The sequence below is a fragment of the Bos taurus genome, chromosome 19 (genome assembly GCF_002263795.3).
Source record: "Bos taurus isolate L1 Dominette 01449 registration number 42190680 breed Hereford chromosome 19, ARS-UCD2.0, whole genome shotgun sequence".
In the NCBI taxonomy this organism is placed as follows: domain Eukaryota; kingdom Metazoa; phylum Chordata; class Mammalia; order Artiodactyla; family Bovidae; genus Bos; species Bos taurus.
In genome coordinates, this window is record NC_037346.1 from 17908572 (window position 1) to 18051693 (window position 143122).

At 42.6% G+C, this 143122-nt stretch overlaps 3 protein-coding genes and 1 non-coding gene across 13 annotated transcripts; all 4 read right to left on the reverse strand.

The window, feature by feature from the left end:
• Positions 1–341: 341 nt before the first annotated feature.
• On the reverse strand, positions 342–68936 carry RHOT1 (ras homolog family member T1). 9 transcript variants are annotated; one of them, XM_024979927.2, is made up of 22 exons: positions 68695–68936; positions 49469–49527; positions 46756–46837; positions 44726–44769; positions 44387–44440; positions 44180–44232; positions 40459–40567; positions 40036–40137; positions 28932–29030; positions 28299–28407; positions 27385–27505; positions 25122–25206; positions 24390–24535; positions 23026–23126; positions 21262–21392; positions 20533–20616; positions 19103–19222; positions 17679–17881; positions 16529–16624; positions 14716–14838; positions 2856–2999; positions 342–1433 (listed from the first exon to the last, which is right to left on the reverse strand). In XM_024979927.2, the coding sequence occupies exons 1-22, from the start codon at positions 68768–68770 to the stop codon at positions 1316–1318; spliced, it is 2259 nt and encodes a 752-aa protein (XP_024835695.1). In that variant the 5' UTR covers positions 68771–68936; the 3' UTR covers positions 342–1315.
• MIR2285CV-1 (microRNA mir-2285cv-1) lies at positions 60574–60630 on the reverse strand. The gene has a single exon (NR_162368.1). It is a non-coding gene; the product is annotated as a microRNA mir-2285cv-1 (primary transcript).
• A 13044-nt stretch (positions 68937–81980) lies between the features above and the next one.
• Positions 81981–94817, reverse strand: RNF135 (ring finger protein 135). Of its 2 annotated transcripts, none has more exons than XM_059877905.1 (5): positions 94424–94817; positions 90157–90282; positions 87582–87741; positions 84503–84592; positions 81981–83565 (listed from the first exon to the last, which is right to left on the reverse strand). In XM_059877905.1, the coding sequence occupies exons 1-5, from the start codon at positions 94772–94774 to the stop codon at positions 83036–83038; spliced, it is 1257 nt and encodes a 418-aa protein (XP_059733888.1). In that variant the 5' UTR covers positions 94775–94817; the 3' UTR covers positions 81981–83035.
• A 10593-nt stretch (positions 94818–105410) lies between these two features.
• Positions 105411–131350, reverse strand: ADAP2 (ArfGAP with dual PH domains 2). Its single transcript, NM_001354175.1, has 11 exons — positions 131177–131350; positions 130228–130358; positions 128310–128401; positions 124545–124624; positions 123196–123308; positions 117351–117497; positions 112836–112919; positions 109700–109762; positions 108302–108379; positions 107085–107313; positions 105411–105862 (listed from the first exon to the last, which is right to left on the reverse strand). Exons 1-11 carry the CDS (start codon positions 131268–131270, stop codon positions 105828–105830), a joined length of 1146 nt encoding a protein of 381 aa, NP_001341104.1. The 5' UTR covers positions 131271–131350; the 3' UTR covers positions 105411–105827.
• Positions 131351–143122: the final 11772 nt, after the last annotated feature.

A 143122-nucleotide genomic window follows, 5' to 3' on the forward strand; every position in this document is an offset into this window, starting at 1 on the left:
AGGGAAAAACAACTGCCCTTTCCTAAGAATAGATTTCCCCACAACTTTAAAATAGATTTCCTCCTAATAAGTCTTCTTTCCCAATAAGTATTATCTTTCTGTATAAAAAATAATTTGCAAGATAAGAAAGACAGAAACCAGAGGAATTTCATTTCATCTGTACAGAAATAATTACTTTTTCCCCCCTCTTTTTTGGCCACATTGTGTGGCTTGCGGGATCTTACTTCCCTGACCAGGAATTGAACCCCAGGCCACAGCAGTGAAAGGGCTGAGTCCAAACCACTGGACCACCGGGGAAATTCCCAGAAATACTTACTTTCATGAGACAAAAAACTCAAGAGCACAGTACACAGCAGTTATTTATTTAAATACTTGAAAAGGTCAATGATGGAAAAAATAGGTTTATCATGAGAGTTTATATTCATCAGATTTATTTTACCATTTAAAAAAGTGCTGCTTCTAGGTTATCCTAGCCAGATATAGAACAATTCATGACACATGCAGCTACTGTAATATACTATAATAGACACAGCCATTATAGAACAATTTACACTTTGGGAGGAAATTCAGTAGTAGTAATGGTGACTGTTTATTTAAACTAAAAACATTGATAATATACAAATCTGTTTTCTCTTTTGATTGAAAGGGCTATAAAATTCAACGTACTGACAAAGGAAGCAACATAATCACACGAGTGACACCTCTGCTAAGGGCCTTTAGCGTCCTCCTTCCTTGGAGGAGAGCCTCACGTTCAACTACACAATTTTTAGACTGCACGATGACCTCAAGGCTGGCCTACCATAAAGGACGGGACCGAAAGAAAGTCATGTTTTTTAAAAACGGAGAGAAAATGGCAAATTGTGCCTTGTGTACTCAAAGTACCCAAAGATCATTCTGAATAAATGTGAAATAAATAAGTGATCGATGAGTAAAATACAATCTCAGAGCTGACTTAAATCTAGGAGAGTGAGCCAGCTGAGCACTAACAATACCATGTCGAAACGTCCAGAAACACCGTTTCTAGAACTCAGTCTGGGAGACCGTATCTTGCCTGAATATGTACATTATTTACAAAATATTCCCTTTTGGCCTCTGAAAGTTAGCCATTTTAGTTTGGCTGTTAAGCTGTTTCTTTCATATGCTAGCCAATACTGCAGTTATAACTATCATTAAAATACTCTTATGCATGAATTACAAATATTAATAAAGTAACTCTGCAATGTATAAATATCTCAATATTTCTAGCGGAATTTAAAGCATTCAGAATGTACATAAAAGTATTTGTTTTTGGTAGGGCCAGTATTTTTTTTTTTAATCATCGCTGTTTCAGTAATGCTTTGTACATGGCAAAGCCCAAAACTGCAAAAACAGTAGCACCAAAACTTGCTCGAAGCCAAAACGTGGAGCTCTTGAGGTCAGCTTGTGTCACGTGCCTGTAGTCAAAAAATATAATTAATGTTTAAAACATGATTAGTATGAAAAAAACAGTTATGTGGACAGTCTATTTTTAGGGAAGTATTAGCACACTTGTCAGACTAATTGCATACAGTAATGGTCACCAAAAGCATTTGTCAATAAGGCCGTATGTACACTGCTTAGATAGTCACTGTCTTAAGACATACTGTAGACATTTGGGAGTAAACAACATCTAAAATGTTACAAATTTTCTTCACAAGAGAAATGGAGAACTTAGACAAATCAACCTGCCACTTTTTAATACCAGCATGGTCCTTCAAAATGAGAGGTTAAGACTGAAACCACACAATTTTGAGAGTCAATTTCATGGAATCTCCTGTCCCCAGGAACCAAAAGCTATCTTGTAAGCAGTTAAGTGACAAGTGACCATACTTTTCTAACAGCAATGCTTAAAATCAACTTTAGAAACACTGAGTCCCATAAAAATTTACCAAAAAAAAAAATCCCAGAAGGGAAGGGGGAAGATTTACCAGTTTGCATTAATTTGGTTACTGCTGATTAAAGAAAGAAGAACAAACAAACAAACCAAACTCTGATATTAGTCATACAGGCAGTGACAATGGAACCAACCAAAGGACATAATGAACATGATGGACTGAAAGGTAAATGACACAAAAGAAGCCGTATTATGCATGACAAGAACAGGGACAGCCTGTACCACAAACTGAGTTTGTGAGCATGCTCAGTTAATAACACTGCTAAGCACCCTCAAGGGTCTCAAGTATGACAGCTTACCACAAAGAAGATTAAGCTTTAAAGAAAAAGTTGGAACATTTTATTCAAGTGTCACTGAAGGTTTAGTTAAGTGAACATAATTGAGGTGATATAGAAAACTTACAGGATTAAGAGTTTAGAGAAACTGCCTAGGTTATTTTACAACTGAACTAATAAACAGATTTGAAGCAAGAGTCAGACATCATTAAAAGACCAAGACACTGACACAAGCAAAAGAGTTAAGAGCCAAGAATATATAAACTGTACAAAACTACTTTGCCTCAGTAAGAGTCAAGAGTGAACAACCAGATTAGTTATCACACAATGCAATCTGTACATCCCTAACAAGCAAGGCTGTAATACAAGCAGAGTGCTCCATGCCTTATCTCCACAGAGAAACAACACACAGCATTCCACTCCTTATCCTCCCCAGTTTCTATTTTTAAAAAGTCACTCCTTACATAATTATCATTTTACAAAGCAAAGTGATAACACAGATTCATGCCACCTTGCAAGTTAGTTCTTCCAACAGGCAGTATTTCATTAAAAAGAAAAAAAAAAAAAGAGTTAGGGAAGAAAATACTTAGGTTTTTTAGTTTTTTTCTAGTTTTTCCAATAGGAAAAACTCCAACATAGCCAACCCCACTGGTTGTGGGAAATGTTACCTGGCTTCAAGAAAAAGTGGACCGTGAGATGACTCCATGAAGATGGAATCTTCTACAGAGCTGACGGCGTGCACCTGGTGAGTAATACTGCCTTCGTCGTCTGCTAACAGCATGGCACCCCACTCAGCTACCCGGGCTCTTAACCTTTTATACACATGCATACAGTTTGCAGTTCACAGCACAGCTCACAAAAGAAGGGGACTGAAAGTAATATCTCTTAATTAAACATCCCACACATAAACTGAGTTGCCATCCTATTATATGATGCATCTCATGATTTCTATATTTAAAATGAATTTATCCTCTAGAATACTGCCAAACTTAAAAAAAAAAAAATCTATATATATATACTCTTTTAAAACACTCACATACCATGCAGGGAAACCTTAGGCTGTTATATACATTCTCTATGTATCCCCCAGAGGCTGGTCTTGGTATATCTGAAAGACTAAGAGAAGCCCTGGAAACTAATACTACAAACAGTACTTGACAATATTCGGTGACTAGAAGTACTGACTCAAAATAAGGCTAACAACTATTAGTCATGAAGTTGAGAGATGCTTCTAATTTCCGATTACTAAAAACTACAAACATATATCTGTAAAAAAAAAAAAAGAGTAAAACATCCCAAACTCTGACTGTCATAGTCCTATGACGAGAGTTTCAAAGTTTATAGCTCCAAGTCAGCAGAGACGTAGAAGACTGAAAGTGAGAACACATGCTCAGAGTGCCTCAGAGTTCTGCTTTGGCTTTGGTCTCTCTGTGATTTTTACGGGTCTTCACTAACAAAATATTTTTACACTTTTTTTTTTTTTTACACTTAATTATAAAGTTAGTGTAAAACAGGGTTAGGATTAATGCTAGCTATAGTGACATTAAAATCAGTGAAAATAATTTCTTATAAATATTCTTCAAGTATGGAATCTGTTAACACAGCTTAGCTCTTCTTGCTGTTGCTGTAGTTGTGTGGCTTTTTTTTTTTCCTACACTGCATGGCATGTGGGATCTTAGTTCCCCAACCAGGGATCGAACCCACAACCCCTGCAGAGGAAGCAAGGGAGTCTTAACCACCGAACCAGCCACTGGGGAAGCCTCTCCTTTTGTTGTATTTTGAGAAGTAGTACCATTCATGAAATAATATATTCTGCCTGACTTTATTGCTTTTGCATTTCCAAAGAGTAATTATTACTTTTCCCTAAGCTATAGTACAGCCTTCAATAGGCAAAACAGCGCTTCATATTTATAGATGGCAAACAATATAGATACATGTTCAATATACAGCTAGTTTAAATCTCAAGGCAACCATTAACTCATAAAGTATATTTCAATGACTCCATTGATGTTACAGTAGTTGTTTAAGATACTTTTAGACATGGAAAACTACTTTTTAGACAGAAAGCTACTTAGAGAATTATTTTACGCTTTTACGATATGCATTTAAAAGCTACATTAACCAGGCTCTATTTATAAGGAAAACACATTTATAATGGATGGCACATTTGCATTGCCTGCCTAACAACACCTGAATAGACAAGAGTGTGATCTTAACTGTACCCCATAAGTGTGAAGAACAGAGCCATGCTTGTCATTTCAGGTCTCAAGCAGAAACAGCAATAGTTTCAAAAAGCTGATTCCTAATTCATGTCTAAACTCAAGCAAAAAGCAATTCTTCCACAATTCTTTCCAAATGACTCATATAAAATATCTTAGAATAAATTATAATGTCTTATTGTATGTTTTTTCTTAAGTTTTTTTGGCTATTAAAAAAGTAATATAAAAAAAAGAGTAATATAAGCACATTATATGAGAAAATGAAAGTAGGAAGGAAAAAATCAGTCAGAGTCATCTAAGGCAACTAATTAAAATTTGTGGTATTTCCTTTTAGACTTTTTTCAAATGTATTTCTTACATAGCTGCAAACACAATGCATATAATTTATATATTTTATATCCTTTAAATGTATTACATAAGGTCTTTTCCATGAATTATAGAAACATCCTTTTAAATAGCAGCATTACATTTTTATTGGTGGCTATTTCCATTTACAGATACCTGTAACTAAAGTGATAAACACTATTTTACATAACATTTTCCACTACATTTAAAACAGTTTCCTTAACACAGACTTTCCCAAAATGAAAATTACAGGGTCAAAAATGTGTGTATGTGCGTGTATGTGTGTGTGTAAAAAGGTTCTTTTTTTCCATCTATTGATATACCAGAATCACACATTTCCCTATTGTATGTGGAATAAAATATTTTAGGTTCAGCAGTATCTCTTTTTACAACATAAGAAATAATGACTAAGTGGTAAAATATAACCTTAATTAATCATATAAAGCTTGCTAGAGCTTTTGGGTTCTTAGGCAGAGAATCCCTGTGTCCTGAATGCTGGCTTTCTAGCTTAAAAGTGCTCTGGGCCCATACGTCAATCAGGTAACAAGCGCTCTTTGACCCAAGTGCGGGAGCAAACCAACAAGTTTGGACCTGGGTATTATTAAGGCTGCTACTTAATAAGGCAGAAAGAAGGAAATGTTTCCAAAATTCAGGCAATAAAGACGTAAATTAAAAACTGTGTGAAGGTCACAGAAGGTGCGTAACAACGGATCAAAATTCCTATGTACCTTTACACTGAATGCCTCAAAGAAGGCATACAACACGCTCTAATTAACTCTGCAATTTACAGTAAATATAAGAACATTAACTAAAATCTTTATGGGGTTCTGTGTATCTAACCAATAATAAAGGGAATGTTACCAATTCCAATGTTCAGAATCATAAAATAATCAAATCCTTTATAAAGGGCTCAACGGAACTAAACCTATTCCAGCTAGTCCCAAATAGGTATTTTTAATTTTGTTCTCTATAATGTGTTACAAGACTTTATATATGAGGTATAAAAACTATACAGGCATACCTCAGAGGTATTATGAGTTCAGTTCCAGAACACTGTAATCAAGTGAATATTGCAATAAAGTCAGTCAGATGAACTGTTTGGTTTCCCAGTGCATAGGAAAATTATGTCTATGCTATACTGTGGTCTATTAAGTGTGCAATAGCATTATTACTAAAAAAACAACCATACACATACTTAATTTAAAAATACTATAAATATCGCTAAAAATGCTAACGATCACCTGAAAATGCAGTTACCACAAACCTTCAATTTGTAAAAACCACAATATCTTCGAAGCACAATAAAGCAAAGCACAATAAAATAAGGTATGCCTGTACTGCAGAGACCTAAATGTCTGCAAAAATTAGAATTTGAGGCAGGAGGAGAATTCAGAAAGGTCCAGCTATCAACTAATCTAGCCTTAGATTGCAGGCTATTAAGCAGAGGAAAGAAAAGCTCAATAGTACATACTCTCTTCAAAAGCAGTGAAGTTAAGAGACTGTGGGAAGAGTAGCTTCTGCCCAGTGACTTTTATCAGTCCTCCCATACAACTTCTCAGAAATAAATTTGAATTTCCTATTTTTTATTCTTCTATCTCACCACTTCACCCTTCCCAAACACAACTCCAAGGTGTGCAAAGGCACTAAAAATGAATAGTCTCCTAGTTTTATAATTCTTTCCATACATGTATCTCAGGTATGCATTTTTAAGTTAATACTCTGAAACAGTCTATGCAACTGTACTGCACGTAACCTAAAGTTAACTAGGGTTCACAGATGTCATTCATAGCTTTTTCCTATTTGTAATTACATATCTCAAATTGAGAATTATACTGAGGTCATCGAAACTATAATTAAATCTATTGTTTTTAAACTTTAAAAAAAAAGTCTCTGGATCTCCCTGCTTTTCTTCCTCTCCCTGCTTTATGTTTCTTCCTGGTGAAGTAGTTTTTTATATTTATCTCTAATAATAATGCAATTACTGTTGATTATAGTTTTAATAATGACAATTCTCCTAATTGAACAATTCATACCTAGTAGGTATGAAATATTTTAATATTTCTCAAAATAGGTTAAGAAATCAAAATATAGTGTTCAACGAAGATGAACTGCAAATCATAAGAAAGCTGTTAACTGAGCATGCTTAAACAGCAACAAACTTAGGAAAAGGACACAGGTGTGCAATGTCAAATGCTTCACCAAGCATTAGAGGAAGAAAAATTCACAGATGACTGTAAATTCATGGGAAATAAATAATGTTTATATGTTAACTACTGATAAAGGTCAGAATAAGCAAACTCCAGTCTGTTGTGTCCTTTAAAATACTAATCAAATGGCAAAAAAATTTAAAATTATATGCAGCAGCAGCTTACTTGGCAAGAATCTATAACACAACTCTGGTGCAATTTTAAATGCATGATCATGTATATGCATTCAAATTCAAAGAAAAGCCTTGTAAGGACCTTTCATATAAATATAAAAGCTTCATACGAAATTAAAATACAGGATGCAGTTCCTTAAAATGCAGTATTTTACTGTAACATAGTATCTTATGGACTCTTATGTTTCCAATGGAATCTCTGTAACATTAAGATTTCTAGGAAACCATCCTCTTTATAAGGCAATCCTGTGAAAGGCAGCTCGTTTTGGTGTGACAACTGTAAAACACCTTTCTTCAAAAATAGAGTTCCTATATTAAGTAACATGACTTTAAGCGATGTGGAGGAACTTAGGTGATTAGTAAAGTAATAAGGGCAAATGAAGTAAGTCATTAATGAATGGATTAAAATAAATGTCTCATGTATCCAATTTTTAAAAATAGATTAAAAAGCAGAGTAAAAAAATACATGGGTATGACCATCCATCATATTCAGTGTGGAGCTACACACTTTGTTACTAAAGTAAAATACTGTTACCAAACTTAGGAAGTAATAGGAACAAATAATCTGTACAAAGAAATAAGAGAACCAAAATATGTATCAAAGAAAACTAGACCAAAATGATAAATTGTAAAACAATATGATTCAACTACAGGTTAGGAAAAATGGGAGGACTAGACACTGAAACGCAGATGGGAAAAGGATCAAGAGGAGTTAAAAAATGACTAGGTGGCACAGACAGACAAATCAAAGTGAACATCTAAAGGAAGGGACAAACTACAGTGCTGGCTAGAGTACACTGCACACTAGAGTACACTGGTGCACTACAGTACACTGGTATACTAGAGTACACTGCACACTAGAGTAGGGCACTAGAATACACGGCACACTAGAGTACACTAGAGTACACTGGTGCACTAGAGTAGTACACTAGAGGGCACTGCACACTAGAGTACACTGGTGCATTAAAGTACACTGCACACTAGAGTAGTGCACTAGAGTACACGGCACACTAGAGTACACTGGTGCACTAGAGTACACTGCACACTAGAGTACACTGGTACACTAGAGTGCTATACTAGAGTACACTGCACACTAGAGTAGTACACTAGAGTACACTGCACACTAGAGTAGTGCACTAGAGTACACTGCACACCAGAGTACACTGGAGCACTAGAGTACACGGCACACTAGAGCAAACTGGTACACTAGAGTACACTGCACAGCAGAGTACACTAGTGCACTAGAGTAGTACACTAGAGTACACTGCATACTAGAGTAGTGCACTTGAGTACACTGCACACTAGAGTACACTGGTGCACTAGAGCAGTACACTAGAGTACACTGCACACTAGAGTATACTGGTGCACTCGAGTACACTGGTACACTAGAGTAGTGCACTAGCGTACACTGCACAGTAGAGTACACGGCACACTAGAGTACACTGGTACACTAGAGTACACGGCACACTCGAGTACACTGGTGCACTAGAGTACACAGCACACTAGAGTACACTGGTACACTCGAGTACACTGGTACACTAGAGTAGTGCACTAGCGTACACTGCACAGTAGAGTACACAGCACACTAGAGTACACTGGTACACTAGAGTACACGGCACACTAGAGTACACTGGTGCACTAGAGTACATGGCACACTAGAGTACACTGGTACACTAGAGTACACTGCACACCAGAGTACACTGGTGCGCTAGAGTACACTGGTACACAGCACACTAGAGTACACTGCACACTAGAGTACACTGGTACACTAGAGTACACGGCACACTAGAGTACACTGGTGCACTAGAGTACACGGCACACTAGAGTACACTGGTACACTAGAGTACACTGCACACTAGAGTACACTGGTGCTAGAGTACACTGGTACACTAGAGTGGTACACTAGAGTACACTGCACACTAGAGTACACTGGTACACGGCACACTAGAGTACACTGCACACTAGAGTACACTGGTACACTAGAGTACACGGCACACTAGAGTACACTGGTGCACTAGAGTACACGGCACACTAGAGTACACTGGTGCACTAGAGTACACTGCACACTAGAGTACACTGGTGCACTAGAGTGGTACACTAGAGTACACGGCACACTAGAGTACACTGGTGCACTAGAGTACACAGTACACTAGAGTACACTGCACACTAGAGTACACGGCACACTAGAGTACACTGGTGCACTAGAGTGGTACACTAGAGTACACTGCACACTAGAGTACACAGCACACTAGAGTACACGGCACACTAGAGTACACTGGTGCACTAGAGTGGTACACTAGAGTACACTGCACACTAGAGTACACAGCACACTAGAGTACACGGCACACTAGAGTACACTGGTGCACTAGAGTGGTACACTAGAGTACACGGCACACTAGAGTACACTGGTGCACTAGAGTACACGGCACACTAGAGTACACTGGTGCACTAGAGTACACTGCACACTAGAGTACACTGGTACACTAGAGTGGTACACTAGAGTACACTGCACACTAGAGTACACGGCACACTAGAGTACACTGGTGCACTAGAGTACACGGCACACTAGAGTACACTGGTGCACTAGAGTACACTGGTGCACTAGAGTGGTACACTAGAGTACATTGCACACTAGAGTACACGGCACACTAGAGTACACTGGTGCACTAGAATAGAGCAACATCCTCATGCAAAGCAAAAGTGTGCTGAAATTAGAACAATAAATGCTTAATAGACTAAAACTCTGGGGAGTTCAAACCAATAAGCCAGTCCACTTCTACATAGTTCATTTTAACACCTTTAGATTTAAGAGGTATTTACAACTAAAATATAATCACAAGGTATTTTTCTCCAATAATGTGATTAGCATGGTTTGAAATGAAAGTATTGCCAAAGACTGAAATCATTTGGCCACATACGAATCACCCTCCAAATGTATTTAAATTCAAATAATTCCAGCTATTCATAAATTGTTCTCAAGAAAAACATAAACCTATCCAGATCTAAAGGCTGAGACCATAATTACCTAAGAACAAAGTCACACGTCAGATATGTAGTTAAACACTTCTCATACATGTTGAATCCAATATTCATTCAATTAAAGTTGAAAGAAAAAAAATTTGTATTACTACTTTCTACTTGAAATATGTCGTGATAGTCAACTAGCTAAAAACAAAAACAAAAACAGACAATTTTTTCTGGTCAAAGACGGGAAACACGGACAATTTCAGAAATGTTGGAACAGTTGAAACTGCTTAAGTGTAAATTAATTAATTTGACATAGATCCTCTCAGATCAGGTTTTGTTAGCATAAGGCACTAAGGTCACTGAAAATATAATCAAAGTTTAAAAAATTTTAACATAATATTTAAAAAGGTATTTAAATACATGCCTAGATCTTCATATTTGTATGATATTTTGCCCCACTCACAGCAGGATCCTAGCTAATGCAGGTACTTAAGTACTTAAATGAATAAATCAAAGTGGTGGGAGAATGACATAAGGGGAGAATGTGGGCCCAAACATGTATTATCTGGAAGTAATTTCTATTTTGGTGACCAACATTTTTATGAGCACATTAAAACAATGTACTAACTTGAGAACAGCATGCATATACCAATATTTGTCTATTAATTTCTTTGCAGACATTTAACAAAATTTTTGGCTTAAAGGAAAAAATTTTAATTGTTTATTTACACGTCTAAATCAAATGCTAGGCACAAAAGATTTCTAAAACCAAAGACCCTAAGACTTATTGAGTAAGAAATCCTCCCTATTGAATGAAGAGTAAAAAATTCTTGTATGACTTTTACTCAATTACTAAATCTCTTTTTCCATTTATGTAATATTAAGATATATCTGGCACAGCAAACCAATGGTGAAAAAAGTGGTTCCACAGAAAGTGGTTCCATTCTCACTCCACCAATGAGATTACTTTTTCAAGTTTTTAAAGAGAAAGGAGTAAAACTGTATGTGGGGGGTGTTTGTAAAAGACATTTTCATTCCTTAGGTGTACTTATTTATTTTTTTTTTTTTGGCCTGCATTTTCCCAACTCTAGGCTATGTCTTAAGACTGAAGTTACAAACTGGTGGCCTGCAAATATGTCTTCTTTGTTCTGATTAATACTTTAAATTTTTAAAATTTTGTTGCTTTCATTTAAACAGCAGGAATTTTCATATAAAAATCCTGACATCTGATGTCAGAGAATCAGAAGTCCTGGCAACACCACACTTGGACAACGACCAATAGCTGGAGCTGAGACACGGCTGCCTCTTTCAGACAGGACCTGTCATTGTCCCCACCTCTCTTACTTCTCCTTGGCCACCTTCTTTCATTAACATTATCCATCCAGGCCCTGTAGGCATTTCTATTTTTGGCTTCCACCCTCGCTTACCTCATCTAACAATCCTTTTGTGAATTAGAAGAAACTTCAATACGTAACTCATAAATTTCCACTGGACTTCTAGAAAATTAGTGAAATACCTACCAGGGAAGAGGAAGGAGTTCTTTGAAAAGTGCATGGGTTCCCTTACTCATCTTTTTCAATCTTTCCCTTCTTGATTACCAGATGTCAGTGATGTATGCTGACATTACCTTTAAATTATTTCTAGTTTATAAGTAGGCATGACAAAATGTACTGATTCTTCTTCAAGGATCACTATACAGAGCAATTTATGATGAGCAACCTCATCCATTAATGCACACCCAACCTCTTTCACTGGGAAGCTGACTAAACCAACCTAAAACTAAAACTGTCACTGAAGATGCAGACAACAAATTAATCTGCAATTATGTACAATCGAGAGCCTCTAGAAGGAAACAGATGGTTTATGACCAGCAATTATTAGGAGCCAGGGTAAGTTCATCAAGAATAAGACACCAAATAGATGTCACTTTCTATTTAGATAAAATTAACACATTGGTAGATCAGAGGAATGTGGTAGAAATTGTAATGATTTCAAAAGAGCTCTCCATGAAATTTACTGTAAGATAACAAGATAAAATATGGGCTGGATAATAAAATATTTTTAATTGGCAGAATAATCTTTCCCCCAAAACTCTGAATCTGTGTCACTGGGAAAAGAGTTCTCTAGTACAGCACGAAAGGGTTTGCTTGCTTGAGAGCCCTCACTCTCTAATCGCTGGGGATTCAACATTACTTTTTATCACTAACTTGAAAGATAAAAAACATAGCTACCAAATTTGCAAATAACACAATGCTGAGAAAGATATATAATGGGACAAATGACAGAAACAATGTCTGAAATGACTGAGCTAGAACAAATGGACTGAAAAGAATATGACATTTAATAGAGATATATATGTATCTGCATTTAGATTCAGAGGGCCAACTAAAAATGTCAAAGACACAATTAGAGAGGAGGGGAAACTGTTTTAATAGCACTTCACATGAAAAAAAATCTGATTTCAATTAACCCCAAGATTAAGACACATTCACAGTGGGTTGGGGCTTCTACACAGTGAGTTCATGCAGTAGACAGGTGCTGTCCTAACTGTGGGATATGACTGCCCACCATTACGGAAAGTCAGATTACACTTGAAGCACCATTCTCCATTCTCAGGGGCACTTGTTAAGAGGTACTCTGAACACCTAAGGGGATTTCAGATGAGGGAAACGAGAAATGATGAGGTCACTAAACCGACTAAGTTAAGAAACAGCTGAAAGAAATGGGGATGTTCTACCTGGAGAAGAGAAAATTAGGGGAGACATGATGGCCGTCTTCAAATGTCTGAAGGATTGCTATGTTGAAGAGGGAGTAGAATAGTCGTATGTTGTTCTAAAGGGCAGAACTAAAACTAAAGGAGAGAAAGTTAAAGGGCAATCATTTTAGTCAAAAAAAAAAAAAAAGCAAAAACAAAAACCTTCTCCAATGAGGAAAGCCATCAGCAGATAAACAATACTCTCAAGAAGGCTCTCAGAAAGTCAGTCTACAGGGAGGTTAGGCCAGATGAATCCCAGAATCTCCTCCAACTCTACCATTTTTGACTCCACAGCTCCTGAATGTTGTTTGGTTTGAACTAGCCTTGCATTTTCTCAGATAGCCATCATGAGAGAATCTGTGTTACTCTTTATACGGTGCCATTCAAAAGACAAGAAGCAGAACTTCACCACCAAATGCGAGTGGTGATCCCTTCAAAGCAATCACCTGAGACAGCTGCATTCTTATTCCAGAGCTGATAGTTCTCAAAAACTCTTGTAGGATGCCTGCAGAGTCCATTTCTGATTCATATAAAATACAGCCTCATTGTTTAGTAGCCATGTCTACACTGCTGGTGAACACAAACCAGCCTACACATTTGGTACAGTTCCGGCCCTCAGTGGGAGTCCAACAGTAACCCAAATAAGATTCATTTCTTATGAATCTTATGAACCAAAATCTACTTAGCTTGATCATCTGTCTTAATTAAGCCCTGTTCCCAATGACATTAAGATGATTTCAAAAACCTAATTCATTCATGGACACACAAAAATTTGACATTAGATACAAATTAATAGTACATTAATTAGGCTCTTGCTGCTGCTAAGTCACTTCAGTCGTGTCCGACTCTGTGCGACCCCAGAGACGGCAGCCCACCAGGCTCCCCTGTCCCTGGGATTCTCCAGGCAAGAACACTGGAGTGGGTTGCCATTTCCTTCTCCAATGCATGAAAGTGAAAAGTGAAAGTGAAGTCGCTCAGTTGTGTCCAAGTCTTAGCGATCCCATGGACTGCAGCCTACCAGGCTCCTCCATCCATGGGATTTTCCAGGCAAGAGTACTGGAGTGGGGTGCCATTGCCTTCTCTAAATTAGGCTCTTAAATGCTCACAAAATGTAAAATCAATTTGAACAAAGGCAGCATCACCGGAATAAGAACATAACTTCCAAGTTTATTGCTTTGAGGGAATGTATACAACCTATTTTGTTGTTGTTGCTCTTTTTTAAAAGCATATTATATTCTAAGCAAACTTCATGTTTTGGGTTCCGTTATAAAGACCTCAAAAACTAGCACTATAGATCTTTTTCCTTTTCAATATTCCTTTGAATGCTTAAAGTTGGCTATTGTCTTCTTTTCAAATGAATATCCAAGGTACTTAAAAAGAAAAAAAAAAAAAAACTATAAATAATTTAAACAACAGAAAAGTTTTTCAAACCCAAGACACTGTTCACATTAGTATGGTTTTATAAGTCGCACTATTTGGATGCAAGCTGAACACATTATAACATTTGGGATCAATGTCTCTTTTCCTTACTAAAGTCCTAATCTATTTCTGCAACTCTCAGCCACAAGATTTTCAATCTCCCTACACATTTTTATCCTCTAATTTAAAAAATACTTTAACTTTCTGAATTAAAAAGGCAAAAATCCTACTTTAGAGTCCCCTAAATGTATCTATTAATCTTTAAACATTGAGGATGATTCCAGAACTAAACATGGTCAGCACAGTGAGAATTTTAGTGGAAGTTAGTTGGGCGTCCGTTGGCTCGTTGTCTTGGTAGTGAGTACCTATGTAAGATAGTCATCCACGTTTTTCCTCTTGTATTCTAACAGAACGCCTGGTACCCAGTAAATAAAGGTAGGAACCTGTTAAGCACTGCAGTGAAGACTTTGCTCTTTACAGATTGCAGCAAGTCTGAGTTGAGGAAGCTCTGACAGACGCAAAAGGTGCACCTGTTGCAGGTGCACATACAGCGTAACCGGGCATGGCTGCGGAAACACACAGAAGGACAGGCGTTGAGTTCTTTCTTACAAACACGGCGCAAGTCAGAGCGTGCCAACTTTAAAAAAAAGACTTAGGCATAAGCAACACTAAGGAAAAGGACAGCGTGGGGCATGCTAAAGTTGTGCAGAATTCCACATTTACAAAAAATATCATCAACAGCAATAGCTCCCTCCTCCCTCCCTATAGAAATCTGAGGAAAATCCGCTAACACGTTTGCTTTTTTTTGGAAGGGGGATAGAATTATTAGTACAAGGGTTTTAGTGGAATAAATATGCACAGCAATAGATGGCACCCTCATCTAAATCAATAAAAGAAAAACTGAGTAAGCCACAGCATCCACCGAAAGGTCAGAGTTGGCTAGCATTGAAATAACCACCCCCTCCTCCTCCCTCAGGATACACACATGCCTGAAAACCAGGAAGGAGAATAGGGACAAATACACAGGAGTCAAAAGACGAGTATGTATATTCAACCTGAGGAGATACGAACATCGTCTTTAATCCATCAAGCACCATGGTTCCCCAAGGAAATCAAAGTGCTTCATATATTTCTACTTGAACCCAAAATATGGGGTTAATTTTCATCTGCTACCAGCAGCTAAGTATCTGCTAACATAGCAGCTAAGTATGATAACATGAAACTCTGGGTAAGGGTGTAAAAATCAACAATGGATCCAATTGATCTTAGATACAAAATTTAGGGAGGCTTTCTGACTCCTTTCTGGTTGAGTGAGTTGCACTAGTTGGTACAGGCACGTGGAGCCATTTCACCTCCACTTTAAAGACCAAAGTAGGGGGTCTCCAATGACTGCTCAGTGGTCAGAGCCACTCAGACATACAAGGCCATCACACCACCCCTCAAGAGGTACTGGCGCAGAACCCACTCAGAAGAGCGCCACCTGATGAATCAATTACATCCTTTCCTGTAACACCTGAACATTTTTTAGAGGCTTCTCTAAAGGAGAAGTCCTTCTCAAAGAACTGGCCCAAACTGACTTGGCTTAGCTTGTGAAATCTGATGAGATCACAGCACACGGTGGCATGGTTGTGGAGATTAGCAGCATCCCAATAATGCCTAATTCTCAACATGAAGAAAAACAAGAATTAATTTTTCAAAAGACTCTTATAGGCTCGAGATACTCCATTTTAAAATTTGACTTGTGATGATGAACATAGCACTGGTACTAAGTCACTGCCAGCTGTCATACTGGAATCCATCTGTTATTTTATAATTGAATCTGACTCTTCAACATACACAGGCTCCGCCCATCAAAAAGGAGGGATGCAAAGTATGCTTAGCAACAGGGAGATGCTTCATGAGAAGTAGTTTCGGATTAACCATATAAACAAGTGTCCATGTATGTACATTTATCATATACACACGTGCACACACACACACACACACAAATATTGCAGTAAAATTTTAAATATGCAGATCTAAAAACACAGTTGCAATTATTTACAAGATTAAGATAGTGCATTTACACAGTGAAAAAAAAAAGACACCATAGTATACAGTTAGGCAGTAAAGAGTGACCAAGCAGTGCGTTTCTGGATAATTACTAATTATGGTGAAAGAGATCTGGTCATCTACAAGAAAATGTCAACAAAATCCCACAGAAGCCAAAAGGAAAAAGTAACTTACAAAGGAAGCCATAAAGAAAAAGTAACTTACAAAGCAGTTTTTAGAAAGACCCAGATTTTTCTCAAATTCTCTATTCTATCAGTGTTGCCCATGTCTCGGTAGACTCTGTCTTTGTAATGATCCTCTCTGTAGATAACATACACGAGAGTTTTAAAGCAAAGGTAAAACAGAAGTAAGGTTTTGCTTATCTAATAGTAATAGGAATGACTTCTCTTCCAATACAAATAGAATTTCAAGGGTTTGCTGCATTTTTTTTAAGTATTAGTTAATGGAATAGCAATAAAGTTAACTCTGCTTTGAAAAATCTGTACACATTAACACCCTTTTTGAAAAACCTCAGCTTCTAGCAGTTTCTGAGTATTACTCTGATATACTGCAGTTTTCATAAGAAAAAAATAACTTGGAGAATAACATAATAATAAATAAAATAAACTATGAAGTTCTGAGAAACGCACTGCCTGAAAAACTACCTTGTCACAGAACAGAATTTATACGAACACAGTGCTTGAGGAGAATGCCATTAAGAGCCATGCAATTTTAGGCAGTTAGTAAACTACAAAGATGACCACACTTACGTGCTTGTGCATATGCATGTACAGATACATAATAAATGTACATAAAATTTGTGGCTCATAACACTCCATGTAAAACATTTATATAGAGGGAATTCCAATTACAACTGCTTTTAACAGCACTAAAAAAAGATGTTCTATCCTGAATTCAAACATACCCATAATTTAAACAAAGATTCATAAATGATTTTAGAATCCTTCACATACTCGAAGTCAATTGATCAGCAGAAAAAAAATATAAAAATGAAATTTTGTTCATATGAAAATGCTTTATTAGCATGATGTCAATCCCACTTTATGGCAGCAAGACTAATTTTTTTAATGCTGGGTGAGGGGCTGAGTTTTACTGTACTATCCTATTAAGATAGTTACAGCCTGCTCAAAAATATTCAAATATTGTCAGATTATATATACTTTATATATTTATACAATTTTATTCCGGTATTCAAACTAAACTTGCATGTACTCAAACTTGTCCCTTCTCATTACAAAGTCTCTGTTGCTGAACAACTTCTACGTGACAGAGATTCCACCCTCATGGCTAACAACGACATGCAATGCTACCACGAACCATGCAACGTGAAAATGACGGCAGAGCGAGTACTTACGGGTACATGGCCATCGTTGTCAGTTTAACAAAGATATCTTTACTGGGTGCATCAGCAGTATTGCAAGTGAAGGCTTGTGGTGGAGGCATTTTGTGTTTCCTGCAGAAATCAGTAGGTGAAATACTATACTCTTGTTTAACTTCATGCAGGTCTGACTTTGCAGCTACGATTAAGCAAGGTATTCTGCTGTCCATAAAGTGTTGCTATAGAATAAAAAGTGAAATCAAAATCTGATGACAAGCTCAAAAATTACTAAATTTCATTCAACGGGCACTGAAATTTTTCTCTAGATAGGCAAATCATCAACAGTTTCAGGGAGAAAGTAAATGAAGAGGCAAGGACTGGCAGTTGTCTAGGTCAGTGATATAATAAGACCAGGGCCACTTTTCTAATGCAGATAATGATACAAACTTGTAACAATTCTTCAAATTCACTATAATTAAAAAAAAATTTTTTTAAAGATCTAATACTCTGAAATAGAAATCCACCTAAATTCTTCTATCCTAAAACACACTACTTTCATTTTTTTATATTACCTCTAGTCCTTAGGGCTTCCCTGGTAGCCCAGGACAGTAAAGAATCTGCCTGCAATGCAGGAAACCTGGGTTCGATTCTTAGACCGGGAAGATTCCCTGGAGAAGGGCACCCACTCCAGTATTCTTGCCTGGAGAATTCCATGGACAGAGGAGCCTGGCGGGCTACAGTCCATGGGGTCGCAAAGAGGCACGACTAAGTGATTAACACTTTCAGTTTCTAGTCCTTAAGCACATGCATGTATATATACACACACACACACACATTCACACACACACACAGATATTTACATAGTGGCAGTCATGCTGGATATTACTATTGAAAAATGCTGAATTTTCCATGTTTTCAGAATTCAAAACCATTATTTTTAATGACTATATAAATTTCACAGGATCATTTTATCTCAATTTGGTAAACTACCTTCGTACTGTTAGATATGTGGATTATTTCCAGGTTTTTGCTATTAAAAACAATCCTAGAGGAAATTCCTTTGTACGTATAGTTTTTTTACTCTTATTGAATCTTGTTGACAATCTCAAAGTAACTTACAACTTTTGAAGCCTCATGTTTATCTCCTTGCTCTATTAATCTTCTTGGTATAATTGGCAATATGCAAACCATGTGCATTTCTAAGAACTTTCACTAATGCAGAGGTTCTTAACCAGGGACGCACATCAGAATCACTCGTGGAAAAAAGTAGTTTTAAAAATACAGATGTCTGGGACTGTACCACCTCAGAATGAAGCCAGAACCTTTACAGATAGGATGTATCTATCTTTAAAAAGTTCCACAGATAATTTTCTTGCATTTCCTTGGTTAGAAAACACATTACAATTCCATTAAACTCCTTTCAAAGTTAAACTTAGTTATAGGCCAAAATTGAAACAAACCTTAAAAATCCTGGCACAGTATTCAAAGGATTTAGGGTTACTGACATCATATACCAGGCACACAACATCACAAAGGATCTCAGCCTCAGTCAAAAATTCCGATTCTGAGATATCATGCAACTTGGAAAAAGAAAAAGACAATGAGAAACGTAAGTATCATAACACTGATGCAAAATTAAAGTCATGAAGTTTTATTACTTGCTTAACTTGACTTCTTAATTTAAAAATACTAGTTAAGCATAATTTTTCAGACTCATTAGAAGTAAGACACAGAGATAAACAAGTAGCTTTCTGATTTTTGTAGATGAAAAATGGTGATTAAGGTCCTACAGAAACTAACATTTAGTGAGTGACTAAAGTATGCTGGGCAGGCCCTTTACACGCATTCTCTACCTACTAAAGATAACAAACGGGTTACAGAGATTAGGTCAACTGCCAAAGATAATTCAAACCAAAATCTGAATTCAGATGATTCCCAATGGGAAGCACAGGTGGCACAGTGGTAAAGAATCAGCCTGCCAAGCAGGAGACCTGGGTTCACCCCTGGGTCGGGAAGATGCCCTGGAGAAGGAAATGATAACCCACTCCAGTATTCTTGCCTGGAAATTCCATGGACAGAGAAGCCTGATGGGCTACAGTCCATGGGGTGGCAGAGTTGGACATGACTGGGCACATACACACGATTCCCAAGTGTTTTTTCTTTCTACCACACCACTCTTCCTCCCCACCAATCAAAAACACAAAGCAAAGGATGGTACATTAAGGTTATCAGTGACCACAGATAAACTACTACACACCTGCACTAAAGCCTTCAAACTCATTTCTAGTCAATAGTAAAGGATGTAATTTTTTAAAATATAAATGAAAGAAAGAGCAAAGTGGATTGAATTTTTTTTTTTTTTCACTTTTTTATGGTGGTATTTGGAGAAGGCAATGGCACCCCACTCCAGTACTCTTGCCTGGAAAATCCCATGGATGGAGGAGCCTGGTAGGCTGCAGTCCATGGGGTCGCTAAGAGTCGGACAAGACTGAGCGACTTCACTTTCACTTTTCACTTTCATGCATTGGAGAAGGAAATGGCAACCCACTCCAGTGTTCTTGCCTGGAGAGTCCCAGGGACGAGAGCCTGGTGGGCTGCCGTCTATGGGGTCGCACAGAGTCGGACACGACTGAAGCGACTTAGCAGCAGCAGCAGCAGCATGGTGGTATTACATACAATTAAGCACACAAATAGATAAATTTTTACCTGTATCTACAACCATGTAATCACCACACACATTTAAGAGAACTAAAATTAAATCTAATGACTAAGTCAGGTAGAAAAATAAAATCACACAAAAGCCATTAAATTAAATCCAATTATGTTCTCAGAGTCATTTTAAAAATGTACCCAATAATTAATAATCTTTATATGCCAGAAAATTTCTTACCAACAAATATTTCTCTTGTCCATAGACATAGACAGTGTTAATCGCATAGTACGATTTATGATCATCACGAATTTTCTTCTGCCTCTGAAAACAACCAAAAATCTCAGTATTTACAGTAAGAAATCACAGTAACTAGTTTTCATCAGCACATGTACTTTGTGTATATGTGTGGGTGTGTTACCAAAAAAAGGACATTCTTCCCTATGCTATATATTATTTATCACTACAAAGAGCATATTGATTTTGTTTCTTAGTTCTTAGGCTCTAAAATAAGAGATGCATTTGTTCTGCAGAAAGGGAAAGCAGTAGCTGACAAGAAAGTAAACTGCATTCACTGAGCCACCTGCTGGCAGTTCTCATTACACTATGATTTGGCCTGCCATTTCACCCGAAAATATGTCAGCCTCTTTACTCAAGGCAGTAGTCACAATCAGGTATCAGCAATGTAGAGTGCTACATTTACTTCATGCCAAGCCCTGTGTCTGATACTTTCATATGTGTATTTATTTAATCTCCATCTAAACGTTAAAAAAAAACCAAACACCAAATGATGGCTAACACCAATGAAGCAAAGATAAAGCTAGTTCAAAGAGATTACTGTTACATTTTAGTTCTACTTTACTATTATACCTATACATCATCTAAAAAGGTTAATGGTTATGAAAAAATTATGTAAACACATGACTATAAAAACCTACTGAGTAAGGTTCTAACTTTCTGAGCTCTCACCGTTAAGTTTCTTCCCAGAAGAGCCTGAAGAACTCCACTTTTCCCACAGTTTTTCATCCCAATTACATTACATCGGAATACATTTCTTTGAGTTTGTTTTTTCTGAAGGTCTATCTTTTTATCTCTTGTTACTAAAAAGGAAAATAAAAAGCTAATTATGTACCACATACACTCACTGAGGCTTCACTTCACCTTCTGCAAAATATGATACTGCTATTTATTATTTTTATGAAGCATTTGATCAATAAATAAACTGTATGATAGCCAACCTGTATGTAAAATGAAGTACAGAAGATAATACAGAAGGGCCTCTTTAGTGAAAAAGGTGCGTTTCTGAAAGTCAGTTGTAAATTTCTAGTAACCACATATTTATTTTATCTTAAAATAAGTAGTACCTTTATGTAAGAAAACAATATTCCAAAAATGAACAAAAATTACAATGAATGTAGCATACACTACATCCCATCTTTTTTTCTATTACTGTCGTAACAAATTATAAACTGAAAGATGCCACCTCAAAACATTACTCTCGGATCTATAAACAGAAAGGCGGTAGGCACTCTAGATTTCCAAGGTAAATCTGTGAAAGAGGCAGTGCTGAAAACAACCCTGCATCAGCAGAGCCACGGGCATCTTTCTCGAGGGAAAGAGACCTCCTTAAGCTGCACCCAAAGATCTGATTACAAGAAAGCTCACCAGAGACACTATTTATAGTAGCAAAAAACTGAAAATGATAAAAAACACAAAATTATGGAATAGTTCAGTAAGTATATTATAGACTATCCATATGATTAGACTTTATATAATATTAAAGGTATATAAAATACACATCGATAATAGAAATATGTCCACAATATTTTGTTGAGTGAAAGAACCTCATGCTGGCTAATTCCTTATTCTTTGGTGCTGAAGTAAATACTGTCTAACTGGTTAAGTATTTTAAAGGGTACTTGCTCTGTCAATTTCTCATAGGCTGTCTTCTTGTAACAGGGCTTCCTGTAAGATACGTGCCTATTTTTTCCCACCAATTAGGATATAAAAACTTCTTGAAATGATCAGTTCCCTAATTTATTATTTCATATTATATCTATACATATTTTTTAAGTGGAGCACATTGTTTGGCAAGAATGCCTGTTTAACATTACAAGATCTGTAAAAAATTTATTAATGTGGTAAAAGATTATAAAACTGAGATGTACAATCAGTTCAATATCAGGATCATGTGTTAATACACATTGTTTTTAATGTTAAAAGAAAATTAAAACACAAGATGGACTGTAAATACTTTTAATGTCTATCAGATCAGATCAGTCGCTCAGTCGTGTCCGACTCTTTGCGACCCCATGAATCGCAGCACGCCAGGCCTCCCTGTCCATCACCAGAGTTCACCCAGACTCACGTCCATCGAGTCAGTGATGCCATCCAGCCATCTCATCCTCTGTCGTCCCCTTCTCCTCATGCCCACAATCCCTCCCAGCATCAGAGTCTTTTCCAATGAGTCAACTCTTCACATTAATGTCTATAGCCTTCCCTAATTTTCATCCATGAAGTACCCTCAGGGGTAGACTAGAAGTAAAACCTTTACTCTTTCTTTCTTGATAAATAAGAAATCGAGCATTTCAATTCAAAAGAGATTATCAAATTATGGGCAAACAAGAGTATAAACAGGAAGACTAATGAAGATGCATTTATTTTCACTCTTTTTACATATGAAACTGGAATCTTGAAAAAAAAAATCTAATTAAAGAGTATTTACACACTTACCTGTGATGGCTGAAGCCTGAGATTCTTGTTCAGTCAATATTGAATAGCCTAGATAACCCAAATACTCCAGGCACCGCTGTACATCTAAATAGGTCGTGAGCCTAGGAAAAAGTTGAAAACACGAGAAGTTTCTAAAAGAATATCTATTTAAAAAAATCACAACAGCTCAAATAATTTAACACCAGACCCAGGTAATTTTTGTCAGACTGCTTTAATTTCCCACATGCCCAAACATGGCTCTTCCTACAGTGACATTCTTAGGGCAGAGAAGAAAGAGGAGAATGCAATGTAAGGGGGCTCCTGTACCTACTCCATCGGCCTGGAGAGAGCAAAGCCACACAGATGAGCTTTAACCTTGGTGCCCTAGGTAAGATCTACAGCACAGATATTTTATGTTACCTGCTTCCCCAGTTACATACTGTACTGCAAATACTGGCTAGCTAAGGATTTAATTCTGAAAGGGCTTGCAAAAGGTGCAAAACTAAAAGGTTGAAAGGCACTTGAAATTAGTTGGCCTTTCTTATGAGATGAAAAAAAAGAACAGATCCTGGTGTTGAGAAAGTTATTCTCACCAAGGTTAAAGTATTAAATCATTATGTATAAGCAGAAGATTTTCCTATCGCCCTAGACAAGAGGTCAACTTTGCTGTATCTAGACCGTAGACACCCTCACTAAGCCTAAGAGTACATTCAAAGCAATCAACAATCCCTCAAAGCGTCTTCCACGTCAAGTAAAATATGCTCTCCCCACATTCCAAAAAATATGGGTTTCCCAGGTGGTGCTAATGGTTAAGAACCCATATGCCAATGCAGGAGATATAAGAGACGCGGGTTTGATCCCCGAGTCAGGAAGATTCCCTAGAGGAAGGCATGGCAACCCACTCCAGTATTCTTGCCTGGAGAATCCCATGAACAGAGGAGCCTGGCAGGCTATAGTCCACAGGGTCACAAAGAGTTGGACATGACTAAAGTGACTTAGCACACACATATTCCAAAAATAAAAGAATTGTGCAATAAAAGTGATGATTCCTATTCCCTTAATCAAAAAAGTATTAAAACACAACATTGCAAATCAACTATACTCCAATAAAATTGTTTTTAAAGTATTAATGTTTAGTTCCATTTTGATATTAATGTTTCCCTGTACATAATCCAAAAGCAAGCACATCCCTTCCTGATAAATTTATAAACATCTATAGTTCATCTTAGCGATAGCAGCGGCACTATATTAATAAATTCTGCTCACAGGCAGCTAAGATAGAAGTATTTCATAACATCTGACAAATTCACAAAATAACGCATGTAATGTACCACAATTTCAAAGCAGCTGTAACTCTAGAGGAAAGAAGTGAGCTCTATACTCACGTCCACTGGGAAAGGAATCCCTGGTAGGTTATCCATCCTTTTTCATTTGTACAAACTGTGTTATTCACATCTGGCCCCCAAGGTATGTAAGGGAAAACTTTAAACAAATCTTTAAGCTCATCAGGTGACAAAGCACAGTCTCTATCCTGAAGATACACAAGGAAGTATACATAATGTTTAGATATCTAAGAGGATAATTCCCAAACACAAGAGCCTCCTAATCTTGTAAAGCTATGCTTCCAAAAACTAACCCATGAAAATAAATTTTACATTTTATCAAGAAAACTCCTTGCATGTATGTATGGAAACCTATGCAAAAATCTATCAGAAACTAGACTTTTTCATCTTGAGAAAATAATAAAGTAAATAAGAAAAAGTACTTTTGCTTGTTTTAAGAGCTTTTGAATAATTTTTGGCTGTGTGACATGAGCGGGGCTAGTGGTAAAGAATACGTCTGCCGATGCAGGAGGCATAAGAGACATGAGTTTGATCCCTGGGTCAGGAAGATCCCCTGGAGAAGGAAATGGCAACCCATTCCAGTATTCTTGCCTAGAGAACCCCTTGGACAGAGAAGCCTAGTGGGCTAGAGTCCACGGGGTTACAAAAAGCTGCACATGACTGAAGCGACTTAGCACACATGACATGAGCACCCAATAGCTCAGCAAATAGAGCTACATTATTCACAGAAAAACATTTATCATATATCACAGAAAGCTGCAGCCGAAAGCTTACCAAATCATGCTTATCAAAAGTGCTTTGGAGAAACAAATATGCGTGATGATTTAATTCAGTAGTGCAATCAGGAGGTATTTTTAGCCTGATGATGAAAAAAAAAAAGTAAAATAAATCATTAATCAAATATTAAAATTTAATTTGAGAAATGAATATGAAATTGCAACAAGTTCTTTTTGTAAGATGAAAGCACTTACAGAATATGTTTGCTGCAGCCATTTAGACTTTCCCAGGGGAAGTCACTGCATTGCTATGGCAATCCTCAGAAGAGCCGTAATAGTGCTCCTTCCAAGGTGACATATACATTTCCTTAACTATCTGAAGGGCAGGTTGTATTAAAAAACGTACAGACAATACTGATTAAACTGTAATTAGTTTCTAGTAGTTTCTCCTACAAACCAATTGTAAGTCAAAATTATGAGCTTTATACAGTATCAACATTGTAATGAGTTAAAAATGATGTGAAGAGATGTTATTTCTGCCTGATGTGATTTCTGACCCACCCTAAATTTGAATCCATAAACATTTATCAAATGCACTGAGATACTGGGGGCGTGAAAACACGACAGGCTCTCTACCTCTAGGGAACCACATTCAAGCTGGAGACAGAACACAAGTAGATAACCTCACTATCTCAGCAGAAAGAGGCAACGGCTGAGTGGGCAAACTACAGATGCTGAGGAGCTCCTGAGAAAGCAGACGCCTTGGTCTGGGGACAGGAAGGTGTCAGCACTGCTGAGAGACACTGTACTTGGACTGAGACCTGAAGGGTAACAGACACGAACTGGGTTGGAGAGAGAAGAAGGAAGAGTAAAAATACCATGGGCAGAAGCCCAGGGTGGGAAATAATATCTGATTTGCAGACCAGAAGTAGTTTAGTATTTACTTCTAGAGTGAAGGCAGAGAGTGAGTCGGAGCAGACCAGATCAGGAATGACTTTCTATACCTGGTTAAGAAGCTTGGGCTTTACCCTGTCTTGAAGGCAAAGTGACATGGCAAAATCTGTGTTATGTATCTATCAGTATTAATTCTTGCCACAACATGAAGGGTGGGAGTAGAGAGTTTAATAAGGAGACTCAAGATGTGGCTCTAAAGGGGCTATTTTACAAAAAATTAAAGGTAGAGTGCACAAAGAAATTAAAAGAGATTTTAGTCTAAGTCACAAAGCCATAAAAGATGGAGTTTCCTTACTGTCATACTTTACAAAGCAATAAGCAACTTTCTATGTTCTGTAGAATTTATCTACCCACATAAATGGCACAGAAAAGAAAGCTTGATAAAAAGATCTTGGGACAAATGCATTCATTCCATACTTATTTATTGAAAAATCTGGCAAATTACTTGAGCCAAGTTTGAATAACTTTGACAAGGGAAGTTTCAACTTAGAACTGATTAATGGGCCAGGAATCCAACCAGAAAGTATTTTGCTTCCTCGGTGATGGGGAAGGAAAAAATGACAGTTTTTCTGAACCCTTACATGGAGAGCTAGCAGTACCATGCTAAAATTTAAAAAAAAAGGAGAACATGAAGATAATGTGCTACTGAAAGAATGAAGAAAAAAGGCAAAAGGCTCAAAGGCCTGATCCTGGGAAGTCACCTCCCTGAGAAGCCTACTTCCCTTGGGTACAGAAGAGGCATCCTACAGTTACGCAGTCTCCTACCAGGATGATGCTGGGTTCATTGCTAAACAAGCAGAACTTAAACACATCATTACTTAAAGGAAAATAACCACAGAGAGACTGGTTGCTTAGGAAAAGTACTTTATCCTAAACTGAGAACAGCCTATAAAACTCAGGGAGGACAAAGAAAAATGCTAACCAATGTATTTTTGACTCCTTTGATTCTAAAAACAAGTTCATCTAGCTTCTCTTATCTCCTTCCTCAATCAAACGAATGTTAAAATATAACTGTATTCTCCGTAAGAAGAAGAGCAAGAGGCTGAGCCATGCTATAACTCAGTGGCTCTTAAGTGGGGATCATCTCACTCCCACGGGCACATTTCTGGCTGTCACGACTAGGGGAAGAGGTGTTGTTGGCATCTAAGGATGTGCTAATAAACATCCTGTAACGCATAGAACAGGCTCTACAATAATGAATTATCTGGTCCAAAATGGCGTTAACAGTGCCGAGGTTGAGAAACCCTGCTATAAACAGCTCTATAAATCTAAATTATTCCTAAGTAGCTCAAAGCCTACTACCTACGTGCTAAATAAAACTTTAAAATGCTGGCAAGTGAAATCAATTAGAAGCCAAAGGTACATACAAGGGGAATAAATACTCGGGTGTCAAATCCAGATCGTCATCATAACCAAATCGTCGAAGCACAGTCCAAGTAGTCTCATGTCTCCCTCTCTGAATAAAAAGTGTGTGTAAAAAAAGAAAACCTGAAATAAAATAAATTAGTAAGTACAGCTGATGTGAAAATGGGTACAGGGTCACACGGGAGGCGAGCACGTAACACACAATGGCAAGAGCTACACTCAACGACCACACGTGCACTAGCTGTGCATACTGAAGGTCCGATCAAAACCAGGTTCACGCGTGTCGCAAAGAGCTGATTTCAGAATGTATCTGTAATTCAGATACATTCAGATATCTGTAATGTATCTGTAATTCAGAATGAATATGTAACTTCATATACACCCAAGTCAGCAAAGGTGGTACTGGATCAAAGGGCCAAAAACACATCCCAAGGTGTATACTGACATTCACAAAGTTATACGATAAAAACAAATGAAATCATTTCCGACATCTGTGTGCTTATTTCTATAACGAGAAAATTGGTTTCTGATTTCACTGTGGCTCTGTAACATATTTTACTCGGTACTTGGAACATTCGGTACTTGGTAAATTTGACTGGGAGACAAAATGTCTTCCTTAAAAATAATTTCTATTTAGAGGATGCTTATGAGTAATAAGAATTTTAAGATAAATTTGTTTCAGAATTCTTTTATCTTCAGAGGGAACTCTGCACTCTTGAAATCCAATAAATTTCCCTATCTCTAATTTATACTGACAGTGGAGGTAATTATTCCCACCGATGGCCTGCCTGCTAGAATTTTAGTTACACTAATAAACACAGACGCTTCCCTAAACATCTAGATAGCACTATAGACTGTTGCCTGCTGCCAAATTTTTTAAAAGTTTGAAAGGAGGAGAAAAGCACCTTTCACCCACCTTTCAGTGTCAATCCACCGTCAGCCACACCATCACTTATATGTTTTCTGACCACATTTTTGACATCTTCCAGAGCTTGAGGGGCTAAGGGAGTGTTAAAACAAATTCTCTGGCAAAAGACATAAAAATAAAGTTAAAAACAAATCAGCATTAAAGTCACAAATAATACAAATATTAATCCACAGAGCAACATTAAACCAAAGAGTTGTAACCAAAGGAAACAAATTCTGAATTAGGACAGCCTCTACTTTGTATTAAGTAAAGCATGTCCGACCAAGAAGGGCATGTTCTCCCTATCTCCCACATGGGGTTCCTAAAACACAGAGCTCTTTGTGTAACTATGTTATACAAAACCAAGAAGGAAAAATAATTCAGAATTCAGACTTCAAGTCATTCTTAATACACCCATTGTACACTGTGAAATGACACTCTCTCAGAGTCCCCTCAACTCCTAAGCAAAAGAGATTTTATCCCATAGGTAAAGATTAAATAGCCTGATGTCAGAGAGATTTTACATGAAAGAAATGCATGTTTATCAAAATACCATTGGTCATGCCAATAAATTTTTACAGCTTTTCTCAGCAAAAAAAAAAAAATCAAGATATACAAATATCTGAAATAAGAGAAAGCTACCTGGAAGAAGTTGAGTTCAGCATCATTGAGTGTACCATCATTATCTTGATCAGATATTTTGAATATACGAGTAAGGGCTTTTATACAGGCTGGTTTCATCTACAGATCATTGAGGAAAAATAAATTGTTTTAATGCAAATAGTTGGGATTTTAAAATATGATTTTCATAAATATATTGAGAATTCTGAATGTTTTCACTGTCAAATACATAACATCAAATATAAACAACATGAAAACTTAACTAAAGCAAAGCCACTTTTATCTTCAAGCCACTTTAAGTAAATGAGACAATATTTACTTGGACCAGTATCTGGAATAGTTAAACACTCCCTTCATGACCACATACCTCTGAAGATGAGCAAAAGAGAAACCCATCTTTTGAAAAAGTCATTCTTCCAGTTATTTAGAAGAAATGCCCTCTCTCATTCCATGAGCTGACTTATAGAACTATCGCAAAGGCTTTTCTCTCTCAACTTCTCTGATTTTTGACCTTCTAGCAGCAAAATAGGACTAAATGTTTCAATCTGTAACTTGTGTTTATGTGTGTATGTACTGAAGCTGGGATATAAAATGTACTTCTTCCCAAGAACATGACAAAACAGCACTGGTTGATGTGCAAAAGTTCTTTTTTTTTTTTTTTTTTACTACTTGCCTATTATAAGAATTATATTCTTCAAAAAAAGAACCTTGCCTTTTGTGACTCTGTAAAACTTTTATAAGAAAAGCTGCTAGAAATGTATTCTGACAATTTTTATTTTAGGATTTATAATGGATAGAACAAATATTTGACTATTTAAGGCCCACGTGCTTCTAATTTGTATAACTGCTATAGGAAAATCATGGTCAACAATTCTGAGAAAATAAAACTTTCAGGGAGATTTTTGAACGCTGAAAATGTGGAGGGAGATATCTTATGGACATCTGAGTGCGAGAAATGAGCTGCTGAGGTGAGGAAATGAATACTTGTTAGTTTATCTACTCCCATGATAGGGCTAACCAGAGAGGCAGTAATGATGAGTTTTGGTCACACTATCATAACAAACCTAAATGCATAAAATAATTTCTTTTAAAAATAGTAAGGAACAGTTATCTTCCAAAATATGCACAATTCCTCCTCCTCCTCCTTTTTTTTTTTTTTTTGGTTTAAATAGGGGCTCTAGGAGAGCAATTTGATAGAATAATAAAAAGCCAAAATCTAAGATACAGAGAGATTAGAAAGAACTGAGAAAAAAAAGTCAAACATTTAGGGAGCATGGTTAGGGATGTCTTTATAAAAAAAATGCTAAATGGACTATAACCTATCACATCCATAATCATAAATAACTTTAACATTTTTATTTTGTATTGGGGTATAGCCAATTAACAATTTTGCTGATAGTTTCAGGAGAACAGCAAAGAGACTCAGCCATACATATACATGTAATTGATAACTCTTTAAGTAAAAACAAGTTATTGCTTCTGTAAATATGATCCTAATATTAGATATTCAAGATTACTAAAGATCACATTATATTTTATTTTCTCTTCTTTTATTTTATTTTTTTTTTTTGGAGGATTTGAGAAATGTCATTTATTTTCACTTAGCAGTATAACAACTTGATTTTTTAACAATCAGATCCTCACATACTTAGCTAATTCACAATTAAACAATAGTAAGTAAAAAATTTTTTATGGCACTCTCAACTCAAAGGTTTATTTACTGAATAGGTAACTGTTAATATTTCTTCAGCATATCAGCTGCTACTGCTGCTAAGTCGCTTCAGTCGTGTCCGACTCTGTGCGACCCCATAGATAGCAGCCCACCAGGCTCTGCCATCCCTGGGATTCTCCAGGCAAGAACACTGGAGTGGGCTGCCATTTTCTTCTCCATTTCGTGAAAGTGAAAAGTGAAAGTGAAGTCGCTCAGTCGCGACCGACTCCTGGCGACCCCATGGACTGTAGCCCACCAGGCTCCTCCATCCATGGGATTTTCTAGGCAAGAGTACTGGAGTGGCTTGCCATTGCCTTCTCCATATTTTCTCTTCTTTTAAAAATCTGTTGCATAATAATCTAGATGTTTCAAAAAGGAGCAATAGGTAGAATGATGCAAAAACCAGAATCTAAAAATAACTATTTATTTGCACGTGTTATTTCCTTGTATCATAAAATGCTATGATAAAAAAAAATTAACTGAAGAAAAATGAACAGTGATGCATTTTTCATTAAAGCCTGAAATGCATCAGAAGCTAAAGTGCTCTAAGGTACTGGCTCAATATGATATTTAAATATTAACCATCTTAAAATACAACACAAAAAATGACTACTTCTTAAACGCATCAAAAATTACACTTCAGTAAAACTTTAAAATGTGTTGTTTAGTTGCTAAGTCATGTTCAACTCTTTTGTGACCCCATCTTTTGTAGCCCAAGTTCCTCTGTCCATGAGATTTTCCAGGCAAGAATACTGGAATGGGGTGCCATTTCCTTCTCCAGGGTATCTTCCTGACCCAGGGATTGAACCCATGTCTCTTGAATTGGCAGGATTCTTTACCACAGAGCCACAAGGCAAATCCCACCCCTCTCCACCCACCCCTGTACAACTTTTACAGTAATAAAAATAAACTCACTTTGCATGTAAGTAATCTAATCCTCACACAGATCTGTTTCATTATTAGGTAAGCAGAGGACTCCATGGGTCATACAGAGTCCATCAAACCACTGGAAACATATTTCCAGTTCAGGCTTTAATTATCTTGATTTGACCTACCTACCTCAAATCTATGTTAAAAGGTTATGAATGTTATCTAAATAAAAGATTCTATTGTAAGTTTAGACTCAAGGCTTCTACTTGTATAAATCAAGGCATATAGTCTCTAAACGTTACAGATTCTACCTTAGGCAGGTATGCCTAAGAAATGACTAACAGATGGTAGTCATTAGGGAAGGGAGGCTTAGCAGATTAGCAGAACTAATAATAGGCCTAAGAAAAAAGTAGCAATTAGAGAACTGAGAACAAACTAACGGAGGGGATTCAATGTACTGCCAGGCTAAGCTCAGAGGTAAATCTCTATAGAATGAGACTGCCTACTGGACTGCTAGGAAAGTTCCAGAATCTGTATTTTAAACAAGTATTTTAACCTAGTGACTATTATGAGGTGAATTTCGGAAATATTGAATAAAGGGCAAGTTCAGTTCAATTCAGTCGCTTAGTCCTGTCTGAATCTGTGCAACCCCATGAATCGCAGCATGCCAGGCCTCCCTGTCCATCACCAACTCCCGGAGTTCACTCAGACTCACGTCCATCAAGTCAGTGATGCCATCCAGCCATCTCATCCTCTGTCGTCCCCTTCTCCTCCTGCCCCCAATCCCTCCCAGCATGAGTCTTTTCCAATGAGTCAACTCTTCACATGAGGTGGCCAAAGTACTGGAGTTTCAGCTTTAGCATCATTTCTTCCAAAGAAATCCCAGGACTGATCTCCTTTAGAATGCACTGGTGGGATCTCCTTGCAGTCCAAGGGACTCTCAAGAGTCTTCTCCAACACCACAGTTCAAAAGCATCAATTCTTCGGCGTTCAGCTTTCTTCACAGTCTAACTTTTTGTTGGCAAAGTAACGTCTCTGCTTTTGAATATGCTATCTAGGTTGGTCATAACTTTCCTTCCAAGGAGTAAGCGTCTTTTAATTTCATGGCTGCAATCACCATCTGTAGTGATTTTGGAACCCCAAAAACTAAGTCTGACACTGTTTCCATTGTTTCCCCATCTATTTCCCATGAAGTGATGGGACCGGATGCCATGATCTTAGTTTTCTGAATGTTGAGCTTAAAGCCAACTTTTTCACACTCCTCTTTCACCTTCATCAAGAGGCTCTTTAGTTCTTCTTCCCTTTCTGCCATAAGGGTGGTGTCATCTGCATATCTGAAGTTACTGATATTTCTCCCAGCAATCTTGATTCCAGCTTGTGCTTCTTCCAGCCCAGCGTTTCTCATGATGTACTCTGCATATAAGTTAAATAAACAGGGTGACAATATACAGCCTTGACATACTCCTTTTCCTATTTGGAACCAGTCTGTTGTTCCATGTCCAGTTCCACCGGTTGCTTTCTGACCTGCATATAGGTTTCTCAAGAGGCAGGTGAGGTGGTCTGGTATTCCCATCTCTTTCAGAATTTTCCACAGTTTCTTGTGATCCACACAGTCAAAGGCTTTGGCATAGTCAAGAAAGCAGAAATAGATGTTTTTCTGCAACTCTCTTGCTTTTTCCATGATCCAGCGGATGTTGGCAATTTGATCTCTGGTTCCTCTGCCTTTTCTAAAACCAGCTTGAACATCTGGAAGTTCACAGTTCACGTACTGCTGAAGCCTGGCTTGGAGAATTTTGAGCATTACTTTACTAGCATGTGAGATGAGTGCAATCGTGCAGTAGTTTGAGCATTCTTTGGCATTGCCTTTCTTCGGGATTGGAATGAAAACTGACCTTTTCCAGTCCTGTGGCCACTGCTGAGTTTTCCAGATTTGCTGGTATATTGAGTGTAGCACTTTCACAGCATCATCTTTCAGGATTTGGAATAGCTCAACTGGAATTCCATCACCTCCACTAGCTTTGTTCGTAGTGATGCTTTCTAAGGCCCACTTGACTTCACATTCCAGGATGTCTGGCTCTAGGTCAGTGATCACACCATCGTGATTACCTGTGTCGTGAAGATCTTTTTTGTACAGTTCTTCTGTGTATTCTTGCCACCTCTTCTTACTATCTTCTGCTTCTGTTAGGTCCATACCATTTCTGTCCTTTATCGAGCCCATCTTTGCATGAAATGTTCCCTTGGTATCTCTAATTTTCTTGAAGAGATCTCTGCTGCTGCTAAGTCACTTCAGTCATGTCCAACTCTGTGCAAACCCATAGACGGTAACCCACCAGGCTCCCCTGCCCCTGGAATTCTCCAGGCAAGAACACTGGAGTGGGTTGCCATTTCCTTCTCCAATGCATGAAAGTGAAAAGTGAAAGTGAAGGCGCTCAGTCGTGTCCAACCCTCAGCGACCCCATGACTGCAGCCTTCCAGGCTCCTCCGTCCATGGGATTTTCCAGGCAAGAGTACACTGGGGTGGGGTGCCAAAGAGATCTCTAGTCTTCCCATTCTGTTGTTTCCCTCTATTTCTTTGCACTGATTGCTGAGGAAGGCTTTCTTATCTCTTCTTGCTATTCTTTGAAACTCTGCATTCAGATGCTTATATCTTTCCTTTTCTTCTTTGCTTTTCACTTCTCTTCTTTTCACAGCTATTTGTAAGGCCTCCCCAGACAGCCATTTTGCTTTTTTGCATTTCTTTTCCGTGGGGATGGTCTTGATCCCTGTCTCCTGTACAATGTCACGAACCTCCATCCATAGTTCATCAGGCACTCTTATCAGATTTAGTCCCTTAAATCTATTTCTCACTTCCACTGTATAATCATAAGGGATTTGATTCAGGTCATACCTGAATGTCTAGTGGTTTTCCCTACTTTTTTCAATTTAAGTCTGAATTTGCCAATAAGGAGTTCATGATGAGAGTCACAGTCAGCTCCTGGTCTTGTGTTTTGCTGACTGTATACAGCTTCTCCATCTTTGGCTGCAAAGAATATAATCAATCTGATTTCGGTGTTGACCATCTGGTGATGTCCATGTGTAGAGCCTTCTCTTGTGTTGTTGGAAGAGGGTGTTTGTTATGACCAGTGCATTCTCTTAACAAAAACCTTTGCCCTGCTTCATTCCATATTCCAAGGCCAAATTTGCCTGTTACTCCAGCTGTTTCTTGACTTCCTACTTTAGCATTCCAGTCCCCTATAATGAAAAGGACATCTTTTTTGGGTGTTAGTTCTAAAAGGTCTTGTAGGTCTTCATAGAACCGTTCAACTTCAGCTTCTTCAGCATTACTGGTTGGGGCATAGACGTGGATTACTGTGATATTGAATGGTTCGCCTTGGAAACGAACAGAGATCATTCTGTCGTTCTTGAGATTGCATCCAAGTACTGCATTTTGGACTCTCTTGTTGATCATAATGGCTACTCCATTTCTTCTGAGGGATTCCTGCCCGCAGTAGTAGACATAATGGTCATCTGAGTTAAATTCACCCATTCCAGTCCATTTTAGTTCACTGATTCCTAGAATGTCGATGTTTACTCTTGCCATCTCCTGTTTGACCACTTCTAATTTGCCTTGATTCATGGAACTAACATTCCAGGTTCCTACGCAATATTGCTCTTTACAGCATCGGACCTTGCTTATATTACCAGTCACATCCACAACTGGGTATTGTATTTGCTTTGGCTCCATCCCTTCATTCTTTCTGGAGTTATTTCTCCACTGATCTCCAGTAGCAAGTTAGAAAGAAACATTTCAATTAAGAATATAAACCAGGATTAAGGAAGACTAAATCAGGATCAGATTAAGGGATAACTCAGATTCATATTTCAGAGAAGGCAATGGCACCCCACTCCAGTACTCTTGCCTGGAAAATCCCATGGACAGAGGAGCCTGGTAGGCTGCAGTCCATGGGGTCGCTAAGAGTCGGACACAACTGAGCGCCTTCACTTTCACTTTTCCTTTCATGCATTGGAGAAGGAAATGGCAACCCACTCCAGTGTTCTTGCCTGGAGAATCCCAGGGATGGGGGAGCCTGATGGGCTGCTGTCTATGGGGTTGCACAGAGTCAGACACGACTGAAGCGACTTAGCAGCAGCAGCAGCAGCAGATTAATATTTATACCAGAGGTCAGCACTTTTATGGTAAAGCAATTAATAAAGACATAATAATAATGTCTAAGAATAAATAAAGACACAGCAAATACTTTAGGCATTGGGTGCCAATCGGCAAAATCAAGGATATCATGTAGGTACTTACACAGCAAGAAATAACCAAATTTCCACAAAGTTTTTATGAATTAAATTTAAAATATAATAATAAGTGAATATACCTTTACTCTATAGGTCTACTAATATTACAGAAGGATAGACTTCTTCTTGGAGGGATATCGATTGGCTTAGTTGGGGTTCAAAGTCAGTGTTCCCTATCTTGTAATAAACTATAATGGAATATCAGTTCAGTTCAGTTCAGTCGCGTCTGACTCTTTGTGACCCCATCGATTATACACTCTGGAGAAGGAAATTATATAATGGAATATAATCTGCAAAAAATCCTACAAAAACAAAAAAGACCACTATGATACATACCCAAAACTAACTCAGTATTGTAAATCAATTATACTTTAATTAAAAAAAAAGCTAGCTTTTCCTACCATGAAAATCAATTGCAGATATTCATCTATTAATGCTGATCTGTAATGAGATTTAACATATTTCATCTCTGAAAATGTCTTTTTAACAATCCCAATAGTGACACTGATCCATAAACATATAACTTTCTTTGAGCACATTCATCACTTGGAAGGCATTTATAGAATTCTATTTCATTCTTTTCGTGATATTTGCCTGTTAACATGTCATACACTGCAGATTAATCAGTTCCAACTGAAGGCTGGGTGGAAGTTCCTCAACTGCATGGTCAAATGGATTAGGAAATTAAAAAACTTCCTTTGCATGTGCATCAAGGTCCAAAAAAAAGTGATGCTGGGATTATAGCTCAGAAAGTATATCTGTTTTGCCATCTGAAGATCCACTTGTTTTCTCTTCTTGTTTTGGCATATGTATGTACTGGTAATAAAAAAAATAAAATGCTACTGTACAGGGGTCCATGTGGCACATGAGATGCTGCTGCCAAGTCTGCAGTGTGTCAGTGCAGTTCGCAGGGCGACGAGCAGTGGTGTGATGACAGTTACCACAGACAAGCTCTGCTACAACCACAGGACTGCCTTCACAGCAGGAAAGTGCAGACAGACGTGAGGGAATGAACACGGCTGTGCTGCAATAAAGCTTACCTATGAACCATGAAATCCGAAGGCCTTATAAATTTCCCCATATCTCAAAACATTATTCTTTTTGACTTTTTCCCCAATCATTAAAAAATGCAAAATGTATCTTAGCTCACAGGCTATATAAAAGCTGGTGGCGGTCAACAGATGAATGGATAAAGTAGCTGTGGTACATATATATGATGGAATATTACTCAGCCATAAAAAGCAATGCTAATGACTGACTCATTCGAGTCAGTTCTAATGAGGTGGATGAATCTAGAGTCTATTATATACAGTGAAGGGAGTCAGAAAGAGAAAAACAAGTACATATACTAACGCAATATATGTAATCTAGAAAGATGGTACTGATGAAATTATTTGCAGAGCAGCAATGGAGACACAGACATACAGAACAGACTTATGGACGTGGTGGCAGGGAGGAAAGGGTGGGATGTATGGAGAGAATAAGATGGAAACATACATTACCATATGTAAAATAGATAGCCAATGGGAATTTGCTGTATGACTCAGGGAACTCAAACCGGGGCTCTGTAACAATCTAGAGAGGGGGGATGGGGAGGGAGGTTCAAGAGGAAGGGGACATATCTATATCTATGGCTGATTCATGCTGATGCTTGGCAGAACCAACATAATTCTGTAAAGGAATTATACTTTAATTAAAAAAAAAAAAAGAAGGTGGCAGGCCAAATTTGGCCCATGGGTCAGTTCTCCAATCATTCACCTATACTATAAATTTTTCCCGAAAAAAGTCTTTTCAGGAAACTTTTTTTCCCCAGCAAACTTCTATTCCTTAAAAATTCAAAATAACAACAAAAGAAACAAATAGCTCAATTAAGAGATGGATAAAATACTTAAACAGACCTTTCTCCAAAGGAGATATACAAATGGCCAATAAACACAAGAAATGATGTTCAATATCATTAGCCATCATGGAAATGCAGTTCAAACAACGTAAGACACCACTCCCATCTACCAGGATGACTACAAACAAACAAAGGCCAGGGGGAGGATAATAGGTGCTGGCAAAGATGTGGGGAAATTGGGACTTTAATTTTAGTGGTTCCTCAATATGAGTGAAACATAGAATTACCATGTGACCTAGTAATTCCACCTCTAAACAGACATTCAAAACAGGGGTTCAAACTTGTGTGTGAATGTTCTTAGCAGTATTCACAATAGCCAAAAGGTGGAAGCAACCCAGTTATCTACCAAACAGTTGAATGGATAAACAAAATATGCTATATGCATACAATGAAGTGTCATTTGACCGTAAAAAGGAATGAAGTACTAGTAATGCTACAACATGGATGTACCTTGGAAACATTACACTACATCAAAGAAGCCAGACACAGAAGACCACATATTGTATGATTCCATTCATATGAAATGCCAAGAATAGGCAAATTCAGAGAGACAGAGAGTAGACTAGTGGTTGCCAAAAAGTAGGGGAAGGGGGAGGAGGGAATGGAAGTTACTGCTAATGGGTACAGGGTTTCTCTGGGGGTGATGAAATGCTCTGAAATCAGACAATGACGAACATACAACTTTGTGAATACACTAAAAATCACTGAAAAGAACAAAAAAGTGAACTTTATGGTATGTGAGTTATATCTCAATATAAAATTTAATTTTAAAAGTCTATGGTGTGGAGAAGGAAATGGCAACCCACTCCAGTATCCTTGCCTGGAAAATCCCATGGACAGGAGTCTGGTGGGCTACAATCCATGGGGTCGTAAAGAATTGGACACAACTGAGTATCTGAGCATGTTAGGTAAGGACCACTAAACTTCCCTCTCTCATTACTGAGTGGGTGTTCGCCTGTTTCTGCACATTTCAGCATGAACCTGGCGTAAGAGAAATTGCTTCAGACTGAGAGTGCCCGTCTGCTCCCCTGCAGGTGCGTGGGAGCCTGGGGCTTCTTGGGGGGAAGTGATGCCCTTGCTTATGGGAGTTGGACTCCTTTGGTGCTGCCTTGAGCCAAGGATGGTTAGGGAGGGGAAGTGCAGCATCAAATTAAGTGCAGTGGCTGGCTAATAGCTTTCTTATAGATCAGTAATCAATCAGAATTAAAAACCGAGAAACAAAAAGAAAAAATAAAAATAACATTAAAAACCCAGCACCATGAAAGAAGAAGAAAGGAAACAAAATATTTATGTATAAATCTAACAAAATATGTACAAGATCTTTGTGAAGGTAAACTACAAAGCTCTAGGTCTATACGTACAATAGAACATTATTTAGCCTTTAAAAAAAATTTCTGAAACATGCTACAGTGTGAGTGACTCTTGAAGACACTAAGCTACGTGAAATAATCCAGGGGCAAAGGACAAATTCTGTAGGATTCCATGTATATGAGATACCAAGAGTAGTCAGATTCAGAGACAGAAGGTAGCATGGTTATTGCCAAGAATGGGAAGGAGGGAATGGAAAGTTATTGTCTAATGGGTTGCGAGTTCCAGTTTGAGAAGTTGAAATTCTGTACATGAATGGTGGTATTGGTACAACAACGTGCATGTCTGTAATGCTACTGAACTGCATATTTTAAAACATTAAATTTCATCTTATTTTTTTTTCTCACAATAAAAAAAAAGACCAAAATTCTGGTTAAAAAAAAAAAAGTCTATGGTGATTGGCTGTGGAAAGAACCAGAACGTATGAAATTCCTTACGTTTATTGACTTAAATAATTTTGCCTGTTACACGTAATTAAAAAAAAAAAAAAAACCTTTATACTTTGGCAGAAAAAAAGTCTATGGTAAAATATCATTAAATTTTAGATATTTCATTAAGGAATTACTATGTTTCTAAGCTATGGAACAAAAGGGAGTATTCCAATTGTATTATATATCATATCCATGTCAAATAATTATACAAGTTTTTCACTTGTATGTGTTACTAAGTTTGTGAATTTTATAGTAGCAAAGCAAATAGACTATTAGTTAAGTCTTTGGACTTTTTGTTGTTATAGTTGCCAATTCTTCTGTTTATTTTAATTACATTTCTTAAAATAGTATTTGACCTGGCATATTATTCTGAGCATTAAATGTGACTGTCTTTGAAAAGTACCTAGGAAATATAACAGTTTAATAAGTAATTAATTTAAATTTCAGCAGTTTAGATGAATACTTAAGAGTTACTAACAATCAGTATCATAATGGAGTGATAATGTGCTACCTACACATTCCAGTCCTTACTAACATGGTCTGATGGGATGGAGGGTTTACCTCTTTCTCCTCTGGGCAGTACAAGGGCCCTGTAGGATGAAGAACTGCTTTCTGTGCATAATAGAAGAGCTCTGATATGTTCTTCAGATTTTTTGCTGAACACTGAAAAGAAAATTTTAAATGTTTCACTCTGAAAGCAATTCAGAGAGAGAGAGCTAAGAACATTTAAAAAAATGTTTTCTTTTTAAACTATCAAGATTCCTTGAAGAAACTGAAAAAATCCATTTTTTTAGTGGATATCACCATATGATAGACTACAAAGAGCCCAGAGACCAGTTCCAAGTTCTCTGTTTTATTTGATTTACATGATTTCACAAACAGGAAATTTATTCCACCCCACATCTTCCCCCATCTCCTACTCTGAACCTCAATTTAGTGAGAATTCACCAACTGTAAATTTCAAAATGAAATGAGAATGCCTACCTCCACACAGGTTTCTATTTCTGTGTACTGGTTCATAATAGGAAGGATGGTCTCCATACTACTATATTCCACCAGGTCAGATTTGTTCCCAACCAGTATCAAAGGCAGCCTGAAATAAACAGGGCACATGGTAATAATAAGGAAGGCAAAAGACATTAGATTTTATTTTAATGTACATTGTAACCTAGTAAAGTACAATGATAAAGTTATTGAAGAGGGCAAACTATACATGGTAATCAGGGAACAATCCCTCTGACAAAGCGGCATTTGAGGCAAGGAGTGAAGGATAAGATGGAACCTGTCAGGTGAAGAGCCTGGAGAGAGCTGGCTGGGACGAAGCGACAGCATGTGGAAAAGCCCCAAACTGAAGAAACATCCCCATGAGTCTGGAGAACAGAAAAATGCCAGAGCGGCTGAGGAGTACTGGTCAAAGGGGAAGACACATAAAGCGGACCTGGAGGGACAAGCAAAGGCCAGATGCAAAACGACTTTACAGCTACAGTACAGAGAGTGTGTTTTAAGTGTAAAATGACAGGATCTGATAGACATTTTAAAATGCAGTCACTTGTTATCTTTTAGAGATACATACTGAAATAGTTAGAGTATGATATGATGTCTGATTTGTTCAAAATGATCCCAAAGGAAGGGGTAATAAATGAAACAACACTGGCCATGAGTTGTTAATCGTTGAAGCTGGATGATACAGAGGGATTCATTATATTATTCTACTTTTGTATATATTTGATTTTTTTTCAATAATAAAAAAGTTCTTTTAATGTGGTATCCTGGATTAGGGTAGTGGAGACAGAGAGGAAATTTTCAGATTTGAGATATATTTTTGAAGTAGAACAGATAGGAGCAACAGTAGATTAGATATGGAGATTGAAGGAAATTAGAAATCAAGAAAAGTACATAGATCTTTTTGGCTGGACAAAAGGATTAAATTTTTTTCCATTTTTAAAGTTTTAATTGAATTTGTTACAATATATTGCTTCTGTTTTGTATTTTGGTCCTTTGGCCCAGAGGTATGTGGGATCCTAGTTCCCCGTTCAGTTCAGTTCAGTCGCTCAGTCGTGTCCAACTCTTTGCGACCCCATGAATCACAGCACGCCAGGCCTCCCTGTCCATTACCAACTCCCGGAGTTCACTCAGACTCACGTCCATCAAGTCAGTGATGCCATCCAGCCATCTCATCCTCTGTCGTCCCCTTCTCCTCCTGCCCCCAATCCCTCCCAGCATCAGAGTTTTTTCCAATGAGTCAACTCTTCGCATGAGGTAGCCAAAGTACTGGAGTTTCAGCTTTAGCATCATTCCTTCCAAAGAAATCCCAGGGCTGATCTCCTTCAGAATGGACTGGTTGGATCTCCTTGCAGTCCAAGGGACTCTCAAGAGTCTTCTCCAACACCACAGTTCAAAAGCATCAATTCTTTGGCGCTCAGCCTTCTTCACAGTCCAACTCTCACATCCATACACGACTACTGGAAAAACCATAGCCTTGACTAGACGGACCTTTGTTGGCAAAGCAATGTCTCTGCTTTTGAATATGCTATCTAGGTTGGTCGTAACTTTCCTTCCAAGGAGCAAGCGTCTTTTAATTTCATGGCTGCAGTCACCATCTGCAGTGATTTTGGAGCCCCCCAAAATAAAGTCTGACACTGTTTCCACTGTTTCCCCATCTATTTTCCATGAAGTGATGGGACCAGATGCCATGATCTTTATTTTCTGAATGTTGAGCTTTAAGCCAACTTTTTCACTCTCCACTTTCACTTTCATCAAGAGGCTTTTTAGTTCCTCTTCGCTTTCTGCCATAAGGGTGGTATCATCTGCATATCGGAGGTTATTGATATTTCTCCCAGCAATCTTGATTCCAGCTTGTGCTTCTTCCAGTCCAGCGTTTCTCATGATGTACTCAACCATTGGACTGCCAGGGAAGTCCCCAAAATGAACAGATCTTTGGAGACAGAAAAGATTGAGAAATCTGGGGGTGGGGGCAGTGGGGAATAGGCAGGAAATAAAGAATTTTATTTTCAATAAATTAAATGTGAAAGGCCTATCATAAATCTGAATGGGGATTACCAAGGAGAACTAGCCCAGTAGAGAACAATTATTTGTACAACCCATAAGAGAGCTTAAAGAGAAGGCAAATCATCTAGCTGGGATTCCAAATTATAAAAGAAACACTTGCAGGCATTTATTTAACCACCTAGTGTGGTTATTATGTGTAAATGGACCGGCCCACTACATAACCCAAACATAGATTGTTAATAGAGCCAGGAGAGTTCCCAAAAATGCACTGCATTACAACCAGAGGTGTGCTCAGAATAATTTACGGATCTTAAAAAAAGAAAACACTCAAGTCCAAGCGCTACTCCAAACGTACTAATCCTAAAACTCAAACAGTAGAGCAAAGGCATCTATATTGTTGCAAGGTACCTCAGGTGACAGAGATGGGCACATCTGACTAAGGACCACTGTGATAATGGTCCACAGAAGTCCTAGATAAGAACATATGTGTAATAAATATAAACTTAAGGTATGAGGCCCAGGTAAGAAGGTACTGGGAAAATGTGAAGTCCATACATTAACGAAATAGACCACCTGGGAACAAATCAACCACAAGAGAAATAAACATGCTCCTATGATTCAGGGAAGGGTACAGGTATACCCACGCCTGAGAAAGCTCAATTAGATCTCCCAAACATTGAAGGCCACTTTCAGATGGTACACTAAAAGGGGCATGAGACTAGCCAGCTAGTTTCTAGAGAGCAGTTTAGGAAGCTGTGATGGTAGAGTCAATTTTAAAAATTTAGTTGTTCAAGATAGCGCTTCATGCTGCTGCTGTTGCTAAGTTGCTTCAGTCGTGTCCGACTCTGTGCGACCCCACAGACGGCAGCCCACTAGGCTCCCCCGTCCCTGGGATTCTCCAGGCAAGAACACTGGAGTGGGTTGCTATTTCCTTCTCCAATGCATGAAAGTGAAAAGTGAAAGTGAAGTTGCTCAGTCGTGTCTGACTCTTAGCGACCCCATGGACTGCATAGATCCTGGCAAAACTGACTTCTTGGAAGAGTCCTCGAAACAGTTCAAGAAATAAGCAAGAAAAGCAAGTGTAAGGAGCATAGAGGCATTGTTTCCTCCAAAGCAGTCAAGGCATCATTTCTGTGATGACCGAAATGAACTTTATTTGTACTGTCCATTACCCTAACCTCTAGCCACAAGTGCCTATGAAGCACTTGAAATGTGGCTGCATCCAAGGCACCGAATTTTTAGTATTATTTAATTTTACTTAAATTGCCCCAACTGACTAGAAGCTACTCCACTGGACAGTACAGCTCTAGAGAGCTCCTCTCAGCTCAGTCAGTAAGTCGTCACAAAGTGACTTTAAAACAGTGATAATGACTGTGCTCTTACATATTTCACATGGTGAACATTCAATGATTGGGATAATGCCAGTCCTCAAAAGGGCATCTCAAGAAAGAGGGCAGATTACAGTTTCAGAGCTCTATTCTCTGCTTTGCTCTCAAATGTGTATGCAGCCTCTAGTAATTCCTCTCTGATAAAGGTGTGTGTGTATAAACAGACCTATTAGATGAAGCACATATGGCAAACTATTAACTAGCAGATCTAAGTGAATAGTTTACAGATCTTTACTACACTATTTCTTGCGATTTTTCTCCAAGTTTGAAATTTTTCAATATACAAAGTTTCAGAGAGAAAAAAGTACCTGCTGTCTTTGTCTGTTCTTTCATTTATGAGAGGAATCCATCGACTTGTTACCTAAAATGAAAATTAACAGGAGTTAAGGCCTAATGAAGATCTGCCTTGAAAAATACTCCACCCTAGGACTCCTAAAATTCTAAATTGAGGATCAATTTTAAAAGTGCCCCCACTGAAATTTAACAAAGTATAGTGAAAAGTCACATATTCATACCTTATCAATGGAATGCTTGTTGTTAACAGCATAAACTATACAGATGACATTAGCCTATAAGAAAAATTAACAAATCGATGGTATTTTAAAATAATACAAATGTAGTATTTAATTACCAGCTAGCTAATATATTTCAGTCAAACAAAGAAAAAAATTTGAAAATTAAAAAACTTAGCATGCGTCTAAAAGCAAAAGGATTTATGTCAAAAATACATACTCAAAGTCAGCAGCGACATTAAAGAACTGAAAAAGCCCTCTCTGTGAGAGAAGGAAATGGCAGACACAGGATCATCATTGTTCTCCCACAAACAAACCTAGAATTATTTTTTTTTAACTCACCTGTGATATTTCTTGATGAAGCTGTTCATCACTCTGTTCTGCTTCTACAAATGATAAAGTCAATTTTTTTTCATATTTTAAACACTTTCATAAAAACGAATGAACAACCAAGCTAAAATCCATCTGACATCCACCTAACATCCCTCAAAACCTCTCTCACCTCCCATGTCATTTACAAGACGTACTGCCAGACAATTGGCAAAGAAAAGGGAAAGCCAGAGAAGGGAAAGAGTGGAACTATGATAAGGAAGCTGGCTGGCACTGAGAGACAAGTCTACATGAAGATAGTCAGGCAGGGAAGAGCACAAGGCATTGTGTGATCAATCTGGGCCAGCATCTGATCCAAAGCTGAGAAGGGACTGGCAAAAGAGATCAGAAACTCAAGCTAGGAGACTGGGTACTAAAGAGTCAGAAGCCCAGACAAAAAGCCTATACACACAGGGTCAAAAAGCCAGGTGAGAGTCTGGGAAATACAAGCTTAAGATCTAGAAAGCTGATAGAAGTAATCTTAACCAGGCCCCAGAGGCAAAACCAGAGCATGATAATGAAAAGTCAAGAATTCCCTCACTCGCCCATCTCTCTGGCTAGAACTGGTCTCATGGAGGGATATGCCTATAATCCCACAGGTGCAAGGGATGGGCATATACATAGCTAGGACAGAGATAGGAGAGAGAAGTAAACAAACGAAGAGCAAAGCAATTATTGATATATTAGATCACTTTACGTTAACTGCTTCCCCTCAAAATGTTATTTCTGACATATAAACTAATGTTACAAATGAGTACAATGGTATCTCAATTAATGCTAAATAACTGGCCATATTTCAAATATCTTCTCTAAGTTGAATAATCAAGCAGTTAAAGCTTCAAGTGTAATACTGAAGTCAATCTAAACATGTAGCTACACACACTGAAAAAGAATAATTCTATACATAGAGCTAGTTATGAGACTGACGGTAGCAGGGAGCATCCAACCCCCCTCAGCTTCTAGTAGAGTACTGTCCAACAGAAATGTGATATAAACCATATATGGAATTTTAAATTTTCTAGTAGTCACCTTAAACAACGTAAAAAGAAACAGGTAAAAATTTAAGTTAATCCAAAGTATCAAAAATACTAAAATTTCAACATGTAATCAACAGAAAAATTATGAGATCCTGTACTTTATTTCATACTGTCTTCTAAGTCCACTTATATTTTATCCTTAGAGCACATTTCAATTTAGACTAGACACATTTTAAGTGTTCAACAGTCACATGTATTAGACTGCACGGTTCTAGTGTTTCATTTTTAGAATGGATGGGATACCAGATCAGCAAAACAAAGTATTACCAATGTGGTTATACACATGTTTAAAAATAGATTTCATTTTTCAGAGCAGTTTTAGGTTCACAGCAAAACTGAGTGGAAGGCAGAGATTTCCCACAGACCTCCTGATTTCATATAGTTTCCCCCATTGTCATCAGCCCGCATCAGTGATACATGTTACAACTGACCCTTCCTTTCCAAAAGAAGTTCCACAACAAAGCAAAATAGTTTAATGATTAACAAGTAAGTAGTATTGTGCAGAAAAACTTTACATTATTAAAAACAATACAGATGTGCTTCCATTATCATTTAATGTAAGCAAACTGTTTTAACTTTTTTAGGACAAACTCTGACAAATTAAAAACAAACTTAGAACTCAACAAAATTTTCACATGAGAACTCTTTCTACATCACCATGCCTGAATGCCTGATAACAAAATAACACAGAACTCTGCAAATATGCTAATTCAAGGAGGCTTATGATTTATCTGGTCATTTGCCATCCCCCTTTCCCTTTCATTATTATGGAACCCAACTTAGTAAATTAGGGACAGAGAACTGCAAGGTGGAGGCTTTTTGTGGGGTGTGGGGTAAGACAAGAGTATATAATCATTTACGGCGAGAGAAAGAGACACTCCTCCTAAAACATTTTTTAACGCTTAGTAAGTATCTTTTTAAGGACTTTTAACTCTACAGCTTCACCCGCAAGAAGACATTTACTACCTGAGTAATCTACAATGTGCGTGGGAACTCTCTCAGGGGTAACATCAGCTGGAATGGTGATTTCTTCTGCCCGGGGAGGAACCTTCATTTGCAAACAAATATAAAAGAAGGAAAAACCTTTGAATATCAGAAATCAAACTTTTTAGATTATGTAAATTCATGTATAATTAGCCCTTTCACCCACGCTTACCTTTACAGGTATTTATTATAATTTTAAATGTTTATTTTTGTGCTTTACCATAGATGCAAATACATACTAAAGCTATATGATAAAACACTAAAAAAATAAAATAAAAGCACATTTATACCTGTGTGGGCACAGGACATATTAAGGACACTTCAGCTCCCAAAACAATACTTAAATTAATTTAGTGTTTCAAAATTAGATTTCTAAAATGTAGTTTTCATTCTATTTTGTTGAACGCTTAAGATATTCTGCAAGTGAAGACCTATCCTCAAGGGACTGCCCTGGCGGTTTAGTGGTTAAGATTCCGTGCTTCTGTCCTTTCCAACTACGATCCGGCAGGATGGCACCCACACAAAGAAAGACAGCTAGAAGAAGGGCTGATCCACCACCAGTGAGGTGGTGACCAGGAGAATACACTATCAACATTCACAAGTGCATCCATGGAGTGGGTTTCAAGAAGTGTGCCCCTCAGGCACTCCAAGAAAGCCAGAAATTGGCCATGAAGGAGATGGGAACCCCAGATGTTCACACTGACAAGGCTCAACAGAGCTGTCTGGGCCAAAGCAATAAGGAAATGTCCCATACTGGTATGCAGCTGTCCAGAAAACGAAATTAAGATGAGACTCACTAAACAAGCTCTACACTTGGGCTACCTACGTGCCTGTCACAACTTTCAAAAATCTAGACACTTGATGTGAATGAGAACTAACAGCTGACTGTCCAATAAAGTTAATGAACCAAAAATAAAAAAAAGATTCTGCACTCCCAATGCAGGAGGTACGGGTTTCATCCCTGGTCAGGGAGCTAAGATTCTGCATGCCACTCAGCACAGCCAAAAAAAAAAAAGAAATCTTCAAATAAATTAATAAATTATCAAAATTATCTCTTCTAGAAGATAACTGTTTTGCTATATAAACCTTAAGCAGAATAACTCCATTATTTAAAAAAACTCCTTATCCACACCCAAAAGGACGATGATAAAATAACAATTCTAAACTAAGTTAAAATATCACAAAAAACTTTTAGGTACTATACTCTAAGTGATCATAATTAATGTTGCTGATTTCACAAACCACATATGAAAATATACTCCACTTTACAAATTATGATTTATTTAACTATCTTATTTAAGAGAAAAAAAGTGAAAGAAACAATGGTCACATGACAATTGTAATTACTGAAATAACTACTATATAATACATTAAATTGCTCTCTGAACAATGAAATTGTACAGGTATTCCTAATTAAACATGAGTAAATAAATGATAAATGCAAACCATGGTGCTAGTAATACCTATTATATGAAGAAAGAAAATAAAAAGAAATAATCTTTATCTCATTTGCATTGATCCCATTCCTCATAACAATATCTTTACATAATGCTTTAGGCAACTGTTCAGCATACTGGATCTTCCAACATGTAAATAAGTACACTGCCAGCAATAACAAAGCCACCATGCTTTTGGTGGTATTTTAGCAAGTTTATCTCATTTGAGACCCACAACTATTCTTCGAGGTAGGCAAAGGTGGAATGAATTAGATTTTTTATTTGTAAAATGATGTAGGTAGATAATATTTGAGATTTTCAAACATGTGTATCAGAATCCTAGTGGCTCTAATGATGTCTCAAAGACTGGGGAGAGTCAGACAGAAGGCAGGTGGGGAGCCAGACATTTCATCCTTACTTCAACTAAAGAAATACTCATCTGTTCTATATTTGGGGTTTATAAAAACATTTTATTTTTAAGAAAGAATTACACAGCTTAGATGATCCCTAAGGAGATCCAACAAGTCCATTCTAAAGGAGATCAGTCCTGGGATTTCTTTGGAAGAAATGATGCTAAAGCTGAAACTCCAATTCTTTGGTCACCTCATGCGAAGAGTTGACTCATTGGAAAAGACTCATGCTGGGAGGGATTGGAGGCAGGAGGAGAAGGGGATGACAGAGGATGAGATGTCTGGATGGCATCACCGACTTGATGGACATGAGTTTGAGTAAACTGCAGGAGTTGGTGATGGACAGGGAGGCCTGGCGTGCTGCGATTCATGGGGTCGCAAAGAGTCGGACATGACTGAGCGACTGAACTGAACTGAATATCCCTTTCAGCTCCCTTTTTACAGATGCAACAACTAAGGCAGAGAGATGACAAATGTCCTGCTGCTGCTGTTGCTAAGTCGCTTCAGTCGTGTCCGACTCTGTGTGACCCCACAGACTGCAGGCCACCAGGCTCCCCCGTCCCTGGGATTCTCCAGACAATAACACAGGAGTGGGTTGCCATTTCCTTCTCCAGACAAATGTCCTAGCCAAGGTCAAAAGAAAGAAACACAAAGGCCTTATGTGAACTCAGAGCTGGTTTGGCTCTTTCTCCTATATTTCAGAGATGTCTTGTAAAAACTAACATGAGCCTTTCTAAAAGTCATTAACTATCAGAAAGGAAACACATACCAAAAAAAAACCTAAAATGTATTTCATTTAACTCAATTTTGATAAAAATTTAAATGTAGGAAAGAAATCACAATGCCTACCTCTTCTGGGAATTCTTCACTGACTAGAGACATAATCAGTGATGTCTTCCCAACTCTAGCTGTGAAAAGAAAAAAAGATTACTTTAATAAAGTATTCAGATTCTAGAAAGCTCAAATTTAGCAACCACACAGCAAAGTACTGTTATTTGTTACCTAAAATCAGAGGATCAGAGCCATCTAATTACTAATTTTTAGTACATCTTTTTTTTTTCTGCTTAGAAAAGTTACACAGGTTCACCGTTTAAAACAAAAAAATTACTAAAATATATATACTATAAACGTAAAAATCTCCCATAGTATCCCCCATAAACTGTTTAATATGTGTAGTCTCCCAGATCTTCCCACACTTGTATTAACATATTATAATAATTTACCACAGTAGAATCAGAGTATTTATACTATTTTACAATTTTTATCACTTAAGTATGTATTGGGGCAGTATTCCACGACAATCTTTAAAAATCTCTCAGAAGAGGGAAGAGAAAGTTATTATTTAATAAATACAGAGTGTTTGTTGGTAATGAAGCAGGAGTTTTAAATGTAGAAAGTGGTGATAGTTACACAACATTGCAAACATATTTAATGCCCTTGAACAGAATATTTACTAAAGGTAAAAAATGTTATGTTTTTTGTCTATTTTATCACAATTTTTAAAAGCAGTAATAATAAATGCATTTTATCTTAACATTTAAAAGCTTCCTACATTGTTTTTTGGTAAGTGTATAAGAAGCCAGTGTGTGATGTGTCATAATTTATTAATGTAATCTCCTAATGATGAACAGTGCTGCAATGTTAATCTCTACAGGATAAGTTCCTAGAAGTGGAGCTCAAGTTAGCACACATGATCTTCTTGTTTTTAATAGACATTGTTATATTACTGCCAAAAAAGAATAATCTACATGCTTACCAATAGAAGATCAGAGTGTCTATTTCTTCTTAAAGGGTTAGTAAGAGCAAAGAAACTTTCCTGTTACATTTTCTAACCTAGCAGTTTTTTTAATGTACAAACTTAAATTCTTAATTTTCTTTCTGAAACTTGACTTGCATTCCCATCATTTTCTGATCTTACTATTATTAGACTTTCAAATGCTTATCAACTAAAATCCTTTTGTGATTCTAGAGGAAAACAGTCCACCTGCCTGTTGATCTCTGCTGTGATAGCAAACTATAGTTTTCAAAAGTCTAAATATAAAAGAGCTGGAAAATGTTAAAGTCAAGGAAAGTCACATTGCTTTGCTAAATAAGTGACTAAAAGAAAGTGTGACTAAAACTACAAGTCAAGTCTGTGGAAAAATAATGACTGGCTGGAAGGGAGAGTACTGGTCAAAACAACTCAGAGGGCGAGCTGCAAACAAGCGGCTACAGCTGATAGAAGGCAGCCCAGATGTTTAATCGGCATCCTCTGGCTCTGACTCTTCAATCCTTTCAATTTACACGTGTGAGAAGGCTTGGGCCTTCTTCAAGGGTCTGACAATAAGGTAACATTTCCCTGAGTCAGAGAATCTGGAGCCCATCATCAGAGAACTGCTAGGAGCCAGGTACTGAAGTCAACTTATCCAGCTCCCCACAGAAATTTCAGATGAAGAGCCTGGGACCCAGCCACAATGATTTGCTCATGGTCTCACTAGAAGACTAGTTACAGACCTAGGAGAATAACCCATTTTAACACGTTAGTAATACAGAAAATGCATGATGGTCCCAAAAGTCAGCGAGCATCACATACACAAATACTACGTAAGTTAATTAAAATAATTCACTGATTCACTGGTGACTAATCCAGCAGCTCTGGCTCTTTTATTTTATTTTTAGAAAATTCCAGATGTACAGAAAAATTGCAAAAATAATTCAAAGGACTCAAGTCTATACTTTAACCAAATTCCCCACATTAGAATTTAACCATACTTACATTATTATTCTCTCTCTCTCTCTCTCTCTATATATATATATATAATTTTTAAAAAAACATTTGAGAGTAAATCACAAACATGATGCCCCTTTACCCTGAAGCATTCAGGGTATGTATTTCCTAGAAACAGTATCATTCTCTTACATAACCACAGTTAAATCAAGTTATGTCAAGATCAGGAAATTAACACCCCAAAGAGTGCTATTACGTAATCTATAAACCTTATTCATGTCTCACTATTATCCATTATAGAAAAGAAAAATCTTTTCTGTCCAGAATCAAATGTTCCGTTTGGTTGTCATATCTCTTTAGCCTCCTTTAATCTGGAAGCTTTCCTCCATCTTTGTCTTTCATGACCTTCACATTTCTGAAGACTACAAGTCATTTATTCTGTAATATCTCTCTCAACTGGATCTGTATGATGTTATCCCACGATTAATTTCAGGCTCTGCTTTTTTGGCAGAATATGAGAGAAGTGTTGTGTCCTTCTCAGAGTGCCAGAGCAAAAAGGAGATAATGTCAATTTATCCCACTACTGTGACGTTCGCTGTCATCACTTGGAGGAGGTGGTGCTAGGTTTCTCCAGTAAAGTTATTTTTTTCTAATTAAAAAATATCTTATGAGGAGGTACTTTGAGACTTTGTAAATTTTCTGGTTCTCATCAAACTTTTGGCTATTAGGTTTAGCAGCCATTCAAGCTTCTTGCCTAAAACAAGTATTGCTATCATGGCTGCTAGATGGTGATTTTTTATTTCTATCTATTCTCCTATATTACTTTACATTCTCCTGTAAGAAAAAACTTTCCCTTCTGTTTCTTATGAGTGTGGCCTCATGGATTATTGTATTATTCTGTGGGTTATAATCCATTATGGTCATTATCTGGAGGCTTAAATTGTTTCATTTTATTTAAAAAAATGGCAGTTAGGCCAGTATATATCACCATGAACAATATGATTTTTTTCTTTCCTTTTTTATTATTAAAAAATGGAAACATTTCAGAATTAGTGACAACAGTGTGATCCAGTGTGTGAACCCATCACCCAACCTCATCTCCTTTCCATATTCTCTCTTGTCCTTTCCCATGAATTATTTTGAGGCAAGTCTCAGATACGTATCATCTTCACCATGTACAATATGATTTTATAAATATGTATAATTTGGGAGACTAGAAAAAGTCAACACTTTCGGGGAGATAATAATACCGTCTCTTCAAGGTTCCAGTAAGAATTAAACAACATCATATATGTGAAAGTGCTTAGGCAGAGCACCTGACCTATCACTGTCTCTCAATAAATAAAGGTTTTAACTTTCCTTCTTAAAAAACAAAAGTCACTTTGGTGGTAAAAACGGTCACATTCTAAATTTACAGATGGCAACTGAAATTTACTTCAATTTTAACATGTTAAATGCATTCCTGCATCCCTTCTTTGCATTTCTTGAGCACTTCTACACTCGAGACATTATTCCAAGTCAGGGGATACTACTGATCAAGGCATTACGTTTTCCCTACTTTTATATTCTTGGAGATTATATTCCAATGGATTTATGATATTTTTCACCAATAAGGAACACTCTTTCTACACATCAGGATAAAAAGCTCAAAAAAAAAAAAAAAAGCATAACCATCTTTGCCTAACCCTTTGTACTGATCATTCAAGTTCTGTCAAACTTCCTCTGACATTTTTAATACTCATTCTTTCCTCTCTGTTCCCAGGTTCCCCTAAATATAGCACTTTTACCAAAACACTTCCTAGTTCACAACTTTCTACCCCCTTCTCCAGTCTCTCCTCTCATTAATATATCAGTAATACACATGCAGGCCATCTTTCTTGCACATTCTTTACATTTCCTAACTCACCTGATCAAAAGCCATCCCGACTCTCAATTACCTACCTCATCAAAGTGTCTCTATTCCACTGGCCTTTGAAAATCACACATAATTTAACCCCCGATCATCTATCTTTCCTGCTAGTCCTCATACACAATTTACTCCAATAAGGCCATTTTGTTCTGTGTAAGCCCAAACAAGCCATGATGAATCCTGGCCTCCCTCACGTGGTTTTCTTCATCTAAAAATACCTTCCCCCTTCTCTGGTCTACTTTTCCAAACATTTACATCTCTAAAGGACAGCTCTGTCTCTTCATTCTTTCTGGAGCCTCTCCATTGATCTCCAGTAGCATATTGGGCAACTATCGATCTGGGGAGTTCATCTTTCAGTGTCCTATCTTTTTGCCTTTTCATACTGTTCATGGGGTTCTCAAGGCAAGAATACTGAAGTAGTTTGCCATTCCCTTCTCCAGTGCACCACGTTTTGTGAGAACTCTCCACCGTGACCCGTCTGTCTAGGGTGGCCCCACACGGCATGGCTCATAGTTTCATTGAGTTAGACAAGGCTGTGGTTGATGTGATTAGACTGGTTAGTTTTCTGTGATTGTGGTTTTCAGTCTGTCTGCCCTCTGATGGAGAAGGATAAGAGGCTTATGGAAGCTTCCTGATGGGAGAGACCTACTGAGGGAGAAACTGGGTCTTGTTCTGATGGGTGGAGCCATGCTCAGTAAATCTTTAATCCAATTTTCTGTTGATGGGTGGAGCTGTGTTCCCTCCCTGCTATTTACCTGGGGCCAAACTATGGTGGGATTTGATTTAGGTCATACCTGAATGGTCTAGTTGTTTTCCCTACTTTCTTCATTAAGTCTGAATTTGGCAATAAGGAGTTCATGATCTGAACCACAGTCAGCTCCTGGTCTTGTTTTTGTTGACTGTATAGAGCTTCTCCATCTTTTGCTGCAAAGAATATAATCAATCTGATTTCGGTGTTGACCATCTGGTGATGTCCATGTGTAGAGTCTTCTCTTGCGTTGTTGGAAGAGGGTGTTTGCTATGACCAGTGCATTTTCTTGGCAAAACTCTATTAGCCTTTGCCCTGCTTCATTCCATATTCCAAGGCCAAATTTGCCTGTTACTCCAGCTGTTTCTTGACTTTCTACTTTTGCATTCCAGTCCCCTATAATGAAAAGGACATCTTTTTTGGGTGTTAGTTCTAAAAGGTCTTGTAGGTCTTCATAGAACCGTTCAACTTCAGCTTCTTCAGCATTACTGGTTGGGGCAAATCAAATCCCTTATGATTATACAGTGGAAGTGAGAAATAGATTTAAGGGACTAGATCTGATAGAGTGCCTGATGAACTATGGACTGAGGTTCATTACATTGTACAGGAGACAGGGATCAAGACCATCCCCATTGAAAAGAAATGCAAAAAAGCAAAATGGCTGTGAAAAGAAGAGAAGCGAAAAGTAAAGGAGAAAAGGAAAGATATAAGCATCTGAATGCAGAGTTCCAAAGAATAGCAAGAAGAGATAAGAAAGCCTTCCTCAGCGATCAGTGCAAAGAAATAGAGGAAAACAACAGAATGGGAAACACTAGAGAGCTCTTCCAGAAAATTAGAGATACCAAGGGAACATTTCATGCAAAGATGGGCTCGATAAAGGACAGAAATGGTATGGACCTAAAAGAAGCAGAAGATAGTAAGAAGAGGTGGCAAGAATACACAGAAGAACTGTACAAAGAAGATCTTCACGACACAGATAATGACGATGGTGTGATCACTGACCTAGAGCCAGACATCCTGGAATGTGAAGTCAAGTGGGCCTTAGAAAGCATCACTACAAACAAAGCTAGTGGAGGTGATGGAATTCCAGTTGAGCTATTTCAAATCCTGAAAGATGATGCTGTGAAAGTGCTGCACTCAATATGCCAGAAAATTTGGAAAACTCAGCAGAGGCCACAAGACTGGAAAAGGTCAGTTTTTATTCCAATCCCAAAGAAAGGCAATGCCAAAGAATGCTCAAACTACTGCACAATTGCACTCATCTCACACACTAGTAAAGTAATGCTCAAAATTCTCCAAGCCAGACTTCAGCAATACATGAACCATGAACTTCCAGTTGTTCAAGCTGGTTTTAGAAAAGGCAGAGGAACCAGGGACCAAATTGCCAACATCCGCTGGATCATGGAAAAAGCAAGAGAGTTCCAGAAAAACATCTATTTCTGCATTATTGACTATGCCAAAGCCTTTGACTGTGTGGATCACAAGAAACTGTGGAAAATTCTGAAAGAGATGGGAATACCAGACCACCTGACCTGCCTCTTGAGAAACCTGTATGCAGGTCAGGAAGCAACCGTTAGAACTGGACATGGAACAACAGACTGGTTCCAAATAGGAAAAGGAGTATGTCAAGGCTGTATATTGTCACCCTGCTTATTTAACTTATATGCAGAGTTCATCATGAGAAATACTAGGCGGGAGGAAGCACAAGCAGGAATCAAGATTGCCAGGAGAAATATCAATAACTTCAGATATGTAGATGACACCGTTATGGCAGAAAGTGAAGAAGAACTAAACAGCCTCTTGATGAAAGTGAAAGAGTGAAAAAGTTGGCTTAAAGCTCAACATTCAGAAAACTAAGATCATGGCATCCGGTCCCATCACTTCATGGCAAATAGTTGGGGAAACAGTGGCAGACTTTATTTTTGGGGGCTCCAAAATCCTGCAGATAGTGACTGTAGCCATGAAATTAAAAGACACTTACTCCTTGGAAGGAAAGTTATGACCAACCCAGACGGCATATTAAAAAGCAGAGACATTACTTTGCCAACAGAAGTCAAGGCTATGGTTTTTCCTATGGTCATGTATGATGTGAGAGTTGGACTATAAAGAAAGCTGAGCGCCGAAGAATCGATGCTTTTAAACTGCGGTGTTAGAGAAGACTTTTGAGAGTCCCCTGGACTGCAAGGAGGTCCAACCAGTCCATCCTAAAGGAGATCAGTCCTGAGTGTTCATTGGAAGGACTGATGCTGAAGCTGAAACTCCAATACTTTGGCCACCTGATGCTAAGAGCTGACTCATTTGAAAAGACCCTAATGCTGGGAAAGATCGAAGGCGGGAGGAGAAGGGGACGACAGAGGATGAGACGGTTGGATGGCATCACCGACTCGATGGACATGAGTTTGGGTGAACTCTAGGAGTTGGTGATGGACAGGGAGGCCTGGCGTGCTGCAGTCCATGGGGTCGCAGAGTCCAACATGACTGAGCAACTAAACTGAACTGAAGGACGCCTCAAATTCTACCTCACAATTTGTGGGATATGACATCCGGGGGCTATTGAAGCCTTCTCCCTCCTCCTCTGAACTACTCCTAAGCCATTTCACAGACTGTTATGAACAGAAAGTACTAATATACACTTAACATCTATGAGTCTGCATTAACACAATAACCAGATATTTGAAAACACTGAATGGAATTTTCTAATTTTACACTGAAAAAGAGAGAAGAACCTGTAGCACATCAACTAGACTGAGGTACATAACTTGATCTCACCTTGCCCCAAACACAATGGTATTGCTGTAGCTTCAGCACTGCTCTTTTGGAAATCAGGCCTACCCTTGGGAGCTCCTGGAACTCCCCCATTCACAGCTTTTCTTAAGAATGACTGAAGAGCTGTGAATAGGAAACTGCTGAGGCAATCAAAAACAATTCCAAAGTTACTTTGCTCAACTCATTTTTAGTAAAAACAATAATTAACGTTGAAATTAGAACTATTTTTTATCCATTTATTTTTGGCTGCACTGGGTCTTCACTGCTGCACGTGGGCTTTCTCCAGTTGCGCTGTGTGGACTTCTTTGCAGTGGCTTCTCCTGTTGTGGAGCGCAGGCTCTAGGGCTTCAGCAGTTGTGGCTCCCAGGTTCCAGAGCACGGGCTCAGTAACTGTGGTTGCGTGGGCTTAGCTGCCCCACAACGTGTGGGATCTTCCCAGACTAGGGATCGAACCCGTGTCTCCTGCATTGGCAGGTGGTTCTTAACCACTGGCCCACCAGCAAAATCCCAAAATCACAATTAGCAAAGGAGGATGTGATACAATAAAGAATACATCTGGTCTTTATGCCTAGTTCCTGGAACAGCTTCAAAATCCCTTGGAATTTCCTGAGTGAAACCAGTGTCCTTTGTTATAGTATCTTTCAACCATGCTTCAAGTTATCCTAATGCAGTGACTTATTAAAGGGGAAGGGAGGGCCTAGACAGCTTTCAGCATAGGGGTCAGCTGCCAGAAAAAACCACCATGTGATGAGGGGGTTGGAACCTTTAGCCCCACCCCAAAACCTCTGGGGAAGTGGGGGTGGGGTGCTAGAGACTGAGTTCAATGAAGGGGCTACCTAATGAAGCCCTATATGAAAACTCTGGACATATCAAAGCTCTGGGCATCTTCCTGGCTGGTGAACACACTGATGGGCCATAAAGGTGGTGCACCCTGACTCCACAGGAACAGCAGGTCCTGAGCTCAGGACCCTTCCGGACCTTCTGGCTGTTCATCTGTGTAATCTTAAGCACTGCACTCTCCTGAGTTCTGTGAGTCATTCTAGTGAATTACTGAGCCCAAGGGGTTGTGGGAAGCCCCTAATTGTAGTCAGCCAGAAAGAAGTGTGGATAGTCTGGAGACCCCACTGGCATATAGAAACTAAAAAGTAAAGGTGGATCTTGTTGGGGATCTTGCCCCTTAATTTGTAGGATCCGAGGCTAATCCAGGGTAGTTAGTGTCAAAATTGAATTCAGCTGTAGGACACCCAGGTAGTTTCAGAAAATTGTCAGAATGTAGACAGCATGATGGTTTTGCATTTCTAAAAAGAAAGGATGGCTCAAAAAACTGAGAAACACTGATAACAGAATTTCTATCCAAGAGTACAAGTTCCACTCAGACATAGCTGTGCCCTGCCCGAACCAAACTAGGAAAGACACTAGAACACAGAGTATTATGCTTCTAATGACCCATCTTTCTTCTGCAGGCTCCTAACCAGTTTATTTGGTAAGTATTTACCTAGTTGTCTTCTAAGAAAGTTTAGCCTTAGATACTCTGGGGAATAATATGGAAAATGTATAAAACAACAGATAAAACTGCCATAAAATAAGTATGGATCGAGTGCTATGTTCAATCATTCTGTTTTAAAAAGGGAAGGGGAGATAAGGAAGAGCAGGAAGAAAAGTGAATATTTTCTCCTCCCAGAAGTCTCTCTAAATGTAGCAGGAAATCAAAAAGCTCATAAAAGAAGCTCCCTAGAAGGAAAAAAAAAAAAATCAGTAAAGACATCTAAGCAACCTTCCAGCACATCACCCATGGTCTCCTGAAGGATCTCCTAGACCTCCTTGGCAAAAACCTGATGTGTCCCACCAGCTAATGAATATCTCCAGAAAGACTAAGAAAAAAGTATTTTGCTATCACCCACAGGAAACTCCACAAGGGCAGGGAACACGTTTTCCTTGCTCAGTGGTCAATCTGTAGCTCCTAGCAAATGCACTTAGTAAAATGGAGCATAGCGGCTAAGAGCACATATTTGAATTTCAAGAAAGTGGTTGGTTACCTTTGCGGGAAAGGGAGGGAAATACAATGAGGAGGGAGCTTCAACTGATTGGTAATGTTTTATTTATTAAGCCAGGTAATGAGTATTTGTTAGATGAATCTTTTTACATTTTATACAAACATTTCACCAAAAAAAAAAAGAATATAGGCTTTGGAATGAGACAGAACTGGACTGCAATCTCGGTGTCAGCACTTATAAGCTGTGTTTCCTCAGGCGAGCCACGAAGCCTCACTTCGTTCATCTATAAAATATAATACTGAACAGCTTTACAGAAGTGGTAAAAGGATTAAATAAGACGACAGATGCATAATGTTTGGGACAATACCTGGCACTCATTAAATACACAAAACAGTAGTAGTTGTATTGAGGAGGAGTTTGAATTAAAGGAGTTAAGCAAGCACTGGAGCAAGATTTTGGAACCGGCCCTGAGTTGTCACTGACTTTCTCTGGGCCACCATTTTCCCATCAGTTTAAAAAAAAAAAAATGGATTAGATGCTATTAATGTTTATATTTTATGATTTATCTAAACCAGCATGTAGCACAGCTAGAAAACAGGCCTATAACAGACAAAAGTGCACGTTACATTAATGGTAACTTGTCCTGCAGTATCCTCAAAATGGGAGACAGATCCCCAGATTGCATCTGTTATCTGTTTTAACTGTGTACGGGACTGTGATCTGACAAAAACATTCATCTATCTGTAAGAACACAGAGGGACTCATGGAGCCAATATGGGGTCCAAGAATTTCTAGTACTTGATGACTTACATTCAGCATTTCATAACTTAAACGACTCCTTTCATCACGACCTTGTTTAGGGTTCCAGCAACTCCAAACCTTCAGCCAGCTCAAGTTAGTACTCATCTCCACATGTACAGTCTCCAACCTAATTCCACATGATTATTCACAATGGAGGTAAACTCAAGCTGACCCTTGAACAACACAGGTATGGACTGTGCGGGTCTACCTTGACAGACTTCTTTTCAATAGCAAATACCATAGTACTACACAATCTGCAGATTTGCGATGTGGAATCACAGACTCAGAGGAACACAGTAAACAGAGGGCTGGTTATATGCAGATTTTCAACTGCAGAGATGGTCAGTGCCCCTAACCCCTGTATTGTTCAAAGGTCAACTGGACACAACTTAGCGACTAAACAACAACAAAAGGTTATCTTAAAATGAGCCAAGCCACCCTCTTCTTATTCCAGATATTTACCAAACCTTTTAGAAGATCCAATGCCTATACAATACCTGTGACCTTTGAACTTCGGGCCCTCTCTGGCCCCAAGGGAGATGCCTGCTTTTTCCCTGGTCTCCTAAACCCAACAACTACCGCCAGCACAGAGGTCCCTAGAAACTCTTCCACTCTGAAGAACTCTCCTGGGTATCACAGACAGCTGACCCTTGAACAACCGGGGATAAGGGATGCTGATACATGCACAGCTGAAAACCCTAGTATAACTTAGAGTCAACCTTCTGCATCAGCAATTCTTCTGTATCCTCATCCCTGGATTCAACCAGTATTTACTATTGAAAAAGATCCTCAGATAAGTGGATCTGTGCAGTTACAACCCGCACTGTTCAAAGGTCAGCTGTACAGGTCTATAATGTTATCCTTGATCTACTATGTTAGGAATGGGAAAAAAAATGAATCAGATCCTCAATAACTCAGATACTTTCCTTGGTCACGAAAACAAGTCTCACTCTTGGGTCTTAAGAAGTCTGCCTACTTTAATGTCTTGATTCTTCTCATAATCCCCTTATTAGAATTATTGGGTTGGCCAAAAAAGTTCATTTGGATTTTCCCAGAAGATTGTAGAGAAAAACCCGAATGAACTTTTTTGGCCAACTCATTATCTTTAAAAAATTTTATTTGTATCCTACCATTCTAAGGCCCTCACCAGTTTCAGAAGAAACCTACCCTTGAATCCTCAACTCAAAATGTTAAACAAAATGTTCAAAATTATGTCAATTAACAATATCAAAATGCCTAGTAGTTTCTAAAACAGCTAAGGGCTTATTTCTCCTTAATCACCATCACTCAGGTTCCCTTAGCAAAATGCAGGTCTTCATCAGGTGCTCCATGTTACCTTAAAGTTCCCCTCAACCATAACCTTTAAAGTGCATCCACTCTTACTGCTCTTCTTAGAACAACGCTTTTTTAATCATAGTCCCTTTCTGCTTTCCCCGAGGACCCTTTGTATCTCCCGTGATATTTTCAGAAGAGAAAGATCACTATTTTGAAGAAAATCAGAATTTTTCACAGCTCAGCTCTTCAGGGCAGTTCCGGCTCTCTGCAGCGACTCCTGCAAAAGCACAGACCTGCCACCATGTCTGTTCCAACAGGGCAGGCCTCAGAGGCAGGAAAGCAAACAGCTTTGGGGAGAGAAGGCCTTGGAAAGACAGCAACAATTTAAAAACTCAACTTATGCTTGATCATACAGACTTAGGAGTGTGGTACCAACGAGTAGGAATAAATTTCTGGCACCAAAAAGTAGGAATAAATTTGTACCGATACTCTTTCAGATGTGATATTCTGTTTTCTCACCCGTATTCTGCCTCATCCGTTGAGGAATCCGAGGCAGCGTAGCACTCACTAGAGTAAAACAACCCTATCTAGTTTCTGAAGTAATTGTCTAATAAAAGACCTTTAAAAAAAAAAATCAAAGAACATGAATCTCTTTCACATAAAAATCCAAGAGTGGTTTCCTTTTTTAAAACAAGTTCGAAATAACAGCAAGAGTGAGAGAGAGTGTACAGTGAACTGGGAAGCAAATAAGCAGGCATGTTTTCACTAGTATCGTTTTGGGTTTCCATTTGGAGGAGCAGTGAGATAATAGCTGCTTTAACTAATGAAGGGTTACACAGATATGATTTAGTTTCAAAATGCTTTGGATAAGCTAAACTAGGGTTGTTTTGCTTCTCTTAAGGTCTACCCACCTAACCTTGAGTGAGACGATCAAAGAAATAATAAAGCAGCAGGTTTAAAGTTAAAATAGGCCACTTTCAAGCTAATTTTAATTGAGAAATAAATGAATGCCTTGAAGATAAGAAAAATATTTTAGATTATTAGAAATTTAAAGCTATTTAAACAAGCCTATGATCAAAAAAGTCCCTTATGGGAATTCCCTGGGGGGGTCCAGTGGTTAGGACTCCATGCTTTCACTGCTAAGCGTGCCGGTTCAATCCCTGGTCAAGGCCAAAAAAACACAAAGTCCCTATGACAATGTCAGATGAGTATAAGCACTATGTAGTTTTAACTACTCCAAAAAATAAAAATTATTTCCATAAAGGAACAATATCCCAAGCTCTTCTCTAGTTATTGTATCAATTAAAATTTAATATAAATACAATATATATTATAAATGTTATATAGTACAGTTTTATAACAATAACTAGAATTAAATTTAATAATTATATACAATATAAGTATTGATATGGAGGACAAAAAATTATCCTTTGTTAGCCAGCCATCTGATGGTCTCTACTTCCTCTATTTTGCCTGACAAATATTAAAGTGATCTACAAAAATTACAAGCATGGCCACAATTATTCCCAAGGACAGAAGGCCTTCTGATTCAGTTCAAGACAACATGCTACAGTTCAGTCTGAAACTCCATGCTTCTAAGTAGGTCATCCATGGGAAGCATAATTCATCACTATAGAGTAAATTATCTAGATTTATCCAGGCTAAAAATTTCTTTGTCTTTTCATCAAAGCTTTTGAACATCCTGTTCTAAATGACAGCAAATTCTTAATATTCATGAAGCGGAAATAACATTCTCTGGTTCCAATTACCATCCTACCAGCCATTTTGGGAAATTCTTCTTGATAACAAACACCCCATGCTTCAAGTAGCAAAGGGATCTACTCATTTTTATCTGCTTCTTTATTAAGAAGCCTTGTTGGCTCTTCCTAAATTATTGTAATTAGAATAAAAAGGGAGGAGGAGAGTGACGGATGAAGTTGTAATTTAAACTGCAAAACTTTAGCATTTGGGGAAATAGCTGAGCACTGTTCCAAAAGAAAATTTCATTGACCATATATGCAGACAATGTCAGCTGCAGAAGGACAAATGCCGTGGTCTATCCCTCTCCTTCAAACTCCACCAACACTAGTGCCCAACTGGCGCCAGAAGAGCAGAAAAGACAGCAGAAAACAAGTCTCAGTACATGCATAAGGAGGATATAGAAGAGACTCTATATAAACAAAACAGACTATGTATTAGGTTGGTGCAAAAGTAATTGCGGTTTTGCACTGTAGAATTCTGCCATTTGATACTGGAATATATTCTTAAACGTGGTTATGTTATACACCATTTTAATGCACATTTCTCGCTTTATGAGTTTTTGCTAATGACCAATTACTTGCTGTTTATTTTATATTTATTTTAGACTAAGGAAATGATGTTAGACAAAAAGCGATTTTCTTATTCAAGTTCAAAATGGGTTGTAAAACAGTGGAGACAACTCACAACATCAACACATTTGGCCCAGAAGCTGCTAACGAACATACAGCGCAGTGGTGGTTCAAGAAAATTTGCAACAGAAATGAGAGCCTTGAAGATGAGCGCAGTGGCCAGCCATCAGAAGTTGACAACCAATTGAGAATAGCACGAAGCTGATCCTTTTATGACTACATGAGAAGCTGCTGAAGAACTCAACATGGACCGATCTATGGTCATTCCGCATTTGAGGCAAATTGGAAAGGCGAAAAAACTCAGTAAGTGGGTATCCCATGAGCTGACCACAAATCAAAAAAATTGTCATTTTGAAGTGTTGTCTTCTCTTATTCTACACAACAACAAACCATTTCTTAATCAGATTGTGACATGCAACAAAAAGTGGATTGTATATAACAACCTGCAATGACCAGCTCAGTGGCTGGACCAAGAAGCAGCTCCAAAGCACTCCACAAAGCCAAAGTTGCATCAGAAAAAGGTCATGGTCACTGTTTGGTGGTCAGCTGCCCATCTGATCCACGATAGCTTTCTGGATCCCCGCAAAACCATTACAATGGAGAAGGACGCTCAGCAAACCAATGAGACGCACCGAAAACTGCAGCACCTGCAGCTAGCACCGGTCAACTGAAAGGGCCCAATTCTTCCTGACAACACCTGACTGCACGTCGCACAACCAATACTGTATTTAAAAGTTGAACGAACTGGGCTACGAAGCTTTGCCTTATCCACCATATTCACCTGACCTCTCGCCAAACTACCACCTCTTTTTCAAGCATCTTGACAACTTTTTTTGCAGGGAAAACACTTTCACAACCAGCAGGAGGCAGAAAATGCTTTCCAAGAGTTTGCTGAATCCCAAAGCATGGATTTTTATGCTTCAGGAATAAATCAACTTATTTCTCATTGGCAAAAATGTGTTGATTGTAATGGTTCCTATTTTGATTAATAAAGATGTGGTTGAGCCTAGCTATAATGATTTAAAATTCACTGTCCGAAACCCCAATTACATTTGCACCAACCTAGCAGACTGGACTTTCTGTGGCCAATCACCCAGATGATAGTAGGCACCATACTGCATTGAGTATCTATCACCCAGACACAGTATAATTAAAACTGGAGCAGTTTAATCTGTAAATGTCATTCTAACAATGAACAGAATGGAGAGCAATGTGGTTTTAAAAAGGATCGCTGAAAGTCTTTCTCTAAAATAAATACTAGCTTATTCCTGAAGTCTCTTTGACTCTTATACCTAAAGAATCTTTCTCTAACTACTTCAAACCTCTAAATGGCCTCTGCTGGTTCAAGGAGAAGCTGACCTCTTTTGGCAAGGACTACAATTCCTGGCAGCCAAGACATGAACTAGACATGGCATTGCCAGAATACAGGAATCCCCCCCAACAAAATAAGGCTAAGAACATGGAACAAGAGACTGGATGAATGCGCCCCTTCAAATCCTAACAATAACCACAGCAGATTTGATTTTAAGAAAGGAGAATGATCACATTTTTATGACTAAGAGGAGTGGTTTAGGAAACAGAGTCTAAATAAACTAGCTTGAACTCTATCATTCTTTCAACAACTATTTGAGTGCCTACTTTGTGCCAGGCCTATTATTTGAGTGCCTACTTTGTGCCAGGCCTATTCTAGGCCCCGGGGAAATGGCAATAAACAAGACAAATCCACGGTCTTTATGAAGCTTACTTTCCAGCCCAAGCAACAACAGCAACAACAAAAAGTGAACACGTATGCAAGGGAGGAGGGATAACGCCTGGGTCAGAGCCTTCCTGCAGAGAAAGCAAACTACAGGAGAGAGTAGTACAAGAGCAAAGCAAGGGCCAGCTTGTGAAAGACTTCGTTAGGCCTGCTTTAAAAAGTGTAATGGCTTTTATTCTAAGTGAAAGTAGAAATCATCAGAGAATTTTTAACCTGGGTAACAGGATCTGAGATATTTTTTAAAGATGACTCTTGTCTGCTACATGGAGAATGGACGAAATTAGAAGCAGGGACACCAGTTAAGGAGATGTTACAAAAGCCTAGGCCAGAGCCAACCAAAGCTTGAGCTAGTTTGGCAGAGGTTTTGATGATAAACTAAGCAGTTAGACAAAAAAGAGCTACCAGATTTATTTAAAAAGAGGACAACAGTTCCCCTTTCTTAATTAATTTGACCAGAAGACCAATATATCTCAGTTTAATTTAAAACAAGGCCACTAAAACTAAGACTACCCTGTGTACTTTTAATGTAGATACATGTTTTGGATAAAAGTTTAATAAGGCTCATTCCTCATACTATAACAAGGACATTTGTCAAGCATACTAATGCAAATCTAGCTAAATGCAAATTCTGGCCAATGAAATTGATTATGAAAAGTTATAACCTGAAAAACTAAGCTTTGTGTGGTTGCTTAGTTTTAAAGGCTGTTTAAAGAATGGTATTTGACTTTTAATTTGGCCTGAATAGTATTCAATATGCTCAATAATTAAGGTAAAGAAGATACTTAAAAATACTTTGGCTTTCTTTGCAAATAAACACTTTAATATTTATAGACAGCCTAGGTTTTCTGATCTAAGCAGTCAATAGGCATTAAGCAACTAGTTAGTGTTAAAACCTTGTTGGCTCAGAATCCAAATTCTGGATGGGCCAAGAAAAGATCCATTTCACCTCTAGAGTACAGTACAGGTTAAGCCAACAGACTGCTGAAACCACTCACAAGTATTTGGGAGCCTCAGTGAATGACATTGCTGCTGTGTGGTGCCGGAACTGACACTGACAGCAATAAAACGTACTCAAGTGATAGAGAAACAGTAACAAGAGAGACAATGTTCCTTTTTCTTTTCTTTTCCTATTTCCCTTAGTTAACCATCTTAAGTACAATACTTTGGGCACCTGATGCGAAGAACTGCCTCATTGGAAAAGACCCTGATGCTGGGAAAGACTGAAGGCAGGAGGACAAGGGGACAACAGAGGATGAGATGGCTGGACGGAATCACTCACTCAATGGACATGAGTTTGAGCAAGCTCAGGGAGCTGGTGATGGACAGGGAAGCCTGGCGTGCTGCAGTCCATGGGGTCGCAGAGTCAGACACAACTGAGCGACTGAACTGAACCATCTTAAAAATACAACAGAATTATTATTTCTGATAAATCTGTGTATCGGACCAGTATTAAAACAGTCCTGGGACTTCCCTGGTGGTCCAGTGGCTAAGACACCATGCTTCCAATGCAGGGAGCATGAGTTTGATCCCTGATCAGAGAACTAAGATCCCACATGCTACACAGTGGGCCCAAAAAATAAAAGTCTTGGTCACACTGTTTATCTAGCATTTACATTTAGGCTAAGCAGCTATCAAGATATATTAAATCTCCAAAAGTAATGTTTCACTCATTTCCCCCAGGATACAAGCCTTTAATGTAATTAACTGAAATTACATATTTCAAATAAGTATAACTCTTTCTAGTATTCTTAAACGTGGGGAAAAAATCATGTATATATGATATCTGGCCTAAAGCTTTTGGTACTATTTTCTTTAAGAAAAATATCTTCCTCAGAAATGAAGGCTTTATTCTTACCTGGTGGGAAATCCCAGGGATAGAGGAGCCTGGCGGGCTACAGTCCACGGGGTTGCAAGTCAGACACAACTTAGCAACTAAACCACCCCCATAAATAACACTGTTAACATCTTAACTTAAATGTCCTAAGGCTGACCATGTATCTTACATATGTATAGCATTTCCATTTAGATACTTTACAGACTAAGGATTACATGTAATTGCTAAATTCAATACTAAAACCAAGAGAGAATTTCTGCTTAAAAAAAAAAATTGTCTTTCAAGCAGCAGTTTTTTTCAGCCCATCATCTACTCACTACTTTCCCTATCTTGCTCCAAATGCATCAACATGAATCATCTTCCTGAACTTTTTCAAGGAAGTCCATGCACAACACAGATTGAGATATATATGTGGTTTAAATTAAAACTAAAATTCACAGCTGCAAACCAAAAAGTAAACTGTGTCTGGCTAAGCTTACTTCTAAATTTTGATTCTAAAGGAAAATTTCTATTGATTCAACAGCAGGTGAACAAGGATTTCAATGAACAGCAAAGAACACTACAGAAGAGAGTAAAAGTATGTTAATGTTAGTTTTCTTCCTTGGAGAGCATCACAGTGACCTGGAGGAGCTACTCTAGAATGGAAGGGGAGTTCAGAAAAGAAAGTTTCAAAGCAAGCAATGGTAGGGCCTTAACTTGTTTTTCCACTGCTGTGTCTGACTCTTTGTGACCCCATGGACTATAGCCTACTAGGCTCCTCTGTCCATGGGATTTCCCAGGCTAGAATACTGGAGTGGGTTGCCATTTCCTTCTCCAAGGGATCTTCCTGACCTAGGGATTGAACCTGTGTCTCCGCTTGGCAGGTGGATTCTTCACCACTGAGACACCTGGGAAAACCAGAGCATTACCAAATGTACTTTCAAAACAAACAATCCAGTCCTCCCCAGCCCGCTTTCTTATTTTAGTCCTACCAATTAAGTCATGTACCTTGCACAACAGATATCAAGCAGTCCCTGCTGTTCTGTCCCCAAGTCAGTGAACAGACATGCTTCCTTTACTACATCTTCAAAAGTGAAATCTATGAATCTCAAGGTTGGGGGCGGGGGTCACGTATGTTGGTCTATTTGGGTCTCATGTGTGCCCGTTATTTTAAAATTAACTACCAAGTTTGATTCTATTGTATTCTATTACAATAATGTTTTAAAAGATGAGGGCAACTAGACTTCAGTGTTACAATAATTCTCTCAACAGACGGACCCTCCTCAGATAACCATTCATTGAACACTTGCATAACTTGAACTTCAGAGTACGTTTTTGAGGAAAATACCCAGTGATTGCAATGCAAAGAGCAAAGATCGTTTTAAAAAATGCTCCGCGTCTTACAATGTCTAGAGGGAGGGAGACCGCGAGCGCAAAAACAGGCAGAGACACCTGACCTTGCCCGCAAGTCGCCCAGTCCTGCAGCCCTCCCCTGGCTTCCCCGGGAGAGCCGCTTCACGCCATTCCAATTGGCCGCCCGTCTGCCTGCCTGTTCCAGCACCTGCCTGGCGGGGACAGAGGAATCTCCGCGGAAGACGAGAGGGCTTGAGAGGAGGCGGCCTCGGAAACGGGGAGGCCCGGGAGGAAAGGATTCCAAGTGGGAAAGGAGGCGAAGACCTTCGGACGAATGAGGCCGGGCGGTCAGGGGCTAATGGAGACGCGGCTGGGGGGGTGGAACACGACGGTGGGACCGGGGAGGGAGGTCTCAAGAGGGCCCCGGGGAGGAGAGAGGTCGAGGGCCGCAGCCGAAAGAGAAGAGCCGAGGAGCTGGGAGGCCCGGGGGCGCGGAGGAGAGGGCAGCGGGGCGGCAGGGGCTGCGGCGGCCGCGGCCAGCCCCCCGGCGCGCGGGGACTCACGTTCTCCCACCAGCAAGATCCGCACGTCTTTCTTCATGTCTGCGGCTCGTAGGGGCCGGCCTCGGCCCGCAGGCATGGAGCGGACTCCTCTCGCCGGGAGCGCCCAGCCCGCCGCGCCGCTCTCCCCGCCCCGCCGGCGCCGCCTGCCAGCCTCCCCACGCCGCCCCTCCCGAGCCTCGGCCGCCCGGGCCCGCCGCGCCGCCTCCTCAGCAGCTTCCCCGCTCGAGAGCCGGGAAGGCGCCGGCTCCGCCTCCTCCGGCTCTGCCGCGGCGGCAGGGAGGACGGGGCGCCGCGAGGGACAAGCGGTTTCGGAACGCGAACGCTCTCCGTCCCGCAGCTGCGCCCCAGCTGTGCCGTGAGCCGCAGCGCTCGCCCGGGAGTCTCACCCACTCTCCTCGGGGAACACCGGTCAGGATAAGCTTTGGACCCGGAATCTGAGTGGCAGAGTCGCTAGTCTTGACCCCATTTCTTTTACAGAACAGGGGCAGGAGAAGTTCCTCGCTCAAGGTCAGATAGCTAGAATTTGGCAGTGTGACTCGGGGCGGGAATATTCTCACTAGAATGACTATAAGCTTCAGGTGAGCAGCGACCTGTCTACCTGGTTTTCAGCAGTATTCCCCCACCTTACTGGCCAAAGCCCTCGGAAAGTGCTTGATTGACTCCCAAGATCGAGCCCTTTCCACTACCCAAAGTCCCCCATCCTAGCTGCTTTTTACCTGTGATGTTTATAAAATATGATTCTAAATAATGAGGTTAGTTTCTACGCTTTCAGTGTAAAAAGCTTCATTTCTTTGTAACCAAACTAAATGTTTTTCCTCTCTGTGTATGGTTTACTTTAGGCAGGGTCTTCTGACACTTCTCTTTACATAGGTTTGCCCAGCACCGTACTGGGCATATAGGTGGCACTGAATAAACTTTTATTGATTTGTCTAACATTGCCTTAATTTCTTCTGACTTTCTCCATCCGGAGGAATTTGTTGCTATATGTCTAATGCTTGAACAGAACTTGGAATACAGTGGGAGATGATAGCTAGAGAGGTATCTAGAATAAATGAAGAAACACTAAGCATAATATTCTTTTTTTACTATGTTAAATATTACAAAATGATTTTTTGGGTTTTTTTGGCCATGGTATGCTGGTATACAGGATCATAATTCCCGGATCAGTGATCAAACCCATGCCCCTTACAGTGGAAGAGTGGAATCTTAACCACTGGATGGCCAGGGAAGTCCCTGAAAATGAATTTTTTAAAGGAAATGACGTGTACATTATACCAACTCTCTTTTCTCCTAAGAGAAGCCTTGTGGTCTGGTGCAGCCGTTAAGACCATGCTGGCAAACTGCATGGGTTTATATCCAGAGCCCATCACCTGATAGTTATGTGATCTTGAGTAAGCTCTTTTACTTCTCCAAGACTGCCCCTTCTTCTGTAACATGTCAATAATGATAATAATACCTACCACCTTGGGTGGTTGTGAAGAATAAAGATAATATATGTCAAGCATTTGCCAGACTCACAGTACTTGCTCTGTAATCTCGAGGTCATTACTGTCATAAAACTCACTGAAAAGTTGAAATCCGTAGGTTTTGAGGCAAATTCATTGTTATGTTTACAATAGTATTTCACTGTCTTATTTATATGATATCCCTAAGGAGCATAGGGGTGGGAGCCCTTCCAAAAATCACTCTGTGATATAAGGAGGAAGACAGGAAAGACACACTCTCTGCTCACTGGGAGGTAATGAGTCATATTCCAGGATGGAGGCAAATAAGATGAACTTCACAAGGCCTGATGGCCTGCTCTTTCAGAGGAAAGTATTCCTCAGAATTTTTAGTACAGTAAGTCCTCTACATGTGAACCTTCAAGTTGAGAACTTTCAAAGATGGGAACAAGTGTTCACACTGAAGAGAGTCCCAGCGCAGTAAATGGCAGGGGGATTTTTCTTTGTTTAAGGAGGCGCTGTTAGTTTTCAACTCACTGGACCCAAATGTGGAACAGCACACAAATGTTACAATACCCGTTCAGAATGCAATCCAGTGCTACCGTGTCATCTAGGATGAAAAAAAAAAGACCTACTACCCAGATATCACTGGATCGTTTATTTCAAGAGGGTACACGGAATTGCATCCAGCAAGGCACCAGAACCTGTGCCATCAAGGTCAGGCGTGAGTGAAATTGCAGCTTGCCCTCCATCTCCTATTGCTGATGGCCCTTCTGCTCTACCATCTCCACCTCCTCACTTTCCTCCACTCATTAACTCATCTTGCCTATTTACTGGAAAGGACTGCTGCTTCTGCTTCAGTCGTGTCCGACTCCGTGTGACCCCATAGACGGCAGCCCACCAGGCTCCCCGGTCCCTGGGATTCTCCAGGCAAGAACACTGGAGTGGGTTGCCATTTCCTTCTCCAATGCATGAATGTGAAAAGTGAAAAGGAAGTTGCTCAGTCGTGTCCGATCCTCAGCGACCCCATGGACTCCAGCCTTCCCGGCTCCTCCATCCATGGGATTTTCCAGGCAAGAGTACTGGAGTGAAGTGCCATTGCCTTCTCCGGCAAGGACTAATGGTTTGTTATAAAAGAATAGCAACAGTCCCTAATTAGTGGGAGTGGGGAGCCTGACAAGCCAGAGTGTGCCTCTCAAGCAATGTAAGTTTCCTTTTTACCATCCCTTCCCATCTCCCAATCAGCTGTACTTCTGAAGCTTTGGCCTCCTGCCTTGCCTTGAGCTTTATGCCCTTCTCCTATGCTAACAGACATTCATCAGGGGCCACTCTGAAGTTCTCTTGCAAACAGCATAGCTCAGTGATTAAAATCAGGGACTCTGGAATCTGCCTGCCTAAGTCTGAACCTCGGCTTTACCGATTCCTAGCTGTGCATCGTCAGGCAAATTGCTTAAGCTTCTCTAAGCCTCATCTGCCAGATGGAAATAACACTTCATGAGATTGTTACAAAGATTAAATGAGTGAATATAATAGGAAAATGCTTCAAAGAATGTCTGAAACATGGTCTATAATATACACAAATGCTGAATAAATAAAATAACTCATCAGAAAAGTGCTTCTGTACAACTTTCTGAGCCTGAGGACTGAGCCACACCATGACCCACACTGCAGCAAAATAGAAGTCAGAAAATGGAGTTGTTGGCAGTGGAATTTACAGTTGGGATATTGTAGATTGATGACTGGATATTAAGTAGATTGGATAAAGCCAAGAGAACAGATTGGTATCTAGAAGGCACTGGTGGAATTTTCCTCTGGAATGCTGGGAAGCAGTTCTGCCTTCACAAGACAAACTCCATGGCTCCTCAACTGTGAAGGGGACACTGGAAAGTCTGAACAAAGTACTTTCCCAAGAGATAAGAGGCTCCATCTTTCATACCTATCAAAGAAGGAACTTGCAACATAGCCTTTCTCTGAGATTCAGGACAGTGGAACGCCCAGGGCTACTGGGCAGGCCTGCTGGGTAGAAGATAGTGTGTGTTAAATGACTGACACTGCGTGGAACAGGAGGCTGGTCTCTGAGGGTGAGTTAGACACAGTCCTGGGCAGGAAGCCAAATAAGATGGGTTGGCATTGGTCCCACTCTTCAGATCCATCTATCTTTGAGCTCTCAAATTAAACCCAAAGTGGCATCCGTCTCCACTCGTGTCTCCTGTTTCTTCCAGGAAGACTTCCTCTTTTCCTGCCAAGTTGCTCTGGCAGAGCAGAAAAGTCTAATAACTCGATAACAGAGTAAATCTGTTATCTTAGCTTTGAATGCACTTGTTCTTGACTCATTGGTCAAACATCTATGTCCTCTGCATAGTCACATGGATTGGTCTCCAGAGGATGTGGATTCTATTTGTTTAATTTGGCCAAAAGAGACATCATTCAGCACCATGACTTTAAAAAGATATTTGATTATAATTAACCATACTAAGAGGATATTTTTCCAGACAAGAGCCTCATCTTGTGATGAGGTTGCATCCAGTTTTCTTTTGAATTTTCTCAAGCTTTCAGATAATATTGTAAAAACACTCTTGATTAAGAGATAATTGATATCGAGAAGACTCTCAGACCTTCTTGCCCCCCAGGTGGCCTGAATTCCCTCATGTCAAGGTTAAGAGCATGAGCTCTGGAGTCTACATTTCATCTCCAGTACTTGGCTACCTGTACAATATTAGACAAGCTACATAACCTCTCTGAAAAACCCCATCAGCAAAATTAGTTCATAGAGCTCTTTGAGAATTAAATAATTCAATAAAACATTTATCACATTACTTAACATATGGGACATGTTCATATATCATCTTTAACAACTGCATTTTTTAATATTTACTTATTTTTTTAGAATACATGGATTTTTAAAATAATTTTATGTATTTATTTATTTTTGGCTGTGCTGGGTGTGTGTTGCTGTTCGGGCTTTTCTCTAGTTGCAGCGAGCAGTGGCTACTCTTCATTGCATTGTGAAGGCTTCTTACTACAGTGGCTTTTCTTTTTGCAGAGCACGGGCTTGCGGGCATGCGAGTATGTGGGCTCAATGGTTAAGGTTCCTGGGCTCTAGAGCACAGGCCCAACAGTTGTGGTGCTCCGGCTGAGTTGCTCTGCTGCCTGTGGGACCTTCCCGGACCAGGGATTGAACCCATGTCTCCTGCATTGGCAGGTGGAGTCTTTACCACTAAGCCACCAAGGAAACCCAGCAAGTGCATTTTTAAATTTGGGATTCATTTGCTGATTTGCCTTATCTTTCTAAGGGCAAATTGATTAGCCTGCCTGCGCAAATTGTAAACTCTGAATGACAAAAGTGCATTTAATATAATTTTTAATTACTGCAGAGACATTAAAATTTGTGCTGACTTGTTATCTATGCCAACCAGTGATTCTCAAAAAAAATTTAGGCCACAAGCCATTTCCACAAAACAAAGAATTCTGTACAATAGTAAAATTACAACTTGCTTATCTCTGCAAAGAAATTACCACAAGTAAATATATTCCAAGCAAATAATCTAAAAGAAGAAATATATATCTATACATTATGCATGCATGCTAAGTCACTTCAGTCATGTCCAACTCTGAGGTCCTCTGTCCGTGGGATTCTCCAGGCAAGAATATTGAACTGGGTTGCCATTTCCTCCTCCAGGTGATTTTTCCAACCCAGGGATTGAACCCCTGTCTCTTGCATCTCCTGCATTGGCAGGCAGATTCTTTACCACTGCGCCACCTGGGAAGCCATTGTTTGGTATGTGTGTGTGTGTGTGTGTGTGTGTGTGTGTGTTAGTCGCTCAGTCATGTCTGAGTCTTTGCAACCCCATGGACTGTAGCCTCCAGGCTCCTCTGTCCATGGGATTCTCCAGGAAAGTATACTGGAGTGGGTTGCCATGCCCTCCTCTAGGGCATCTTCCTGACTCAGGGATGGAAACCACATCTCATGTCTTGTGCATTGGCAGGTAGGTTCTTTACTGCTAGTGCCACCCATCTACATACACCTATTCTATTTATAGCATCATTACACAGTAGTAGAAAGTGGAAAAATATACAATTGTGAAGAATAGCTAAATTAAGTATGACATAAAATTACTGGAAATTTTGCAGTCATTAAAACTAATGGCATCTTAATTCATCTACTTCAAAAATAATTTTAATATATAGTGGGACTATATGTAACTTTGTTCTATATTTTCCAAGTCTCCTGTAAATGTATTATCATATTTTCACATTTTTAAAAAAAATTTTAAATGGCAAAGGAAAAACTAATGCCTATCAAAGACATAGAAAAGAATTCACAAAATAAGTGAAAAAATAGGAATATAAAATCATTTATACAATTACAACTATTTAAAAACTAAGTATAACATGTATTTCTATAACTTTTACCCTCCACACCTTTGCAATTTTGAACTTTTGCAGGCATGCACAGGTATTAATCGGGTAATTAAAAACTAATGGATGGGACTTCCCTGGGGGCACAGTAGATAAGAATCTGCCTGCCAACGCAGGATACATGGGTTCATTCCATGTTCTGAGAAGATCCCACATGCTGTAGAGTAACTAGCCCTGTGCTTTTCTGAGCCTGCGCCCTAGAGCCACAACTACTGAGCCCGTGTGCCACAATTACTAAAGCCTGCGTGCTCTGGAGCCGCACGCTGAAACTGCTGAGCACCCGTGCTGCAACTGCTGAAGCCAGGGCGCCTAGAGCCCATGTTCTGCAACAAGAGAAGCCACTGCAATGAGAAGCCCATGCACCACAACAAAGAACAGTCACTGCTCGCCGCAGCTGGAGAAAGTCCACGTACAGCAGGGAAGACCTAGTGCAACTAAAAAACAATGATGTACATAAAAGATGAGAGTTCAAAGGAAAGAGAAAACATGCTAAAGATTAGGAATTAATTTTTAGTACAATCATCTCTTGTAAAATGTCAACATTAATAACATCTTTTATATAAAACTAATAGAAATATTTGGAAAAATAGCAGTGCTTTAAGTGAGACATTATTGTAGGATATCAGGGCTTCCCAGGTGACGCTAGTGGTATAGACCCTGCGTGCCAATGCAGAAAACATTAAGAGACGCAGGTTGGATCCCTAGGTTGGGAAGATCCCCTGAAGAAGGGCATGATAACCCACTCCAGCATTCTTGCCTGGAGAATCCTATGAACAGAGGAGTCTGGCCGGCTACGGTCCATAGATTCGCAAAAAGTCGGACGCAACTTAGCGTGTACAAAATGTAGGATATCGTGTTTATAAAATGATTTAACAAATATTTATTGCGTCCACCATGTGCACTGCTCTGTACTAGGTTCTAAGGAAGCAGTAATGAGCAACACAGACGATCACGGTGGGCAAGTTGTGGATAAGGAAGTCTGGGCATTCATCTTTCTCACCAGAATCTTCAAATCATTCTCCCATCAGCCCAAACTGCCTTTTTTTGAAAACTTTTCATGAGAGGTAGCATCTCATAATATAAATCTCTTTGTACCTCCTCTCTCCCCATCCCACCCCTAGCCAAAACCAGCCAGACTTGTGTGACTGTCCCACTTCTAGTAATCCGCTCCCCCTGCCTGGCTGTGTTCACAGACAGCCTCCAAGGCAACACAATGCCTTAACCCAGAAAAACTGCAAATATCCCCATCAAGCTCCTAGGAAAATGACTATGATTTTAGCCTGAGTGGCCTTCCTGTAACTTCTTCTACAATTAGTGCGTCAGCTTTGATCTGAGCTAAACTCGGTATACACGCACACATCACCATGTTAGACACAGTGACAGTGAGAGACTCCAGTCCGCTTGGTAGAAACCAGATCCACTCTGGGTAAACAGTTTTCAACTCTGGCCAAGGGGATGAGAGAGAGACTCCAGGCCAAGCAAACTACAATTGCAAAAGTACATGATGTGACATACAGGAGGAAGCTGGGCAGGATGTTGTATATGGGGAGATGACAGGAAATGGGGGCGAGATAGGTGAGAACAGAGACAGGAAGCAGAACTTTCTATTTTAGGAAGCTTTAAGGAGCACCCAGGAGTTATAAGCTGGGGAGTGACATGATCTAACTCCCATTTTGGAAAGTTCACATTAGAATGAGAATAGATGGGGAGAGGGCTCCTCACTAGAGATGGAGGAACTCGAATTAAAATAATCTTGGAGAGAAGGGATGAGAGTCTGAACGAGAGCACAGATGCAGAGGGAAGAGTTGGGGGGCAGAGTTGAGATGCCTTGAGAAGGCAGAAGCTAGGATCAGAACTTGGTGACTAATTGTAGGGAAGGTACAATTGCACCGGAAAAGCTCCCGTGGCAACGCCCAGACATTGAGTCCTGGAGATGTCACTGACCAAAGCCTTAAGTTTTCTGCCCCCAGGGTGTATTTACTTTGAAGAATAAAGGTGAAAATTTTCACTGAGCACAATCTTCCATATTGCACCAGATCAATCTCTTAGAATCACCTGGTAGAAGACAAGGTGTATAAGTGGTGTAGGGACAGCAGAAACTAAAGTCTTGTGGACAGAAACCTTTCTTTTCTCTATTATCGTTCCATCCTGATTAAGTCAAGATGAAAGCCTCAGTAAATCTATAATACCTGATAATCTCCTTTTGAGCCAGAGAGAGACAGAGAACACTTCAGAAACGTAAGACAAAGGTTCCAAGCTAGTTATAGTGTTTTGTTTTCCTTGAAACATACATTTACGCTTATCTCTATTTGAAACATATGATTCTGGTTTCCATTTATATCAACTTTTTAAAGTTTCCTTTTGAAACCCATGTACCTGAAGAGGGAAAAGTGAGTTGGTTTAGGAAAGATATTAAATAAAAAATGGTACAGGAGATTTGAAGATGTAACAAAAATCATGGCATCTGAAAGGCTGAAGCTTAAGAAACCTTGTCCTTAAAAAGCCTATGGCTGGTTAGGAAGAAAAAGTTACAAATCTTCAGCATAACCTAAGTATTTATAATTAAGGAAGAAAACTTCAGTCGTCTGGAAGGACCCAGTGTTTAGGGTTGAATAAGGATGAATTTGGGGCTAATGGCTCAGCAAAGTAGGGGTGATGGAGCTGAGCAAACACCAGGGATGATTCTTCCTTTCCTGTCAAAATCCCCAGGTGCCCCCGGGGAAGGGTCTTCTCTCTCCAACAGAGCAGAGGAGCTTGAGAGGTCTCCCAGAGAGCAGCTTTGTTTCGTTTTGTGATTTGTCTCTATAATCAGCTAGGAAATAAAGTCTTCAAATTAAACTTTCCTGGGGCTTCCATGGTGGTTTAGTGGTAAAGAATCCGCCTGCCAATGCAGGAGACACAGGTTTGACCCCTGATCTGAAAAGATCCCACATGCCACGGGGCAGCTAAGCCCCTGAGCCACAAATATTGAACCTGTGCTCTAGAGTCCAGGAGCCTTAGCTCCTGAGTCAACGTGCTGCAACTACTGAAGCCCTAGAGCCCACACTCTGCAACAAGAGAAGCCACTGCAATGCGAAGCCCACCCACCGCAACTAGAGAGTAACCCCCACCCCTGCTCGTGGCAACTAGAGAAAAGCCCGCGCAGCAATGAAGACCCAGCACAGCCAAAAAGTAATAATTTTTTTTAAAAATTAGACTTTTCCAGAAAAAAAAAAGTACCTGAGGGAGAAAAAACAAGAGACAGATAGATATAACTGTATTAGGAGCCATTGTGAGCCTTAAGAAGGTGGTGCCTTCCTCCTTAGTAGGTGGTTCTTCCAGGAACCGGAAATTCTGCTGTGCTGTGCTTAGTCGCTCAGTCGTCAGTCTTGTCTGACTCTTTGTGACGCCCTGGACTGCAGTCCGCCAGGCTCCTCTGTCCGTGGGGATTCTCCAGGCAAGAATACTGGAGTGGGTTGCCATGCCCTCCCTCCAGGGGATCTTCCCAACCCAGGGATCGAACCCAGGTCTCCTGCATTGCAGGCAGATCCTTTACTGTCTGAGCCACCATGTCAACAACCACTTAGATGTTTGAAACACCTCCAGATGGGGTGAGCAGCTGCCTTCAGAGTCCCCCGACGGGAAGTCTTTCCGGCTTGGTCCTTGGGTGGATGCTTCCGCCACACAGTGCAGACCCGAGTGAGCGGTCCTTCATCCACTGGCATTTCAACTTCAGTTCTTCTTCTGGGTAGGATTTTCAGTTTTGTTTGAGGAAAGGGTGTGATTGATATTTTTCACACTGCATGGAAAGGATATGCTGACAGAAAACTCGAGGCAAGGGACTTCCCTGGTGATCCAGTGACTGGGACTCGGAGCTCCCAATGCAGGAGGGCCTGGGTTTGATCCCTGGTCAGGGAACTGGGAGCTTCCCTGGTAGCTCAACGGTAAAAATCCTCCTGCAATGCAGCAGCCGCAGGAGACACGGGTTTGATCCCCTGGAGGAGAGCATGACAACTCACTCTAGCATTCTTGCCGGAGAATCCCATGGATAGAGGAGCCTGGTGGGCTACAGTCCATGGGGTCGCAAAGTGTCAGAGAAGACTGAATCGACTGAGCGCTCACACACAGGGAACTGGATCTCTCATGCTGCAACTAAGAACTCACAAAGCCAAATAAATATTTAAAAAGAAAGAAAGAAAGCTTGAAAGAAAAGCAAAGAATCCAAAAATGATAACCTTCATTCCCACCTTTATAATTCTTGTGCTCTGGCTGCAGTTTGGGAAACTCATGTGACCAAAGAATTAAACCCCACTCTGACAAAGGCCCCATTGTCCAAATCACCTCAGACGATGGTATTTAACCAAATGACTTCAATAGGCTAAAACTCTGGCCTTTAGATTCTAAGTTTTAAAAGGCAAACATCAGGGATTTCCCTGGTGGACCAGTGGCTTGGACTCCGTGCTTCCAACACAGGGGCCTAGGTTCCATCCCTGGTCAGGGAACTGGATCCCATGTGCTGTAAGTAGCACATCCCACCCACCACAACTAAGACCCAGCCCAGCCAAATAAAAATAATAAAGTAGAATAAAATACTTCTTTTAAAAAATGAAAGGCAAACATCAAGGTGACTCTGGGTGAGTCAATAAAGGCTCCACAAAACAGGAAGTGAGAACAGAGAGCCTTTGAATGGTCATCTGGCACAGAGAGAGAGGCCCTGGCCCTGCTTAGGAGCTTGAGGCCACTAGAGACCTGACGCCAACGCCCAGGGAAGAAAGGGCATCTCGTGGCTTCAGTGCTGTGTCTTATCAAAGTGGACAGCCAGATCCGGGTCTCAGCCAGGATCTTATCAAAGGATGTTAAGCTTTGAGACTTGGAGAGTGGGAACACTGGGCCAGCTCCCAGATCTGCCATGCTCAGCTGACTGATCCTGCCCAAACCCCTAAGTTGGTCCAGGCCCCCACTCTCCTCTCTCAAGTGTTAACAAAAGGTGATAATACTCATCACACAGGGTAGCTTATGAGGCTCAGAGAGCAAATGAGTAGATCATGGGGGAAGAATTCTGGTGTTCCTGTTTCCAAGAACATGTGTGAAAATGAGGTGTGAATCTAAAGATGTTGGAGACCAGGTGCTCTGCTGTGCTTAATGGCTCAGTCGTGTCCGACTCTTTGTGACCCCCATGGACTGTAGCCTACCAGGCTCCTCTGTCCATGGGGATTCTCCAGGCAAGAATACTGGAGTGGGTTGCCATGCTCTCCTCCAGGGGATCTCCGCAACCCAGGGACTGAACCCAGGTCTCCCACATTGCAGAATTCTTTACCATCTGAGCCACCAGGAAAGCCCAAGAATACTGGAGTGGGTAGCCTATCCCTTTTCCAGGGGATCTTCCCGACTCAGGAATTGAACTGGGGTCCCCTGCATCAGGTGGATTCTTTACCAGCTGAGCTACCAGAGAAACCCCAGAGACCAAGGTAGGGGATGTGAAAGTATAGTTCTGAGACTTCCCTAGCAGTCCAGTGGCTAAGACTCTGCACTTGCAATGCAGGGGGCACAGGTTCAATCCCAGGTCAGGGAACTAAGATCCCACATGGCGTGGCCAAAAAAAGAGAAAGAAAATATAGTTCTGTCATTGTTGTCATGTCTATAACCACCCTGGCATTCTTCCAACGTCTTCACCCATAACTTTAATTCTTTTGCAACCCTTTGAGGAACAGAAGGAAGGGCCAATAATAATGAGTTCCATTTTACAGGGGAAAGACAAAGAGGTGAAATGCACCGCCAAAGGTCGCCTGGCTGGTTTGTATGGCAAGACTTTCTGTTCAACCCAGTCCAACAGAGATGGATTCCACATCTCCAGCAGGTGCTCATGCAACCTGAGGGCCTACAGATGGATTGTAAGGTGAAGAAAGGGAGGGGAAGGCTGTAGATCAGGTGACTTCAAAGACATAGCAACTATTAGTAGGTATGAGGGTTCTCTCTATGGGGAGTGATGAAAATGTTCTAAAATTAGATTATGGTGATGGTTTCACAACTCTAAATATACTAAAACACATTGATTTGTACACTTTAAATAGGTGAATTTTATAGTACGTAAATTATATCTCAACAAAGCTGTTAAGATATATCAGGGTTTGTGGGGGTTTTTTTGAGTTTATGCTAAAGATGCATGTTTGGGTGCTAAAACTCTAAAGAAATGCAAGCAAGTGATTACTGTAAAAGTCAAGATGCCTTTCAGGTGGAAAGAGGGTTTTGTAACTGCAATGGGGAAAGAGCCTCTGGGGTCGGTCGCAGGGTTTTATTTCTTGACCTGAAGTGTAAAGGGTGCTTAATAATAATAATAATGATTATTCCTTATGTTGCACATGTGTTTTGTGTAGTTTTCTCTATCCATTCTGTTATGGGATAAAATGATTCTTAAAAAATGGGGGAAATCAAGTATGAGATGATACCATGTGCTGGCCAGACTATAAGGACCCCCCCCAACTTCCTGGTATTCATGTTCTTGTGAATCCCCACCCCTAAATGTGGGCAGGGCCCTTGACTTGCTTCTAATCAACAGAATCAGACAAAGGCAAAGGGATGCGTTGGTTATATGTCCGTGTGGTTACATTACATAAGATTTGTCGGGACGGACCTGGTGTTCCTGAGGTTAAGTATTCACCTGCCAACTCGGAGGACACTGGTTCGATCCCTTGATCTGGGAAGATCCCACAATTCATGAGGCAACTCAGCCCATGAACCACAACTACTGAGCCTGTGCTCGAGAGCCCGTGCTCCACAGTAAGAGGAGCCACTGCATGAGAAGCCTGTGCACCGCAACTAGAGAAGACCACACGCAGCAATGAAGACCCAGCGCAGCCAAAACTAAATAAATTAAAAAACATTTTTACCACACATCAACATGAATTAGCCACAGGTATATAGATGTCCCCTCCCTCTTGAATGTATGGCAGAAACCGAACCAGTATTATAAAGCAATTACTCTTCCATTAAAAATTAACAATTTTTTTAAAAATTAAAGTTTTTAAAAGAGGGAATGTCCACCTTTTGGGAGACGATCTCCCTCGTTGGCTGTGATGAAGTAAGCAGCTATGTTGCAGAGGCCCACTGAGTAAGGAACTGGGGTCCTCAGTCCGACAACCCACAAGGAACTGAATGCTGCCAACAACCACGTGAGCTTGGAAGCAAGTCCTTCCCCAGGGGAGCCTCCATGTCACCGGCCCCAGTTCATACTCTGACTGCAGCTTTCAAGACTCCAGAAGAGAAGCCTCAGCTAAGCCGTACCCTGACTCTGGCCCAGAGAAGCGTTGAGATTATAAATGCGTGTTGTTTGAAGCCACTGAATGTGTGCTTGATAGCATGCCTCTTGTGGGTGGGGAGGAGGTCCCCTAAAATCAGTCTCATAGTCAGTGATTCACTAGAAGGACTCACAGAATTCAGCAAAGCTGCTACACTTGTGATTACAGTTTATTACAATGAAAGGATATGGGTTAACTAGAAAAAGGCACACAAGGGAGGGGTTGGGAGACCCCACCCTTCTCTCAGTGGAGTTATAGGGCCATTGCTTAACTCTCCCAGCATGATGTGTGACAACACACACGGAATACTGCCAGCGAGGGAAGCGCATCCAAGACTCGGTGTCCAAGGCCTTGATTGGCCCACGGTAGGCAGAGTCCCCGGTGGCTCAGATGATCAAGAGTCTGCCTGCAATGAGGGAGATCTGGGTTCAATCCCTGGGTCGGGAAGATTCCCTGGGGAAGGAAATGGCAACCCACTCCAGCATTCTTGCCTGGAAATCCCATGGATGGAAGAGCCTGGCAGGCTACGGTCCATGGGGTCACAACGAGTCAGACATGACTGAATCACTTTATTTTGTAGGCAGAATCACCGCTCTTACGGCTGATCTTAGTTTCCAGCTCCTCCAGAGATCACGCTGATACTGTGTGGCCCAAGGGCCTCCGATAAAGACAATCTTATCAGGCAGGATATTCCAAGGGCTTAGATGTTATCTCCTACTCAAGAGCCTATCCTTTCTTTCTCGCAGGGTTTGAACCATGCAAGTTAGCCGAATTAAACAGTTACTTTGCATCCCTCAATTTTCAAAGTTCATTCCTTTATCGTTTGCAATTTCTTTCTTTATTTTTAAAAATTATTTTTGGCCGGGCAGGGTCTTAGTTGCTGTGTGCAGGCTTTCTCTAGTTGCGGTGAGCAGGAGTTACTTTTCCTTGGGGTGTGTGGGCTTCTCACAGTGGTGGCTTCTCTTATGGCCGAGCATGGGCTCCACGGCTCCAGCGCTCAGTAGATGTGGTGCACTGGCTTAGTTGCTCTGTGGCGTGTGGGATCTTTCAGGAATCAGGGATTGAACCCATGTCCCCTGCATTGGCAGGTCGATTCCTAACCGTCTGGACCACCAGGAGAGTGCTAGAAGACGGATTCTTAAGTTGCCACCCTGCTAAAAGTCAGAGAGACCAGGAAATCAATGTGTTTTAACACCCAGGGAATGTTTACACATTCATTTTGCGTATGGTCAGAGAATTTCCAGGGTCTAAGCCATACAGCCAGAAGGCAGGGTGTAGAGGAACAGAGACAGAGATGGGGCACTCAAACAGAGGCTTTGCCTGATCTGCCTTGGAATAGAAGGCAAGTTTTCCCTCCTCAAGGTCCAGCCAGATGCCCACCACACTGGGTCTGTCTGAGCCGAGGACAGTTTCCTTAACCATGCACCACGCAGAGAGCTGGCTGGCCCCTTTCCACTCTACACACCAGGAGTCCGTGGTCCTTCCCAGGATCTGGTCACGCTTCATCCCCCGTGAAGCCACCCCGACTGCCCAGTGGCTACAACGCTGAGTGTCCACTTCCCAGTAATGCTGCCCAGAAGAGAGGGCCTGGGAACATAAAGCCTGGCTGGAGGCAAACCTCTCAGGACTCCAGGCATAGAGCATTGGGAAGTCAGACACAGTCACTGTCCGGAGATCCACGGAGACCTTCAGATTACAGGAAAGGCTCTCAAGGTCAAAGGTTGGACTGATGGCCCCTGGGGGAAAAAACAGAACATGACCAGTCAGCTCTGATGGTTCATGCTACGAGGTCCTCAAATAGTGAAACGCAGCTGTGTATCTTTGAATGAGATACAGTTTTTCTTATATCAGCATTACAGTTGGAACGTCAACTTACACTGGAAGCTTGTTATACATACCCCTGATGCTGTTCTAGTAACAATACTCCTCTCCCACCTTCATTTCTACTTAGCCTTCTTTCAGGAAGCTGTCTGTGAAGCCCACCCGACAAAAGTCACCTCTTGCTTTTCCCCTAATGCTTTACCTGATCACTAGTGATACTTAACCATTTTCTATCTGTAGTAGAGTGACTGATGATCATGGCTATTTACATCTCTCTGGTTACACTAAGCTTCCTGATTAGGGCTCATGTCTTATTCATTTTGTATATTCCATATTGTTTTCCACTAAGGGAGTAAATAATTGCTAATACTCGGCATTCCTACTGAAAGTCATATTTACACACATTTACTCACTTACCCTGATGACAATCCCACAAGGAAGTAAGTACTACTATCTCCATCTTGCAGATGAGGGAACTGAGGCTCTGAGAGGTTACATGACTTCTCCAAGATCAGACAGCTAGTGAGTGGAGCAGTTGGCTCCAGGATCTGTGCCCTCAAGGATTATTCCAGACTGGGGCCGTGATAGTAGTTTAGCTAGGTTGGGGCATTGGCAGTTGGCTGTAAGTGGTGGCTCTGGCATGGATGCCCAAAGGCTGCCAGGGTTCTGAGAGCTCACGGGTCTGGCTCAGCCTGGAACCCCTTTTGCCTTTGTCATCAGCTCCCCATGGGGAGGGGCCAGTTGTAGAGGAACTAGCCAAGGGGTCTAACAGCAGAGAGATGGACACAACATGCTCTTAAGCTCCTTGCTCTGCCAAGCCAAACCCAAGTTGTAGGCAGATCATATACTTACATCGAGCAAACGAGGAAGCCTTCTTGGGTGCAAAGCGGCTCTGGTCAGGCAGTGGGCATGAGGAAGAAGATGGAACTTCTGGGAGTTCAACTATGGAATCAAAAATATTAGGAGAGGGAGACAGTCCCATCAAAAAAAAAAAAAAATGCACGTAGAAGACATCCAAACATCGTGATCAACACACACAGCTTGTCTTTCTCATCGTCAGCATTTGATCAGGCAGTATACATCCAGCTTAGGTATATCTAGTCCCATGTTCTTACTGTGGACTTTTTCCCCTCACTGAGTCCTAAGCTCCTTGCTGGCAGAGATTTTATTCATCTCTGTATTCTAAGCATTTCCCCATTGCCAGGTACGTAGGAAGTACTTCATGCATATCTATCAAATAAATTAACAAATATGGTTCCAGGAGATCACAGCACCCTCACCCGCAGAATCTCCATGACGTCAGGTCAATGCTTTAAATCATTATTAAACTGGGAAACATGAATTGATATGAGACTCATCACAACTGCTGATACCTATTTCCTCTCAATATACCGAAGTTTTGTTTTCATTTTATGGAAGTATAGTTGATTTAGTGTTGTATCAACTTCTACTATACAACAAAGTGATCCATGTATGCATATATATATATTCTTGTTTATATTCTTTTCCATTATGATTCATCACTGGCTACTGAATATAGTACCCTGTGCTATACACTAGGGCCTTGTTGTTTATCCATCCTGTATATAATAGTTATACCTGCTAATCCCAAGGCTTGTCAGGTAGACAAGCTAAGTTATACCTGCTAATCCCAAGGCTTGCTCAGTGGTCGAGAATCCACCTGCCAATGCAGGAGCCTCAGGAGATGAGGCTTCAATCCCTGGATTAGGAAGATCCCCTGGAGGAGGAAATGGCAACCCCTTCCAGGATTCTTGCCAGGACAATCCCACGGATAGAGGAACCTGGCAGGGTACAACCCACGAGGTTGCAAAGAGCCGGACATGACTGAGTGACTGAGCACGAGCTAACCCTAAACTGTGCTCAATTTTATTATTACCTTAAAGCTACTGTGTGCTTACAATGACCACAGTAAGTGGCAGAAGGGAAACTAAGGGAAATGCTTGGACATGGACGATGAAGGTGAAATCTTCTCCATTGGTATCCTGAAGCGACAGCAGCATAAACTGAACCTCAGAGTCGGATGATGTAAACTTACGGTGTAGACAGATACAGTACAGCACTGTAAATGTATTTTCTCTTCCTTATGCTTTTCTTAATAACATTTTCTTTTATTCTAACCGACTTTACTGTAAGAATACAGCGTATAGTACACAAAACATACGAAGTATGTGTTAATCAACTGTTCATGCTGTAGTATGGCTTCCAGTCAACAGTAGGCTACTGGTAGTTAAGTTTTGGGGCAGTGAAAAGTTATAGTCAGATTTTCGGCTTTATGGGTGTTTGGTGCCCCTAATCCTCATGGGTTCAAGGGGCAACTGCACTCCTCAATAATCAAATTTGTATTACAAATAATCACCCATACTGGGTAAGCCCAAAATGGTCATCAAAATTGTAGTGTGCATTAAAATCCCCTGCAAAGTTAGTACAAATACAAATCCTTGGTACTTAGTCCCAGAGATGCTAGCTCAATGGTTTGGCAACAGGGCCTGGATTCTGAATTTTCATTTTTTAAGGGTAAGAAGATTTTTAATTAATACTATGAAGTAAGCATAATATTGATATCAAAGTCAGAAAAAACACATAAGAAAAAAAAAAAAAAAACATAGGCTAACAAACTGGAGATTATCTGCATTCTTTCTACTGTTATACAGAGTCCTGGGCCATGCCTTGAGAAACACTGTGCTGTTTAGGCTGCATGATTTCCATGGCAGCTTGTGGTCTATTTACATAGGGTCAAAGGAAATCATTGTGAGGAGGCAGCCGAATTGCTTAGCAGCTGTTACAAGTGCTGACCTGAAGAACAGCTAATCTATTGTCTTAAAAACAATCTTGTGAGAACTTCAGGGAATGATGTTTCAGGAAATATTCAGATCCTGTGTTTGAAAGCTGCCCTGGACTGGCCCAAAGAATCAAAATCAAAACACCCAAAACAGGGACTTCCTGGAGGTCCACAACGACCACTGGCAGTCCCATGGTTAAGACTCTGAGTTTCCAGTGCAGGGGTTGCAAGTTCTATCCCAGGTCAGGGAAGCTAAGACTCCATGTGCCTTGACCCCCACCCCGCAAAAAAAAGACTCCTTTTTCCCCTACAGTGCAATGAGCTTAAAAAAAAAAAAAAGCCAAGATAATAAAAATTGTACTCACTAAGACATACTTGAATTTTCTAAGTTAAACTTTTTTAAAAACTATTTTATTTCTGACGTTGCAGTGAACGGGGGCTACTCTCTCCCTGCAGTCTTGGGCTTCTCATCGTGGTGACTTCTCTTGTTGCACAGCATGGGTTCTAGGGCATGCGGGCATCGGTTGTCATGGTTCTCGGGCTCTAGAGCAGAGGCTAAGTCGTTGTATTGCATAGGCTTAGTTGCTTCTCAGCATGTGGATCTTAGTTCCCTGACCTGGGATTGAACCAGTTTCCCCTGCCCTGGCAGGTGGATTCTTACCCACTGCGCCACCAGCAAAATTCTGTTATAATCTACATTGTTACTACTTAACATGTTAACACATCCACCAGAGATTATAGTTGAATAGAATTTGTCAAGAACTGTATACAAAGTTGCATTCTTCATTAATAAGACATTTACTAGTGAAAAATTAAAAAGCTGCCTATTTCTGAATCTCCTCAAGTAGAATAACACAGGTGTGCAGTGAGCTAGCAAAATCAGGTCTAGGTTCTGGATTTATAGGTCTTAGAAAATGAGTTTCTGTCTATTAAGGGCCTGTGTTACATCACACCTCCAGTCAGGTCCAAAAACACATCCAGCCACAAAAATAGCTCAGCCCACTCCTTCCTCATTCACATCCCAGGGAACACGCAGCTGGGCTCAGAGATCCTGTTCCCTCAAAAGGAAGCCATGGGACACTGGCCCAGCTTCCATAATCAAACCTCCTCTACCAAATAACATCAACTCACCCTGTGTTTGTTCTTCAAGGGCCCCTTTCTGCGTGAAGTTTTCTCGTAATTTTTCTTGGATCTCTTCTAGATCATGGAGAATATCTTTCATTTTTTGCTCAGGTGGGCTGGAACTCACTTTGGGAGAAGCCAAGGAAAGGTCCACCCCATCCAACAAAGTCTATTGATGAATAAGAACAGAATGAAAGAAAGGGAGAGAGAGGGAGGGGGAAGGGAGAGGGAAGGAAGGAAGAAAGAAAGAAAATCTTCTAAAGAATGCATCAAATATATTCCAGTCCTGCCAACCATCTATAATTTTCTACTTACCTCCCAACAGGTTTTTCAAAATATAATTAGGCCCTCATGATGCAGGCAACATGATTGTCTTCACCCAGGGGAAGAGTTATTATGATAAGATGACAGCAGTCGGGGAAAGACTATTTCAGCCTCTGTGGCTTATCTTAGTGACTATCTGTATTATTTATTTTGTAAGGCCCCTATAAGATGGGCCTAAAACTTTAAAACTTTTTTGGGGGTATGAGCTAAGAATTGGAGAAGGCAATGGCACCCCACTCCAGTACTCTTGCCTGGAAACTCCCATGGATGGAGGAGCCTGGTAGGCTGCAGTCCATGGGGTTGCTAAGAGTCGGACATGACTGAGTGACTTCACTTTCACTTTCATGCACTGGAGAAGGAAATGGTAACCCACTCCAGTGTTCTTGCCTGGAGAATCCCAGGGACAGGGAAGTCTGGTGGGCTGCCGTCTATAGGGTCGCAGAGTGTCGGACACAACTGAAGGGACTTAGCAGCAGCAGCAGCAGCAGCAGGAAGAGGAACGAAAGACAATGAATTATGGTATCAATCACTATCAAGTCACAAGCGTGACAACTGCTGCAAATGAAAGATACATGGAATCACATACATGAGAGCCTCTAATAAGGGAACTTGACTTGTTCAAGGAAATCAGTGAAGGCTTCTTCAAGGAAGTGATAATCTAGTCGAGGTCTGAAGGATGAGCAGGCATGACCTACATGACAGGGGAAAAGAAGAACATTCCATCATGGTATGGACCCCGTGATGAGAAGACATGTGACACTAGTGGGAACAGAACAGAGTGATTAGGAGGCTTTCGTAGAAATCCAGACCAGAGATGGTCACAGGATTGGATTAGAGATGTTTTTAAGAAGCTCCAGAATAGTAAATAGGTTCAAGAGATGTTTAGCCAGGTGATGGAGGAGGGCAACGTGATCAGATTTCTGATTTGGGCACTAGGAGTGATTACTAGCAGGGTCAGCTGCTCAGATGGGGTACCCAGAGGAGAGACAGTTCAGGATGGATTAAGTGTGATGTGCCTCTGAGATGCCAAGAGGAAAAGATGAGAAGGAAGACACCAGATCAGAGGAGGGTCCAGGCTGAAGCTACGTTTGTGCACAGGGTGGGTAATGAAAGCCACAGGTGTGGACGGGGCCATCTGAGGGAAAGAGACAGTGACCTACAACTCAGCCTTGAGGAATCCCAGCATTTCACTGCTTAGCAGAGGACAGTAAACCTGCCAAACAGCCAGAAAAGGAGCAGCCAGAGAGACATGGGGAAAAACTGGAAGACTCGTATCTCAGAGCTAAGGGGAAAGGAAGCTTCAAGAATGAAGTTGTGAGAAGCAGCAGACTCACTGATACACAGAAAACAAATCTGTGGTTAGCAATAGCTAGCGGGAAGTTGCTGTAGGGAGCTCAGCTGCGTGCTCTCTAATGACCTAAGGGGTGGGATGGGAGGGGGATGGGAGGGAGCCTCAAGAGAGAGGGGGGAATATATGTATTCGTGTAGCCGATTCACTGCGTTGTACAGCAGAAACACACACACCATTGTAAAGCAACTGTACTCCAATAATAAAATTTTTTAAAAAAGAAAAAAGGGGGAAGAAAAAGATCTTTTATCACTGGTCATGGCAGAACAGGTTTCAAAAACACATTTTCTTTTAAATATATTCAGCTATTACACAGCGTTTTGTAAATATGTGTATTAAATATATATAAATATTTTTAAAAAACAAATTAGTGGGGAGAGAGGCAAGAGAGGCAACATGGGGGCAGGGGAGTGAGTGGTAAAAACTCGTGGGTGTGAGATAGAGTGTAAAAACTACCAGGATGCGTTGTACAACACTGGGAACATAGCCGATATTTTGTAACAACTGTAAACGAAGTGTAACTTTTAAAAATTATACAGAATTTTTTAAAAATTAAAAAAAAAAAAGAATGATGCTGTGGTCAACTATGTCATAGGCGGCTGAAAGGCCAAGGAGAATAAAAGCTAGAAGGTCTGCAGAATTTGCATAGAGGTCACTGGTGATCTTCGGGGAGTAAGCTGGTTACGTGGAGTGATAAGGATGGATGCCTTCACACCTCACCTCAAACATTCCAAACTCCCAATTATCTGTGTTGGGTAGTGAAGAGCAAGGTGAAAGATTGGGATTTAGCGCATCCTTCAAGGGCAAACATATTCATCTTGCTTCCCAGCGGTTCCAGGGAGTTGTCCCTAGCCCCACCCCTGGCACATCCTTTCTTCTCCCAGGTGAGCCTACCATAGCCAGAACGCTCACTTCTTTATCTGGTTCAGATTCTAGGAGGTGTCTCGGACTCTGAAGTTTCCTGACAATATCTATAAGCCGTTCCACCAGCTTTGCCAGCTCCCGGTCAACTTCTGTGCTGCTCTTCGGTGCCTCCACCTTTAAAAGAGCAAAGCAGAACACAAAGCTGGACCCGGGAACCAGCTCTAGACAGAGGGAGCCGTAAACACTGGATAAAGGACGCGGGCAAGGAAGTGACAAAAATGTCTAGAGGAAAAGGAGGTAAAGTCCTCAGACTTTTCGCATTCCCGCATCCCCCTGCTGATTGTCCAGAAGCCATAACAGGGAAGCAGAGTTCATCCATCGGATGGGGCCAGGGGAGTGGGGGGTGGGAGTGAGGCATGAAGGGAAGCCTGGGGTCATTTTGAACTGGGGAAGTCAGAGAGGAAGCAGGGTGGGAGCCTGGAGATTTGGTGCTGGTGGCAGCTGTTAAGTCCAGTGGAAGGCATTTGGCTCAGGCTTCAGCTCCACTTTGACCTCTGACTCATCCTGTGTCTTTACCACTCCTTTAAAAACTTAAAGCGACCACCCCTAGTTCCCTTTAACAGTGAAAAGCACCTACTATGAAAGGATCGTGGAGATTCCAGATTGCTGTACAGATGCAAGCTCTTTTTGTTTACTGGTGTCCTTCACATTTAAAGAAACATTCAGATGAGAATGCTAAACAGCTCCACTTCCAGAGCTTCATCTGCGCAGCTGCCTGGCTGAGAATGGGAGGAAGTTTGGCCACCAACATATTCTGGCAACAACCTCAAGACCTGATGACCATCATCAGAGGCAGGCGGGGCCAGAACTCACTGGAGAAATCTGAATTACCTCCCAAAGGGGTCCTACATAGAACCATGGAAATACATGATTTTCATCATTCTACTCTAAATAAACCAGAGTTTTTAATAACTTTGGGGGGACAGCTCTCACTTTTTAAATTATGCTGGAACCTCAAAAACGAACTACTTTTTCATCTCTAAGAAGCACTTATGTCCCTCAAAATAGCATGTGTTTCAGAAGCTACATGCAGACTAATTTGCAGAGGAAGGTGGCTGACCACTGGTAACATTGTTTGCTCTTTTATGTCCAGGTCTCACTCCTAAACATTCTGGCAGCTGGAATTCTGGAGTGGAGCCCTTATCTAGACAGCTGAGCAAATTAAAAACTTTTATAAATAAGTGTTGGTGCTTTTTCAGCATCAACTTTATTGGTGCAACTGCACCAATAAAACTGCACACTTATTGTGATGAATTTAGAAAACGCACAGAACTAAAAGAAGAAACATTTTAAATCATCCAATATCCTACCATCCATAGACAATTGTAATCTGAAAGCCAATGCAAAGTATATTCAGTCACTATACTAACAAATAGTTTTAAGGACCTGAGAGATAATGCTGTATTTATTCATCTGTGGCCACAGCGCTTGGCTTGTAGGGTCTCAGTTCCCTGACCAGGGATAGAACCTGGGCCACGGCACTGAAAGCGCTGAATCCTAACCACTAGACCACCAGGGAACTTCCAATGCTGTATTTATAACCAAAAAGAAGAAAACAGCTTTAATTATAAGGGGGGGAAAAAAAGGAAGCAACCAATATGTCCATTAAAAGGTAGATAGACAAACTATGGGACATGTATACAATGGAATATGATTTGGCAATAAAAAGAAATGAGCAGTCAAGCCACAAACCTCAATTATGTTTAGTGATAGAAACTAGTCTGAGAAAGCTAGATACTGTATGATTCCAATGGTATGACATTCTGGAAAAGCCAAAGAGATAGCAAAAAAATCAGTTGTTGCCGGGGGTTGGCGGGGGGATGAGGGGATACACGAAGGTGGGTCTCAGGGGGTTTTCAAGGCAGTAAACTATAACTGCAGATACCTGACTTCCTGCATTTGTCAAAATCCATAGAATGGTACGACATGGAGTGAACTGCAACTATGGATTTTAGTAAATGACAATGTATCAATATTGGTTCACAGGACTCCCCTGGTGATCCAGTGGTTAAAAATCCGCCTGCCAATGCAGGGGATTGACCCCTGGTCCAGGAAGATTCCACATGCCATGGGGCAAGTAAGCCTGTGCACCACAGCCACTGAGCCCCCGTGCCCTAGAGCCCCTGCTCCACAACGAGAAGCCCCCGCAATGAGAAGCCCAAGCACTGAAACTAGAGCGTAGCCCCCACTCAACACAACTAGAAAAAGCCCATGGCAGCAATGAAGACCCAGTGCAGCCAAAAAAATAAATAAAAATTTAAATACAGGTTCATAAATTGTAACAAAGGAACCAAACTAATGCAAGAGAGTAATAATAAGGAAAACTGTGAGGGGAATAAGGGAACTTTCTGTACTATCTGCTCAATTTTCTATAAATCTAGAACTGCTCTAAAAAGTAAAGTCTATTAATTATTTTTGGAAAAAAAAAAAAGAGAAGTAGATAGCTCCAAGCTTTCTGACCCTCTATCACTCCCTAGCCTGCCCCAACACATCACACACAGAAACATCACATATCAAGAAGAAGCTGTCAGAACCAACTTTTTGAGGCAGAACTCTGCAATCACTGACTCAAAAAAACACAACCCGGCAGTAGGAAGCTTTGTGACATTCTGACCTGCACTCACCTCATTCCCTTCCTGGCTCAGAGACAGCACTGAACATCTCCAGCATGAAACTCTGGCCCTGGTTCCCAAAGGCACAGAAGAGATCTTATTCCCAAACCATGGCACATGTCTGTTCTAACCAGGCTCGGGGCTGTCTGAAGGAATGACACAAGGTGCTCGTTCATCTTTGTTTCACCTAACTTGGAGCTCAGCCCAGAGAGGTGGTGGGCATTGCTCAGAAATGCTGCAAGAGGAGTCAAACTTGCAGGTGTCGGGGGCAAAAGATCATGGTGTAAACTGACAATCTCCTAAGTCCAGGTGGCTAACAGACTAGGAGCAAATAGACCTAAGTTCCTGGAGCAAAAGTTGAGGAGAACTGGAAACCTTCTACTTTGTTAATGGGAATGCAAAATATTGTTGTTGCGTGGAATGCAGTTTGGCTGTTTCTCAGTTAGCTAAACACGGACCTGTCATGTGACCCAACAATTCTGCTCCTACCGGAAAGAACTGAAAATAGGAACTCGGTATCTGTACACCAATGTTCACGGCAATGTTACTTATGATAACCAAAAGGTGGAAACAATCCAAATGTCCATCAATGTTTGAATGGATTTTAAAAAAAAAAGTGGTATAATCACACAAGGGAATTATCATTCAGCCACAAAAAAGGGAATGAAGTTCGGACTTCCTGCTGGCCCAGTGGATAGAATCCGCCTGCCAATTTAGGGGACATGGGCTCCATCTCTGGTCTGGGAAGATTCCCCCTACCTCAAAGCAACTAAGCTCCTGCCCAACAGCTTCTGAGCCTGTGCTCTAGAGCCTGAGAGCCACACCTACTGAAGCCTGCATGCCCTAGAGCCAGTGCTCAGCAACAAGAAAAGCCACCGCAATGAGAAGCGTTCACACCGCAATTGGATAGTAGCCCCCACTCACAACTAGAAAGCCTGAGAATAGCAATGAAGATCCAATGCAACAGAAAATAAACGAATGAATGGTTTAAGAAAAAAAGGAATGAATTTCAGATATATGCTACAACACAAATGAATCTTGAAAATGGTATCGCAACTGAAAGAAGCCGAGGCTAGAAACAAAGAGGCAAGTACTACATGATTCACTTGCATGAAATATATAGAGTAGGCCAAGTCACAGAGACAGAAAGTAGATGAGACGGTACCACGGGCTAGAGGGAAGGGAGAAGTCATTGCTTCAGGGGTACAGAGTTACTCTCGGTGGTGATCAAAGAAAGAGTTTTGGAACTAGAATACTGTTGATCATTGCACAGCAATGTAAATATAATGCCACTGAACTGTACATTTAAAAATGGTTAAATGGCAAATTTTATGTTATATAACAAACATATTTTAGCACAATTAAAAATCGTCAGAGAGACAGGCTGCAGAAAGACTGGAAATAAGTGGAAATAGTCCAGGGTACATAGCACTTAAGTTGATAGGATTTCAGATTTGGATTTTTTTCTCCTGCTTCTTCATATTTCTCTGAACTTTCCAAAGAACGGATTCTATGTACAGCCTGAGAAAACTAAAGTGAAAGTAGAAACAATCAGGAAGAAAGGAAGCGCCCTGTCGGTACCGGGGTGCAGGCGGCGCGGATGACCGGAGGGCAGAGGGCAACCGCTGGTCCCGCCTCCATACCCGCAGCTGCGCCGTGGGGCGCCCGGGTCGGGACGCTGGGCGAGGTGCGGGAGTCGGCTCCGGGCCGGGGCTCAGGGGCTCCAGCTCTCGCGCCGCCAGCCTGTACTTGTCGGCCAGGTCCTCCAGCATTGTGTTCTTCCGCAGCTGCGGCGGCCCGGGGGCACCCTCGCGGCAGCTGGGGCAGAACCGGCTGCGCCTCGCGGCCCACAGGTCTAGCAGGCAGTCGCGGCAGAAGGTGTGGCCGCAGGGCAGCGTGGCGGGCCAGGCCAGCAGATCGTGACAGATGATGCAGCCCAGGTCGTCCTCCGCCAGCCACACGGGAATGGCCCGGCCCGCGTCCAGGCCCGCCATGGTCCCCAGGCCGCCCCCGCCCGCCGGCGCGGGCGCGGAAGTCGGGGCCACGTGAGGACCGCCAGCTTCAGGTTACGTCTTCGCAGGCTCCTCCCTCGGTCTCTGCCTGTCCGCTCCTCCTTCGCTGCTGCTCAGGTCCCCCCTCGTTTCCTTTTCCCAGTCCTACTGCGAGCTCACTGGAAATCAGCTCGCCCCAAGCCGCTAGAAACACGCCGATGCCATAAACAGAAAGGAATTTGAGTCAGGCTGTTTAGTTTTGTAGTGACCCAAAGCCTGTTATACAGAGTGAAGTAAGTCAGAAAGAGAAAAACAAATATTGTGTATTAACACACACACAAGCCAATCCTAAAGGAAATCAACCCTGAATGTTCATTGGAAGGACTGAAGCTGAAGCTCCAATACTTTGGCCACCTGATGCGAAGAGCTGACTCATTGGAAAAGACCCTGATGCTTGGAAAGAGTAAAAGCAGGAGGAGAAGGGGACGACATGGGGTGAGATGGTTGGATGGCATCATGGACTCAGTGGACATGAGTTTGAGCAAACTCCGGGAGATGGTGAAGGACCAGGAGGCCTGGCCTGCTGCAGTCCATGGGGTCGCAAAGAGTTGGACACAACTGAGCAACTGAACAACAAAAAACAACAACAACAACAACACACACACACACACACACACACACACATATAGAGAGAGAATAAAAAAAAATAGTACCGTTGAACCTATTTTCAGGGCGGGAATAGAGACACAGGCATAAAGAACGGACTTGAGGGGAACAGCGAGGGGAGAAAGCGGGGAAATTGAGAGAGTAGCTCAGTGCTCTGTGATGTGAGGGAGGGGAATATATGTATACTTTAAAGCTGATTCTTGTTGTACAGCAGAAACCAACACAGTATTGTAAAGCAACTATCCTCCAATTAAAAAAGAAAAGCCAGCTCAAAACTATAAAATTTTTAAAAAGAAAGAAAGAAATGTGCTGATATCCCCAAATTTTCTTTAGCTTTATGTTCCCCTGCTGCTGCTGCTAAGTTGCTTCAGTCGTGTCCGACTCTGTGTGACTCCATAGACAGTAGCCCACCAGGCTCCCCCATCTCTGGGAGTCTCCAGGCAAGAACACTGGAGTGGGTTGCCATTTCCTTCTCCAATGCATGAAAGTGAAAAGTGAAAGTGAAGTCGCTCAGTCGTGTCCGACTCTTAGTGACCCCATGGACTGCAGCCTACCAGGCTCCTCCGTCCATGGGATTTTCCAGGCAAGAGTACTGGAGTCGGGTGCCATCGCCTTCTCTGTTAAGTTCCCCAACCCCATTAAATTGCGACCTAGACAACTCTCTGGTGAAGAAAAAGGAGAGGATCCAAGAACTCTTTTCTGAGATGTGCCCACTAGGTGTCATTCAGCTACTCCATCAAGCAGTGAGGGATTGGAGAGTACTGGGTGCAGGTAGCTGGCAAGCGCTTTAAAGTCTGATTTCTTTGTCTAGCGTGGAAACCCGGCATGGGTAGTTTTTAAAACCTGACCCAGATGATTCTGGGGCTTCTCAGGTGGCACTAGTGGTAAAGAATCCACCTGCCAATGCAGGAGATGAAAGAGACACTGGTTTGATCCTGTATTCTTGCCTGGAAAACTCCATGGGACAGAGGAACCTGGTGGACTACAGGCCGTGGGGCTGCAAAGAGTCAGACACAACTGAGCGCACACACACAGATGACTCTAATGTGTAGCCAAAGTTAAGTCACCCTTAGACTTTTTAAATTGTTATTACAATGCAGAATTGTGCCACTGTTTCCTTACTGCTCCCTGCTGGCTGAAAGTGCATTGCCTGCTAGACTTCAGGATGAAAATAACTAAAGTCTGTTTTCTTGAGGGAGTACACCTGGCCCTGGTGGGGCTTTCTCTCTTCCTCCTCTCTTATTCTAGTCCTATGTGCATGACAAACACGTAACATACAAGAGCTGGAAGAGCAAAGTCCCCAAGAGGCAAATGAACTTACAGGCTTATGTAGCAATACCTGAATGGCAGAGACCAGGACCCTTATCTCTGTTATCTGTTGAGATGAGCTAAAAGTGTCTTATATTTTATTTCACCCCATATTGCCTGGGGTCAAAATACAGGTACCGGATAATATAAATTTGTGGCTACTTCCAATACTGGAAATGACAAGAAATACTCTTTAGTGCTGCTCATCAAAGTCTGTACTATCTATATGTGAAAAAAATTGCATAGTGATCCACCACCAGACAGTATTTTTAATAACCTCTCAGCTGACAACTTGATTAGATTTTCCTTTATTTTTTTTGTTGAAAGCAAAGAATTTGAAACCCCCTGTGTTGCAAAAGTTATTGGAATTAACCACTTTCTCATTTTCTGGGAGGTAGGCTAAAAAGACTTTGAAAAATGTGTGAAAGTCACTCAGTTGTGTCCAGCTCTTTGCAACCCCATGGACAGTAGCCCACCAAGCTCCTCTGTCCACGGAATTCTCCAGGCAAGAATACCAGAGTGGGTTGCCATTCCCTTCTTCAGGGGATCTTTCTGACCCAGGGATTGAACCCAGATCAGACACTATCAGATCAGACACTATCAATTATACCAGTTACTCTAGAGGCACTTTGTTTAACCTAATATACCCAGAAAGGCCTAGGAGAATTAGAATATTGTTCATTTATATAGACCTTTGTTAATCTAATTTTTTGGAAAGATACTTGTATCTTAAATGCTTGAAATACATTTCCTCGAAAGTTTGGAGCTGCAAAATTAGCTCATTCAGTACAGGTAAAATATATACCACACAATCGAATTGGCTGTGCCAGTTCTCATAGTTAAACCAGCTGGTCAAATCAAACTCATCTTCTATCAGAGAGTCTGACATCGTTGTTAAATTCAAGTGGATATGTTAATATACATCCCTGGGATGCTGAGCTCTAATGCTAAATCAGATGGGAAAAGACAAGGGTCTTGAGTTTGTATGCAACTGCCATTATTATTTTCTGTCAGGGCTCCTTTCTTTGTTTTGTTCTCACTTCAGGGACAAAGCATATTTTGTCAGGGGAAACGTCAGTAAACTGCTAACCTAAAATAATCAAACAGCCAGTTATTTTACCAGCAAAAGGGGTAGCAAAAGGGGCAGCAAAGAATTGCAATTCAGGACAGGGAACTCAAAGGACAGGAAACTCTTTTATTATAGAGGAGGGGAAGTTGGGATAGACGTCTAGAAACAAAAGGTCCATTGGAGGAGTTTGAAGTACAGTGGCTTTTTATTGGCTGAACTGTTGCCAGGCAAGGGGGAAAATCTTTCCGCCCCCTGCTGGCAGAAATAAAGCAGTGTCATTCCCTGCTGGCGATGCAAGGTACATCTTTAGAGAAGGTACATCTTTAGAGAAGTGCAAGGAACACTTTAGAGAAGTGAAGTCGCTCAGTCGTGTCCGACTCTTTTCTACCCCATGGACTGCAGCCTGCCAGGCTCCTCCGTCCATGGGATTTTCCAGGCAAGAATACTGGAGTAGGTTGCCATTTCCTTCTCAAGGAGATCTTCCCCACCCAAGGATCGAACCCAGGTCTCCTGCATTGTAGACGGACGCTTTACGTCTGAGCCACCAGGGAAGTCACATCTCTTCCTATAGGGGTCTGTATTGACGTGAAGTTGTATGTACCTGATAGAGCTTCCTGCTTCTGGCCTCTTGACTCCAGGTTAGTTTTCCCTTAATTTTCACCAAACATACATCACCCATATTTCCACTCTATATGAATGCAAAACACCCAAATATAAGCCAAACACCCTATTTTTAATGCCAAACTTTGTCACTAACAAAAATCTGCATTAAATGAAGGAAATCACAAACCCTGACCTTGATGCCTTGATTTTAAAAAAACTTCACTGGCATTGTTAGAAGAATGAAAAGCTACGGACTGGAGGAAAATATTTGCAAATCCTGTATCTGTCAAAGGACTTGTATCTAGAACCCAGAAAAAAAAATTCAAAACAATAAGAAAATAAAGCATTTAATATCACATTTGCATTGACAAAACTATTTCATCTTCTGGGGATAATTGCTTTAACTTTAAAGAAAAGCCTATTAATTTGAAAATTGTGCCTCTCCAAGTTGAATAAATTTGCAAACTCTAGTGTGAAATAGTATTATTTTAAAGGGAGACTACATAAATTTAAGAGCAAGTTCATTATCAATAAAGTGTCCTGCAAATTCCTCTTACAGCTTTTTTGGACAATTTACCTTACTACCAGTTATAATTAAAGTATTCTGTATATTGATTCATGTTAGAAGAGTGTATAAAATTGTTATTACTACCAACAAGGACCTACTGAATAGCACATGAAACTCTGCTCGATGTTATGGGGCAGCCTGGATATGAGGGGAGTTTGGGGGAGAATGGAAACATGTATATGTGTAGCTGAGGCCCTTTGCTGTTCACCTGAAACGATCACAACATTGTTCATTGGCTGTACCCCAATACAAAATAGAGAGTGTTTTTAAAATTGTTATTACTGATTAGTATTATTAAATGTTTTTGTCTCAACATAAATTCTTGTAACTGCTTAGCTAAGGCACATACTAACCTTTTCTTAGAGCTTCAACATTAGCTCATTCATATGCAGTGTAACATCAGTGAGAAAACATAATCACACTGCCTTAGGCCTTTGATTGTTGACTATTTTGCAAGCACTCTTTTAGTTTCAAGAAAATCTTGAGTTGAAATGAACAGTACATTAAATAATTGTAAAACTTATTCAAAACTCAAAAAAATATGAGCTCACTGAATTGTCTTCCATATCTTTCAACAGTTCTATAAATTGGCAGTGCTTCATAGCATTTCATGTTCATGCTGAGCAATTTTAACAATTGTATCCATGACAGTTTTCATAGTCTGTTTCAGAAAACTGAACATAAATATTTTTACTTTGTGTCATACAATGGAACAAAGTCATGAGAATCATCAGACCCTTATTTTAAAATTTCAGTATTTGAATTTTTGATCTAACACAGCTAAAGAATCTGTCACAGTAAAGATTGGGTTTTCCATATCTACCTTAAATTCTTTTCTTACAGATGTAAAAGATTCAAAAATATCTATAACATGAGTTTGACTTTTTAGGCAGTGGATTGACATTTCCTCATAAATGTAAATGTCCTTTGAAACAAAACTTACCCATATTATTCATTGTTAGTCTAGTATCACATAACTCACTTAAAACTAAAACAACAACAAAAAAGTCTGCTGTTTTTTCAAATTTTGAATCAGTTGATTTCTGACATTATTAAAAAAAATCTCCTATTCTACAGGTAATCATTTGGCATCTTAATTGAAGATACTTCACTTTTTATAAAATTTAGTTCTTACTTTTTTCCATATCATTAAATTTTTTTCCGCAACTAAAATAATAGATATCTTATGCACTGCAGGGCTTCCCTGGTGGCTCAGAGGATAAAGTGTCTGCCTATAATACAGGAGACCAGGGTTCGATCCCTGGGTTGGAGAGATTCCCCTGGATGGCTAAATTAAAATATGTCTTACCAAAGCTACTAAGATGTGTCTGAAGTAATGATGTTTTACACTGCTCCAGTTTCTTATTTTAAATTTAAATTACTTAAATTTAGGGACTCTCCTGGTAGTCCAGTGGTTAAGATTCCATGGTTCCACTGCAGGGGGCGTGGGCTCGATTCTTGGTTGGGGAACTAAGATCCTTCATACCAAGGGGGCATAGCAAAAATTAATTTTTTTTTTAAATTATAAAATTAGATGCTGCTGCTGCTAAGTCACTTCAGTTGTGTCCGACTCTGTGCGACCCCATAGATGGCAGCCCACCAGGCTCCATCCCTGGGATTCTCCAGGCAAGAACACTGGAGAGGGTTGCCATTTCCTTCTCCAATGCGTGAAAGTGAAGTCGCTCAGTCGTGTCCGACTCTTAGCAACCCCATAAACTGCAGCCTACCAGGCTCCTCCATCCGTGGGATTTTCCAGGCAAGAGTACTAGAGTGGGTTGCCGTTGCCTTCTCCGATAAAATTAGATAAAATGAAGTAAAATTTAAAATTCATTTCCTCAGTTACGTTAATCACATTTCAATGCTCAATGAAAACGTGGTTATTGTCACCATATTGGGCAGTACAGCTGTAGGTCATTGATTCTTTTTTTCCAATTTAAGTGTAGATAATTTACAATACTGTGTTAATTTCTGCTGTACAGCAAAGTGACTCAGTCACATATACATTCTTTTTTATATTTTTTTCCATGATGGTTTATCCCAGGATATTGAATATAGCTCCGTGTGCTCTACAGTAGGATCTGTTGTCCTTGTGTGTGCTCATTCACTCAGTCATTTCTGGCTCTTTGTGACCCCATGGACTGCAGCCTGCCAGGATCCTCTGTCCACTAAATGTTCCAAGCAAGCATACTGGAGTGGGTTGCTGTGCCTCCCTCTAGGGAATCTTCCTGACCCAGAGACTGAACCTGCGTCTCTTTCGTCTCCTGCACTGGCAGGCGGATTCTTTCCCACTGCACCACCTGCGGAGGCCAAATACGGTTGTCTGCGTAGGCCACTGATTCTTACGTGTTTCCCTTTAATTAATGCTTTAGTTGCATCATTTCAATTTTGAAACTTTTATTATCATTCAGTTATAAATCTTTCTAATTTCCCATGTGATTTCTTTTTCTGATCCATGATTATATTGATGTGTCTATTTTTCCCTTAAATTTTGCCCATTTTTGCTGCATGTACTTTGGGGCTATATTTTTAGGCACATGCCACATCTATGATCCATTATGTCTTTTAATGAATTACACCTTTTATAGTTATGAGACATTACTCCTTATTTCTGGTGTTACTCCTTATCTTGAAAAAAGTACTTTATCTGATCTCAGTATAGCCTCTTCAGCCATTTTATTGTTACTGTCCGCATGGTGTATATTTTTCCATACTTGTTACCTCAACTTATCTATGTCTTAAAATGTCTTTTTATGGGGGAGGAGTCAGACCTTGTGGCATGCAGGATCTTCTCCTGACCAGGGATTGAACCTGTGCCCCGCTGTGCAGAGGGGCAGAGTCCTAAGCACTGGGCCACCAAGGATGTCCCCTAAAATGTCTTTTTAACAGCATGCAATTGGGTCATGATTCCTCATCTTCTCTGACAATCGTGTACTTTAATGTAAATGTTTAATCCACTAATATTGAATGCATTAATTATTGATATGACTAGGTCTCCCTTTTGCTCTTTATTTTCAGTTTGTCCCATCTATTCTTTATTCATTTTGTCCTTCCTGTCCTGCCTTCTTCTGGGTTAATCAAATGCTTTTAAAAATTCTGTTTTAGTTTCCTTGCTAGCTTTTTAGCTATACCTCTTTGCACTACATGTTAGAGATTCATTAAGAATTACAGTAGACATCCCTGAGTTTTCACAATCTACTTAGACTTCATTTTGTATCACTTCATGTAAAATATAAGAAGCTTGAAGTGTATAGTTCCATTTACTTCCCCTCCAGGCCTCCATGAGGTAGTTGTCATATACATTATATCTCTACAGATGCTATAAACCATAACACATGTAATTCTTGCTTTAAATAGGCAGCCTTTTATTTACTTATATCTTTACCATTTCTATTATGCTTTACAGATCAGATCAGAGTTTCTGTTTGGTATCATTTCCTTCTACCTCAAAGAACTTTCTTTAGTATTTCTTATACTGTAATTCTGTCAGAAATCTATACTTATCTTTATGGTAAATGTTTTTTGTTTGCCTTTAAAAAATAAAAATCTACCTTTATGCATTTTTTATTGTGATAAAATATAATCAACAGGAAGTTTACCATTTTACTCATTTTTAGGTGTTCAATTCAGTGATATTTTGCCTTCTTTTCTAAAGATTTTTTGGTTTGTTATCTATATAGAATTCCAGATATATACATACCTGGAATTCTCCAGGCAAGAATACTGGAGTGGGTAGCCATTCCTTTCTCCAGGGAATCTTCTTGACCCAGGGATCGAATCCAGGACTCCTACATTGCAGGCAGATTCTTTGCCATCTGAGCCACTAGGGGAGCCCCAATATCTACCTACAATATCCTTTATTCTTGAAAGATGTTTTCTCTAGTGTTCTAATTTGACTTTTTTCCTTAGAAATTAATTTCTTTTTTAATCTTGTTTTTAATTTTTAAAATTTATTTATTTTTAATTTAAGGATAATTGCTTTACAGTATTGTGTTTCTGCCAAACATCAACATCAATCACCATAGGTACACATATGTCCCCTCCCTGATTTTTTTTCTTCTAGAGCTTTAAAGATTTATTTTCAGTCTTCTGGCCTCCTTTGTTTCTGATAAGAAACAGTATTTCCTTGTATGTAATGTATCATTTTTCACTGGCTGCTTTCAAAATCTTTATCTTTGGTTTTCAGCAGATTGGCAGTAATGTACCTGAGTGTGACTTTCTTTGTATTTATTCTACTTAAAGTTTGCCAAGCTTCTTCTCTTTAATAAAGTGTTCTCTTTCTTTTTTTAAAGAAAATTAATTTATTTATTTTAATTGGAGGCTAATTACTTTACAATATTGTGGTGGTTTTTGCCATACATCAACATGAATCAGCCATGGGTGTACACGTGTCCCACCATCTTGAATAAAGTGTTCTTTTTAAATATTTATTTACTTGGCTACATCAGGTCTTAGTTGTGGCAAGTGGGCTTAGCTGCCCCATGGCATCTGGAATCTTCCCAGAGCAGAGAGAGAGCCATGGCCTCTGCACTGGCAGGCAATTCTTAACCAGTGGACCACCAAGGAAGTCTCCATCTCTTATCTCTGTTCTCGGCCCCTCTGAGGGGCTCCTAAGAATCCCAAATTGCTCCTTCAAGTAGTTTTGTTATTGCCTGTTTCCTTCTCTTTCTTCTTCTCTGGACCACAAGTTCCTTTATTGATTCTCTCATTCTCAGAACTTAGCAGAGTACAGCCAACAGAGTGGAACAGTGTGGTTTAAAAAAAAAAAAAAAAGGCAGGCAAGTAACATGACCCTTAACATACATACAGCCCAGCAGGTGTTGAAACAGACATTTTCAAGGTGCTTTAGGAGACAGAAGAGGAAGCAAGCATGTCTTCATCTGGGCAGTCAGGAAGCCTCAGGAAAGACAGCTTGATGACGTTGCTTGTCCTCTGATCAAAGGAAAATCCCATGAAAAAGCAGAGACTCTCTTAAAGACCCTCCCAACCCTGTGGGTCTCCACTGAAATGAAAACAATGTCTTCATTGTTTTGAATGAAGATAATGAATCATAGAGCCTAGACCTGGGTGATCTATTTCTCTAACATTGCAGCCACCTGCGATTTCTTTCCGTTCCTCTTGCCCATCTGGGAGCCTCTGAACATTTTCCTCCCTTACCCTAGAGTGTTTTCCTGGCCCTCTTCCCTTTGACTAACCTCTGAACATTTTAAGGTTTCGACTTAGACGTCACTTTCTGGAAAAGAAGGAGGCTCCCTCCTCTCGCTCAGGGTGAACCCTGTTGCCACACACCTTGCAGCAGCCCGCACGTCCCCTTTCTGAACACTTGCCTCATTATCTTGCCCTCTGTTAGGCCTGCTGTCCAGCGGGCTGAAATCTGTGACAGCGGGGACCACGTCATCTGGTTCCTGCCCCTGCAGAGCCTGGCATCTGGGAGGTGCTCAGAAATAGCTGTTGCTTCCATTGAATTTCAGCAGTTGCTTCAACTTCCTCATTTGCAAGGGAAAAACCAAGGCACAGAAGTGGGGAAGTGAGTTTTCCAACAGTCTCATTAGCGGCCAGTATTCTTGCCTGGAAAATCCCATGAATGGAGGAGCCTGGCGGGATACAGTCCACGGGGTCGAAAAGAGTCAGACACGCGACTGAGCATGCACACATGCGTTAGTGGCAGGGCCAGACGTGGCATTCAGGCTGGATAGCTCTCTCCCTGGGGTCCAGGGGAGTTGTCGTCTTGTCCTCCTTCTTTCCTTCCAGAGTGTGTGGATGGGAACATTGTGCTTTGGGGGGAGGGGGGTTGTTTGTTCTTTTGTATTAGCTACACTTTTATATCTTCTAAGATGTGCACAAAGGTAGAACTCTCCCAGGAACATTTTCGATTCATGGGGAAAACCCACCACTATTGAAGAGTGAAAAGTGGATGCTTTTAAAGTAATTTCCCCCTAACTTTTAAATTTGAAAACTTTCAAGCCTATAGGAAATTTGCATGAATTGGACAATAAGCATCCAGCTATACTTCATCTAGATGAAGTTGCTAACATTTTGCACAGTGGTCTGCTTTCTGTCTCTCCCCCTGAGTGTGTGTGTACACAGACTTTCTTTTTCATAAATACACACACACTATATCTATGTATATACTCTCTATGTACAGATACATTTATATTTTGCTGACATGTATGTATGACATACATATGACATATGTAGACATATTATATTTTATCCCTGACCACTTCAGAATCCCTCAGAACAAGAGCATCCGCCTACACAAATACAGCACAATATCACAATGTTACAATACTACTAGCTAATATACATCCATATTGGAACCTCCCCAGTTATCTGGATTACATCTCAAAAACTGTTTAAAATCCAAGATCTAATCAAGAATCATGAATTGCATTTTGTGGCTATGTCTCTTTAGTCTTGTCTAATCTAGAACAGTTTTCAGACTACTTGATCTTTCATGATACGGGCAGTCTTGAAGTGTCTAGCCAGTCGTTTTGCAGAATTCCTCTAATGTGGACTTGTCTGATTGTTTCCTCATGGTTGGATTCAGCTTAAACTTCTTGTCGTTATCTGTTTCTTCAGCAAGCTTGGCTAATGCCACGGGTACCTTCCCATTGCGGTGCCTTCATTTCCGGTGTCCTGAGGCCCTAGGACATTTACCAGCTACCCAGACCCCTAGGGCAGCGAGGAGGCCCAGGGAGCCAGCAGGTAAAGGCCAAAGCTTTGGTCTTGGCAGAGGTCACTGCCTGTGGCAGCTGCCGACTTCGGGGGGGCACTCCTGTGGGGCCCCCAAGGCTGAAGCGGTAACCTCTCCTTTCTACCAGGCGCGCTGGGTGGCCACTAGGTCACCTATGGCTGCAGTCACTCTCTGTTGACACAGCTACAAAGGGAACAAAAAGAGGGTATGGCTGTGCCAGTGTAGTCCCACCGGAGGGAAGGGACAGCGAGAGGAGAGGGGAGCAATGACAGAGGGAAACAGACCAAAAAGTGGTATATGAAGGGACACAGACACAGCAGAGGAGAGAAAAGCGGAAACAGAGCAGCAAAGACTCAGAAGCACAGGCCCCCGGGGGGAAAAGACACTAATGTTCTTCATTAACAACTTCCCAGCCCATCTCAGAGGCCCTTCAGCTTTGGGATTTTTGGGGAGTGAAGCAAGTCTGTGTTTATCCTGGTCAGATTCAAAGGGCACCAGGGTTTCTCCCCAGGGGCCGCATGGGGTCACCTACTCAGTCTGTACTTTTCCAAACACGGAACTTCTCCTCGGTGTCCCAGGAGCCAGAAGGCCCTGGGCCAGAAGTTTCCTGCTCAGAATGTCTCCCCTCCTTCCACGAGGCTGTCTACAGATGGGGAAGCCTGCTCAAGACACATCTGGGACAAAGGGGAGGAGCAGGAGAGGAGCAGACAGACCAGCGCCTAGAAAAGAGCAGCACCCTAAAAATAGCCTTCCCTCTGAGTGGGGAGGAACCCAGAATCCCAGAAGCTGCCGGCGGGTGTGACCTTCCTAACAGGCCGAGGATTTCTCACGGGAAAAGGGACTAAGGGGCAGGGAGTGGAGGGGCAGAGAGGCTGCTCGGCTCCTGGGAGGGAGCAGGGTAGAAAACGGGACCTAAGCAACGGTTCGGGCTTCCCTGGTGGCTCAGTGGTAAAGAATCCACTTGCCAGTGCAGGAGCTGTGGGTTCGATCCCTGAGTTGGGAAGATTCCCTGGAGGAGGAGATGGCAACCCACTCCAGTACTCTCGCCTGGGAAATCCCATGGACAGAGGCGCCTGGCAGGGCTACGGTTCACGGGATCGCAGAAGAGTCAGGCACAAATTAGAAAGTGAACAACTACGCGAGCGACAGCTCCACCAAGACGAAGCTCATCCGGATCCACTAGGGAAAGCCTCCCGGTAGAGGAACTCGATGTGGACAGAGAGGGTTTCCGGGCAATAATGTGCACTGTCTGAACTTCTCTTTGGCCAGAAGAGAAGAAAAGGGAAAGAGGGCAGTCAGGAGCCATGACCCCGGTTTTAGGACTCACAGCTGAACCCAAGTGAAGAAGCCCCTTTCTGCCCACTTTCCTTGGCCAAAGGAACACACACAGGGCCCCGTATCTTACCAAGGAGGTTGAGGGGCGTCAAGGGGCTGGAAAGGACCTCCCGAAAACTCTCCAACCATTCACGCTGCTCCTTCTCACTGGGGCAGGTGAAGACGAACCTCCGGTGGGGGGTGACGATGGTGAGGCCAGCTTTCCAGCGGTTCCCTCGGATGCCCTTGGGCAGGTCTTCAAACACCTGGTACCCCTGTTCGTTGCTCCCAAGAAACACCTGGCCCAGCTCGAAGGCATCCTGAAAAGAGAGGACAGAGGTCATCAGAGGCCACACCTGGGGCAGAGGGCCACCTGCAGGCCCGAGAGGCCCCAGGTCCATCTTAGTAAGAGGGCTGTGTGTGTGTTGGGTGGGGAGCTGTGCTGGGGATTTCAGCTAGGAGGACCCCCGAATTTAAAAGGCTCAAACTATAAAGGAAATCACACACAGCCTCTGTTTAAATGAGCTTCTCTGGTGGCTCAGTGGCAAAGAACCCGCCTGCAAAGCAGAAGAGGTCGGTTGGATCCCTGGGTCAGGAAGATCCCCTGGAGGAGGGCACCGCAAACCACTCCATATCCTTGCCTGGGGAATCCCATGAACAGAGGAGCCTGGCGGGCTACAGTCCACGGGGCACAAAGAGTCAGACACGACTTAGCAACTAAACAACATCTGTTTAAATGATACTTAATGTTTGCATGTGTGCATGCTAAGTGACTTCAGCCATGTTCGACTCTGAGTGACTGAACTGAACTGAACTCTGCACTAAGAATTCAAGTGCTTTATATATAGTAACTCACAGAATAATCCTCAGGGCAACCTCTGAAGATGGCAGTGCTATTAAGTCATCTCCTGATTGAGGAAACTGAGGCAAGGAGAACTGAGTGCTCTGTCAAAATGCCACGGGTGCACCCCTAAAAGTGGCAGGGCTGGTCCCAGAGCCCAGACAGTCACGTTCTAGAGCTGTTACTCCCAACTGTGACTCTCCACAGCCTCCACGTTGGAAGGCAGCCCTGGAGACTAGAGGATGGGGAAGTCCTCTCTTGGCTACCTTGGCAGCTTTTGGACACACGTGAAGGACTTCTTGAAGGCAAGGGAGAGCAGTTTCATGCCCAAGGATGACTAAGAGACAACCGTGATGATGTCTCTCGCTGGGTCTCTCCAGCCCTGTCGCATCCCCATGGTCCCCGACCAGCTCTGACCCCACCTCTGCCTGCTGGTGCTCAGCAGGGGGGCCATCAGTGACTCTTACCAGTGGGTTCTTGTAATAAAGCAGCCTGCGCTCCTGGGGATCCAGAGCAAACCACCTTTTCTTGAAAGGTTCTCTCTGCTGCAGAAGAGGGAACTTTGTATCAGGCTTGGCCAGGCAGGGGTGGGGCACAGAGGTCAGAGGGCCAGCCTGGGCCAGGACGAGGGAGCTGGCCAGTTCCTGGCTTGGCAGTCGGACACCCCAGCGCTCGCCCCACCCCCGGGCCTTGAGCTCTGACGGCTCCAAACACCCTCCTCCACCCCAGCTTTCCCTTGCGGCCTCCAGCCGCTGCCTATGTGCGTTGGAAGAAGCATTTTCCTCTTTCTCAGGCTGTGGACAAGATATCTCAGAAAAAGGAACCTGGGAAATCAGAAGTGGCTACTGCTCAGCGCTTCTGAAAGCCCTGGCCTTGGCCAAATTCTAACCTAGGTCAGGGGAAGGAAAGTCCCCCTAAGAGCCACAGGGGCGGTGCCACCAGCTGCTGAAGGACAAAAACCTGCAACCCTTTACCCAGCCATCTGAGGCTCCCTTTACTGTGACTGCCTAACACTTCCACTGTCATCTTAACAAACATTGCATCAGCGTATTACACCTTGAAAAAAAAAAAGGCATCAGAAAGCTGTTGCTTTGGGTTTTTTTCTTTTTTTTTTTAGGGAGTTCCTCTGCTTTCCTCTGGGAGAAGGAAATGACACCCTACTCCAGTATTCTTGCCTAGGAAATCCCATGGACAGAGGAGCCTGGCAGGCTACAGTCCACAGTGTCGCAGAGTCAGGCAAGACTAAGCACTCACACATCTGCTTGCTTCTTCCTTCTTCTCTCCTCCCACTTCCCTGCTTCCCTGCACCCCGCCTCCTCTGCACAAGCCCCCACCATCTCCATCTTCTGCTTGGAGCTTCACCGCACCAGCATCCAGGCTAGGTCTGAGATGTCCTGGGGCGGCAGGGGCCTCACTGGCATCCAAGCATAGGTACCGAGGTGAGTTCTCTCAGACCAATCACTAGTCCTGCCTCACTTGATCGGTCCTGGTAGGGCCCCAGCTCAGAGCACACAAGTGTTCAAGAGCTGCCCCCCAAAGGAGCTGTGCTTTTCAGCTGTGCTTTCCCTTTTCAGCTGTGCCTTCCCAAGAACAGGGTCAGATAGATGATGTAAAGACAAGAGCCACTGATGGCGATGCTGATCAAGAAGGAAGATGCCCAGTTGCAGGGAGAAGCGCCTGACCACCCTCCAGCCACCCTGTCTCCCACTTGGTCCTTCACCCCTGGAACTCACAAAAGTCCATTTACTTCCGCTTCCTCCCTCCTCCCTGCCCCTGGTTCCCCATTTTCCCACCTCCCCACTTTGGCCCCACTGCCCACTGGCACTGAGGCCATGAAAGTCCCCCCCAAGGAACACGGGATGTACCTTCGGGCCGGTCTTTTCCATGAAGCCTTGTTTGAGATAGTTCCTGGTGATGAGGGGCACAAGCTGGGGGAAGAGAGACACACACTGACCCCCTGCCTCCCACCTAAGAGGCCGAGCTTCCCCAGCGAACTTGGCTCCCCGACAAAGGGGGAAGTTTGCAATAGGGAAGGATGTGTGCACATGGTTATATTTGGTATGGATGCAACGCTAACATTTCGACAGAGCCCGACAACAGCACCCCAGATGTCTGCAGAGCTACCCAGCACAGCTGAGTCTTGGTATAAAGACTTAGGTTAAGTGTTCTTTCAGCAATTCCAGGAGGAGGACACAGGTCAGGCTCTGAGGAGACTCTCCAGGTATCGGGGGGAGGGGGTTGCATTCTGAGTATCTACTGCGTGTCATCGGGTGGATGGCATCACCGACTCGATGACATGAGTTTGTGCAAGCTCCAGGAGTAGGTGATGGACAGGGAAGCCTGGTGTGCTGCAGTCCGTGGGGTCGCAAAGAATTGGACACAACTGAGCGACTGAACTGACTGACTGTGTGTCAGGCTCTGCGTGTAATTCTCAACCACCCTGTGAGGTGGATGTTATCATTTTCATGCTCTGAACGAAGAAACAAGACCTCAGAAAAGTCACAGGATTTTCCCGAAGACATGTCACCAGTAGGATGAAGAACTTTCACCACCTAGAGCTGATAGACACCAGCCAGACCCTAGTAGTAGCTATATTACTACTCTATGATGCTCAAGTTTAAATATGCCAGAACCTTCTGATCAGGCCCTTGGCCAAGACCTGGGCATTGGTGGGGATTCTGAGCCAGGGCCATAGGAGGCGATGGCAGGATGGATTAAGTAGAGAAAACTCTGGACTAGGAGTCAGGAGACTTGAGTTCTAGCTCCAGGTCTGACCTCAACCAGCTGTGTTATCTTGATAAGACCTTATGCCTCTCTCGGCCTGTTTCCTTCTGTGTAACAAGGATACCGTATTATGTGATCTGCAAGACCATCCTACGCTCAGAGAAGCTTCCAGGGATTGACACTGGCCTCCTGTACTCCAGGGTGTCAAACTGGCAAGTCTAGAGCTTCAGATGAGAACAGAGCCTGGGTCGAGAGCAGGGGCAAAGGGGATGTAAGGTTTGGGAGTAGGAATGGGAAGTCTGAAGGGAGAAAGTTGTGAGCAAGAAATCAAAAATATAAAGGACACCACTCCCCTTTCCCTAAAATGCATTCTGTAGGCTTTAATTCCTTCATTTGGAGCAAAGACAAGAGTCCTAATCGCTCAGTTGTCTGAATTGAAGCCAGGGCAGGGTGAATCTAGGCCATGAGAAGGAGAAAGAAGCTGGGAATGCGGTACTATGCACTGCACCTTAGATGCCTTGGCTCACTGGACACATGCAGCCCTGGAGGCAGGGACTGTCCCAGTGGTGACAGATGAGTAAACTGGGGCTAGGAGAGGTGAGGCCACTTGCCCTGCGTAACACATCCGCTTCCCTGCCTTCGGGTCCATGCGTTTCTTTTTACGGGACCACAATCCCACCGGGGTCCCCCAGGTTTCTGGCGTTGGATCCCTGAGCTCGAGCCAGACTTGGGTGGTTGCTCAGAACCTCACACCCTATGCAGACATGCAGGGAGGCAAGACGAGGAGAGAGGCAGGCGGGAGGAAACCAGGGGTGGATAAGGGGTAACGATAGTGGAGGCGGGAGGAAGAGGACGTTGAGGATGTTACCAAAGCCCAGTTTCCCCCGCATGGGCCAGCCGAGTTGGAGAGCTGCCCAGACAGGGAGGCGGGGCGTCTGCAACTTGCCCTCAGTGTCTCCAGGCAGCAGTCAGCACCCCCACGCCACGCCCATGCAAGTGGGCGTTCACCCACTATGGCTGCTGACTCTGCAGGCCGGGAGGGCCCTGAGCCAGGCCTGGCTGGAGGAACTCATGGAGATCTGCCATCTCAGTGCATCCCTAGGTCTGGAGAGGACCCCCATTCCAGACACTTCGCTCCCTGCAAACTGGGGAATTAATGGGCACTTAGGTTTTCAAGAAGGATCTACCAGTTGGGAACAGGAAAGTCCCAGGAATGGGACTTCCCTGGCGGTCCAGTGATTAAGACTGCACTTCTACTGCAGGGGGCATAGGTCCCATCCCTCATCAGGGAAATAATACTCCACATGCTGTGTGGTATGGCCAAAAAAAAAAAAAAGTCACACGATTAACATGGTCTTTCCACCCCCTATCTCTTACAAAATCCTTCCAGAGCAGGCCTAACACAGGGACTAGAGTACAGCACCTCAGAGTTAGAAGAGACCCTGAAGATGACCCAGACCAAGTGCCACCTTACAGATGTGGGAACAGCTGCTCAGAGAGGCAGCCTCACCTGCAGTGGTCACACAGCAAGTCAGGAGCAGACCATCTGCAAGGGCCCAGGCCTCCCAGCTCACACCCTCCAGCTCACAGCCCACTCTATACAGCTTCCCCGCCCAAGCCTAAGGGATGTACGTGGATGCCCCAGACGTCTGAAGACAACTGAAATGAAGTTCTCAGGCTCACTGTCACCTTGGCCATGAAAGGCAGACTCTTGCTGTTAGAATGATAATGGGAAAGATCCCACTGCCTTCCTTAAAGCAGACTAGGAAAGGGCAAAGTGGGGGATGTTCAAGTGGGAGGAACACCTTCGGTTATGCCCTTGACCTTCCTGGGACTCAGTTTCTCATCGCTGGAATGGGAATAATCACCTCACCTAACTGCTGGCCGAAAAGGACGATTAGATAAAAGGGATGACAAGATAAACCAGGTTCAGAAGCACATTGTAAGCAGTATGTGAGGGACCATTTGTGCATTTCAGTGGGAGAAGTCAGAAAGAGATGCCCAAATCCTGAGCCTTTTGACACTGTGAGTGACGGATCCCAAAGGGGAGAGTCTGATCTGCTTTTTGGAGACTGCCTTGCCAACGGTGAGGCCATAACCCCCAGCCTCTCCAGGAAAAAACTTTTGGTTTCCCGCTGAGGTCCCCAACCCCAAGGCTCAAGGTCTTTCCTGCAGTCAAACTGAGTCTGGCCTCTGCATGTCTTTGAGGTCAGCCAAGCAGGAGCACAGGAGGTGGCAGACAGGAGCCGTGGAAGGTGGGGTCCGCATTTAGCTCACCTCAGACTCTGGGAGCTCAGGAAAGGCCATTTTTAGGTATTGGAGACGGGCTGCACGGAGAGCGTTGAACCAGTCCACTATCTCCTGCAGAGAGACATGCAAAGGACAGACAGACAGTGAGACTGAGTGCCAGCTGGGGGCCGGGGGGGCAGGCAGCCGAGGCTGGTAGCAGGAAGCCAGCTGGGTCTTCAGGTTTGGGCACATGCACACCCCCCAGTCCTACTCAGGCTGATCCCAGGGAGGACGGTGCCAGAGCCCAGGGCGTCCCCCGAGCAAGTGGGAAACAGAGCCCCAGGGCCATGGGAAAGGACCAAGGCCAGCCGCACAGGAGTTATGCAGCGGCCCGGCACAGTGCTTGGCTCCTGCCACTGTGTGTAAGCATCACCCGAGGATCTCGTTAAAATGCAGATTTGAATTCAGCGGGTTTGGGGTGGGGCCTGAGATTCTGCATTCCTAATAAGTTCACAGATGATGAGCTGCTGGTCATTGGGAGACACGTTGAGGAGCTAAGGTCCTCGGGTGTCAAAGACCGGCCTTCAGGTGGGGGCAGGTGCTCCTAGGGATGCTCCATCAGTGCACATGCTCATCATCTGGAGTGCAACGTAGGCTGAAGCTGGCGTGGACCTCCTGTGTCCCTCTGGGAGCGCACCTCCCTCAGCAGTGTCCACCCTCATCTCTCACCTGCTGAACCCCTTGTGCCAGCTGGTTCTGCCTCTGCTCTGCTGCTCTTCATTCAGTCCTTACGGCAGCCAGAGTGATTTTCAAATTGCAAATCTAATTGAGTCTAGCTTAGAGTCCTCTCCACTACCCTCAGGGAAAGAGTCTTAAGTTCTTTAGTATGACTTACTTTGCCCTCTGGACTTCCCTGACAGCTCAGACAGTAAAGAATCTGCCTGAGAATCTTCAGGAGACCCAGGTTCGATCTCTGGGTTGGGAAGATCCCCTGGAGAAGAAAATGGCAACCCACTGCAGTCTTCTTGCCTGAAGAATCCCACAGACCGAGGAGCCTAGTGGGCTACAGTCCGTGGGGTCACAAAGAGTCAGACAGGATGGAGTGACTAACATTATCACTTTCACTTTGCTCTCTGAGCTTTTTCCATACAAAATCATTTGCAATCGCTGCCCCCACGTTCTTCCCTTCTCTTGGAACACTCTGCCTCACCCACCTCTCTGCCCTCACTCTTGATACACCTTTTATCTAGAACATTCTATTCATCCTGAGAGTGAGTTTAGATGGAATAGATTTTTGCTCCACCCAAACCCTGATTCTACGAAAAATGCCCCACCCATTCTCAGCCGCGCACCACCCATCCACAGTTGCAGTCACACTTGCTGCTATGATCCTACTCCTTCTTGGCCACAGAATCTGGATGAGGGCTGGACCAGTACAGAGGCTGAACAGGGCTTATCAGATCCTATCTCACAGGAGTATGGAAGAGGAGAGGAAAGACCTGTTCAAATAGCTGCTGTGCTGCACTTGGATGTAATACAGTGATTGAGAAATTCATTTGAATTTGGTTTCAAAGGTATGAAACATCAGTACCTTTTCTGTTTTAGGTCAAGCTTTGCTGGTTCAGTATTCCTAAGCTCTCTTGACCAGGGCATTAAGAACCTTATACGGTTTCAGGCACTAAGGGAAGGGGATCATCCCCACAGAAGATCCACCTAGGCCTTCACTTTGGAAAGACTCTTCCGGTCACAAATCCAACCTGTGTACAGGTTGCTTTGTCCTTAAGTTTTGCCTGTTTCAGTTCTCTATACATGTGTTCCTGTTTGCCACAGACTTAAAGCTGTCCACTTTTAATTTGCCCACCTGGCTCCTGCAGCCGTGAGTTTGTAGCCCCCCATTTATGCCCATCTAAGGGAGAAGCTGGGGCATCACCAGGGAGAGGAGACTGGCCAGAACCAGGTTGTCAGCTGCTCTACAGCTGGGCCAGTGGGAAGGAGTCAGGCACCATAAGTGTCTGAGATCATGGGCACCTCAGCAAAAGTCCTTTAGCAGAAATGGGCATGGTGAGGTAGCCACTGGTATCCAGTCAGTCTGGACATGGGGCCACAGCAGTGAGCCCACCATGGACTGAGAGCCAGGGATCTCCTCCATGTCTCCTAACTGCACCAGTCCCAAGATTCTGGTAAAGCCAATGGAGGGAGCCAAGAAAAACGAGTGGCACTAGGCTTCTTGGCAGTTTGGGAAATGAGATCCTTGCATTTAGAGAAACTAAGAAGCGAGACATTACTTGCACTCCTGGGTTTATAGAACAATGTGTTCCTGTTAAGAGTGTATTCTCTGTCTCCAAACACACCCAGAATCACACACACCACAGTTCCTAATTCTAACCTCTCAGGCAGCCCAACCATGCTTCTGTCCTCTGAAATAAATAACCCCTGTTTCTTTTCCACTCATGACCCTTTTAAGCTGGTTTGAGTGTTCTCCTTCTCGGCATACTCACACAATTCTTAAGTAGAACCTCCTTCTTTGGATCGCCTTTTAGAGTGCCCCCTGCCCCAGACTAGGCCACTTACACGTCTCCCGTGTGTCTCCAGCACAGCCCCCACCGGCATCATCACACGGTCTCTTCAGTGCCTGTTTCCCCATCTGTCTCTTTCCCAAGACTATGAGATCCTAGAAGCCCATTCATGGCTCTGCCTCATTCACTCCACACCCCAGTGCTGTGCACGTTGCAGGGAGGGGCGCTATAAGGATTTACTGAAACAGTGAAGTCCTGAACACAGAAATGATCAGGCACGGCTCTCAAGAGCTTGTCTTCCACTGCTGCCACAATCGTGAACAAATAACAGTGACAACTAATGTTTATAATGCACTTCACAGTAATGAGATGCATTCACATTCATGGTCCACAGTCTCTCAATCCTCAAGACCCCTCCGGGAAGTGGGTATTATCAACCATACACAAGCAGACTTAGGAAGGGAAGGGACCTGCCCTAGGAACACACAAGGGAGTGGCAGAAGCAGGGTCCCAACTTCCGACTCCAAACCCCAGCTCTTCAGACCACGCCAGGAAGTCAGCCCAGACGGTGGAGAGAGCATGAAGCCTGCTGAGGATGATCCATGGTCAGTATCCCAGTGCTGGGGCCTCGTGGGAAGATCCAGGCCTGTATCTGGTTTCTGACTCCTGCTGGCAAGGGTCTTCCTCCAGCAGAGGCACATGGGGTGGTAAGACAGGTGCAGAGTTCAGGAACCATCGGCCACATGACTCTGAGCAAATTACTTAACACACCCCTGCCTCAGTGCATGCATGCTAAGTCGCTTCAGTCGTGTGCGACCCTTTGAGATGCTATGGACCGTAACCCGCCAGGTTCCTCTGTCCATGGGATTCTCCAGGCAAGAATACTGGAGTGGGTTGCCATGGCTTCCTCCAGGGGATCTTCCTGACCCAAGGATTGAAACTTCATCTCCTGCAACTCCTGCATTGCAGGTGGATTCTTTACCCCTGAGCCACGAGGGAAGTCCCATGCCTCAGTAACATGGGGATAAAACATTTCCAGGGTTTTGAAGATTAAGAACTGATGTACAGGACTTCCCTGGCAGTCCAGTGATTAAGACTCCACGCTTCCAATGATTCCATCTTTGGTCAGGGAATGAAGATACCACATCCCGCGTGGCGCAGCCAAATTAATTAATTAATTATTTTTTTAAAAAGAAAAGCAATGATGTATAGTGATCACCAAGAAAAGTGCCCAGCACAGAATTAATAGCAAATCACAAAACATCAGCCCCCACCTTTGCACCTCCTCACCTCCACTTAGCATCTCTGACTCTTGCCCAGTCACATGACCCTGCCATTTAGAGCCGGCTTTTGTCTTTGCAGCTGTACTATTGGCCTGCTGTTCTCTGATGGAGCTGACTTCCTGGACCTTTGATAGTGCTTCTCAAACTTCAGCGTGCCTGAGTATCACCTAGGGATCCTGTGAAAACGCAGTTTCTAACTCAGCAGGTCCAGGATGGGCCCAAGACACTAGTTCCAACAAGCTCCCAGGTGATGCTCATGCAGTTGGTGCCAGACCACACACTGCGAAGGGAGGCCATGGGATGCACTGCTGTTTGAGCTTAGAGTCATCCCTCCTCTCATATTTGGAATCTCTGGCTGCACCTGATTGGCCAGCTCTGGGCATAGTCCCGTCTGCTAACCGGACGCCCCTTGGTGGCTGTGCACCATCCAGACACACCCCTGATCCCCGCCAGGTTCCTCTCCCAGTTCTCGCTCTGCCTTAACTTTACTATGTCTCCGACCAGAAGTGACAACAGGGACTTCCCTGACGGTTTGGTGGTTAGGACTCGGTGCTTTCATTGCCGTGGGCCCAAGTTTGATCCCTGGTTGGGGAACTAAGACCCCACAAGCCACACAATGTGGCCAAAAACAGAAAGTGACAACAGATGAAAGCAAACAGCAGCATCGTGTCTCAAGAGGCTGCAGCGCCAGGGAGTCAGGGAGCTGGGCCTGCGAGGTTCGGGGCTGCTGAGCTGGAGGCTGAGCGGCAACGCCACCCTCTCACCTTCCCATTCTCGTGGTACACAAACAGGTTCCGAACGCGGCCATCTCTCCGGTAGGTGATCTGCAGCCCGTGGGGGTTCCCAATCTTCTCTGTCTGGAAGGTGGCATTCAAGTCCTTGATGCTGATGACAGCTTTGGGGTCTTTACCCTAAAAGAGAGGAATCGGGTACTCAGGATGCCTACAGTCAGTGGAGTGACTTCTCCTCACCTTTGCCATCAAGCCTTAAGGCAAACATGACCAATTCGGAACTCCACACAGGTTTTTAATGTTCTTGCTCTAATATCAAGATCCACAGATATTCTACCATTCTCTGTATCCAGCCATCCCACTAATCCTGCTTAATCGGCCTCTCTGAGCTGGAAGAGGGCTTGGAAAGACCGTAACTTGGCACTTTTCAAGTTTTTCAGCCATAGAACTTTTTCTAAAATAAATCATTAGGATTTCCCTTAGCAGTCCAGTGGTTAGGACTCCACACTTCCACTGTAGGGGGCACGGGTTCAGTTCCTGGTCAGGTAACTAAGATCCTTCATGCTGTGCAACCAAAAAAAAAAAAAAAAAAGAATTTATAATGAAAATCCATGGAAGCCAATCAAATAAAACAGGTAAACCAATAAAAGCAGGGGTAGGCCTCAAAGCATGTATTCCCATACTATACTCTGTTCTCAGGGTCTGAACACATTTTGAGCACTCCCTGATGCTAAGAAGGCAAAGGGAAAACAAATGTTTCCTTTCATAACTGATGAGAGAAAGAAAAATGATACCAACGGTCTAGTCCCATAGCAGCTGTAGCTGTAGTCACATGTAGATATTAAAATTAAAATGAATTAAAGTTAGGACTTCAGGGACTTCCCTGGTGGTCCAGTGATTAAGAATCCCCCTTGCAATGCAGGGGACGAAGGCTCAGCCCCTGGTCAGGGAACTAAGATCCTACATGCCGCAGAGCAACTAAGTCCACGAGCCACAACTACTGAGCTGGCGCGCTCTACAGCCCTATGCTCCACAATAAGAGAAGCCACCAGAGTGAGGAGCCCGTGTACCACTAGAGAGTAACTCCTGCTCGCCACACCTAGAGAAAGCTTGAGCGCAGCAGTGAAGACCCGGCACAGCCAAAAATAAGGAATAAATAAATATTAAAAAAAAAAAGAGGCGCAATCTCTATCCCCTCCCCGAGGACTGATGTTGAAGCTGAAACTCCAATACTTCGGCCAACTGATGCAAAGAACTGACTCATTTGAAAAGGCCTTGATGCTGGGAAAGATTGAAGGTGGGAGGAGAAGGGGACGACAGAGGATGAGATGGTTGGATGGCATCACCGACTCAATGGACATGAGTTTGGGTGAACTCCAGGAGTTGGTGATGGACAGGGGGGCCTGGCGCGCTGCAGTCCATGGGATTGCAAAGAGTCGAACACGACTGAGTGACTGAACTGAACTGAACTGAACTGAATTGGTTTTGGTTGCATGACTTGAACTGACCAATAGCAGGCAGTTCCTGGCCTAAGCTTTGAGGCCTGGCAGCATCCTCGTTTGCTTGGGGGAAGTCGGACACCATGCTGTAACAAAGCTTGAACTGGACTCCTGAATGAGGAACATTCACAGAGAGAAAAGCCACAAGGAAGCAAAGCACGAGACATGTGAGTGAAGGCTTTCTGGGTCTCCTAGCCCAACCCAGGAAAATGGAGCGGAGGGAACGACCCAGCTGAAGTCACAGGGAGTACTCTGCAGCAGCCACCACCTGCTCAAATTCCTGACCCCAGAGGATTATGAGACACAATCAATTGTTATTTCAAGCCACTACGTTTTAGGGTGGTGTGTCACTCAGTAACAAATACCTAAAATACTCAGTCCTTAGACATCTTTTCTCATCCACCCTCACCCCCCCGCCCACCTCGGTGATTCCAACCAGTCCTGTTGCTCAACCAGTTTGCACGCTGCTGACTCCAGCTCAAAACTTTCCCCAAACCTCTAGACTTAGAACTTCTGAGAACGTCTTCCTCAGTCTCTACATGGATGACTAATAAGCATCTCAAATGAAAAAGGACTCATGATCATCCCCTTAGGGAGCTAAATCTTTGCCATCTCAGCAAATGACAAACTAACCTCATAGTTGCATAAGGCAAAAAATCTGGGATGCATTCTTATTTTTTGCTGTGCTGGGTCTTCGTTGCTGCCCTTGGGCTTTCTCTAGCTGACGCGAGAGGAGGCAGCTTTCTCTCTAGTTGCATGGGGTTCTCACTGCGGTGTCTTCTCTTGTGTGGCTCATGGGCTCCAGAGCACTTGGCCCAGTAGTTGCGGCACACAGGCTAAGTTCTTCACAGCATGTGGAATCTTCCTGGAGCAGAAATCGAACCTGTGTCTTCTGCACTGGCGGGTGGATTCTTAACCATTGGACCACCAGGGAAGTCCTGTGGATCATTCTTGATCCCTCTGACTTTCACACGCCATGTCCAATCCTTCAGTAGATCTCATTGGCTCTATTTCCAAAATGCAAGCAGACCACTTTTAACCATCTCCAACACCATTATCCCGATCTTGGATTATTGTGGTAGCTTCCTAACTGGTTTCTCTGCTTCTACGCTTGCCTCCTCCTGCCCCACTCTTGCTCAAGTAGCAGCCAGAGTGTCTCTTTTTAAAGTTTTAGTCAAAGCTGATCACTTTTCTGCTCAAAACCCTCCTGCGTGCATGCTAAGTCACTTCAGTAGTGTCTGATTCTTTGCAATGCTATGGATCATAGCCCACCAGGCTCCAAAGTCCAAGGGATTCTCCAGTCAAGAATGCTGGAGTGGGCTGCCATGCCCTCCTGCAGGGGATCTTCCTGACCCAGGGATAAAACTTGGGTCTCTTATATCTCATGCATTGGCAGGCAGTTTCTTTACCACTAGTGCCACCTGAGAAGCCCCCAAACCCTTGTATGTCTTCCCAATAACAGAGTAAAATCCAAACACAGAAATTTTTTGTAAAAATATTCTGGTGATAAACCCTAATGAAAAAGAATATTAAGAAATAAGAATGTAATAAAAAAAATCATATACCCAATAAGGGCCTTGTATATAGACTATATGAAGAACGATTACAGCTAAAAAAAAAAAAAAAAACGGAAAACAAATAACATAATAAAAATATGAGAAAAGGCTGTGAATAAACATTTCTACAAAGAAGATGGGCAACTGGCCAGTAAGTACATGAGAAGACATACAACATCACTAGCCATCGAGGAAATGCAAATCAAAATCACAATGAGATATTATCTTGTACCCATTAAGATGGCTATGATCAAAAAGACAGATAATAACAAACATTGGTGAGGATGTGAAGGACCCTCATACATTGCTGGTGGGAATGTAAAATGGTGCAGCTACTTTGGAAAAATTCCTCAAAAAATTAAACAAAGAGTTACCATATGACTCAGCAGTTCCACTCCTAGGGAGAATTACCCAAGAAAACTGGAAATGTAGATTCACATAAAACCTTGTACACAAATATTCATAGCAGCATTATTCATACTAGCCCAAAAGTGGAAACAACTCAACTGTTTATCAGCTGATGAATAAATAAGTGAAATGTGGTATATCCATACAGTGGAATATTACTTGGCAATAAAAAGAAATGAAGTACTGATATGTGCTACAACATGAATGATCCTTAAAAACCTAATGCTAAATGAAGGGAGTCTGTTATAAAAGACCACATATTGTATGATTCCATTTGTACGAAATGTCAAGAACAGGCAAATCTGACAATAGATTAGTGGTTGCCTAGGGCAAGGGGCGGAGAAGGCAACGGCACCCCACTCCAGTACTCTTGCCTGGAAAATCCCATGGACGGAGGAGCCTAGAAGGCTGCAGTCCGTGGGGTTGCTGAGGGTTGGACACGACTAAATGACTTCACTTTCATGCATTGGAGAAGGAAATGGCAACCCACTCCAGTGTTCTTGCCTGGAGAATCCCAGGGACGGAGGAGCCTGGTGGGCTGCCATCTATGGGGTCACACAGAGCCAGACACGACTGAAGCGACTTAGCAGCAGCAGCAGCAGCAGGGCAACGGGAGGGCTTCCCTGGTGATTCAGTGGTAAAGAATCCACCTGCCAAGCAGCAGGTATGAGTGCCAAGCACCCATGAGTCAGGAAGACCTTCTGGAGTAGGAAATGGCAATCCCCTGGGAAATCCCATGGACAGAGGAGCCTGGCAGGCTATAGTCCATGGAATTGCAAAGAGTCAAACATGACTGAGTGACAAACAACAACAGGGCTAGGGGAGGCTAGTAGAGTGGAGAACTAGAGCTCACACATGTGGGTTTTCTTTTTAGGGTAATGAAAATGTTCTAAAATTGACTGTGGTGAAAGTTGCACAACTCCACGAATATACTAAAAGGTATTAATTATATACTTTAAATAGGTGAATTGCAAAGAGCTGACTCATTTGAAAAGACCCTGATGCTGGGAAAGATTGAGGGCAGGAGGAGAAGGGGACGACAGAAGATGAGATGGTTGGATGGCATCACCGATTCAATGGACATGGGTTTGGGTGGACTCCGGGAGTTGGTGATGGACCGGGAGGCCTGGCATGCTGCAGTTCATGGGGTCGCAAAGAGTTGGACATGACTGAGCGACTGAACTGAACTGAAATAGGTGAATCCTGTGGTATGCGAATTTACATTGCAATAAAGCTGTTAAAAAAAAAAAAATCTTCCTATGGTCTTCAAAGTCTTCCACTATGTGAGCTCATCTCTCTCCATTATTTTTTTTGCTCACTCTGTACCAGGCACTCTGGCCTCCTTCATGCCCTATAGACTCACCAAATACACTCCCAGCTCAAGCCATGGCTATGGCTCACGGTTGGGCAGTTTGTGTACTGAACAGAAAGCTCCTGGCTGAAGGGATGGGGGAGAACCGGCATCCAGGCTTCTGCTTGCCTAGACTGGGACCAGGGATGCACCCTCTCAGAGGGGTCATCTTTTCTAATCAGCACACTTGCCCATGCTCCTGCACATACTGTTCTCTCTTCTTCTACCCCTCCCCCACATACCCACATAACGTACTCATGTTTATTCTGTTCTGTGCTCAAAGGTCATCAGAGAGGCCTCCTCTGACCACCTGCCCATGCCCCACTTGTATCATGCTCTAACCTTCACTCTCTTTTATTTTACTTCATAGAACTTATTGCCACTGGATAGGTAACATATATTTTGGTTATTACCTGTCTCTATTCACTAGAATGGAAGCCCCAAGGGATCAGGAACTTCGTTTAGTTCACTGCTGTATCTTCAGTGCTTGGAATAAGGTCTAGCATAGTAGGTGCTCAATGAATATATACTTTTTGGCTGCGATGGGTTTTCATTGCTGCGTGAGGGCTACTCTAGCTGCAGTGATCGGGGGCTACTTTGTAGTTGCAGTGTGCAGGTTCTCATTGAGGTGGCTTCGTTGTTATGGAGCACAGGCTCAAGGGTACGCAGGCGTCAGGAGTTGCAGCATACAGGCTTAGTTGCCCTGCGGTGTGTGGGATCTTCCCAGACCAGGGATTGAACCCATGTCCCCCGCATTGGCAGGTGGATTCTTAACCCCTGGACCACCAAGGAAGCCCAATAAATATTTCTTGAGTGAATGAATCAATGAAGTAAAGTCAAGTGATCATCAAAACCTTAATCATGGACCAGTCTAAGCCCATTCAAGGTGAAGAGAAGGTGAGGATTTCAGTGGACTGGATGGATTGTATAATGAGGAAAAGTAGCAGCGTGTGGCACCTAAGTCTCAGTGACTGAGCTCATCTACAAGACCAGGCACCATTGATCAAAACATAGACCGGAGAGGGGTGCTTGCCCTGGCTCGGGCAGGAGTAGGAGAAGCTTACCTCTTCTTTAGTGTAGTACTTCAGCAGGCCTTCTCTTGCCAGGAGGACAAACCTCCTTTTCAGGAACTGTGCGTTGTCCCTTCCCCGCTTCCACAGGAACCCTTCTCGGTTACCTGCCACCAAAGATGAGAAAGAGTGAACCACCACAGCTCTAAGACCAACAGGCAACTCACCTGCCTATTGGTGACCCCATGCCGTGCAGTCTCAGGGGTGGAGTGGACCGCCCACCTGCTGCTGAAACGTCTCGGATCTGATTTAGCTCTTACGGCTGCAGGATGTGGGGTCCTCTCTGAGGAAACTTTGCAATGCTGTATGATTTTAGTTGGGGGGGTCCCTCCAACTTTCTTTCTTGGCTGTTTCCTAAGAAGACATAGTAAACCTTTAGGTAGGGACTTCCCTGGGGGTCCAGTGGTTAAGAATCCACCTGCCAATGCAAGGGACACCGGTTCGACCTCTGGTCTGGGAAGATCCTGCATGCTGCAGAGCAACTAAGCCCATGCACCACAACCACTGAGCCCAAGTTCCACAACTATTGAAGCCCGCATGCCTAGAGCCTGCGCTCTGCAACAAGAGAAGTCACCGCAGCGAGAAGCCAATGCCCTGCAACTAGACAGTAGCCAGTGCAGCAATAAACACCCAGCACAGCCAAAAATATATAAATAAATTAAACTAAAATATAAGGAACCCTTAAGTAGGCTAAAAACTGAGAAACTGGACTGATTTTGAAAGAGGCCCAACTTCACGTTGATATCAGCCAACTGAAAGTCTCCCAAGTACGGGAATAATGAGTGACCTCTAGGTCCCTGCTGGTGGATGAACACTCTGTGCTCCTGGCGGCTACGAGCATTCGGCACTGGCTGCCTCTGGTCCTCGAGCGGTTTTGTACATTTTGCTCTCTGGGACAGTGTCCATTTGGACTCACAGCAGAGGGGTAGAATGTGCCACAGGTCCAAGGCCACCGATGAGATCATGCCCTGCACAAAGGCAGGAAGGGAGGCAAAATCCAGCCCATTCTCCTTCTCAAGGCTTGTGCCACACCAGGGCTCCCTTAGCCAGAAGCAGATTGTCTATTTCTACCTGGTCTGTCCAGGGGGTGAATCTTTTTGCAATTTATACTAAGACTCTGTACACCCTGTGGTCCTGCAAGGACCTGAAACGAGTGAGCTTCTCGGCCAAGAAGACCATAAAACCCCACCAGCTGATGTGTTGCTATTTCAGAAGCAGAGGAACCCACACCTTGGTCTCTGGGGCCAGAGCGAGGGCGGCTGACCTTGTTCCTAATACTCAGGCACTTTGTTTTCTAGAATGCATCAGAATCAGCCCTCAAGAGATAATGAAAATAACCTTACCTGGGGGTGAGATGGTTTTCCCATCGGCCATAAATTCCTGTCTCTCATACTTAGCTCGAATCCACTGTTCTTTTAAGACCCTAAAAAGAGAGAAACTTGAGTCAGCTGTGTCTGATGCATCCTCTTTTCATGGCAATTTTATGAGACCCTGTAGCTGAGGATGGGAGCTTCTCAGCAAGGCCTGGCTGCCTGCCCAGCCTGGTCAAGTTTCTCCATCTGCATACTATTAACACTTGGGACCAAGTAATGCTTCGTGGTGGGAGACTATTTCGTGCTTTGTAGGATGTTTAGCAGTATCTCAGACCTCCACCCCCTTGATACCAATAGCAACCCTTCCCAAGTTGTGATACTCCAAAATGTCTGCAGACAGGGCCAGTATCTCACCAGGAAATAATATCTCCCCCCAGGGGCTAAATCCAAACTGCTATGCTATTCCAACCTCAGCCCCTCTAGGTCAATGAGACAGATGCCAGCTCCCCTGGACCGTCTACTCTGCCACATTGCACTGTGTGTTCATGAGCTTAAGCCAGGAGAGTCTGTGAGCCTTCCCCAAGGCCCACCCATGAGATCTGGGCATGCTACAATGGACAGAGCAGTGGTCTTGGGGTCTGACCCTCTGGGACCTGGTCCTACTCTACCATTTATCCACCGTGTGACCAAGGGCAAGTTGCTTTACTCCTCTGAACTTGGGGAATATTCCAGTAATATTATATCTACCTATCCCTTAGAGTTGTTGAGAGGTTTAAATGCATACAGAGGGCCTAGTACTATGTTGAGCACATAATAGGTGTTTGCTATTAGCCCAACCAGACATTGCCATCCACGACCCCTACAGAAAATCCACGCAGCTGAGAGGGACTTCATTCCAATTGTTTGGTTCCCTCTTGCCTTTTCCAGGCAAACGTTCCCAGGTTGATATGACCTCACCCCATGGCCACAGGGAATGACCTAGAACTGAGTACCTGACCCAGATTGGTCAATCAGAGCTTGGCCCTGGGCTGTTGGGACCAAAAGTAGCAAAAAACTGAGAGAGGTGGATTGGAAGCCTTCTCTCCAGGGTTGAGCTGGGAGCTGGAGCTGGGAACATGGATATGGTGTTGCTCCCAGCTACAGGAAGAAGTATATTAAAAGGCAGAGACATCACTTTGCCAACAAAGGTCTGTATAGCCAGAGCTATGTTTTTCCAGTAGTCATGTACGGATGGGAGAACTGGACCATAAAGAAGGCTGAGCACCGAACAATTGATGCTTTTGCTCTGTGGTGCTGGAGGAGACTCTTGAGAGTCCCTGGGACTGCAAGGAGATCAAACCAGTCAATCCTAAAGGAAATCAATCCTAAATATTCATTGGAAGGACAGATGCTGAAGCTTAAGTTCTGATACTTTGGCCAGCTGACGCGAAGAGCTGACTCATTGGGAAAGGAGCTGACTCCCTGATGCTGGGAAAGATTGAGGGCAAGAGGAGAAGGGGGCGACAGAGGGTGAGATGGTTGGATGGCATCATCGACTCAATGGACATGAGTTTAAATAAACTCCAGGAGATAGTGAAGGACAAGGAAGCCTGGTATGCTGCAGTCCATGGGGTCACAAAGAATCGGACATGACTGAGCAACTGAACAACAAAAGGAAGAAAGCCTGGGTGAGAAAAAGAGGCAGGAATGGGAACCAGAGGGATTTCAGAGACTTGATAGTGCTGGAGCCTCCAGCCTGTCCTTCCAGAGGGTGGTTCCACCTCTGTTCTTTTTGCGGTCTGATCCGAACCCAGAAAATCACCTTGTGCATAAGCTGGTTTAAACTGGGTTTCTGTTGTGTGTAGTTAAGAGCCCTACTGAATGCACAGCCCTCGGCCCCAGGACATGGAGGAACCCTGAACCACAGGATCAGAGCTGGGAGAGGGAATGGAGACCGAGATTCTGGAGGTGGAGAATTCAGGGGACTTTTAGAATTAGGGATTGAGGCCATTCAACCAGAAGGGGTTACAGTTCAGGGCTGTAGTTGGGGTCATGATACATAGCGTCTGTGTAGCACTGGAAGAGACCCTTGAGCTCAGTAGGTGCTCACCAAGTACCTGGTCCCTTCCCCTTGGAGCAAAGGGTTGGGTGGCAGCAGTGAGGCAAAAGGAGCCCTTTCACATTAAACCTGGCACCTCCCACAGCTGGGCCAGCCACCAGCCAGTATGCCAAAGTGGACATAGAAATAGATTAAAACTGGCACGAAGGGGTTTCCCTGGTGGTCCAGTGGTGAAGAATCTGCCTTGCAAGGCAAGGGACACCAGTAGGATCCCTGGTCCGGGAGGATTCCACATGCTGAGGAGCAACTAAGCCCGAGTGCTCTAGGGCCCACACGCCACTGCTCCTGGGCCCACTGTGCTGCAGCTGCTGAAGCCCACGTGCCTACAGCCTGTGCTCCACGAGAAGAGAAGCCAACACAGTGAGAAGCCAGCGCATCTCATCGAAGAGCAGCCCCAGCTTGCTGCATCCAGAGAAAGCCTGCACACAGCCACGAAGACCCACTACAGCCAAATAAAAAGAAGTAAATAAATCCTAAAAAAACAAATGGCATGAGGGGTGTCTTGTGAGATGTTTTACCTGTTATCTCCTTTAATCCCTACCATTAGGCCTACCAAATGTAGGCGTCACTGTCAACGTTTCAGAGATGAGGCTGCCACAGGTTGCAGAGTTCTGCTTTCTTGCCTATCTTTTCACAGCTGAATAGAGACAGAGAAGCATACTGGGGTCTCCAGAGCGCAAAGCTGTGCTTGCTCCGCCACTCCCAGGTTGTTTAAATACTGGGACGTCACAGGACACTAGATACAGTTGTATAGTTTGTGCGCTGTCCACCAGCATCCTGCCATGGTTAGAGGACAATGGCAGCGGAAATGCAGCCTGTTCCTGCAAGCCACGCCTCCTGTCTGCCTGGAGGTAACCCTTCTTCCCATTCACACTCCGTTCACACAGGATACTGAGTCCCTGGGAGGGAAGCTCAGGCTCAGACAGTCTGTCCTGCAGAGGTCTGGGGTCACTACAGACCAAAGTCACCCTCACCCCTCACCCCCAGGGGACCTGAACCCTCCTGCTGTTCCATGGCATGCAATCCCAGGATACTGGATTTTTTTCCCTAGCACCTTGGTACAGTCATGAAGGCCCTGGTGTCAGATGGGCTAGTCCCAGCTCTGCCTCTATCAGCCTCAAGTTTTTCATCTATATGGTGCGGATAATGCAATATGATCTCCTAGAGTTGTTGAGAGAACGAAAATTAACGCACACAAGCGTTTAACACAGGGCCTGATACAAAGTAAAGCTCAACAAATATCAGTAGCTACAAGTATTTCTATGGTTATTATTTGGGGATCTGGGGCCTAAGCAGCTGCCTTGGAGCTATGCTGAGCTTAGGTGGGACAGCTCTGGGCACAAGATTCCATGCAAAGTAGCTGAAGCACATTGATTCTGCTAGAATACTGGCATTACTCTTGTTAATCAAGTTAGTCATCACCTGTAGGCTATGAGAACATCAAGGCAAAGGGACAGAAACTAAAGCAGATGTCCCATTTCACAGATGAGTCCAGGAAACTGAGTCCCAGAGAGGGGAGGTGATGACCCAAGCTTCGAAGGTAGAGAGGGCCCTACAGAGGTCTGTGTGTTCTCCTGTACCAAATGCTCTCCTGGCTCCACCTGCTGGGCTGGTGCACAGAAAAGACTGTCAGAGACAAAGGCACTGGAGATGGGGTAGCGGTGGGAGTGGGTGGGACCAGGAAATCACCCACTCACATGCAGTCGTTGGCCTGGGGGATATAGTAGAATGCAGGGACTCTGGCTTCGTACTTGGTCTTCACTCGGAGGTTCCCGTTGTGGGTCATAAACTGTAAGACAACAGCAACTTGGGGTAATGTTAGAACTTGAAAAAAATGTGAAACGAAACCACAGTCTACCCAGAAGGCCACTGTTCTCACTGGCTCCTAGGCTGAGTCAGGAGACACTCCTCCTGGAGTTTGACATTTCCCCCAACCCAGCTTGGTCACACGTGATGCTCAGAAGTCCCAGCCTGGAACAATGTAACAACCACGCCTCATACAGGCATAGCACTTTACAGCTCTCCCACATTATTCCATTTGATCCCCTCAATCACTGTAATCACCACAATTACTGTCCCTGTTATAAGGCGAGGACACCAAGGCTCAGAGAGCTTAGGCAACTTACCCAAGGTAACACAGCTAGTCAGTGGAGAGTTGGAATTTGAACCCAGACCCGCCTAACTCCAAAGCTCATGTACTTTCTCCACTGCCCTCCACAGATGGCCAGGACCACTAGCAGTAGTCCCTGCAAGTCTGTAGGCGATAGATGGAACTGGAGGATGGAGCACTTCAGTGCTCCACCCCATAGCGTACGTGAGTCAGGAAGATGGCACCAGAGAGACCCAGGGGAATGCATATGTGTCAGGAGTGGCCCTGGCCATCAGTCAGCACTCAGTAACATCAGGGGCATATCTGGGCTGGGGATACATGTGGAAAAAACAGCCCATTTTTAATCCACGTCTCTTGGAAAGAGTGAACCCTATTATTCCCTTCCCCACTGGCCACTGGGCTGTGTTGCAGGATTTGCATGGGCTATGAGTCTCCATAGAGTAGGGTTCCCACTGGGCTACACTTAACCCCCTGAGCTTCAGGGATCTCACCTGCAAAGACGAAGAAGCGATAACCAGGGAGTGCTAAATGCTAAGTTGCTTCAGTCGTGTCCAACTCTTTGTGACCCCCTGGATTGTAGCCCACCAGGCTCCTCTGTCCACGGGATTTCCCAGGTAAGAACACTGGAGTGGGTTGCCATTTCCTTCTCCAGGGGATCTTCCCAACCCAAGGATCGAACCCGTGTCTCCTGCATTGGCAGGCAGGTTCTTTTCCACTGAGCCACCAGGGAAGCCCATAACAGGGGAGTGATGAGGCCCAAAGAAACGACCTTCAGGTTTATATGCCGGTTTCTGGTCTTTCTCCTGCACTAGAATGTAAGCTCCACGTAAGTAGAGACTTTATCTCCACTGCTCTCTCCTACAGCCAGCAAATGCAGGCTTACAGTAATGAGTGAATGAGTGAACGAATAAAGCTTCGAGCCCAGTGGTCTAGCACACTGCTTGGCACAGACAGGGGTACTCAGTAAACATGGGTCTGCTTCCCCCGTAGTCCTCGAAATCCTCAGCCAGCCCAGTTTAGGACTGCCTGCTCTCTGAAGGTTTTCTGGCCAGAATGGTGTCATCATCCAGGCTGAAAGTGTTCTCTATCTCTGGAGATCAGGAGAACGAGGTGGCTCCCTCCCTGGCTAGGGGGACTGGAGAAGGCCTAGGGACCATGAATCAGGATACTTCTGTTCTGGTCCAGGACTTCAGCTACTAAGAACAGCAGCTGTTAATTGACTATTTACTTTGTACCTGCATTGAGTCAGCATTTAATCCTCATAGCAGCCCTGTGAAAGGATAGTGGTATATTTATAATACATGTGTGGAAAGGGCCCACAGCTAGTGTTAAATAGCAGGCTCCGGACCTCACAGCTGCAAATAAGTAAGCGATGGAGCTAGGATTTGAACTCAGGGCCTCTGTCTAACTGGCTCCTTACTGCCCCTCTCTCGGCCTCAGTTTCCTTCCCTGGAGAACGGGAGCAGGCTCCTGTTCAAAGGCTCTCCACACGCGCCCCTTGCTACCTCCACGATACTGTCGTCCCAGAAGTCAAGTCTGACGGATTTCACTTTGCTGATGTCTGGAAAGTTGCGGTGGACTCCGGAGCAGTTCAGACAGATAAAGATGCCCAGCTTGTAAGAGGCCCAGTCGGGATCTGCGGGGTGAGAGGGCAGGGTGGGGAGCGGGTGAAGAGCTGGCTGAAGAAACCAGGGGCGCCAGGAGAGGCAAGGGCTTGGCAGGTACCAACAGCCCACGCCTTCTCTCTCGGCCTCCCCGCCTTGCGCGAACTAAGATACCAGCATGAAACCCTCTGGTCAGCCCACTTGGCCCTGACGCGGCTGCGGCGGCGGCCAGAATGAAGATCTTGGAGGGAGTCCGGGGGATGGAGAGCGAGAGGCTGAGGCGGCGCGAAGTGGAAGTGACAGCACTTCAGGGAACTGAGAGGAGAGCGCGGAAGGACGGACCCGCAACTCGACGCCGGGAGCTGCGGGTGGGAAGGTGGGTCAGAGTCCCTTGGCGTGCGCCGGGTCTGAGCGCGCAGAACCCCGGGGACGTCCGAGGCGCGGGAGGCGACACTGGACCATCCTGGGAGAGCTGGGTCCGGGGTCTGGGAACCGTGGTGTGTGGGATGTTTGGATCCGAGCGTGGGGGAAGGGGCTGGGTCCGAGAAGAAGAGGTCAAGGACCGTGGTCCGGGTAGGCAGGGTGTCTGGCAGAGGGAAGTGAGTAGAATGGGCAGGGCACCCGGGGCTGGAATCTAGTGTCGAGGTCCAGAGGGGGCAGGTCAGGGGGCCCAGCTTCAAGTAGGGGCAGTACTGGTCGAGGAGAGGACTGTCGGGGGCCCGGGTCCGAAGGTGATATAAGAGTCGTGCGCGGGGGTCTGGGACCCGCCCGGGTCTGGAGGCAGGGGACGGGACCCGCCGGCCGCTGGCCGGCCCAGACTACCGGGCTACGTGCGCCGCCGCGACCTTACCTGCTGCCCCGCAGTCTGCACAGTACGCGTTGCCGGTTCCCGCGGCCTGGAGCAGCTCCAGCAGCCGCTTCTTGTTGCGCTCGCGGTCGCCCATGGCCGGCCCCGGCGGGCTCAGGGCTCAGCCCGACAGCCCCTCGGTACGCGGTAGCCCATGGCCAGCTCGCTCGCCCGCAGGTGGAGCGGGAAGCAGCCTCAGCGCCTGCAGCCAAGACCTCGCCGCCAGCCCCGCCCCCGGGCGTTAAGCCCCGCCCACTCTGGACTTTCCGCCCTGCTCCGGCGCGTCCAGTTTGCCCCCAGCTGCGAGGATCGCGTTCCTCTCTAAGGCCGCACCAGTCCGGGAGGGACTCAGCGCAGGGCTCAGAGTCGCTCACTCTGGCCGCTGATCAAATCCTGGCCTATAACCGGCTAGCGTTGTGACTGTGGACAACCTGATCAACCGCTCTGGGCCTCAGTTTTCGCCTCTGTAAAGGGAGAATGAGGATGTATGTCCTTGGAAGACTGCTGCTGCTAAGTCGCTTCAGTCGTGTCCAGCTCTGTGCGACCCCATAGACGGAAGCCCACCAGGCTCCCCCGTCCCTGGGAAAACTAGAAAGGTTCTAACTTCTGTTAAGGTATTCTCCTGATGATGGTCCTGTGCAGTGCTTAGTACTGAGTCGGACACTCAGTCGTGTCCGACTCTGCGACCTCAGGGACCGTAGCCCGCCAGGCTCCTCTGTCCATGGGGATTCTTCAGGCAAGAATACTGGAGTGGATTGCCATGTCCTCCTCCAGGGGAAAGCCCAGAGACTGAACCCAAGTCTCCCGCATTGCAGATGGATTCTTTGCCGACTGAGCCACCAGGGAAGCCCAAGAATACTGGAGTGGGTAGCCATTCCCTTCTCCAGGGGATCTTCCCTACCCAGGAATCGGGCTCTCCTGCATTGCAGGTGGATTCTTTACCAGCTGAGCTAGTAGGAAATATCAATGTAGATCCTACATCTACTTAAAGACATAGAGATGTTAAATGCCACCTCCTCAGGAAGCCCTCCTTGATACTTAGCTAGCTTGGAGTGATCTCTCCAGCTTCTGGTCTTGCTAGAATACTGGCCCTTATAGGATCCATTTCTCCCTTTCACCCTGAGAGCTTTCAACCAACTTTGCATCACAGTTATTTATGTATTTATGTTACTTCTTCCCCAACTTCCACCACACACTAGTTTGATGTCAGAAGTTTTACTTCTGTATCCCACACAGCTCCTAGAAACAGCACCTGCACAGTTTTAGAAGTTCAATAAATAGTTGTTTGACTGTGTTCCCCAGGAAGTGAGGCTTTACCAATGGGATACCACTGGGCACTTTTATCTGAGAATGTTCATCACTTAAAGTGTGGGCAGGGTTTAGGTGGTCTTGAATCTGGGCATTTCATGAATCCCCCTCCCCCTTCCCCATTCCTGTCCCTCCTTGACATCATCCTCAGTGATGCACAGACGCCTGGTAAGGCACTCGCTGTGCACACGTGCCATTCCCTCTGTATACGAACCCCTATCTGTCATAAGCATAAGGCTTAATGCACATAGATCTTCAGTTTCCATCCTGGTGGGTTGCAGCTGATCTTCTAGCTGATCTGCCAGCATCTCCAATTCATCACACATGCATATATGCATGCGAACATGTGAGGCAGCATGTATAATGGAGTGGATTCAGTAATCTAGACTTTGAATCTTGGCTCTATCACTTACTAGCTGTGTGGCCTTGGGCAAGTTCCTTCACTTCTCAGAGCCTTGGACTCCTCATCTGTAAAATGAGGGTTGAGAGATCACTGAATAGGGTCATTGAGACGGTCATTGGCACACAAAGCCCTCAAAACTCAGTGGCTCCCTTGCTTCCCCTCTGGGCAGCTCATGGGATCGTCTGTTGGAATGCTCTGTGTCATTTCCCATCTTCTCCAGGGTGGAGGAGGTCAGGCCTCCAGGCCCTGGGGGAGGGGAATATGACCAAGAATAACCAGCCAGGACAGTCTTGGCTGTGGGGGTGCTGCCCGGCCTAGGGACATCTCCAGAGGAACCAGTGAGAGAGCCTAGAGAAGGGTCAGAGACTGTTTACCAAACAGGCCGAAAGATGATTCATTTCCGCTGCTTTACATGAAAAAGAGACAGAAATAAATCTCCCAGGAGAAAGATGGGAAAGGCAACCTAAGGTATGAAGGCACGGCAAGGGGGAAGAGGGGGAAAAACAGGGGACAGGCCAAGGGCATCATTTCTCCACTGACAATGCCAGGGCAGAATGGTGGTGTTGGGATGGTTCCTGGGCACTTCTGTCCCACTGAGCTGCCCTCCTTTGCACCTTGAGTCTCAGCATCCCCTCTCTGGAAGTCCCACAAAAAACAACTGAAGGGAAAAAACAGCATCTCTTTCACGGTGAGAAGCCAGATATCGAGAGGTTCCTTTAGTTTCCTCTCTTCCTTATTTCTGGAAGTTTGCAGTTAACAGAATTTCAAGGCACTTCCTTGGAAGTCCAGTGGTTTGGACTCTGTGCTTCCCCTGCGGCAGGTATGGGTTCGATCCCTGGTCAGGGAACTAAGATCCCACATGCCGCAGGGCTTGGCCAAACTTTTTTTTAATTAAAATACATTTTTTTAACTAAAACAGAATTTCAAGCCTCAAGATTTGCCAAGAAAAAACAAATTAAAAAAAAAAAAAAAAAAAAACAGAAACAAACCAAAACCAGTATTGTTATACTTCTGGTGATGAATTTCTTCCTTTCCTTCTTTCTTTGGGAAGGGGAGATAATTCTGATTTAAAAGTATTGAGTGTTATTTTAGAGAGTTTTACAGTATTTGATCACATTTGCATCCCACGACAGCCATCTGAGGGCAGCTTGCTACCCTCATGGAGGATGAGACGTTAAGGTACCCAAGGTCATTGCCAGCAAGGGTGGGAACGGGGTTTACATCCAGTTTTCCTATTGTAGTGACCACCAAACCCCATAGGACAAGCCTCTCTCCCTTTAGTCTTCCTCCCACAACTGGATTTTTTTTCCACTTTAAAAAAATTGCAATGAAAATCTCCATAATGTTGGCTATTTGAATCATTTTCAAATGCACTATTCAACGGCATTCATTCCATTCACAATGCTGTGCAACCATCATCGCTATCTAGTTCCAAACGTTTTTCAAAGCCATAAGAAGAGACTCTGTAGCCCCCTTGTGGGAGTTGGACATGATCAAAATCAAGCTCAGCTCTGCATTCAGGAGCCAGAAGCTGCTTCTAAGGGAAGAACTCTGTGCCAAAGGAAGTTGTGACCCAGCGGAACACTAGGATCAGCCAGAGGCAGCCCCCCTTATCGGCTCAGTCCATACAGCAGCTGCTGGGGTGAGAGGGCAGTTGGGCCTTGGGACACAGTGTTCTCTGTAAATAAAGCTCCCAGGGTCCCTCAGAGCACGAACATCAGTGCTGCTCCCAGGGTCAAGGTCTCTTTCGAGCTGAGCCCAGCCTCAACAGGGCTGGAAGAAAGCCTTCAACCACATTCCCAGGCCTGGACTGGGCTTAAGATCCCCACGGGATAGACCACAACTCCCTGGAAATTTTAAATAATTATGTTTATTAGTTATACAGAATTTGAATACTATAATTGTAGGAAACTTGGAATACATAATAAAGAAGAAAGAAAACACCACCGACACTTGTGGCCATTTATTCAGGGCATTATTCAGGGATTGCTGTATGTCAGGCCCCTTATGGGCATTACTATTCCATTTCCTCTTCAATATAACCCTGAGGTGTAGACTACTTTTATGCCCATTTTACAGATGAGACAACTGAGGCCCTGAGAGAGAATCTAAATAAATTTTTCCAACCAACGTTACACAACTGAGATGATGCATACTGGATGATACAAAGGACTGGATCTGGGATTCAAACCCAAGTTCATCTTGAGCTCTTTGCAACAAAATATTATGTTGAAACATGTAAAGTTGACTTATGAAAATAGTAATGTCATGCAGTTCAACCTAATGCTCTTTTAATGGTCCTATCACCAAGATTTACTATAATGAATATTTACATGGATTTCCTTCTGGTCTTTTATACATCTTTTTATCATTGCGGCCATATTTTTCATATAATTGTTTATCCTTTAAAACTTTCTTTACAGTGTATCGTATATTACTATGGATGCTTCATGACATCATTTTAATAGCTTTATAATAGTCCATGGGGTATATGTATTTCCTTATTCTTGGACACATAGATCATGACTGATTTTTTGCTGTTACACATAGCACTATAATGAGTAACTTTATACTCAAAGCCTTTTCCCTCTTTAACACTGAATTATCAAGCACCCAACTCTGCTGTACTTGCTCACTGGTTTCCCTCAGTCATCCAAGATCCGTGAAGACAGAGTCAGATCAGTGCATCGCCCTTGTACCCCAGCACCTGTCTGCCACAAAACAAGGATTCAATAAATATTTGTGAAAAAAATGAAGAAATAAGTGGGCTTAAAAAAAATAGCAAGCAATAAAGTGAGAGGACTTGAGGTCACAAAAGTGTATTCCTTTCTTTTTTAAAAAATTGAAGTATAGGGATTTCTCTGGTGGCTCAGTGGTAAAGAATCCACCTGCAATGCAGGAGACACGGGTTCAATCTCTGGGTTGGGAAGGCCCCTGGAGAAGAAAAGGGCAACGCTGTCCAGTATTCTTGCCTGGGAAACCTCAGGGACAGAGGAGTCTGGTCAGACATGACTGAGCGACTAACCAACACCACCACGTGCTTAATTGTTCAATTGTGTCCAACTCTTTGCCACCTCATGGATTGTAGACTGCCAGGCTCCTCTGTCCATGGGGTTTTACAGACAGGAGCACTGGAGTGGGTTGTCATTTCCTCCTCCAGGGGATTTTCTTGACCCAGGGATAAAACTCCTGTGTCTTTTGCATTGCAGGAAGATTCTTTACTCACTGAGCCATTGGAGAAGGCCAATAACAACATACAGCACAGGAATTCATTTATTCATATGTATATGTATGTGTATATATATTTATATATATATTCTTTTCCAGATTCTCATCCCTTATATGTTATTACAGAATATTGAGTATGGTTCCTTATACTATGCAGTAGATCCCTGTTGGAAGTGTTTTCCTTTCTGAAGAAAAGAAATAATGGGCAGGCATGTGTAACAGCTGAAATTCAAGCAGTCCTACAGAAGAATCTGATGAATTTCACCTATTTATTTGTCTGTTCAATATCACTTTGTCTTCACCAGCAGCCGGTACAGAGCTGAGAGGGACTCCCAACTGCCACACTGCCGAAGGGTTTGCTCATTTACTCAGGACATATTTACAGGCTGCATACTAGGTGGCAGGTACGGTTGTGTAGGTACTGAGGGTACAGTTATAAAGAAAGCAAACGGCTCTGCCTTTGGGCAACTTACCTTCAAGTTCGGGAGAAAGCAAATGCTATAAAGGAAAACAACCAGAGTAAGGGGATAGAGGGATATGGAAGATTCTATTTTGATAGAGAGGTCAAGGAGGTCCTCTCTGAGTAAGTGACAATGTAGCAAAGATCTGAAAAGGAAGAGGTTAAGCCAGCTAGGCACCCATCTGAAAGAAGAGGGTCCAAGCAAAAGGGGACAGCAAGTGCAAAGGCCCTGGGGTGGTGACATGCTTGGGGTTGCCCTGCTCACACTCTTCCTGTCCTGCTCCGGCTCCCTCTTTTCTACTCCATCCTCCTGCCCAGCCCTCACTGGTCTGGCAAACTCCTGCCCCCACCCCCAGATGCAAATCTTAACTTCCTGCAGCATCCTTTTTCTCCCTCATCTGTTTTCCCACGATGTTCATACTTTTATTTCAATAATCATCACATCCCATTGTACATTAATTTTTTAAACTCTCTTTCATCCCAGTTGGAAGTGATCTCATTTAAGAGCAGACTGTCATATTCATCTTTGAACCCGTGGTGCCTAGCAGTGCTGAGCCTGAAAAATATTGGTTGATCCATTTGTGTGAAATGTGCAAGACAGGCACATCCATTCAGACAGGAAGCAGACTTGTGGTTGCCTGGGGTTTGGGGAAGGGAGGACAAAGAGGGACTGCTAAATAGTGTGGACAAGGGTTTTTTTTAGAGTGTTAGAAATATTCTGGAACTACATCGTGGTGATGACTGCACAACATTGTGAATGCCACTAAATTGTAGACTTCAAAATGGTTAAAATGGTGAATTTTATGAGTACCTTTCTACAATAAAAAATATTGGTTGAATGACTTGAGTAGAGTCGAGAGCCACGTTACAAAGGTAGTCGGCTTATGGGAGTTTGTATTATGAATAAAATAAAACCATCCAGGGATCTGGAGAGTTGAAGAATCCAGTTATGAAATCTGAAGAGCCTGAATAAACACAAGATAGTTAAGTGTTTACATTTTACATCATTACCTGGAGCCCTGAGTGAGAGGTTATTGCTACAGTTGAAGGGATTCGGGTGACATTTTGATTTGAACACTGGGGTACTTCCCTATTGAACTAGAGTTTTTAAATTGAGTTCAAAATCTAGGACTTTCATTTCTTTTAGTTTCACCTAAATCAGTTCCATAAATAATTATCTTATAAAGCATCTGGGTATTTCCCCTTGAGATCATTTCTTAGACAACCACGTCTCATCTCAACCTATATAACCAATTGTCCAATTAATAACCTCACTCGCTGTATAACATTTTCCAATCTACCAATCACTCATATAATTTCATTTTGACAACTTCCTTGTAGGTAGAGGTATTTTGAGCTTTATTTTGCAGAAGAGAAGACTATTCTTATAGAAATAAACTGACATATACATATATAATACAGTTCAAGTATTCTGATTCTGGGTCTCAAAGTGTGAATGCTGTTTTTCATTTTGAAAGAATTTAAATTCTGTGCTGGTTATTATAACAGATATAATTACGGTTCGAATCCCTCACGCACTCTAGGAGGATCTGAGGAGGCACGGAGAGGTCAAGTCACTTGCCCTGGTTCACACTGCTGGTTTGCCCGGTTAAAACCAGGTTAAACCACAGGAGTGAATGATCTCAAAGTTTAAGCATAACCACTGAGCTCCTCCGTCTCCAGGAGAGCTACTGAGCCACAGGAACGCCTTTCTGTTTTGTCTTGTTTGGGATCGATATGTACACACCGCTTTACTTATTTCTGGCTGTGCTGGGTCTTCATTGCTTTGTGCGGCTTTCTCTAGTTGTGGCCTGTGCGGGCTGCAGGGCGCAGGCTTCTCTCGTTGAGAAGCACAGGCTCTAGGCTCACGGGCTTCAGGCATTGTGGCACATGAGTTCAGTTGCTCCAGGGCACATGGGATTTTTCTGGACCAGAGATCAAACACGTCCCCTGCATTGGCACCGCCGCCCCACCAGGAACGTCCCAAGGAATGACTTTTTGATATATCCTGGTTGGTAGCTTCCAGATCATCTTGGAAAAAGGAGCAAATAAGGAGACCTGGGCCCTCCCTGGTGGTCCAGTGGTTAAGACTTTGCTTTCCAGTGCAGGGGGTGCGGGTTTGATCCCTGGTCAGGGAGCTAGGACTCCACATGCCTCTGGGGCAAGGAACCAAAACATAAAACAGAAGCAATATTGTACCAAATTCACTAAAGACTTTACAGTTCATCCACATCAAAAACAAAAACAAAAGCAAGCAGGCAAACAAACAAAAACCCATGGTCTGTCTCCCGAGTGGATGTCTTAATCAGGAAGTGGTGGTTCCAAGTATCAGAATACTGATCGCAAAGTGCCTTAAACAAGGTCAGTTATTCCCTCACTGAACCAAAAGTAGGCGGTTTCAGGGTTGGTCCGGCAGCTGCACAATGTCATCAAGGCCTGCTCTGGTCCTTGTCAGTGCTCCCTGTCCATGGAGAGATGGTTGCTTCTCTGACATCACCTGCCTGACATCACAGTCACAAGAAGGAAGAGGAGGTGGCCACTTCTGCTCCCATATATCACTCCCACTCTTTATCAGGCTATAAAAATCTTTTCCTGTTAGTCCCCCAACAGAACTACACCCACTCTTATTTATTTTTTTAGCAGCACAGGGCTTATGGAATCTTAGTTCCATGACCAGGGAAGCCCCCTGCAGTGGAAGCACACTGGTCCCTGCAGTGGACCACCAGGAAAGTCTAGCACACCCACCCTTATCTTAATCCTTGTTGTTGTTCCTTCCCTCAGTCATGTCTGACTTTTTGGGACCCCATGGACTGCAACACGCCGGGCTTCCCTGTCCTTCACCATCTCCCATAGCTTGCTCAAATGCATATCCATTGAGTCCGTGATGCCATTCCACCATCTTGACCTCTGTCATCCCCTTCTTAACACTTAGTAAAAGGAAGTGGGATTCCCATAAGGAGTTCACCTTCTGGAACATTGCCACCTACCCACAACCAGGAATGTATCAAGAATGTGGAGAAGCAGCATGGGGGTACCTGGCGGTGAGCAGAGAGAAAGACCTGGAAGAGCAGGGTGAGGCCCCTCCACAGGGCAGGAGCTGGAGGTTTGGCCAGCACTGGGGTCAGGACAGGGAGGATGTATGTGAAGGACAGTGACAGGGTCAGGCTGACAGAAAGCAGAGAAATCAGGAGGGGGAGGGGTTGTTGCAGGAGCCCAGTGGAGACAAGGAGGTTCTGATTTGAGTGGCCATGGCAATGGAGAGGTTAAAAAAGACATTTTGCAGGTAAGGCTGCTAGAATTTCATGTTTTAAACTGCAAGATACCACACATTAGTGAGTTGTGAAATTAATATCAATTTAGTGGTTTCAATTAACCTAGATTAAAGAAAAAATCTTTTCCCACCTCAAAATTCTGGGTCCTTTGTCCCCTTTTTCATTTGACTTTGTCCTGTCTCCCTTTGAATCTCTCCAAATATCCTTCTCCATCTTTTGGGGAATCCAAATACTCTGCATGCCCCAGTGCTGGCACTCCCAGCTTCTCTCCTGGACTCCCCATGCCTTCTTCAACCCACCCCTCTCCCTGTCTCAGCCCAGACATTCTCATGGGATAAAGTGTCATTTTTTTTTTATGGCATAGCACAGTCCTCTCCTTTACATATCTAACCATTTCCTGGACATCTCCACCCAGTGTCCTGTGGGTTAAAAACAGACCAGTGTTACTAACAAATAAACACACATCAGAGTTTTTTAAAAGCTGAAACACACACACACACATTGAAATAGAAAATGTCAAAGTTCATCCTACATAAGAACACAAATATTTTTTCTCTTTTTTTAATCAATATTTTATTTTATTTTTGACCACGCCACACAGTATATGGGATCTTCATTCCCTGATCAGGGATCGAACCTGTGCTTCCTGCATTGAAAGTGCGGAGTCTTAACTGCTGGACCACAAGGGAAGTCCCTTTCTGTCTCTTTTTATTGAAGTATAGTTGATGTGCAATATTGTGTTAGCTTCAGGTGTACAGCAAAGTGATTCAGCTATATATATATATATATAAAATGTTATGTGCATAAATATGTAATAATATATAATAATGTTCTTAATGTTCTTATATATAAAATTCATTTTCAGATTCTTTTCCATTATAGGTTGTTATAAAATATTGAGTATAGTTCCCTGTGCTATACAATACGTCCTTGTTGGTACAAGTATTTTTAAATAAAGCTTTTGTTTCACATGTACATCAATATCTCCTGGGTCATGGTCAAAAAAAGTTTTGAAAATATAGAAACTGGGTAAAATGGGCTAGAAATAGGAGCCAGGGTCATCTGCATCTGAGCAACAAAAACAGGGAAGTGAGGAGCTGGTTTCTGGGGAAGATGACGTCTTTCGTTTTGAACCCACTGATTCTGATTTACAGTAAGTCATGCCTAGTGATTGCCTCTTACTACGTCCAGACTCTGGTCAACATAATTCTGAATGAATGCTCTGAGAAATGACAGCGTTTCCCTTCAAGGTCTTTAATAATTAGCTCCAAAGAAGAGGTAGTGCTTTAATAGAGGATGTAACATTTACTGAACACTTACTCTATGCCAGGCTCTCTGATTTCTGGGCGGTATGAGGTGGGTACCATGATCTCCATTCACAAATGAGGAAGCTGAGGTTCAGAGAGGATGAGAAACTGCCTATAAAGCTGCACAGGTAAAAAGTCATTTGTTGCATCTTACCAGGGAACCACATCATTTCAGAAAGCATCAATCACCAGGGCTCCTTATGGCCCCATATTACGGTTTTCTAGGGCCACTAAACAAATCACCACAAACTGGGTGGCCTAAAGCAACAGAAATGCGCTTGAAGCATTTAATTCTGGAGGCCAGAAGCCTGAAATCAAGGTGCAAGCAGAGGGGATTCGTTCTGTTTGTGAATCTGTACCATGCCTGTCTCCTAGCTTGTGGTGTGTGTGACCTGCTGGTGATCCTTGGCCTTGGCTTGTTGACGTGTCATCCTAAACTCCACCTCCATTTTCACAGGCATTCACAGGGTCATCTTCTTATAAGGACAGCAGTCATATTGAATGAGCTGATGCCATGTACTGTAGTGTGACCTCATTTTAATCTTCACTGTGTTTGCGATGACTATCTTTCCAAATAAGGTCACTGATGTAATGTACTGAGGGTAAGACTTTAATGTATCTTTTTAAGAGATACATTTCAACTCATTAACATTTCATTAAGTGGAATTAGGTCTTCCCTGGTAGCTCAGCTGGTAGAGAATCCACCTGCGATGCAGGAGACCTGGGTTCAATCCCTGGGTTGGGAAGATCCCCTGGAGAAGGGAACAGCTACCCACTCGCGTATTCTGGCCTGAATAATTCCATGGACTGTATAGCCCATGGGGTCACAAGGAGTTAGTCAGGATTGAGTGACTTTCATTTTCACTTAAGTGGAATAAGCCTCAGAGTAAAAAGGAAATTATTTCCCATTGATTTGGAGAATTTTGCACAAAAAAGTTGGCTTTATTTTCTGTTGGATTCATAAGTGCCCCAGAAATTGGCAAGAATACTAGAATTCTCATGAGTACCTACAACTGGCTACATCTCCACCACCTCTTGGACAGTTTCTACACAGACACTGCTGCCTCATAAAAACACAAACCCACCACTTTTCCCTCCCAAAGTCACCATGCTCCTGATTTCCCTGTTCATCACAAAATTAAAGTCTCTCCATCTTTCATGAAATGGGCTTCCTAGGTGGCTCTAGTGGTAAAGAATCTGCCTGCCAGTGCAGGAGACGCAAGAGGCGTGGGGTTGATCCTTGGGTGGGGAAGATCCCCTGGAGGAGGGCATGGCAACCCACTTCAGTATTCTTTCCTGGAAAATCCCGACAGAGGAGCCTGGTGGATTGCAAACAGTCCATGAGGTTGCAAAGAGTCAGACACAACTGAGGACACATGCCATACCATGCCCATCTTTCGTGAAAGAGCCCAGAATCGGCAACAGAGATATCAATGGTTTCGCGGATAAGGAATCTTACACGTCTGAAGCAAAAGGGTTCTGGAGAGGCACTGCATGGTGGCAGGCAGGACAAGACAGCCTGTCTTCACTGGATGTGAGGGAAATGACCCCAGGTTGCCCAGAAACCAGGGAAGGGGGATGCCCCTCAACACCCCTTTGATAAACTATCCTAGTAGAGATGTTTTGAGCTATAGATTAGGAAAATCACTAGCTGGGGCTGGGGGCAAGTACATTGGCATTTACTCGTTAGGTTCTATGACTAGGAGGGATGATCAGTCATGTGAGGGTGGTGTAGGTGAAGCGGGGACTGTTCTAGCAGTGAGTGTACAAAGAGCAAGGAACAGCCATCCAGCCTTACCCGATCACACAACTGCCCCGGGTTCAATTCCTGATGGTTGCTTATGCCTTCAGGATACACTAGCTTCCAGATACACTTTGTTACCTCTAATCCAGCCTCATACTTCAACGTATGGTCAGTTTTTCAGAAACACACCTCAAGTCTGACTCTACAAAAGTCCAGGTGGTTTCCAG

Bases quoted from the DNA above. Each gene is read 5' to 3' on its own strand.
- RHOT1 (XM_024979927.2), bottom strand. From the start codon at position 68,770: ATGCCTGCGGGCCGAGGCCGGCCCCTACGAGCCGCAGACATGAAGAAA. The intron at 21,393-23,025 runs GTAAGTGTGTAA...TTTCCTTTTTAG, and splicing joins TCAGGCTTCAGCCATCACAG to TAACAAGAGATAAAAAGATA. The intron at 19,223-20,532 runs GTAAGAAATTTT...TCTTTTTCCAAG, and splicing joins GACAAGAGAAATATTTGTTG to TTGCATGATATCTCAGAATC.
- ADAP2 (NM_001354175.1), bottom strand. From the start codon at position 131,270: ATGGGCGACCGCGAGCGCAACAAGAAGCGGCTGCTGGAGCTGCTCCAG. The intron at 123,309-124,544 runs GTAAGGTTATTT...CTTTGGTGGCAG, and splicing joins GAAAACCATCTCACCCCCAG to GTAACCGAGAAGGGTTCCTG. The intron at 109,763-112,835 runs GTGAGCTAAATG...CTCTTCCCCCAG, and splicing joins CTGAGCTCCCAGAGTCTGAG to CTTGTGCCCCTCATCACCAG.
- RNF135 (XM_059877905.1), bottom strand. From the start codon at position 94,774: ATGGCGGGCCTGGACGCGGGCCGGGCCATTCCCGTGTGGCTGGCGGAG. The intron at 87,742-90,156 runs GTGAGCGTTCTG...ATTCATCAATAG, and splicing joins AATCTGAACCAGATAAAGAA to ACTTTGTTGGATGGGGTGGA. The intron at 84,593-87,581 runs GTGAGTTGATGT...TTGATTCCATAG, and splicing joins CCTTGAAGAACAAACACAGG to TTGAACTCCCAGAAGTTCCA.